The 144,179-nt window shown below is 40.5% G+C and overlaps 2 protein-coding genes and 2 pseudogenes across 4 annotated transcripts; 2 read left to right on the top strand and 2 right to left on the bottom strand.

The window, feature by feature from the left end:
• Nucleotides 1-44,327: 44,327 nt before the first annotated feature.
• On the top strand, nucleotides 44,328-100,882 carry LOC133773592 (aldo-keto reductase family 1 member C15-like). 2 transcript variants are annotated; one of them, XM_062211020.1, is made up of 11 exons: nucleotides 44,328-44,410; nucleotides 55,776-55,878; nucleotides 77,499-77,694; nucleotides 88,122-88,289; nucleotides 89,768-89,884; nucleotides 90,744-90,821; nucleotides 91,968-92,090; nucleotides 95,374-95,483; nucleotides 96,909-97,074; nucleotides 98,848-98,930; nucleotides 100,746-100,882. In XM_062211020.1, the coding sequence occupies exons 3-11, from the start codon at nucleotides 77,608-77,610 to the stop codon at nucleotides 100,786-100,788; spliced, it is 975 nt and encodes a 324-aa protein (XP_062067004.1). In that variant the 5' UTR covers nucleotides 44,328-44,410; nucleotides 55,776-55,878; nucleotides 77,499-77,607; the 3' UTR covers nucleotides 100,789-100,882. The 2 variants fall into 2 exon arrangements, with proteins under 2 accessions (XP_062067004.1, XP_062067005.1); XM_062211021.1 differs by lacking the exon at nucleotides 44,328-44,410 and having other exon boundaries at nucleotides 55,824-55,878; nucleotides 77,418-77,694.
• Nucleotides 45,316-46,682, bottom strand: LOC133773895 (N-acetylgalactosamine kinase-like; annotated as a pseudogene).
• Nucleotides 68,349-70,509, bottom strand: LOC133773469 (ribosomal RNA-processing protein 8-like; annotated as a pseudogene).
• Nucleotides 100,883-111,862: 10,980 nt separating the features above from the next.
• LOC133773593 (prostaglandin-E(2) 9-reductase-like) lies at nucleotides 111,863-135,237 on the top strand. Of its 2 annotated transcripts, XM_062211024.1 has the most exons (9): nucleotides 111,867-112,125; nucleotides 114,043-114,210; nucleotides 121,466-121,582; nucleotides 122,860-122,937; nucleotides 123,356-123,478; nucleotides 127,371-127,477; nucleotides 127,690-127,855; nucleotides 133,259-133,341; nucleotides 134,985-135,237. In XM_062211024.1, the coding sequence occupies exons 1-9, from the start codon at nucleotides 112,042-112,044 to the stop codon at nucleotides 135,025-135,027; spliced, it is 969 nt and encodes a 322-aa protein (XP_062067008.1). In that variant the 5' UTR covers nucleotides 111,867-112,041; the 3' UTR covers nucleotides 135,028-135,237. The 2 variants fall into 2 exon arrangements, with proteins under 2 accessions (XP_062067009.1, XP_062067008.1); XM_062211025.1 differs by lacking the exon at nucleotides 114,043-114,210 and having other exon boundaries at nucleotides 111,863-112,125.
• Nucleotides 135,238-144,179: the final 8,942 nt, after the last annotated feature.

The following is a 144,179-nucleotide window of genomic DNA, read 5'->3' as shown; positions in this document are numbered from 1 at the left end:
AGAAAAAAGTTAAGAGATTGAGTGGTTTGCCCAAGCTCATACAGCTAGTAAGAACCCAAATCTTCTGACTCCTAAGGCAAGACTTTCTTTCTCAAACTGTCTGAAGCTACTTGAGCAGTGGAGAAATCATATTGAGGTTTCTCCTGGAAGTGAGTGAACTTTGCCATTTCACATTATGTAAATGCCTTTCTTCTTTCAGATTTACCAGGAATCCTCTTCAACATGGACAAAGCATGTGAAAGAAGTGAATTGAAAGAGAATATTATACCCTGAGCATAAGGCAACTTCTTGCTACCCTCTCCCCTTCCGTAAGAAGGCATTACCTAGGGCAGTGCCCTAGGATCCCAGGGGGACTTATCACTCCAAATCTCTTCATGGCTATAGAGAAATGACTTCCTTTTCTAAAAGTTAACACTCTTTAACTTTGCTAAATACCAACTAATTCTGTGTTTCTTTCTGCTACAGACTCCATGACAAACCCATTAGTAGCTTATTAGCCTGGACTGTTGGAACTGAGCTGATTCTAATTAAGGAAAATTAGTTTGTGGAGCCTAAACCAATGCTTGTAGTAATCCTTGCCTAGCCTAACAAGAGCTTGATGAATGCACACTGCAATAGGCAAATGTTGGCAATCAGAAACAATAAAGCCATTAATGACTTTCAATAACTCGGTCAAAAAAGGTCACACGCTAGTCAGGGGTGGGGTGAGCAGAGAAAGGATGTTGGCATTAAAGAGTAATCTCATCAGGAATCCAACAAATTTGCCAGATTTGAGTAGAGGAAACAGAGTGATGTTGAAGACTGGACTCCAGGGCAATTGGGACAGTATTGAAGGAATCTTGCCAAATATTAAATAAGTATATTGGTTCTTGGTAACTTTCATGATCTTGGTTTCATTACTTCAATGATAGAAATGATTGGTAAACTTGTGTGCACAATGAAAGGTATGAAAATGACATCTTCTAATTTCTTAAGCCCTCAATTTTTTCCTTAGAAAAAGGAAAAATCATTTTAAATGGTCTCTTATTTGATTCTTGCAATAATTCTAAGAGTTAGTTAAGACTGTTACATTTGTTGTAGCTTGAGGTGTGGTGCAACTCAGGGATGGCACAGTGGATGAGCTACTGCACAATCTTTGAAAGACAATTCCAGTTTTCAATTTTAATGCTACAAAATTAGATCCAAGAAACTATAGATTATGAAGACATTATCTTTGGCCTAACTTGAATCACATAGTTTAATATATCCAATAAGGATAGACCTGTAATCATAGGGCATCTCACTTTATAAATATTAGTACCTTCCATTTCACCAAGATAGATCATTCTTTCTCTTTAGGATGGTTAGTATCTTTGCAAAACTTTTAAGGCAGAGCTTTTGAGACTGAGACATTAAAAATTATTTGTATTTAAATTTACACTCAGCAAAGTCGATGTGTGTGCATGTTTCAGGTCTGCCTGACAAACAGTCAGACTCCCACAATATTTATCAGAATCTACTAATTTTTTAAAAGATTTATCTGTTTATCTGAAGGGTAGAAAGAGAGATTCCATCTGCTTGTTCACTCTCCAAATGGCTGCAACAGCTTGGGCAGGACCAGGCTGAAGCCAGGAGCTGGGAACTCCATCTGGGACACCCACATGAGTGCAGGAACTCAAGTGCCTGAACTGTCATCCTCCATTTCCCAGGCATACATGCAGGGAGCTGCATCAGCAGTGGAGTATCCAGGACTTGAATCAGTACTCTGATCTGGGATGTCAACATTCCAACCAGTGGCTTAACTCTCTGTACCACAGTATTTGTGCAGAACTGTTGATTCCTGAAGGCATTAGACCAGACAAAATAAGTACTATCAAAGACAGCTTGCTTATGTGGTGAGGACTATCCTTAAAATCTAGTACAAAATGATATCATAAATAATAACATATAATAGATTTACTTCTATATATATTATAGGTATAATTATACATTATATTATAATTATATTTTATTATATTATATAATATAATTATATATTATATATATGTTTTAAGAATGTTTTTCTCAGGTCAATTTCCCAAAATCCTTGATTCCCAAGTTTACATGTTCATTTGAAGGCATTTAAAAAAGTTTCTGAAAAATGTATATTGTAAAAAAAAAAACTATGCATGAATTTTAAAAATCTTTTGCACCAAAGTAAGCTTATCTTTTAATTCTATTTTCCATGAACTTTTGGAAGTACACTTGTATATTCAGCCCATACTTGTCTTTCAATTCCCCATTATATAATCCAATAGCTTAGTCCACATCTCCACTTAATATCTGACTGGCATCTCAGATTTGAGAAGTTCAAAGTTGAGGTGATTCTGAAGCATCCCCTTCCAAAAGCAATAACAAACTTTCTCCCTCTAGTCTTCCCTGTTTAGATAAATGACAATTTTATTTACTGACTTGGTTAAACCAGAAGTTTTGGTATCCTATTTGACTTAATGTTTTTCTCTCATGTTTCACATCTAAGTTGTCAGCAAATTCTCTTTATATATATATATATATATATATACACACATATATATATATATATATATATATATATATATACACATTTGAAAGGTAGAGTTAGAGAGAGAGAGAGAGAGAGACTGAGATAGCGAAATTAAAAGAGATAAAGATCTTCCATCCATCGGTTCACTCTTTAAATGGCGACAATGGCTGGGGCTAGACCAGGCCAAAGCCTAGAGCCTAGAATGCCATCCGGGTCTCCAAAATGGGTATCAGGGGCTCAGATACTTGAGCCATCTTCTACTGCTTTCCCAGGTGCATCAGCAGGGAGCTGGATCAAAGTTGAGCAGCCAGGACGTGTCCATGTATGGATATTGGTGTTGCATGCAACTGCTTAGCCTGCTGAACCACAATGCTGGCTCCCTGCAAACCTTATAAATTTGATGTTCAAAATATATTTACAATCCTTAAAAAGTCTATTGATATAATTAATCGCATGCACATATTAAAGAATAGAAGTCATATAATTACTTAAATAGCTAATGGAAAAGCATTTAATCATATTAACATAAATTCTCATTTAAAAATTTTAAAATTAAAAGAAGGATTTCTTTAATGATTAGAAAGTATAAACATCTATAAAAGTCATCAACTTAAATTTGAAAATATTGGAAACATTCCCTTTAAAATTTAGAATAAAACAAGGATGATTATTAATACAAGAATAATTATATTCTATTCAGTGTTACAACTGGAGAGCCTAGTCAGTGTCACAAGACAAAAGCAGATAAATACAGTTGTATTATTCTTCCTTTCTCTTCTTTAAAATATGATTATCTTCCCACCTAAGGCATTTGCTCATGAGGTTCTCTTTTCCTGAAATGTTCTTTTTCATACAGTATGTGGTCAGCAAACATATGTAATATATTAACAGATCAAGAAGTAGGCTCAGTGTCTATAGAAGCAGAACTAGAAAATAATTCACAAAATGAATGAGAGCATGATGCTCTCTAACCATCCCGCCCCCCTTTTAAAAAGTTGATTTTTCAAGGTGGTGACAGAAGAACACTAAACCAAGTGGGAGAACCCTCTGCCACTGTACAACTCTCATACACATTAGGCCAGCCCTACATAGAAATTACATAATAGGCACTCGCAGAATAATTGTTGAATGAAAGAATACACAAATAATCTCACCTTAACATTTCAATATTCATGAGGCTGTGGGTGCAAATGAAACTTCGAGAATGGCATCATTTGCTGTGTGTCAGAGTTTGTGCCCAAATACAGTTGGAAGTCAGGGAAAATTTGTTGTCATAGTCCTTCTTGATCTACCCATGCTCTCAGAGCAGAGTGGAAAAGACTGGAGGGTGAATGTGAAGTGGAGAGGACTGCTCATCATGCTCACTTGTCAGGCTCAACTCTTAACTTATTCGCCAAGAGCCTCTGAGTGCCCTGAGAACAGTGGACTTGTAGGATCTCCAGAACCTAGGTCCAGTACAAGTGCATCCATAGTCCATCCTTAATACCTAATTGATGAATACATGGACAAATAAATGAATAAGAAAAAAGAGACTAGCATAGAGAAGAGGTAGCCAAAGTCACCTCCTATGAAGGGATGGAAACCTGCTCAGCTTGTCTAACATATGGGAACCATTTTACAAAAGGACTGGAAATGAAACCAAGTGTGTTCAAAGAAGATGAGTCAAGTGTACTGGGACTGCCCTTCCACTCTGTCTCAATGTTCTTTGTACTGCTAACCGAGGTGTAGGTGGGGCGAACTGAAGAGTTGGCCAACTAACTTACTTTCCTTGGTCTCAGACTTCTTTTCAGCACAGTCTCCCTGTGTGTGCTGTGACTAACTGAATCTATAAACTCAGTGTCATGTTTGCTTTGCTGCATTCAATGTCTGTCTCTCGGTCCCTTCTCATTCTCCCTGTCAATAGCACCCTCATATTCATGACACTTTCTCTCATACTTTCATTTGCAATGTGGCATTCAATGGCAAAATGAACTAAATGACCAAAAAGACAAGAAGTGAAAAGAAAAAAAAATCAGCTCTCATAGGACTGCCTCAGGAAGAAACTGATTTTGACTATTTTGTGACATTTGGTTCTCTCTGCTAGTCCCATTCACTGACAAGAGCATGATTCCATCTTCAAGATTAGCAGAAATCAATAGACAAGGGGGATGAGAGGGACAAATAGTAAGAGTTCCTATTTTAAATTACAATGTTCTAGACATAACACACAGATATGAGTTTGTATTTGAGTGGCGAACAACCCCACCCACATATATGGTGACAGGGAGTGTTGTGGAGGATAAAATGGAATACAGTAAAGGGTGGGCTAGTTAGATAGGTTATAAGGTCCATGGATCAAAGCCTTTATTGAGAGAGAATGCACATGGTGCCTCTCCTTGTTGAGTGAATTTGTTATTATGAGAAATTACATTCATAAGTCTATGTCACAGGCAAGAAATTATGGCAGTTACATGAAAGTCCACCTAATGGCAAGGAGAATCCTAATGGTTTAAATTGAGGAAAGGCTCTCATTAAACCCTGCAAACTAGCAAGACAGAACATGCAGTGCAGCGCTGGGACCAGGCATCCAAACTCATCACTAGGAATGGCATTTCAAGATTACCATGCTTTGGTGTCCCATGCTCTTGGTGTATTTTAGGAATGTTTAATGGTCAAATACAGGTGACAGAAGTATTTAAAAGGCAAGCCACAAAGGTGGGAGGCTAAAATCACAATCTTGTGTGATTATCTAGCATTCAATAAATATGAAGAGAAAGCTTCCAGGCCAGTTTGACCAAAATTTCCACCTTCAATATGTCACATCTTTTCCATAATCCATTATATGAAATTTGAAAAATGGCTAATTAAAAAATATTTATTTTTGTTTATTTGGAAGGCATTTTGTTTATTTGGAAGGACTCCCAGCATCAGGCCTGGCTGCTTGGGCCTGCTGCTTTACTGTTTTTGCCTCTTTGTCATCATCATGATAAATACACTGAAGGGCTGTGAGAAATGTAGAATAAGCTGAGTTGCCCCAGTCAACATATGAGAAGACCCCCAGACTAGTAACTGAGCTAATGGGGACACGAAGCACATTAGATTAGATCACTGACCCCCAGAATTGTGGCAGAAGTCCCCTCCAGTGTGATCCTGCACTGCTCCTGGCAGTGAAGAGCCAAGTCCAGCTTTCAGGCCTGAAACAATGCGCCTATGTCGTATCCTTAAGTAAATTCTTTTTCTGCTTTAATCATCCAGAGTTGTTTGCAGTTAAGAACCTTGAGCAATCACTTGATAAAAGACAAAAAAAAAAAAAAAAAAGCAAAAAAACAAAACCCAGATGAAAACACTATTCTGCCTTTCATCCTTCAGGCCAACTCCTGAGTCAGCTGGGGTATAACTGGCCTCACTGAAAAGCCTCAGCTCATGTCATATCCTATCTGAGCCAAGGAGTTTGGCCAAAATATAGATGGACACAGGCCAGAACGAGGTGGAGAGAGCACTTGAGGTGCTAAGGGAAGACGTCTATGGGCCTGGTGACTGGTAGTACGGGCCTTTGTTCAGAATCGCACCGGCTAACTTCAGTGGGAATAGAAGAGCTGAGAGCGAGGGAAAACTGAGGTTCAGTAAAAACTGGACAGAAATGGGAGGAAGACAGGAGGCTAAAGTGGAGGCCAGAGGAGTCTGGAGAAGTGCTGGAATGGAACAGGGACAGAAGATGGGGCAGAAACTTGTAACTGAAAATGTTTTGGCTGGTGCTGGGGCTCACTTGGCTAATCCTCCGCCTGCGGCGCCGGCACCCTGGGTTCTAGTCCCGATTGGGGCGCCGGATTCTGTCCCGGTTGCTCCTCTTCCAGGCCAGCTCTCTGCTGTGGCCCGGGAGTGCAGTGGAGGATGGCCCAAGTGCTTGGGCCCTGCACTTGCATGGGAGACCGGGAGGAAGCACCTGGCTCCTGGTTTTGGATCGGCGCAGCGTGCCGGCTGCAGGTGCCAACCGTAGTGGCCATGGAGGGGGGAGGGTGAACCAATGGAAAAGGAAGACCTTTCTTTCTGTCTCTCTCTCTCTCACTGTCTAACTCTGCCTGTCCAAAAAAAAAAAAAAAAAAAAAAAAAAAGAAATAAAGAAAAAAAAAAAAAAGAAAATGTTTCTGCCTCAGCTTTCTTATGTCTCAAGAAGGCAGGAATGACTCCCTGTGGGGCTGTGGTTTCCAGAGAAGGCAGGAAGGAAGGCTCTTTTTGAGGTACAACTTGTTCCATTCTGGGATGAGTGTGTGACTTAAATTCATATTCTGTGCTCTACCATCCTGGTTTCTGGTCTTGCCTCCCTCCCTACACCCAATTCTTTCTTGTCAGAATGAGGATAGGAGATGAAGACTTCAATTGTATTAAGCCAAATACCATGACTGATCTGTGTTCTCTACATTTGAAATCAAATCAGAGTCAAATCTGATCACTGAGCAGCACAGAAACTCATTTAAGTCATGGGCTCACTGGCTGTTTCCATTACTTTCAGTTGAGAAGAAAGGGTGCTGGTTCTGTGATCCTGGGGAGAGGAACAACCTTCGTGGAGAGGATTTATGATAGAGCCTCAGATAATACAAGGACGTGGTCCTGGGGCATCTTCCTCCCTCCCTCTACACACTAATGTGTTGGGTCTCTGGGAGCACCTGTCCCTCTGCTTTGTGTCTCCAACACTGAAGCCTTGGGAGAAGGTAATACTCATTTCTTGTGTAATGTAGGAACATATTTCCAAATTATCCCTCCCATTGGATTACTGGGGTTTCTGCGATCACAGCATTAGAGATTTTCTGCTTTGGGGCTTGAGGCTCATCAGTGTTCAGGAAAGCCAGACTTAGATCTAAATGTCCAAACGCTATGGAAAGGTGGATTTCATCAGCCAGCACAGGCAGAGCAGTCCTTTAATAGTCAAGGGAGGAGGTAATGGGACAAAGCATATTGGGAAAGAGGGAGAAGTAGAAGAGGAAAAGGCACTAAGAGTCAAACAAAGATGAAAACCAGTCAACTTCAGTCTTGTCAGGGATGCCTCCAACATTCAGCAGCCAAACACTGCTGAAATGATGATTTTTCTGAAGTTTATATTTCGGGTAAGAAGAAAGAAGATCATCCTGTTAGAGGCTACGGTTACAGGGGTGTACACTTGGAAGCTTTGAAGTTTTGTGGGAAGACATTCTAATACTTGTTAATATTAGAATTCTTCTTTCATGATTTCCTTTCAACTCTATTTACAAACATAAGCTCCATGTGGCAGGGAATCATGGATTCCTTAACACTGTCTCTCTGTCACATAGTGGTTACTCCATCAATAAGTAAGCACTGTATGTGAACCTGTATATTTTTTCAATCTGTGTCACCTCCGGAGAAAACAAGTTCCAAAAGTTAGCTACCCACTGGGTAAAGTAACATGTCCTTTGTTTTCTTGTCAAAAAAGAAATAATTAAGCCTTCCAAGTTCAAACTATGAACAAGGATATTTTTCAGGGTCTACTTGGTGCTATGTTTTGCAGCATCTTTATACTTTTTGTTGATGACTTTGCTTTTAAAAATGTTCCCCAGGTGTAGTACTGTGGTGCTGTCTATTGTTCCTATGCATGAGAATGTTGTGTTTTGTGCTCCATGGAGAAAACACTTAAATCAGGAGCCACAAGTTTCATCCCAGTCTCTCATGTGGGTGCAGGGGCCCAAGAACTTGGGCCATCCTCTTCTGCTTTTCCCAGGACATTAGCAAGGAGCTGGATTAGAATGTGAACTGATGGTGCCCATTTGGGATTCTGGTGTCACAGGCAGTAGCATTATCTGCTACACCATGATGCTGGTCCCTAGCTTGACACTTTTTTTTTGAGAGTTAGAGTTACAGACAGTGAGAAGGAGAGACAGAAAGAGAGAGGTCTTCTATCCACTGGTTCACTCCCCAAATGGCCACTACAGCCGGGGTTGGGTCGATCTGAAGCCAGGAGCCAGGAACTTCTTCTGTCTCCCACATGGGTGCAGGGGCCCAAGGGTTTGGGCCATCTTCTACTGCTTTCCCAGGGCATAGCAGAGAGCGGATCTGAAGAGGAGCAGCTGGGACTCGAACCAGCACCCATTTGGGATGCCAGCGCCGCAGGTGGAGGATTAACCTACTGCACCACAGTGCCAGTCCCTAGCTTGACACTTTTTAAAAAATCATTCTTAGAGTACTAAATCAGGTCTGAATGCCCGTTTTTTCTTTACTTTGTGTACTAAAATTTAAAATAAAACACGTATTTTGATAAGTTCCTGAAAGTCTTTTTAGTGCAAAAGCATTAAAGAAAACTTTTATCTCCTTAAATATTCTTACTATCCTCTATATAGGTGTTTTTTTTTCGTCTCCAAGAGTAATACATCATTGGGTATATTTTGTGAGTATTTTACAAGGTCTTTCTCTGACTGCTGGGCCCTTTTAAATATACTGTTTTTTATTTTTTCTTCTGTTTGGCTCATGGGAGTTTATGTCTTATTGCTAAAAGTGTAAAAGCAGGAGTAGTGATACTATAGGATCCTGTAAATGCAATCGTTGCACAAGATCGATGTTATTTTTATTCTTGGATATTGCCCTCCCTGTGTTAACTTCTTAGAAAAATTAAAGACTAACATGGAATTGAAATCAGAGGTAATTATTCCCTGTTTAGTTTGTTGAGAAAATAAGGCTTGGATTAATGAAATCCCTGCACAGCACCCATTGAGGGGTGATAGTAGAACCGTAGAATAGCCCTCTCCGTTATAAGAGTGAATAGCAATCATCTGTTGAACTCTCACCCAGAGCCAGGCACTGAGATACATGTTTTACACATATGGTTTTAATTAAAGTTTCTTTTTTTAAGGTTTATTTTATTTATTTGAAAGACAGAGTTACAGAGAGAGGTAGAGACAGAGAGAGGGGTCTTCCATCACTGGTTCACTCCCCAGTTAGCTGCAATGGTCGGAGCTGTGCTGATCTGAAGTCAGGAGCCAGGAGCTTCCTCCGGGTCCCCCATGTGGGTGCAGGGGCCCAAGCACTTGGGGTCCCGAATTAAAATTTTTTAAGAAGCAAAATTATCAGGTTACTAACACATGTGGTTTACTCTGATGTAGGCAAATTTAATATTCCCATTCACCGATGAAGAATTTCAGGTGGGAGGTGGAGGAATTGGGATTTTAATTCAGGCCTGTCTGTTTTAGAAACCTTTCATTGCTCTTAGTTCCATTGTCCTGGCATTTGCTTCTTCCTTGGACAACAATGGACAACAACTCCTTTCTCTGCTGTACTTTAACACTTAGTTCAGAAGGGTGATTTCCACATTTAGAAAAATCCTGAGTATTTTCTTAGTGTATGAGGTCAAGGCCACCACCTCCTCATTTCTCATACGTTCTTCTCCACACAATAGCCTAGTTATTATTACCATTTATAATTCCTTCCCTATTTAAATGCTTAATTAAAGAGATAGGTGGATCGGGTGGTGTTATTAGGTGATGGATTGTGCACTCGCTTTTGCTTTAACCTTTCCCACCCCTTGCCCTTTCCATTAGCTGATTCACAGGCTGTTTCCTTATTACTGTGAATTCTGGGGGCAGAACAAATCTATTTCTGGTTTCAATTAGCATTTTTATTTTTGAAGACCTTCTGAGTGATGAGTATGGCATATGAGTGGTTTCTGACAAAGGAGCTTCCAAACACAGTCTAAGGAAAAGAGTTATGAGTTGTATGAACCAATGCTCAACTCAGAAATCACTTTGGGTTTTTAACTTTGGAATGTAGCCTGAGTTATAATACCTCTCCGTGGGGAATGGAGAGAGGAGGAAGCCAGATACATCGGGTATCCAGGTGAGGGCTACAGCTGGGGCTCCTAGGAAGGAAAAGGAGGTCAGTTTCTTCCTGTGCATGGGATCAGTCAAAGCTAGGATGCCTTATAGCTTGGAGCTCAGCAACTCTTATCCAAGAGTAATCCCTCTGACCATCTGAGGGGCTCCTGGGCTTCACCTCTAAAGATTCTGGGTTTTGATGGGCCCTGACATGAGTATTTTGTCAAATGTCCCCTGGTGATTCTGAGTTACATCTCTTGGGTAAGGTATTATATCAACCATGATTGTTCAAGGAGACAGGGTTTGGTACTTATGGTCATTTCCCCTTGCAGCAAGGGGTCCAGAGTTCATTAAACGAGATGATTCATGTAAAGAACTTAACACTGTGTTTAGAACCTAGTGAATGACCTTTAATACTGTTACTGGATCAGGAGCAGAGGGTAATTCCAGAAAACAAATAGGATGTGAGGTCTGGAACACACAGGGTCAGAGTTACATCGTTAAACCAAAGGCAGTAAAAGGCAGAGTGAGGCAGGCTGGGGAAAGCACGGGATTCAGGTTTTAGGGTTAGAACAATGCAGAAAAGGCAGAAACAGCTCCACTAAGGATGTGATGATCAAGAGTCCTTAACACCTGGGTCTACCAAATGCCCAGCCTCCCCTCCTCCTCCCCTCTTCCGTGGGTATAGTGTCTGTTCAGCCTTGCTAGTCCCCTACCTGGTTCTGACATCATTTCACCAGTGCTTTAGGCTTCAGACATTAAAGAGAATCAATTCACTCTTTGTGCCCTAGGCCATGGCAGATTTTCAATTTCCTGGATCACTAACACCTGGCTTGCTTTCCTGCCTGCCTGAGCCCCTAGAGAATGCTTTCTGGCAACTCTGCACAGAGAAATAAGATGAACAATGAGTTCCCTAAAGGAAGGGAGGCCAGTAAGGAATCCACAGTGGGCATGTGGGGATTATGCCATGATTAATGACAGGTGTCTCCCTTGCTCAGTGGAGTCAAATTTTTCATTTAGCACTGTGTGACCCCACCACTAAGGAATTTAATTGCTTGCCTTAGTCACTTGAAATAGATCCATCAGTGAAGTTCGGGAAATGAGATAACTTGACAGCAAAGCTCTCTTCCTTATCTAGGAGCCAGAGAGTCAGTGGCATTAAACACCACAGAGGACAGATGAGGTGCAAACACGTTGGGCACACATGGCTCTGACTGTGCTCTTATTTGGCCTCAGCTGTGGGTTGAGACAGAAATAGACTGAAATATCCTTTTTCCTGCCCCAGTCTCCCAGCTCACTTTTAGTCTCTGTTTTGTTTTTGGTTTTTGTTTTTTAATCAAAGTAAGCAAGTAATTTTTTTACTTGCTTAAACTAGAAAGTTGGAAGTTGGGAATTTAGCTTCAGCAGATTTTACTAAGCTGCCCTTTGATATGATTGTACCCATTCTTACTTTAGTGAGCTGAGTATGAATATACACAAGTTCCACATATACAATATCATCAACTATTAGCATTTTTGACAGGCTGCTGAGTGTGAAGAACGCATTTTACCTCACTGGCTGTTCCCCTCATCACAAGTGACATTGGTCTGCTTTCATATGTTGATTGCACATTTTCATTTCCTCTTTGAGTTGTTTGCTTTTATCCTTCACTAATTTTTCCCACTTTTTAATATTTTGTATTAATTTTAGGTATTTTTATTTTTTATGGCTATAAATCCTTTATTAGACATTAGTATCTCTCCTTGCTTGTGCCTTTTAACCTTTTTGGTCCTTATTATAAATTATAAATAAAACTTTAAATTCTAATATAGTTAAATATGCCAATTTTTTTCCTTTTGGTGGTGGCCTTTTGTGCCTTTGTCTATATTTTCTTCTAATTTTTTTAAAATATTGCTACTTAATTGCAGTTATTTCTTTTTTGGGGGGGGAGGGAACCAGTTTGAAGTCCAAATTTACATTAGTTTTGCCAATGCTGATAGTACCAGATATGGACTAGTTCCTATCCCCTATTTTACTATCATTGATTGAAATGACAACTTTGCCATATACACTTGGCCCTCTGTAACCAAGGATTTCATATTTGCAAATTTAAAATATTGCAAATATTCCAGAAACTTCCAAAATCCAAGTCTTGAATTTGCCATGTGCAGAGTACTGAGCTGAATCCACATGAATGAAATGATATATAGGCACTGTAAGTAATCTAGAGATGACTTCAGGTGTATAGGAAGATGTGTTTAGGTTATATGTAAGTGCAATGCCATTTTATATACAGGACTTGAACACCTGTGGGTTTTGGAGTCCTGGGAATACAGGAGTAAATTCCACATCTACTTAGAGATGACTATACTAAATGCCAAGTTCACAAAGATTTTTTGCTGGTCTTCAGGGTCTAATTTGTTGATATATTTGTTGTTTACTGTTCTAATGATACACACATATGATCACAATAGCTCTAGAATATTTGCAATTGCAAAAACCAAATTTTTTTTTTATTTTTGACAGGCAGAGTGGACAGTGAGAGAGAGACAGAGAGAAAGGTCTTCCTTTTGCAGTTGGTTCACCCTCCAATGGCCGCCGCGGTAGCGCGCTGCGGCCGGCGCACCGCGCTGTTCCGATGGCAGGAGCCAGGTGCTTCTCCTGGTCTCCCATGGGGCGCAGGTCCCAAGAACTTGGGCCATCCTCCACTGCACTCCCTGGCCACAGCAGAGAGCTGGCCTGGAAGAGGGGCAACCGGGACAGGATCGGTGCCCCGACCGGGACTAGAACCCGGTGTGCCGGCGCCGCAAGGCGGAGGATTAGCCTGTTGAGCCACGGCGCCGGCCCCAAAAACCAAATTTTGTTCTTCAACATTTCTTGACTCTTCCTGTGCACATGAATTTTAGAATCAACATCAATTTTTTTATTTTTAAATTTTTTTTTGACAGGCAGAGTGGACAGTGAGAGAGAGAGAGACAGAGAGAAAGGTCTTCCTTTGCCGTTGGTTCACCCTCCAATGGCCGCTGCGGCCGGCGTGCTGCAGCCGACGCACCGCGCTGATCTGAAGGCAGGAGCCAGGTGCTTCTCCTGGTCTCCCATGCGGGTGCAGGGCCCAAGGACTTGGGCCATCCTCCACTGCACTCCCGGGCCATGGCAGAGAGCTGGCCTGGAAGAGGGGCAACCGGGACAGGATCTGGTGCCCCAACCGGGACTAGAACCCGATGTGCCAGCGCCGCAGGTGGAGGATTAGCCTATTGAGCCACAGTGCAGGCTTCAACATCAATTTTGATGATTGCCTTTTCTTGTTTGTATTACTTTCTCCCTTTAATCTTTCCCAACTACTATATTTTCTCCTCCTCTTTTTTTTCTAGTTTACCTCTTTCATTTGTCACTCTCTTATCTTCTTATCTCCTTCCTTCTACTTTCTTTGGGAATGTGGATAGAAACTTGGAATGGAAATCAGAAAATCTAAGTTTTAATTCTGTTCTGAGCAAGCAATGTAATTGTGGGTGAATCATTTTTTTCACAAAGGTTTTAGATTTTTTTCAATTTTTAAAGATTTATTTATTTGAGAGGCAGAGTTACAGACAGAAAGAGGGAGTGACAGAGAGAGAGAGAGAGTGAGAGAGAAAAAGAAAGAAAGTGAAAGAGAGAGAGAGGTCTTGCATCTGCTGGTTCACTCCCCAAATGGCTGCAATGGCCAGAGCTGGGCCAATTGAAGGCAGGAGCCTGGAGCTTCTTCCAGGCCTTTCATGTGGGTGCAGGGGCCCAAGCACTTGGGCCATCTTCCACTGCTTTCTCTGGCCATTAGTAGTAAGCTGGATCGGAAGTGGAGCAGCTGGGATGCTAACTGTCAACCATATGGGATGTCGGCACTTCAGGGGGAGGCTTAAACTACTACACCACAGCACTGGCCCCAGATTATTATTATTTTTTCTTAAATGTTAGAATGTATTAGATGAATTCTGACATCCCATGTGACTTCTGCTCTTTTTTCACATGACAGCTTTCAATCTGTTTTAAAAATAATTTTATCTTCTAATTCCATTTTCTTTTTTAAAGCTTTATTTTATTTACTTGAAAGGCAGAGTTACAGTGAGAAAGCGAGAATTAGAGATTGAGAGAGATCAAAAGAGAGAGAGAAAGAGAAAGACACACACACACACACACAGAGAGAGAGAGAGAGAGAGAGAGAGACAGAAAGAGAGAGAGAGATAACTTCCATCCTCTAGTTCACTCCCCAGATAGTTACAAAGGCAGGACGGGGCCAGGCATAAATCAGGAGTCTAGAGTTCCATCTATGTCTGCCATATGGAGGCAGGGGCCAAGTTCTTGGGCCATCTTCTACTGCTTTCCCAGGCACATTAACAGGGATCTGGACTGGAATTGGAGCAGCCAGGACTCCGATAGCACTCCAGTATGACATACCAGCTTAATTCGCTGCACCACAAAATTGGTCCTGTCCTGCCTTTAGTCTCTGATTCTTGAATCTCATTTGGCTCTACTGGTCAGTTTATGTCAGAATGAAAAATCCTTTCTTTTCACCCTTCCATTCTCACCTTTGCTTCCAACCACACACAAATCCAGACCCTGCTGTCCTGAAACCAACATACTTAGACTCAGTGTTCTCAGACTACCCCTCAGCAAAGCAAAGACAGGAAATGTTTTTTAGGAGACTGCTTTTGGGATGGTTTATCTATTTAAACACGCTAAATTTGCTGGTTCCTTTCATTGAGTCTTGCTTTAAGACACAGAGGGCCTATCAACCAGGCTCACATGGGTAGGGTTAGCTGATAATTTGCTATCAAGGTAACCATCACCTATCTGAAAGTGATAAACTTAAACTTTAGCAAATGGCTAGAGTGTATTTGCCTTACCCATCTGCTGTGCTTGCTTTTCTAACTGTTAATGGTCACAGTTGGAGGGCTAATGAGGCAATAGATACTCTTCTGGCTAATTAGCTTGCAGTGAAAGTGAAGCATTAGCTCAGGTGATCTCTGAGTGCTCATTTGCCTTGAGGGATATGCTAATGGGTAAGCCTTTTTGCCTACTCACTTGAATTTTCTAACAGCTTGAGAGAGGATTTGGCTCGTGGGAGGTGTACCTCATGGGAGGTACACCCCTCCTGCCATTTATTTTCTAGTTTTATTTTAAAATTATTTATTTTTATTTGTTTAAAGGACACAGAGAGACAGGCAGAGAGCTCTTTCATCCTTTGGTTCATTCTTCAAATGTACACAACAGTAGCAGTTGGGACAGATTGAAGCTGGAATCCCAGAACTCAGTCCAGGTTTCCCATATGTGTGGGGCAGAAAGTCAAAGATGTGAGCCATTGCCTGTTGCCTCTCAGTGTATACATTAGCAAGGAGCTAGAATTGGAAATGGAAGTGGAGCCAGGACTTGAACCCAGGGGCTCTGAGATGGGATTTGGGCAACTCAGGTTGTGCTGTTCCAAACACCTGCCCCATCTCACCATGACATTTTGAGGAGGAAGATGTGGGCAGTGTGGATTCATAACTTTTAGTCCATAGGGGCCAATATTTGGTGCAGAGGTTAATATACCACTTGGGATGTCTATATCCCATATCAGATTACCTGAGTTCAAGTCTTGGGTCCACTTCAATTCCAGCTTCCTGATAATGTGCACCCTGGGAGGCAGGAGGCAATGGATTAAGTGCTTGGGTCCCTGCCACTCACATGGGACTCCTGGATTAAATTATGGCTTTCTGGCTTCAGCCTGGCTCAGCCCTGGCTGCTTTAGGAATTTGGGGAATGAACCACCAGGTAGAAGATTTCGATCTTGATCTCTTTCTCCATCGCTAAATCTATCCCTATCTCTCTACTTTTCAAGTAAAATAAATAAATAATAAATACATAAAAGAAATTCCCAGGATGGCAGCATGGTTCAAAGCTGAGCACCTCACCGCGTATTCCTTTCTTGAGGTTACTGCCTATCCTAGTGGACTGGTTCACTGCCAATGACTACTGATGCGAGTATCCAAAAGAAAATGCAGCTCCTTGTCTCAGGTTGGGGCAGATCAGAACTATACCCAATCCAGATCTTTTTATAAGGTAGGAAGAGGCCTCAGTCACCACTGCTGCATGAGTCAGCTTCTCCTTCAGCCCAGCTGTGCCTTCATGTTTCTTTGCAGATGTATCTTCCAGGGACACTCTCCCAGTACCTTCTGTTTGTACCGCTCTGTTTGAGAGTCTCTAGAGATTCTAATTCAAGACGTACAGACATAGTGTACTATTGACCCAGCAGGAGCTCCCATCTCTGTCTTCTTAATGTAACACCTGTGCAGAATGCTCACTTAGCATTTATTGAATGGTTGAGTGAATGAATGAAGACAAAGCTTGGATAATAAGATGGGTGAAATTTTGAATCACATTTTATCTTTTGCCTAGCTCAACCTTTAATACATCTCAGGCATCTCAAAGTGACGCAGGAAAAACTGATAAAAAGGTCATTTGTAAGGCAATTGCTGAGAGAGTATGCAAAGTGACTCTGAGGAGTATAATGTTGAGGTGGTATATATAACTTTTACAATACTGCTTAAACTGGTTATCTTTTCAGCAAAACAACATCAGATTTGAGAGTTGCGTAGTGGGAATCAAGTATCCGGTGACCTCTGACCTACAGTGGTACTGATGTCTCCTTAGCCTCTTGCTGCCTCTATCCCAGAAACCCCTTCTATATCCTGAAGCAGGTAAATACTCCTGGACCCCTAGGGCTGGTTAGTGCTGTTCTTGGCTGGGCGACATCCTTCACATCCTACCACTCTCCCCCTTCTTCTTGCATCAAGGCCTTCATGACCCCAGCTCAGGCTTGATGGACTACTCATTGCTGGGAATTGGACAAAGTTCCCAGGGGCTTTGATCCTGACTTTCTTCCCTCAACCTAGAGCTTGACTTTCTTCCCTCAAGCTAAAGGGGAATTCTACTTGTGTCCTTCAAGAACTTATTGTGTGGCAAGCTCATCTTATTGTGTGGCAAGCTCATGACAGCTCCAAGACTAGACATTAGGCCTTCTTGGTCTTCTGCAGGAGAACCTCTATGGGTTCCACAGAAGGATAATCATAACTGGGATTTGACTTTTTGTTTTTATATCATAATAGTCTTTTATTCTTTCTGAAACAACTCCAGGTTCTTTTCTAGTAGAAGCAATGTCCAACTCCTGGCTTCAAATGCCTCAGAGAGACAATAACAATAAAGTTAACATGTGTTGAGCACTGTTTATATGATGAGCTAAGTGTTTCTCATGTCTCACATTATTTAATCAACCCAACACTCTTAAGAGTTGTTGCTGTTTTTCCTATTCTGTAGATGAGATATAGATGCTCAGGGGGTTAAGGAACTCATTCAATTTGTTGCATAGAATGGGAAAGCAATGAAATCATTCCAGGTAACACAGTGGCTGCAGGGCTGGTGTCTGAACCAAGCAGTCTGGATGAGTCTGCCTACTTGGACACAACTGAATAAATTTGCCCTTTTGGATAGTGTCACATTCTGCCAAAAACACTGGGTCACGTTGTTATAACCTCAGCTCCGTCACTGACTTTCCAGATAAGCTGGAGAGAATCACACAACTCCTCTGGGTTTACATGAAATGGGAGATCTTGTCTAGATGGCCTTAGGATTTCTTCCAGCTGGATGCGTCTATAAATCCTCATTGTTCTTCCATTGACCAGTTTCATCTTCCTCTCCTATCCCATTGTCCCATTGTTGACTCTGGTGGTGGTTGTAAGAGAAGAGGTAATATCTTGGCATAAGAAAAACTTCAATGTCTACTCCTTTTTGGGGAAGAGATAGATAACTGGCTTGCCACTGGTGCCAGTTTTTGAAATATGCTGATTGTGGTTATAGTCATGTCTAATCATAAGTTGTTTCATGATTCCGACAAGCTTCAGAATATGGGTTCATCAATGTTACTCTCTCCTAAGCTATCAGGAAATAGGGCACCTGACATCATCTACTGTATTCTCCAAAGCCAAGACAGTGTATTGTTGCTATTTTAATGATTCTTCCTGGCTTTGGAACTGTACTTAAGATTTCTTCTCAGAAATGATAAAAACAAGAAGACTGCAGAGTTGTAGATTGTTGTCTGTGGCATGGAACCTGGCTAACAGAATGGTTAGATAACTGGAATGTTATAGAGGGAGAGGCAGAATCCTCTAGCCTCCAGCTAGACTGACCTGTGACCCACGTAGGAAGATTTGACAGCTTTAGCTGAAAACATTGTTTCCCTGTAAATAACAAATACTTTATAGGAAGAGTAACATAGTACAGTGGTGTCTGTGATCCATCCTTTTTTTTTTTGAAAAAAAAGATTTTATTTATTTGAAATGCAGAGTACAAAGAGAGAGAGGGAGAGAGATCGTCCATCCACTGGTTCACTCCACAAATAGTCACAATAGCCAGGGCTGGGCTAGTTCTAAGCCAAGAACCTGGAGCTTCTTCTAGTTCTCCTGTGTGAGTGCAGGGGTCCAAGAACTCGGGCCATCTCCCACTGCTTTTCCAGGTGCATTAGCAGAGAGCTGGCTTGGAAGTGGAGCAGCCAGGGCTTGAACTGATGCCTATATGGGATGCCAGCATTGCAGGCAGTATTTTAACCCATTGCTCCACAACACTAGCCCTTCATGATTTACTCTTGAATGTGTAAGAGATTATAGCACCTTTAGCAAATGGTTAAGGATAGGTTTTTCTGATGAATGGGAGAATTTGTCGTTTTCTCATTTCTCTTTCTGGTAAAAGTGCTTGGAAAATTCCATATCCAATATTTCTACTCTTTTCCTTTTTATTCTCTGTTGAGTTTACTCTCATGGAGTTTTTTCTCTGTGCATCTCATCCTTCTATTTCTCTTAACGACACCCGTGAAGACTCCATTGTCAAGCTCAGTTTCTTCTTGCTTCACCTGACCTGTCGGCACCACTGCATGCTCAGGAAACCTTCATGGATGCCCTCATGCATAGATCATGTCCAGGAGTGGGACACTGGACTTGGGGGGAATTCATTGCTTTTTTTTAAATAAAGATTTAGTTATTCATTTGAAAGTAGTCAGAGTTACAGGTAAAGAGGAGAGGCAGAGAGAGAGAGAGAGAGAGAGAGAGAGAGAGAGAGAGAGAGAGAGAATTTCATCCGCTGGTTCACTTCCCAATTGGCCGACCTGAAGCCAGGAGCTTCCTCTGGGTCTCCAATGTGGGTGCAGGGGCCCAAGGACTTGGGCCATTTTTTACTGCTTTCCCAGGCCATAGCAGAGAGCTGGATTAGAAATGGAACTGCCGGGACTTGAACTGGCACTGCAGCCAGCGACTTTACCTGCTATGCCACAGGGCTGGCTCCTCTATTGCTTTTAGATGAGGTGGAGACAAGGCAGTCCTTTGTCTTGGGAAAGACATTGCTTCGCCCTTCAGGGCTGCTTGCCATAAGCACAACCCTAAGAAATAGCCTGGGCAAAGAGCAGTCAGGGTCAGGTATACTTGATACAACTGGCAAGAATTTGCAGTGACTCTCAGGGCCAGGGCAGATGACCTCTCCCAGCAGTATGTGTATCAAAGGCAATCATTCTCAAGTTCCTGAACTCTGGACTTTCAGCCTTAGTCAAGTTTAACTTTGACTATTTATTATTAGCAAATATGCCAACATTAATGTACACCTGGTAATGATTTTAATAATTGACATGAATTGATTATCTACCATCTGGTGAGCTTCATGATGGCTTCACTTAATCTCCACACCTCTTGGTAAGGAAGATAATGTTGGTTGATATGGGCTAAGTAATTCAATTACTGAACACTAAGTGGCAAAACGGATATTCAAGCCCGTGTCTGCTTGATTCCAAAGTCCAAGCCTTTTATGCCCCATCACACTTGCTGATAGGATTAAATTTTGCAGTGTTGCATGAAGTACACAAACAAGAGTAAACAGGCAAGGGAGAAGGACCAAGGGTCACATCCTGAGGAACACTTGAAGAAGCCAAGATGTGAGTTTTTAAAAAGAGTGGTGATGAACGACAGTATATGGAAGCCCAGGCAGAGAAAAACTAAGAACAGAGGAGTGCTTGGCTGCTCAGGTAGAAAAAAGGCTTTGGGGTGGGAGTTCCCTAACTTTCTGCTGTTTCTTAGCCGTGAATTAGAGCTGTGTTTTCAGAGCAGCTGACTGACATTTTGTATGTTTTGTAAGACAGGGAGTGCTTGAGACAATATTATTCTGATAGTGGAGGTGAGATAAGGAAAAGTAGAGCAGCACCAGCACCAGACAGCTGGGAATAGAGATGACAGAAGGCGGAAGTCCATACACTGATGGAGTCCATGGGCTTTGGAGTCAGACAGACCTGGGTTCAAACCCCTAGTCCATCATCTATTAATTCTTTGGAAAATTAGATCTGAGAAAAGTCCTTTTATGTCCCAGGCTCTCCATTTATCTCATTTATGATATAGGCAGTGCAATATCATAGCCTAGGTTTTTGAGGGAATTAAATGAGCTGAAGTATTATCTCAGGTGTATATATCTGAATATGGTCTAAGAAGAAACAATACATTTTGACTTAAAAATAAACCTTCGTGGGGACAGGCATTGTGGTGCAGTGGGTTAAGCAGCCTCTTGGGACATCCACATCTGATATTGGAGTGTCTTGAATCTAGTCTCGCCTCCACTTCTGATCCAGCTTTCTGCTCATGTACACCCTGGGAGATAGCAGATGATGACCCAAATACTTGGGTCCCTGCCTCCCATGGGAGACCTGGATAAAGTTCCTGGCTCTTGCATTCAGCCTGATCCAGCTGTGATTGTTGCAGGAATTTGGGGAGTGAACCAGCGTATAGAAGATTTCTCTCTCTGTCTCTCTATCTTTATCACTCTGCCTTTAAAATACATAAAAATAAATTAAAAAACTTAAATAAAAATAAACCCAATAATGTATGCAACCATGAAATTTGTTAGAATTACAATTGGGTCACTTATGCCAAACCCTAACAAAAGCAACCAGGAGGTCATAAAGGAGGGGCTCTATTGCACACTCATTGAGATGAAAACAATTACAGGAACTCCCTGGAAATTCCAACTTTGCTCAAAGGCCACAGATTACTTCTGCACTGGAGCCAAGGATAATCCTTTGAAAACAATATATGCAACCACCCTCGTTTTTCCTTTAAAAGCCCTTGTCTGCTTTTGCCTTCTTGGATGCCCCTGTGTTTTGAGTATTCCAGGTTATACTTTCATGTTTGTTGCTGAACAAAATCATTGCTTTGGAGAGCTACTCTTTCGGTTGTGATTTTAGGCTAATGATTGAAATCTTTACTGTGTTTGTGATCCTCACCCCATCCCATATTTCTATCCTATTCTGAATTCCATCCCATTCTTCATTTTCTAGGATAAGAGTTTATTATTTCTTTTGAAAAATCTTTATGTATTTCTTAGAGGGAGGGATGGAGGGAGAGAACCAGTGAGGGAAAGAGAGGGAGAGAGAGAGAGAGAGAAAGAGAGAGAGAGAGAGAGAGAGACCTTATATTTGCTGGTTCTCTCCACAAATGCTTGTAGTTGCCAGGGCTGGGCCAGGGTGAAACCAGAAGACAGGACCTACATCTAGGGCTCCCACATGGTTTGGCAGGAACTCAAGTATTTGTGCTATCACTTGGTATTTTTCAGGTGCATCAGCAAGGAGCTGGTTTGGAAGCAGAGTAGCTGGAACTCTAACCAGCACTAGAACTGGGACTCTAATATTGGATGCTGGCATCCTGCACCCCAACACCTGCCTCAGAGTTCATTATTTCTGTGGGCATCACAGACTTCTTTTTGGGTTGGTGAATCTTTTTAAGCTCTTCTCATTATGATGTTTTTAAATCCAGAAAATAAAAACGCATACAATTATAAAACACATCATATTGAAATACAACTGGATTCGTTCTCTGTTGTGCTATAACAAACTACTACAAGCTTGGTGGCTTAAAATAACACGTATTCATCATCTCACAATTTTGGCAGTCTGAAGTCCAAAGTGAGTTGGCAGAGCTGCCTTCCTTCTGGAGGTTCTAGAAGAAGACACATTTCCCGACCTGTTCCAGCTTCTGGAGTCTGCCTTGAATAAGGGCCCCTTCCTCCATTTTCAAAGTCAAGAATCTGCATCATTCCAACCTCTGCTTTTTTTTTTTTTTGACAGGCAGAGTGGACAGTGAGAGAGAGAGACAGAGAGAAAGGTCTTCCTTTGCCGTTGGTTCACCCTCCAATGGCCGCTGTGGCCGGTGCACCATGCTGATCCTAAGGCAGGAGCCAGGTGCTTCTCCTGGTCTCCCATGGGGTGCAGGGCCCAAGCACTTGGGCCATCCTCCACTGCCTTCCTGGGCCACAGCAGAGAGCTGGACTGGAAGAGGAGCAACCGGGACAGAATCTGGCGCCCCAACTGGGACTATAACCCGGTGTGCCAGTGCCGCAGGCGGAGGATTAGCCTATTGAGCCGCGGCGCCGGCCCCAACCTCTGCTTACATATTTGCATCTGCTGTCTGACTCTGATCTCCTGCCTCCCTCTTATAAGGGCCCTCTCGATTACCCTAGGTCCACCTGGATAGCCCATGATAATATCCTGATTTCAAGGTTCTTTTTTTTTTTTACACATCTATTTTATTTATTTTAAAGGCAGAGTTAGAGAGAGAGAGGGAAACAGAAAAGGGGGGGAGAGAAAGAAAGAGAGAGAGAGAGAGAGAATCTTCTGCCTGCTGGTTCACTCCTCAAATGGCTGTAATGGCCAAGGCTGGGGCAGGCCGGGCCAAAGCCAGGAGCTGAAAGACCATCTGGTTCTCCCAGGTGGAGGCAGGAGTCCAAGTACTTGGGTCATATTCTGCTGCCTTCCCAGGCACATTGGTAGGGAGTTGGATCACAAGCAGAGCAGCTGGGACTTGAACTAGCACTCATGGGTTGCCAGGGTTGCAGGCAGTAGCTTAACCCATTGTGCCACAACATTGGCCCCTCAAGATTCTTAATTTATACCTTCAAATACCTTCCTGCAGTATATAGAAACATATTTGTATGTCTCTGAGGTTAGGATATGGACATCTTTGGGCAGCTATCATGCTCCCTACCACAACAGTTATTACATAATAATACACATGCTGCTTTATTAGTGCACTAAATATTAAGACATAATGACAGGACTAATGTGTACTATGTTTTAAGACTAATGACAGTAAATATTATTCAGGATATCTGTAACAACTGTAACATGGTAGGAGAATTCTGATAATTGTGTGGATGAGTCACAAGTATCGTTAAAATCACTGGTTTGTTTTATAGATTGATGATGGAAAGAAAAGTTACTTTCAATTAAAATTCAGTGAGAATATGAATGTAATTTCTTCTCCCTTCTAGGTTCATGGAGCCTGAATTCTACCCAGAGTGGTTTGTGGAACCCAGGTAAGGGGACTGTGCTCTAGAACGTGCCACAGAGAGGAAATGGGAGTCATGGACAGGTTGGTGGCAGTGACGGGCAGAGCTCATCAACACAGTGTGAACCAATCAATGTGGTTTTGGATCATTTGTGAACCTGGCTACTGCCAGTAGCCCTCATGAAAATATCCTATTTGGGGGATGTGCATTTGGGACAGTGCTTAAGGCACTGTTTGGGATACCCACTCTTTCTGGGGAAAGAAATAGAAAGTAAAAGATGTCTCTGCTCAGAATAATGACAACCAAAATCAGGTGGACTCTCTTGAGTAGCAGAATTTTACCAACTTTATTACAGTGATAGAAATAATTAAAATATAATAAATTGGCCATTCCCCCAATGCATAGAGTGTGTTATAAAGAATGTATATGACAGGCCGGCGCCGCAGCTCAATAGGCTAATCCTCCACCTTGCGGCACCGGCACACCGGGTTCTAGTCCCAGTTGGGGTGCCAGATTCTGTCCCGGTTGCCCCTCTTCCAGGCCAGCTCTCTGCTGTGGCCAGGGAGTGCAGTGGAGGATGGCCCAAGTGCTTGGGCCCTGCACCCCATGGGAGACCAGGAGAAGCACCTGGCTCCTGCCTTCGGATCAGTGTGGTGCGCCGGCCGCAGCGCACTGGCCGCGGCAGCCATTGGAGGGTGAACCAACGGCAAAGGAAGACCTTTCTCTCTGTCTCTGTCTCTGTCTCACTGTCCACTCTGCCTGTCAAAAAAAAAAAAAAGAATGTATATGACAAAGCAAAATGGTTTCCAGTTATCTATGACAGAATGCTCATTAATCAATGATCATAATGACAAGTACTTCACATGTACACTTTCTACCCCTTTCCCTTCCTCTTAATACATTCATTAAAAAGGAGCCAGTGGATAGATCTTGAGAATAAAAATAGAATGAAACAAAACTCTTAAGTCATGGGGAAAGAATCAAGACCACCATAGCTCATTTGCCCTAGGGCAGGAGAACAACTTATCTCTCTCTTTTTTAATAGAAAGATTTTATTTAGTAAATATAAATTTCATAAGTACAACTTTTGGATTATAACGATTCTTGCCCCCATACACACCCTTCCACCCCCAAAATATCCCACCTCCTACTTCCTCTCCCATCCCATTCTTCATTAATATTCATTTTAAATTATCTTTATATACAGAAGATCAACTCTATACTGAGTAAAGATTTCAACAGTTTGTAAACCCCCCCCCCACACACACAAAGTATAAAGTACCGTTTGAAGACTAGTTTTACTGTTAATTCTTATAGTACAACAAGTAAGGACAGAGGTCCTACAAGGGGAGCAAGTGCACAGTGACTCCCGTTGTTGATTTAACAATTGACACTCTTATTTATGATGTCAGTGATCACCCGAGGCTCTTGTCATGAGCTGCCAAGGCTATGGAAGCCTCTGAAGTCCACAAACTCTGACATTATTTAGACAAGGCCATAATCAAAGTGGAAGTTCTCTCCTCCTTCTTTGATGGTCCCTTCTTTCCACTGGGATCTCACTCACAGAGATCTTTCTTGTAGATCATTTTTTGCCACAGTGTCTTGGCTTTCCATGTCTGAAATGCTCTCATGGGCTTTTTAGCCAGATCTGAATGCCTTAAGGGCTGATTCTGAGGCCAGAGTCCTGTTTAGGGCATTTGTCACTCTATGAGTCTGCTGTGTATTCTGCTTCCCACATTGGATCATTCTCTCCTTTTTAATTCTATCAATTATTATTAGCAGACACTCGTCTTATTTATATGATCCCTTTGACACTTAATCCTATCTTTATGATCAGTTATGAACTTAAACTGATCACATTAACTGGTAATATGGCACTGGTACCTGCCAACTTAATGGGATTGAACAATTTCTCCTGATACAAAACATAGACTATTTGAAGACAGATGTAGAGGAGAGGAAAGTCAGAAGAGATTATGCTTGAGGGAGCAGAGTGGAGAAGAAGATGCACCAGAAGTTAGATTGATAAATTTGAAATTTCTATTAGGAAGATTAGATTCAAAATACAAGATGCTGCAGCTACTGAAACGTTGCCTTGTAATAGATACAACAGCAATTCTGAAAATGTTTCCCAGCCACATTTGGCAAGATGACAAGAGCAAAGAATGTGATGGTTGCATTCATCCAGGATTGGGAACTGGCAAGGTGAGAGGGGCCAAGGAAAGGAGGGAAGTGACCTGAGAATAATTCTCAGTGTCCCTGATGGATGATATGGAACAGGGAAGGAGATAAAGTAGGAAGAGGTTGAAAGTGGAATGGAATTGCTGATTTTTTTTTTAAAGATTTATTTATTTTGGCCGGCACCGCGGCTCAATAGGCTAATCCTGCGCCTGCGGCGCCGGCACACCGGGTTCTAGTTCTGGTTGGGGCGCCAGATTCTGTCCCAGTTGCTCCTCTTCCAGTCCAGCTCTCTGCTGTGGCCCAGGAAGGCAGTGGAGGATGGCCCAAGTCCTTGGGTCCTGCACCCGCATGAGAGACCAGGAGAAGCACCTGGCTCCTGGCTTCGGATCAGCGTGGTGCACTGGCTGCAGGAACCATTGGGGGGTGAACCAATGGAAAAAAAGGAAGACCTTTCTCTCTGTCTGTCTCTCTCTCTCTCATTGTCCACTCTGTCAAAAAAAGAAAAAGATTTATTTATTTCTTTAAGAGGCAGAGTTACAGAGAGAAGAGACAGAGAGGTCCTCCATCTACTGGCTCACTCACCAATTGGCCTCAACAGCCGGAGCTGTTCTGATTCAAATCTAGGAGCATCCTCTGGGTCTCCCACGTGGGTGCAGGGACCCATGCACTTGGGCCATCTTCCACTGCATTCCTAGGCCTTTGGCAGGATTGGAAGTGGAGCAGCCAGAACCTGAATCAGTGCCCACATGGGATGCAGGTGGAAGCTTAGCCTACCATGCCATAGTTCTGGCCCCTTGCTGAAAGATTTAACATTTTGCTGAAGTTAGAGTGATTTATGGCAACATAATTGACCTATCCTTATTAGTTTGATTTGGGCAAATAAACAAAATCAATTTGCATTTCAAAACTCCAAGGACTAGAAAATATTTTTAAAATATTTAAAAATCACATCATCTTCTAAAGGGCAAAATTCAATTTTACTTCGGACATCGAAAGATTTTCCTTTATAGAAAAAAAAACTGTAGCTTTATTCTAAGAACAAAGTTAATTCATTTTATTGGATTTAAACTACTCACTATATTCTGGCTTTCTTATGTATTAACAGCTGTGACTACAGATCCAGTGAAAAGAGCGGAGTTTTGATTATTTCGTAGATAAAATAATCCTTTGCTAAAAGTTCCTAATTCTGTGCCAAGCATTTGTCATTGACAAAGGTAGGATAAAAATGATGGAAGAGACTGGTGCCGTGGCTCAACAGGCTAATCCTCCGCCTAGCTGTGCCGGCACACTGGGTTCTAGTCCCGGTCGGGGCGCCGGATTCTGTCCCGGTTGCCCCTCTGCCAGGCCAGCTCTCTGCTGTGGCCAGGGAGTGCAGTGGAGGATGGCCCCAGTGCTTGGGCCCTGCACCCCATGGGAGACCAGGAGAAGCACCTGGCTCCTGCCTTCAGATCAGTGCAGTGTGCCGGCTGCAGCGCGCCGGCCGCAGTTGCCATTGGAGGGTGAACCAACGGCAAAGGAAGACCTTTCTCTCTGTCTCTCTCTCTCTCTCTCTCACTATCCACTCTGCCTGTCAAAACAAAACAAAACAAAAAAATGACGGAAGAATCATGAATAACACCAGGCCAAAATTAATGTGATTAGACAAGGAATTAATCTACTTAAATATTTTTATACTTAATGATAAATAATTTTTTGAGATTAAAAATTGTTTTTAGTAATATGGATTCATAAAATAAATATGAGGTTCAATTTTTTTACACTGCAGCACAAATACCCATCTTTTCAAGAGGTTTCCTTATCACTATTGAAATAGATGACTACAGTTATTTTACAAATTAGTAAACACAACACTCAACTTTTCAAAAACATTTGGGTTGAATGCTTGGGTAAGAATTTCTCATACAAGTATATGGGTAACATCTGCAGAACCAATCCAGCAAAACATAATGTTTCTAAGGAAAACAAAGTTTCATTTTGGATATCACAATACCTGTGATACTAGAATTAGGCTGTCTTTTGTTTCCTACCTTCTGGGCCACAGATTGCACAAAGTAGCTTGGGATTGGAAATGACATAAATGGGCTTGCTAGCTAAGGCACTAAGAAGCTAGTCAATGTTGGATAGAGTGGCCTTTGGCTTCTTTTCTCTCCCAGGTTAACACTTCTGTTTCATTTGTTCTTGGAAATTAAAAAGGCCTACTCCATTTCTATTCAAGGACCTACAGCCTTTGAGGTGTGTAGGAACTGTGGGAAGGCAAAGGGCACCCTTACAACTTTTTACTTTTACTGGAGGTCCCCAAAGTACCCTTTAAAGATAGCTAATACCAATGATGTGGTTCTTCTAAGGCTTATTTCTAAAACTCCTATTCCACACATCCTTTCTTTCCTAAGGGAAAGAGAATGCTACTCCCAGTTTGGGACACACAAATTATATTATAAGGGGGTGAAATGTGAACTAGTGTGTGGGTTTCACTAAGTGGAAACACCTTGATTAACATAAAATTTGCAGGTGTGGAGAGAAAGGGAAAATGGAAGAGGGGAAGAGAAGGGACCAGTGTACTTACTGTTTGCCACTATCCGCCTTTTCACAGAAGAGGGCTTCCTGGGACGAGACTGAGATATTCTTAGCAGCAGCATTTAGGGAAAAAAAAAGGTTTTGTGGTCTTTGGGCTAGCTAGGTTAAGGAACCTGTCCCAAGTAGTCACAAGCTTGAAACTGGGTAGATGAACTGGGAACTGCCCATATAGTACAATTAGGAAGCATCTGGATCAAAATTCCTAGAAACTAAAATCCTTTTTTTTTTATTGACAGAATAAACTGAACATTTATGGTAAGAGGGCCGAGTTGATCACAATGTCCTGTCATGGCAATCCAAATGAGTTTTATGCAAATATGGCTCTTTGATTCTTTCAAATTTGTATTGTGATTGTATGTACACTAGGGTCTCTAAATTGAAATAAATAGGTGACCCTATTTTCTCAATTTGGAGACTAACAGCTTGGTCTGATTTTGTAAAAGGATGATAAGGCTGAAAAAAAAAAAAGAATCAGTTATCAGACCCAATAAAGAATGGCTTACATTATTCATTTTCTTCGTTGACCATCTTGCTTATTAGAGCTACTAGCTTAGGGTTCCCACCATGTGAGTGAATTTGTAGGCTTTAGGTTCAAGCAAGAATCTATGCAAGAAAATGCATTCTGGTCACACTGACTATGTCACTGAGTCATCTTGGGCATCTGGTCGCAGAAGAAAATAAAGACATCTCTATGACATTCATAGACTGGTACCTTGGGAACACTATTCAACTGTTCTTTTGTCCCACAAGTATTTGTCAAACACTCACTGTGCCAACCCTTGTTTTGAGGGTTTAATTGAGGAACACATAAGCCCTTTGTTGATCAAAATTATTTAATAGGTTTCTTGTTCCATTACATCAATCTTATATTACTTCCATGTCTATATTCTTAAGCTCCAGTGTTTGAATAAACAGAACCTCTTCTCACCGGGTGGTCAACTCTCTGCCCATAGCATGCGTACCGCACATTCTCCCATCTTCATCTTTGCAGTCATCATTCCTTGCACTGGGAATGCTCTTTGCCTTTGAGGACCTAATTCAAGTCCCACCACTAGAGGGAAGTGCTCTTCACCTGCTTTAGCCTAGAGTGGTGTCTCATTTCTCTGCATGCCCCACAGCCTTTTTGTCTATGCCATCTACTGGATTTCACTTACAAAAAAGGTGACTTTTTCTGATTATTACTATGTTACAGGATGAGTAAAGAAAGTTTGAAAGACAAGAAACTATGTCATCATAATTCTTTGATGCAGGGAAAACAATGCTTAACAGATTGTGAAATTTCCTTATATGGCCTTTAAAAAACAGAAGTGATATAAAATGCATATGAAATTTTATATCTTTTCCATATTATGTTGCATCATGACTATATCAAAAATTTCAGACATTATTTTTAATATTTTCTTGATATTCTGTTTTTTTTTAACTTTTGTTTAATGATTATAAATTTCCAATGTACAGCTTATGGATTACAATGGCTTTCCCCCCCATAACTTCCCTCTCACCTGCAACCCTCCCCTCTCCCGCTCCCTGTTTTAAATATGTGACATTATTTGTTGAATGATTCCTCTATCATGAGAATTTTAGTTTGATTTCATTGTTACTTATTATAAATAACCCTGAGATAAATATAAAGCTTTTTCCATTTCGTAGATTATTTCTTTAATTAAGTTTTAGAATTGGAAACACTATATTGAATGATGTAAACATTTTGATATATATTTCAAAAATATATAAATGGGTTAATATTAATATATGAGAGTGCTTGAAAAAGTTCAAGGAAAATGGAATTAAAAGGTAAATTTATTTTGGTGCAAAACAGTTTTAATTAATGCATAGTTTTTCATAATATGTACATAATTTTAAAAATATTTATTTGAAAGGCAGAGAGACAGAAATAGGCAGACTGATAGAGATTGTCCATTCAGTGGTTCATTCCCCAAATGCACACAACAACCTGGGCTGGACCAGGCCAAAGCCAGGAGCCAAGAGCTCCTCAGGTCTCCCATGTGAGTGACAGGAACCCAAGTACTTTAGTCATCACCCAGAGTACGCAATAGCAGAAAGCTGGAATTGGAAGTGTAGCCAAGACTTGAACCCATGCCCTGCAATATGGGTTGTGAGTATCCTAAGCTGTGACAAACATCTACTTCCTATGAACTGCTCATGTGCATGTATTTCAAAATGTTCTGCATCAAAATAAACTTAACTTTCAATTATGTTTTCTATAACATTTTGAAGTACCTTCATTTAGTCCCACAATACAGAGTTGTTATCACACCATATCCTCACTGACCCTGAATATTGAACCAAAGCAAAAAACTTGTCTGATTTGTGTCATCTATTTATCACTTAATATACATGGCAATGATCTTTCCGTAACATATCTGTCACCCTTTTACATCAAATAATCAGATTACAGTTTATACTGTGGTGTTAATTTGAATTTTCACTTAGGATTCTTGGACCTCCACCTTATGTGCTGGAAATTACTATCTCCACACACAGTACAGTATATTGCAATAAGGAGTGAAAGACCCCTTTCCTCTAGGAAAATCCTGTTATGCTGGGATATATATGTTCCTTTTACCTCACTTATCATGTTGGTCTCTCTCTTTCTTGTGTAACCTGTAGGACTTTGGATGCCTTTTTTTTTTTTAAAAAAAAAAAACTATTTATTTATTTTAGAGCTTGAGAGAGAGAGAGAGAGAGAGAGAGAGAGAGGTCTTCCATCTGCTGCTTCACTCCTCAAATGGCCACAATGGCTGGAGCTGGTCCAATCCAAAGCCAGGAGTTTCTTCCAGGTCTGCCATACGGGTGCAGGGGCCCAAGCACTTGGGCCATCTTCTACTGCTTCCCCAGGTCATATCAGAGAGCTGGACAGGAAGAGGAGCAGCCAGGACATGAACTGGAGCCCATATGGGATGCCTGCACTGCAGGTGGAGGCTTAGCCTGCTATACCACAGTGCCAACCCGTTTGGATGGCTTTTAACAAGAGCCTCTTGATGTATCTTCACAGGCAATTGGGAGTTAAACCCCCCCTCCCCCCACACACACACCCAGAGTTGGACCATGTTTAGCATATTTCTCTCTTACCTGAATGCTTTCTATGTGAATTCTGTTCAGCCCACCCCATGGGGCTCTCCCATCACTCTGTCACTTGCTCACTCTACAGTCTCCTTGGGCAACTCCATTTGCCCCAACGCAGATTTATCTTGGTTTGGAATTTTAAATTTTATATTATGTAATCATCATATTACATAATTTTATTATTTAACCAAATTATTAATGTATTTCATGATTTATTATGTAATTAATACAGCATAATTTAAGCAATTACATTTTGGTGCAAAGCCTAATGACTTGGTGCAAAATCTGTAAATCACGTCAGCCCTTTGCTCTCGAGCTCTGGGCCTATTGCTCACTAGATATTTCCATCTGGTTGTCCTATGGCCTTCGCAGTCAGCACGGCCACGATTGCCACGACGGTTTCTCAGACCTCACAGCCTTCTTGACCTTTCTCCCGTGTCCTCTAGACAACTTGATGAAACTTTTGTCCCTTCATTCTCTAAAGTAGAAAATTAGGAGTGTTAAGTCCGCATTATTCCAACATGTCGGGTACTCGTTATAAACCAGCCTTGCTGCTCTTTCGTCTACAGTCTTGCCTTTCTTCACATTTCAGTCAGAGTGGCCTGCCTAGCTATGCTTAGAATCCTTCGGTGGACAACTATTATTGATCGGATTAAGTTAGAAATCCTTAGATTAACACATAAAATCACACAGTACTTGTTCTCAGTTAATCATCCAGTTTTTCTGGTTTAATATGAAATTTTCCTTTTCAAGCACTCTGGCTTTCATGAATTCATCTTGTTTTTCAGCTGAGCTATGTTTTAGATGATAGATTCCTAGAGACAAGTACTATGCAGAAAAAGTACTAAGCAGGAAATGGTAGAAGACAGGATTATTGTATGCTAATAACCCGTAACAAACTAGCTATGTGCTTAGAAAATACTTAACTTTTAGGGTCCCAGTTTCCTCTTCTGTGAGATTAGCTCCTAAAAGGGGATTTGGAAATCTCTCAAGTCTCCTCAAACTCAGGTTTGCTTATGTTCAAAAACCTCACATGGTGTAATATCAAATATAGACACTAGAGGACAGATTTATTAAAATTTGCTGAGATTGTATGCTAGATCTCAGCGGAAGCTCATTTTGTTTTGTTTCAGCAAATGTTGGTGATAAAGATCATGGCAGAGTGAAGACAGTGTATTTAGTCGGTGGATTGTTCTCTGAACTTTACGGTCGTTTACTATCAGTATGTCTGTAGGCAAGAATGGTCCCTGTTTCCTCCACAGAGCACAATGTGCACAAGTGGGAGGGAGTCCACCGGCCCAGCATCCTACAGGTGAGGGCACTGAATGTTTCTTCACAATCGTCCCTAGGACTGGCCACCTGAAATCCTTCTCATTGCAATAAGCTCTGTTTATCCTGTCCTAAGTAAATATAAGTTCCAGATTTGGAAGCTCTCAGAAAACATCAAATATTTAAAATGGTTAGAAGTGTTTCAACTTTGTATTAGGCAGAACACTTTCAGGTCACTCAAATTTTTTTCCTCTCCAAATTCATAGGTGAGTTCATACCCTTTTCACTGTGGAACTAGAACTTGCAAATATGGATTCTGATAATGAATCAGAGATAGGAGCAAAGGTAAATTAATGTTTTATAGGAAAAAGAGTTATTAATATCCCTTTCTGGAACTCTGTGTTCTCTATTCTTGGAGTATGGAGGCTGGGTGATTGCTGGATGATGACATTCAGTACACATCTTTTGAGTCCTACTAGGTACCTACTGGCACTGTGGGAGAAACTGGGTTCCTGGTGGTGGGTAACATGCAGTTGGAGATAGAGTGAGTGAATAGGCAAATGTGATGTAGTCTAATAAGTACTCAGCTTGGATGTGAGCATGATGAGCTGAGGGAACTCATGAGACAGCTCCCTAGCTCCGTCGTGGGCTGTCTCGGGGAGCCTCCTGGAGGAGTTGATACCTTAGCATTACACCAAAGGGGAGGTGAAGATTTGTGATCCAGGGGTGAGGGAGGGCACAGCATAGTAGGGGAACTGTAGGTAGTTAAGCATGGTGGCAATGGAAAGTTCAAGGGAGGGATGACCAAGATGGGAGGCTCTGGAGGAGGCTTGGGAAGAGGCTGTCTGCCATGCTAGGGAGCGTAGACTTCCTTTGGGTGGTGGTGGGAAGCACTGAAGGACTAAAGAAGGCGTGGCTTTCTTGGAAGGATGCCTCTCACTGCTACATAGCTATCTATTGGAGGAGGGTAAGGGCTGCAGCTGGGACAGCTGTTGGGAGACTTCTGTCTTTCCAAAGGGTACCACCATGTATTTACTCCGGGTAAATATTTTTTTCTGTTCTGGCCTGTCACTCGTCCTTTGATTTTGGAGGAAAGCGTGACAGTTGAGGATAGCTGAATTTTTACTGGGAACATGTGAAATGAAGTTAGGATTGGGGCACAAGTTGATAGTGAAGTCTCATTTCTGATTTGATAATTTGGCTCCTGACTTATTCCTAACTCTGGTTTATCAATATTCTCTCTTTGTTTTCATGACCCAATTTTCTTTTCTTCTCTCTTCTTTTATTTTTCCTTCTCTTTTCTTCTTTCCCTTTCTTTTCTTTCCTTCTTATTTTTTTTCTTTATATCTAGATGTCTATGTGTTTGGCAACATTTGTTGAAGACTATTCTTTCTGCTTGAATTACCTGGGTATCTTTGTAGAAAACCAGTGGGTCATATACAAAAATAATTCATAGAAAAATGGAAAGAAAAAATTTATTTTGGTGCAAAAAATTTTTTTTAACTTTTATTTAATGAATATAAATTTCCAGTGTACAGCTTATGGATTACAATGCCTTCCCCCTCCCATAACTTCCCTCCCAACCGCAACCCTCCCCTCTCCCGCTCTCTCTCCCCTTCCATTTGCATCAAGATTCATTTTCAATTCTCTTTATATACAGAAGATCAATTTAGTATAAAGATTTCATCAGTTTGCACCCACATAGAAACACAAAGTGAAACATACTGTTTGAGTACTAGTTATAGCATTACATCAAAATGTACAGCACATTAAGGACAGAGATCCCACATGAGGAGCAAGTGCACAGTGGCTCCTGTTGTTGACCCAACAAACTGACACTCTAGTTTATGGCGCCAGTAACCATCCTAGGCTGTCGTCATGAGTTGCCAAGGCTATGGAAGCCTTCCAAGTTTGCCGACTCTGATCATATTTAGACAAGGTCATAAAAGACAGAGTGAGGATAGTAACCAAGGATCCTAAGAGTGGCATTTACCAGGTTTGAACAATTATACAGCATTAAGTGGGGAAGAGGACCATCAGTACACACAGGTTGAGAGTAGAGCCATTGGTGGTAGAGTAGAGGTTATGATTACAAAGGAATGAGGCCCAAGTGTGCTAGACAGGGCCTAGAACAAAGGACAGAGTCATTATTAGAGGAGCTAAGAAAGGTGCTGTCTAAGCTACAAGTAATTTTTCTGATTGAGAGGCAAATAGAACCTGACAGAAGGGGCTTGATAATAATCTGGTGGGCTTTAAGCCTTGTAAGTTAAGAGGCCCAGATCTATCTATCTCTTCACATGGGGTATATCCTAAGGGAGGTGTGAACCTCCTAGGGGAAGGCACTCTGTTGACTTTCATTACTTGGCTGGCCTGGGAGGAGAGCTGGCCAGGTAAAGGCAGGTGGCATCTCTAACAAGAAATTTACAGTTCTGCCTGCAATGTTGCTGACCCTACTTGACCATCCCCTCAGCTGCAGTGGTCACGTTGGAAGTTGGGCTGAGTGAAGGGCTTTTCAGCTTAGAGCCAATAAGATCTGTGGCTCTGACCTGGGCATCCTTCGACTCCAGGGCAGGTCCATTTCCAGTGATCCAACACTTGGCAGAGCTGCCAGGGCTCTTCACAAGCTGACTTCTGCTTAAGCCCAGGCTTACCACATTGAAAGCCACTGCAGTGGACTGGCCTGTTGGGTCTCCTTGAGGGCAGATCACTGTACATATCAGCCATTAATAGGCCTGCCACCCATTGCTTCTGATGCCAAGCTTTCTTTTCCTCCTGGTTTGTGTTAAAGCAGACCAGAGGATGCAAGTCAAGGGAGTGCCCAAGTCCCATCTCTAATCTTCGGTGGCCTGAACTACAAGTCTATAGTCACAGGCATGTTCTGTAGTAGTTTTTCTAAGGTAGACAATGCCCATGAGGACAATTATATTCTCACTTTAAAACTTTCTTTCCCTTTGGTCTGAAAGGGAGGTTTTTTCTACTTACTGTATACTTCGCTGATGGCGAAGTGAATCTAGCTATGAGATTATTATTTAAGTTCTTATTTTGGCTATGCTATTGCAGAAAAATGTTAGCCATCTCTTTTATAAGGTCTAAAGATTAAATTGTGCGTCCTACAGATTCCTTTATAATAGAATTAGTTTCCTACCTTGAAGAGAATAGAGAAATGAAAGAACAAGTTGGGCTTAGAATAGAGAAATGAGGGAGCAAGTCCTAGATCGCTTGCTGACAATAGCAATATCACATGAATACTTAGCAAACCGTTTCAACCATTAGATAACAACTTAAGAAAACATTTACCAGAAGGTCCAATGCCTTCTATAAATTTTAATAATCATGTATTTGAAAACACCTCTTAAATATCTAACATGGTGTAGTTTGTTTAGCCAGTAAACTTAAGCACAACCATCTAAAATGTTTTTAGTTTCTTTCTACCAACAAGTCTAAAACATATGATACACAGATTCAGGTCCCACAAATTAAAATGTATCTTTGATTGATTTTAGCAGCTTAAATTTATGGACAATCTTATCTATAAGCCATTTAAAATAAAACTCTTAATAAAATTTCCCCATGTGGACATACAATATGTACACACATATAATATAGCATAACAGACCAATATAGCAATTTTAATAATAGCTTTTAAAATCTTTAACTCTTTTTGTAGATTGCCAATTGATTTGAATTGCTTTTTGTTTTTAGTAACCTCAGTTAACCATACTTTCTCTCAGTTGGTACTGTTAATACATTATTGGCTTCATCTGTTTACAGAGCCATCCCAAAGTACTGAATACAATAAAAGTGGCTGGAAAAAGTCCATAGGAACCTATAGGAGGACAGCTAAACACAGAACCAAGAACGCTTTAGTTTTATGAGCAGCACATCATATATAACTATGGATGACAAAAGACTTTAAGTCGCCATGTTTAAAATTATAAACTCATCAACCAACAAGAGGCACTTGCTTACTTCACAGTATTTTTGAAAGCACCTGTAGGATTTTACAAGTATTTAACCCTTTAGGCCTCTGGGGCTTTCTCATTAAGATAACTATCATGTCTAGTAACACAAGATCATTAGACTTTTTAATTCTCAAACATTTGTATTAATAGCATTTCCATTATAGAAACTTAAAGTCTGGTTTATTTATTTATTTATTTGACAGGCAGAGTGGACAGTAGAGGGAGACAGAGAGAAAGGTCTTCCTTTTTGCCATTGGTTCACCCTCCAATGGCCGCCGCAGTAGGCGCACTGCGGCCGGCACACCACGCCATTCCGATGGCAGGAGCCAGGTGCTTCTCCTGCTCTCCCATGGGGTGCAGGGCCCAAGGACTTGGGCCATCCTCCACTGCACTCCCTGGCCACAGCAGAGAGCTGGCCTGGAAGAGGGGCAACCGGGACAGGATCGGCGCCCCGACCGGGACTAGAACCCCGTGTGCTGGCGCCTCAAGGCAGAGGATTAGCCTGTTAAGCCACGGCGCCGGCCGGTGCAAAAAATTTTTGAAATCCACAATAGATTTTCATGACATTTTTCCCATGAACTTTTTTTTTTTTTTTTTAAAGATTCTCCCATAAGACTATATGTTCATCTATTCCTGGACTCTGTTCCATTGATCTTTGTGCCTACATTTTCACTCTGCCCACTGCCTTAATTAATATACCTTTGTAAGGTACTTTCAGTCCTCTAAATTCGTTCTTTATCAAAACTATTTTGATTTATCTAACTCTTTTTAATGTTTATTTATTTATTTATTTTTAGGCAGAGTTTCAGAGAGGCAGAGGAAGAGGCAGAGAGAGAGAAAGAGAGAGAGAGGTCTACTATCTGCTGGTTCACTCTCCAGATTGCTGCTGCAGTGGCTGGAGCTGCGCCAATCTGAAGCCAGGAGCCAGGAGCCAGGAGCCAGGGGATTCTTCCAGGTCGTCAATGCAGGTGCAGGGGCCCAAGCACTTGGGCCATCTTGCCTTGCTTTTTCAGGACATAACAGAGAGCTAGGCCAGAATTGAAGCAGCTGGATCTCAATCCAGGGCCTACATGGGATGCCAGCATGGCAGGCAGCAGCCTTACTCGCTATGCCACAGTGCTAGACCCTAGAATCAGTTTTTAAATTTCTAAAACTAGGAGTGCTGTGATTTTTTAGCAGGATTACATTGAAACTGGAGAAAAAATGTGGGAGAATGGAAATCTTAGCGATAATGACTCTCTCTCATCTTTAAAAAATTTTATTTTATGAGGATGGCACTGTGGCGTAGGGGGCAAAGCCTCTGCCTGCAGTGCCGGCATCCCATATGGGCGTCGATTCCTGTCCTGGCTGCTTCTCTTCGCATCCAGCTCTCTGCCATGGCCTGGGAAAGCAAAAGAGGGTGCCCCAAGTTCTTTGGTCCCTGTACCCGCATGGGAGACCTGGAAGGAGCTCCTGGCTCCTGGCTTTGGATTGACCCAGCTCCAGCTGATGGGGCCATTTTGGGAGTGAATCAGCGGGTGGAAGATCTTTCTCTTTGTTTCTCCCTCTCTCTGTAACTCTGCCTCTCAAATAAATAAATAAATAAATAAAATTTCAAACAAATTCTATTTTACTTATTTGAAATGTAGAATTACAGAGAGAGGGAAAGGGAGAAGGAGATGGAGAGAGAGAGAGAGAGAGAGAGAGAGATCAATCTTCCACCTGCTGCTTCACTCCATAATTGGCTAAAACACCTGGGGCTGGGCCAGGCCGAAGCCAGGAGACAGGAACTCCATCTTGGGGTCTCTCATGTAGGTACAGGGTCCCAAGTGCGTGGTCCATCTTCTGCTGCTTTCCCAGGTGCATTAGCAGGAAGTGGATTGGAAGTAGAGCAGGTGGGACATGGATCAGCACTCAGACGGGATGCTAGTGTAGTAGGTGGCATCTTAACCCATTGCACCACATTTCTGGCTCCCCTTGGGGTCCAAAGTCGAAGGACATCTCCTGCTCCAGGCTCCTGATGGACTCCTCCATGTCCTTCAAGGACCGCTCGTCCTCCTCAAACTTGCCCCGGGCCTCCTGGGCAGCGTCAATCAAGGCCTGTGTCTGCTCGTCGTGTGGTGGCATTTTGTCCTCGGTGGTGCTGGGTGGCTGGGGGGGCGCGGCCTCCTTGGGCTGCTCCCCACGGCACCTCAGAATCCTCCTCTCCTCCTCCTCCTCCTCTTCTGTCTCCTCTTTCTCCTCCTCGTCCTCCGTGGGCGGTGGGGGCACAGGCGGCTGCTCCTCTGCTCCTCCTTAGGCGCTGTCACATCAGGGGTGGGGGATGCCGGCGACTCGGCGGGCAGCGCCTCGGACCCGGACCCATACTTGTCCCTGATGGCGGCCCAGACGCGGTCGTAGAAGGAGGCGGCGTCCGTGTGCGCGTCTCCCCCGAGGAGGGACTGGGCTTCCCGTTCGGACAGCGTCCCGTCCCCATCCGTGTCCAGCTCAGGGTGGGTCTGCAGCTCGGCCAGTGAGACCCTCCCGTCCAAGTCGTCTTTTTTTTTTTTTTTTTTTTTTCACTGTTTAAGGAATTTTTATTAAAGCAAGAATTTTATAATCCAAATTACGTTTCCTCGCTCAGTTATCAATTCTGTTCCTTAAAACAGAGCTGACATTCTGAGCTATTCCACAGTAAAGAATTACAAAATTAAAGAAAGGAATACTTTAAATTTTTGTACTTTGTTGAAAATTCTTTTTTCCAGGGTCTATAAAACATTAATTTGTTTTTATATTTTACTATTTTTTTTTTTTAATCAATAAGTAATCTAGGACTAGCATTATGCTTGCTAGACCTGGCATTTGCTTGGTACATAAGGTTCAAAGTTTATATATTATATAAAGTATTATATATAATATATAGTATATAATATAGTTATATAATATATAATATATAATATAAAAGTGTATATATAAATAAAACTGTATACACATATATATAAATATATATATATACACAGACACACATGTATTATAACACGTAACTGGAATTGTTTAGTTAATAAATCATTCTATTAAAAATCAATCCTAGTGATCAGAACAATCTAATTAATAGGTTAAGGTTTTTGCTTTGATATATACAAGGGAAATTCAAAAATTTCATGGAAAATGGGATTAAGGGAAGCTTACTTTGGTGCAAAAAACTGAAATCTACGAAGCTGTTTCACAATACATATATTCTAGAAACTTTTTGAAGACCCCTCATATTCATGATTTTAGATACAGAAATGAACTTGTGGTCTTGGTAGTGAAAATACTGTGAACTAATATTGATTCTTGCAAAGTTAAGTGTGGCATACATCAGTGCTTAGCAGGTTTATTCACTAAAGTTTTTCATAAGAAAAGAAAGCCCATGTAAAGAAGCAACTAAATTATTCAGCAGATTCCAGGTATTTTAAAAGAATTACAATTTGGATTCTAGAGATCATGTTTTTAATGACTCAGATAATATATTTGAGAGTGTTCTGTAAAGTTTAAAATGGCCTACAGGTGTTTGTTCAACTTAATGAAAGTTAAATTGTTTACAGTACTCAGAACCCATTATAATTCAGATGGATGGCTTTGATAGTTCAGAAAGTGGTGATTCAATCTTATCAGCTTATCTAGTAAGGAAATGTCTTGTCCCCAGTGACTCAGATGTAGTGCAGAACGACCTGAATGAATAGGGAGGGTTTGTTAGGACAGTTTTCAGTGATGAGGAGGGGGTCTCTGATGAATGCAGAGTGGTTACTCATGGAAATATGAGAAGGAAACTAAGAACTATAACTTTGATAATGGGCACATTTGTCAAAAAGATGAATACAAATCTAACACCATGTTCTACACTTGATCTTAACCAAAAAGTTGAGAAGAGATTAACACTATGTTCCTCATTTGTGTTGAGCATGTCTTTCTCCTGTCTAAAGATGGACCTCTCGACACTAATTTTTATCCAATGAGTGACAGGGTTCTATTGGGAACTAGGAAATTGTCATAGGATGATTCAAAATGAAAAACATAAATATCTATTGTTTTACTTACAATTGCAGCAGAATTGTAAGTAAAAGTTGACCATGAAGAAGCCAGATGCCCATAAGACAAAAGAAGAAATGGGAACTTTGTGTGAGGATAATAACTTGCTCAGACTTTGAAAAATATGGCTTCCTCACAAGAATTTTGTGAATAAAAAATAATAGACACCTAGTTAAAGAGTTAGTTAATGATAAGACACCTGCTGTGTCAGGCAGCTTGCAAAATACTAGGGATGCAATAGTGAAATGAGAAACACAGACCTTTTCTTTTGTGGCTTATGGGTTACATAGGTAGGGTTCACAGAAAAGAAAAACCAGGAAAGCAAGTGCTTAGCAAATGTGACAATTTCCATGAGGGCAATCTGTAGGGTGAAGAACAGTGGGAGGGATACAGTCTGGATAGAGTGCCCAGAGAAGCCCAGCAACACTCAGGATGGTACAAAATGGAAACCAGCACTGATGGTACATCCTGCACCCAGTGGGCTGCAAACTCAGAGAACTGAGTTCATGAAAAAGCGGCTACTTCCCTGGGCACTGACACATGAGGGTGGAGGAAGGGAACAGGAGGGCTCTGTTATTTCCTTAGAGATAGTTAAGAGTTTTAAGAGCCTGAACTTTAAAAATGGCTAACTTCATATGGCATGATACTTCCCTGAGATACAAGTTTGTATTTCGTTCTTGGTGCTGTAGAAAAACCAAAAGTTTGAGAAATAAAACAGGGCTTAGTACTAGTAATAACCAGGGTGTTAAGACAATCAGGGGCTTTCATTTTCTTCACGGGCAGAGTTAGGAGAACTCAGGAGAATGAAGGAAACAATGGAATTGTTGAGAGGAGGATCCATTTAGGCATTTGAAGAGCAAATTTGGGAGGTTTTACCTAAGACTAGTCAGGCTCCATAAACATTGACAGGGTCCCAGTGAGGAGACAGGGAGAAGATGCTGGGTGCAACTTGCTCTGGGCATCTATTACTGTGTAAGGAACAATGCTCAAAATGTAGCAGCTTAAGACAAGACTATTTATTCTCACAATATTGTGTATCAAGAGTCGAGGCACAAATTGACTGAATGACTTTCCTAGGTTCACTTGGTGATATTTGGCTGGCTGATGGGAGGTCTGCAGGATCTAGGTTGGCTTCACTCAGATGCATGAAAGCAAGATTGGAAGTCTGGGCTCAGCTAGGCTCCTCTTTTTCTCCACCTACTCTTGGGGGCCTTTGCAGCAGCCCCTTAATCGGGGTAGTTGGACTTCTCTATAGAGAAGCTATAGCTCAGAGTCTCAAGAGTCAAAGATAGAAGCTCAAAGTCTCCTTAAATTTAGATCTAGAATTGAGACAGCATCATGTCTGCTGCTTTCTGTTGATCAATGCAGAAACAGGTTAGCCCAGATTCAAGAGGGATGGGAAACTGGCCCTGCTTCCTAGTAAGAAGGTACATCAAGGAATTTCTCTCTTGGGACCTTCACGTGGAATAGTGGATTGAGCCACTGCCTGTGGCATCCCTTATGGGCACTAGTTTGGATCCTGGCTGTCCCTCTTCTGATCTAACTCCTTGCTATGGCCTGGGAAAGCAGTAGAGGATGGCCTGAGTGCTTGGGCCCTTGAACCCATGTGGAAGACCTGGAAGAAACTCCTGGTTCCTGGCTTCAGTTTGGCCCAGCTCCAGTTGTAGACATTTGGTGAGTGAACCAGCAGTTGGAAGACCTTTCTTTCTGTCTCTCCCTCTCTCTGTCTGTAACTCTACCTCTTAATAAATAAGAAATCTTAAGAAAAAAAGAATTGCTCTCCATCTTGAATTCATCACAGATCTTTTGGGAAGAATAGACCACAGGCTTTGGGGCTTAAAGGCCTAGCATGGTTCTCTGGGCTCAAGACTGGCATAGAATCAGCACAGCTGTTCTTCTCCATGGCTTTTGAGGGCACACCTCTCAGTGGTGCCCATTATAGGGCTGTCATCTACTGTTCACTGCCTTGCACAAGGCACCCGACAGAGGGCTCAAACAGAGCCTGAAGTGCCTTTGGTAAGTTGTGTGCTCAGGGGAAGAACTCTGTTAGCAAAGGTGGGGACGCTATTTTCTAATTTGCACAGAGGTGACTTATGGTCAACAGAGCCTTGGAAAGACCTTTCTCCAATTTCCTAACTAGTGTAAGCACATCAGACCTTGAACTATAATGACAGACATTGCATTTCCTGTCAACTTTGGGGGATGAATTCTCAGAGCAGCTTAATTTGATGTAGAGAAATACAGGAGTTATGGCGTGTTTTTAAAATATTTTGTATGAAAATCACACCTTTTACTCTAATGGCCCTGTGAGGCTTAGGAGGATGGGCACAGGGGCACTCTGCTGCTGTCATGGCTGCACCGGCAGCCCTTCCCCCTCTCCCCTGCCCTACAAACTCTGAATCTATGTTAAATACAACTGGGAGGACAGAACCACGGAGGTCCAGTGTTCCTACGGACAGCCATGCCTGATAGACCTGTCCTAGTAATTCTTCTTTGGGACCTTGGTCCATGCCAATATCCACAGGAGGGGCTCTTCTGCTCACTCTGGAGTGTTCATTCAGGTTGTCCAGTAAAAACCCTCTGTAGCAGGTGGGAAGTTTTTACAGCAAATGAAAATGGTGGGGACCATGGTGGCTTTTAAATGCTTCACTCCTACCTGTCCTGTAGTTGACATCCAACTCAGTTTCCATGTCATTGTGTCCTGAGTGCATAACTCATACGAAGATGATGGTATTTTACCTACTAGTAATAGAACCAGGAGGTGGGCATCTGTCTAAATGTGAGTCACAAAAAATCAGGAAAAAGACATAGAAACTGGCAGGACACCCATCAGCACAGTAACAGAATAACTAGTACTCAAATAGTACTTTACACTTTGTGTTTCTGTGTGGGTGCAAACTGTTGAAATCTTTACTTAGTACATACTAAATTGATCTTATGTATTTAAAGATAATTGAAAATGAACCTTGGCCGGCGCTGTGGCTCACTAGGCTAATCCTCCGTCTGTGGCGTCAGCACCCTGGGTTCTAGTCCCAGTTGGGGTGCTGGGTACTAGTCCTGGTTGCTCCTCTTTCAGTCCAGCTCTCTGCTGCAGCCTGGGAGGGCAGTGGAGGATGGTCCAAGTGCTTGGGCCACTGCATCCACATTGGGAGACTGGGAGGAAGCACCCGGCTCCTGGCTTCGGATCGGCGCAGCGCTGGCCGTGGTGGCCATTAGAGGAGTGAGCCAACGTAAGGAAGACCTTTCTCTATCTCTCTCTCATTGTCTATAACTCTCTCTCTCTCTCTCACTGTCTAGCTCTGCCTGTCCAAAAAAAAAATAAAAAAGGAAAATGAATCTTGATGTGAATGGGATGGGAGAGGGAGTGGGAAATGGGAGGGTTGTGGGTGGGAGGGAGGTTATGGGGGGAAAATCCACTGTAATCCAAAAGCTGTACTTGGAAATTTATATTTATTAAATAAAAGTTAATAAAAACAGAATGAATAATCAAATAAAATCTTTCCTAGGAGTGATCAAAAGCTGGAGTGTTTTTTTTTTTTTAGTAATCTGTAATATGTGATTGTGCCAGATGGAAGTTTACAATCCTGTATGCTGTTATGCTCGTCAAGATCATGTTAAATTCCAGAAGATGTGATAGGTAATGATTCTGTCCACCTTGAACAGTGGGAACTATTGTTTACATGGAGTGATGGGAGGGAAAAATACTCCAAAATTTAAACTGTTTCTAACTGAGTCCCTCTTTGGTCACACTGTGTTAGCTGAGAAGGGACCCTAATTAAAACATTAATTAGGCAGAGCAGTAGAGGGAGACTCTATTTGGATTTCCTGAGGAAGCTGTTTTCCCAAAAGCAGCTGAGAATGCTGGTTGGTTGCAATTATAAAATGAGGAAGAGATAAATTATCCCTAATGAGACCTAGGCTGAGATATTTTGTTCTTGGGGAAATCTGCTATAAATAATAAAAAAGATAGGTAATCATGAGTTAATTAAACAGATGTTTAAGATTTTCTATTGAGAGTCAAAACTCCAAAAGGGGTAAAAACAACAAAGCTAGTTTTCAAAAACTTTTTCAAGAAAAGATGGAACACTTGAAGACAAATAATAAATATACTCCATTTTGCTTTGGTATTTTTCTTTTTTTAAATTGTAGCAGTATGTTTATTGAAGTCAAGTCCAATCCATGTATTTAGAGTGTTTTATCTTTATCTTTAAAATCTTTCTTTTTTTTTTCCTTTTTTTCTTCTTTTTTTTTCAAACCCTTGTGTCGAGGGCTGACTTTCAATAGATCTTTCCATTGAGAATCTCATTAAATCACCCTTAAAAAACTACGTCTAACGTTGGCTCTGATTAGTTTTTAAAAATCCTATTTTAAGATGGAAAAATAATCATTATGAAGCATAGAGAGCTTTCAGCTCTTTGTAAATACATCTTGATAATAGCAACTGTAAATTATAATATGAAAGAGAAAGAGAATTAATTTACTGTGGCATAGGAAGTCCTGCCAGTTCCTAAATAGTTTTCTGAGATTTTTTTTTTTCATTATTCAGGCTTCAAGGTAAACTAAAGCCCCACATCCAGGTTTGGTAGCAAACAAGCTCTGTTTGTTAGGTGCAAAGCTTCCGTCACTCCCCTGGTAAAGAGATTCATGCACATTTGCCGGGAAGCTGGGCAGCTTGTCAACAGGTGCTATTTATTGATACTGTGCAGCCTTCCCATCCTGCTCCAGTAAGCCATAATCCTTGAGCACCAAATTTCCCACAGATGTCCACCAGCTAGTCCAGTTCAGGGCAGCTGCACTCATACATGTCCCTCAGCTCCTGTGGCCCTGGTTCATTAACTCTCCCAGCAGCTGGACCATGCTTTCAGGTCCAGCTTCTTCACATATCTTCTTAAACTGGAGCACTCATGCAGCCCCACTGTATACGTGCTTTGCATGCTGGTAGTGTCTGAAGATGGGCACATCTTGAGTGTTTTGACTCAGGATCTGGGTTCGGAGTTCATCGAGGCTAATACCCAGATACATGCAGATCACCTCAGGGCTATGGGGGTCAGAGTGAAGGGCATCCTCTGTGACTGACAGCATTCTTCCAGACTAATCCCTAGTTGGGCCTGTATCTCCTCCAATCGCAGAACTTTGTTCCATTGCAAGCCTTTGTGCTTAGCCAGGAGCTTTGCAGCGAACTGACACTCCATTACTCTGATATTGAAATGGGAAGTTGCTGCTTTGTTCATTTACACACAGCTGTTGGCGATCACAAACACAGCTCCGCCAGGAACTTTAACATCAGTTGCTCTCAAAGGACTACATTATATCAACTTGACAGTTCTTTCTTCTGCAAGAAATGGTATGGATTGGTCCATGCCTCCTCCTTCAGTGCCAATAGAATGTTCGCTCTTAGTACAAATTTCTGCAAGTTCCACATTGGATGAGTCCATTCCCTGTACTGTGAATGGCACCAAGCCAGCACAATAAACTAAGGCACTGGAGCTGGAGAGGCCAGAACTTGGCGGGATGTTTCCATCTACTAGGCAGGTCACTGGGACCAAAGTGTTCCTGAATTCCTTTAAATCCACATAGGAAATAGTTGTGCCACAGAGGCTTGGTTTTGTCAGTCTGAATGTTATTAGAACTAGTACTGAAGTCCGGAAGGGATTTGTGTTGGCCAGTTGGAGAGTGTATTTTTTCCCCCACAGGATTCACAGCTATTAACATATCTATTCTACAGCCATTGGAATTACAGAATATCCACAGTAATCTATATGCTCTCCTATCATATTGACTCTTCCTGGGGCGCGAACATAAAATTTGAGAGAGGATCCAAACTTAGAGTTAAACATCTCCTTCAGTTTCAGCAATCTGGAATGTTCTGCAACCTGAATTAGATGCACGGCAGGGCCTTCTGTTGTCATATTTCTCTAAATCTTTCTTTGTTCTGCAGCTTCTAGTGGCAAAGCACAGCAATCACAAGGTATCTCTGGTATTTTTCTTTAAAAAATTGAAAATAACTTATTTAGTATTTGGAAGACAGAGACAGAAAGAGACAGAGTAACACACACACACACAGAGGGATATAGAGCTAGAGCTAGAGTGAGCAAGCGAGAGAGAGAGAGGGAGAGAAAGAGAGAAATGCACTCTAATTCGCAACTTCCCATACCCATAATGACTGGAGTTGAGTCAGGCTGAATTCTTGAGTGGGGAACCCAATCCAGGACTCCCATGTGGGTGGTAGGACCCCAACTATTTGAGCCATCGCTGATGTCTTCCAGGGTGTGCATTAGCAGGAAGCTAGAATTGGAAGCAGAGCCAGGAATTGAATGCAGGCATTTGATATGGGAGTTCCAAGTGACATCTCAGCTGCTGTGTGCCAAAAGCCTGACTCCATCTGCTTTTTTGTTTTACTGAGGACTCCAACAGATTAGATGATGCCTGCACATATTGGTAAGGGTGACCTTCTTTTATCAGTCTTTCAACTCCAAATTCAACTCAGTTGACTGAATTCAAATGCTAATCTTTCAGGAAACATTCTTACTGACACATCCAGAAACTGCTTTTTACCAACTCTCTGGATATCATTTATTCAAGTCAAACTGACACATACATTTAATTGTCACTGTGCGTGTGCGTGTGTGTGTGTGTGTGTGTTTGTATAAAGGAGAGAGATCCACAGTTTCAATGTGGAAACTGACAACTTTTTAGAGCGGATTATTGGTCAAGATGGGCACACCTGTAACCCATAGTTTAAGTCTATGCCATGCACTTGCATGATTGATAGTGTCTCCTTCTCCTAACCCCGTACTTTTAATTTTTATTTATCTACTTATTATTTTTAGAAAATTTTTATTTAATAAATGTAAATTAAAAAAGTACAATTTTTGGATTGTAGTGGTTTTCCCCCCCATAACAACCCTCCCACCCACAAACCATCCCATCTCCTACTCCCTCTCCCATCCCATTCTTCCTTAAGATTCATTTTTTTTTTGACAGGCAGAGTGGATAGTGAGAGAGAGAGACAGAGAGAAAGGTCTTCCTTTTTTTTTGCCGTTGGTTCACCCTCTAGTGGCCGCTGTGGCCGGCGCATTGCACTGATCTGAAGCCAGGAGCCAGGTGCTTTTCCTGGTCTCCCATGCGGGTGCAGGGCCCAAGGACTTGGGCCATCCTCCACTGCCTTCCCGGGCCATAGCAGAGAGCTGGCCTGGAAGAGGGGCAACTGGGATAGAATCCAGCGCCCCGACCGGGACTAGAACCCGGTGTGCCGGCGCCACAAGGCGGAGGATTAGCCTGTTAAGCCACGGCACCAGCCAAGATTCATTTTTAATTATCTTTATATACAGAAGATCAACTTAATATACACTAAGTAAAGATTTCAACAGTTTGTACCCACACAGAAACACAAAGTATAAAGTACTGTTTGAATACTAGTTTTACCATTAATTCACATAGTACAACACATTAAGGACAGAGATCCTACGTGGGGAGTGCACAGTGACTCCTGTTGTTGATTTAACAATTGACACTCTTATTTCTGATGTCAGTAGTCACCCGAGGCTCTTGTCATGAGCTGCCAAGGCTATGGAAGCCTCTTGAGTTCGCCAATTCCGACCGTATTTAGGCAAGACTATAATCAAAGTGGAAGTTCTCTCCTCTCTTCAGAGAAAGGTATCTCCTTTGATGACCCTTCTTTTCCACTGGGATCTCATCCAGAGATCTTTTATTTAGGTCATTTTTTTGCCAGACTGTCTTGGCTTTCCATGCCTGAGAAACTCTCAAGAGATTTTTAGCCAGATCAAATGCCTTAAGGTCTGATTCTGAGGCTAGAGTGCTGTTTCGGACATCTGCCATTCTAGGAGTCTGCTGTGTATCCTGCTTCCTATGTTGGGTCGTTCTCTCCTTTTTAATTCTATCAATTATCATTAGCAGACACTGGTCTTATTTATGTGATCCCTTGACATTTAATCCTATCATTATGATCAATTATGAACTGAAACTGATCACTTTAACCAGTAAGATGATGTCAGTACATGCCAGCTTAATGGGATTTGGAGTCCCATGGCACATTTCTAGTTCTACCATTAGGGATAAGTCTGAGTGAGCATGTGCTGAACTGTACATCTCCTCCCTCTCTTATTCCCACTCTTATTTATTTATTTATTTTTGACAGGCAGAATGGACAGTGAGAGAGAGAGACAGAGAGAAAGGTCTTCCTTTGCCGTTGGTTCACCCTCCAATGGCTGCTGCGGCCAGTGCGGTGCAGCCTGCGCACCGCGCTGATCCGAAGGCAGGAGCCAGGTGCTTCTCCTGGTCTCCCATGGGGTGCAGGGCCCAAGGACTTGGGCCATCCTCCACTGCACTCCTGGGCCACAGCAGAAAGCTGGCCTGGAAGAGGGGCAACCGTGATAGAATCCGGCGCCCCGACCAGGCCTAGGACCCGGTGTGCCAGCGCCGCAAGATGGAGGATTAGCCTATTGAGCCACGGTGCCGGCCTCCCACTCTTATTTTTTTTTTTTTTTTTGACAGGCAGAGTGGACAGAGAGAGAGAGAGACAGAGAGAAAGGTCTTCCTTTTGCCGTTGGTTCACCCTCCAATGGCCGCCGCGGTAGCGCGCTGAGGCTGGCGCACCGCGCTGTTCCGATGGCAGGAGCCAGGTGCTTATCCTGGTCTCCCCTGGGGTGCAGAGCCCAAACACTTGGGCCATCCTCCACTGCACTCCCTGGCCACAGCAGAGAGCTGGCCTGGAAGAGGGGCAACCGGGACAGGATCGGTGCCCCGACCGGGACTATAACCCGGTGTGCCAGCGCCGCAAGGCGGAGGATTAGCCTGTTGAGCCACGGCGCCGGCCTCCCACTCTTATTTTTAACAGGGATCACTTTTCAGTTAAATTTAAACACCTAAGAATAATTGTGTGTTAATTAAAGGGTTCAACCAATGGCATTAAGTAGAACAAAAAAGTACTAAAAGGAATAAAGTAATAAGTTGTTCCTCGACAGTCAGGATAAGGGCTGATCAAATCATTATTTCTCATGGTATCCATTTCACTTCAACAGGTTTCCTTTTAGGTGTTCAGTTAGTTGTCACAGATCAGGGAGAACACATGATATTTGTCCCTTTGGGACTGGCTTATTTGACTCAGCATGATGTTTTCCAGATTCCTCCATTTTGTTGTAAATGACCAGATTTCATTGTTTTGTTTTGTTTTGTTTTGTTTTTTTTTTTTTTACTGCTGTATAGTATTCTATAGAGTACATATCCCATAATTTCTTTATCCAGTCTTCTGTTGATGGGCATTTAGGTTGATTCCAGGTCTTAGCTATTGTGAATTGAACTGCAATAAGCATTGAGGTGTAGATAGCTCTTTTATTTGCCAATTTAATTTCCCTTGGGTAAATTCTGAGAAGTGGGATGGCTGGATCCTGTGGTAGGGTTATATTCAGGTTCCTGAGGAATCTCCAAACTGACTTCCATAGTGGCTTTACTGGTTGCATTCCTACCAATAGTGGATTAGTGTCCCTTTCCCCCCACATCCTTGACAGCATCTGTTGTTAATTGATTTCTGCATGTAAACCATTCTAACCAGGGTGAGGTGAAAGCTCCTTGTGGTTTTGATTTGTATTTCTCTGATGGCTAATGATCCTGAACATTTATTCATGTGTCTGTTGGCTGTTTGGATTTCTTCTTTTGAAAAATGTCTATTTAGGTCCTTGGCACATCTCTTAAGTGGGTTGTTTGTTTTGTTGTTGTGGAGTTTCTTGATCTCTTGTAGATTCTGGTTATTAATCATTTATCAGTTGCATAATTGGCAAATATTTTCTCCCATTTTGTCGGTTGCCCCTTCACTTTCCTGACTGTTTCTTTTGCAGTATAGAAACTTTCAACTTGATGCAATCTAATTGTTAACTTTGACTGCCTGTGACTCTGGGATCTTTTCCAAGAAGTCTTCTTTATATACAGAAGATCAACTCTAAACTAAGTAAACCCAATTCTAATGTCAGCTCATTAGGGGTGTTCTTGCAAACGTTTTTGCATTTTCATTCATACTCCCTTGTATTTGAGATTCTCCTTCTTCATTCTCTTATGAATTCCTGTTTATTTTCTTGAGTCCAGCACAAATGTCAGCTCCCCTGCAAATCCTTTCCCAATTCCTTCTGGAAGAGTTAAATTCTTTTTTCTTTGTGCTTCCATAACCAGGACTGGACTACAATCTGTAGTTTAGATGTCTGTACTCTTAAGTGTGTGCATGTGTACATTGTTAATGAAGACACATGGAACATATCAAACATGCAATAAATGTTAGCTATTCTTAACATTATTTTAAAGTGCTTTAATTCTGCATGATCATCAGTGTCTTTTAAGCACCGGTGGTCTAAGATTTTAAGATGATTATGAAGTTTCCAAGCAATATCACTGAGAGAAATGTGACAACATGATATTAATCAATCTGTCAAATATTTGTTGAGTTCGTTATACGTCTGACAATGAGCTAGGTAGTACGGATAAAATAGAGGTACTTAGCCCTTCTCATTTTTTTTTTTACCAATCAGGTTAGTGAACTAGCAAGTGACAGAGCTAGAATATAAATGTAAGCATTGTAATTCAAGTTGCCCATATTAAGCACACCACTTGCTTTTGGTCCCCCAAATGGGAGACTGTTAGATTTCCATGTTCTTCCCTGCTTATTATACCTGAACACATTAGAGGGCTCGATAAGGTTGAGAAAAGAGAATGGGATATCAGATGAGCTAGTCCTCAAGACCCAAGAGCTACCTAGGTAGTAAATTCTGAGATTTCTTTTTGTCTCCTGTCTATACTTGTCTGGGTGCTGGCAGGACTTACCACCTAGAAACACCAAAGGGTACAGACAACAATGCAAAAGCAAGCAAAAAAGCCAAAGCAAGATAGGGTGGCTCTTTCTGGCCTGGGGATTGGGCAGGGAGGCCATCACACACTGCTAGTGGGCATGTGTTATGGTAATAAATCACTTTGGAAGACAATAGGGAAGCTTTCTCCTAACAAGTTAAACATACGTGTTCTGGTCTCAGCAGTTCTAATTCTAGACATCCACCTGAAAGAAATGAAAACTTACATTCATATAGAGGCTAATGCATAAATGTTGTTGTAAGAGTGTTATTCATAATAGCCAAAGATAGAACCAAGGCCATCAAATGGTCAAACAGAATGTGGTAAATCCATTCATTGGAATACTTCTGAACAATAACAGGAACAAATAATTGGTACATGCAGCAGCATGGATGAATCTCAAAAATATTTTTCCAAGCAAAGAAGAGCCAAGCATAAAAATCTACATATTGCATGGCTCCGTTTTTATCAAATTTACACAACAGGCAAAACTTTGTAGATAGAAAGCAGAAGTGGTTAGAGGCTGTTCAGATCTGGGACTGGGAAGAGTGATTGTCTGCAGAGGGAAACAAAGGAACTTTTGGAGGGAGATAAAATTGTTCCATAGTGGGATTGTGGAGATGATTGTAGGACTTTATAAATTTACTAACACTAGTAGATCTATTGATATAACATCAGTGAATTTCCTATGCCAATAATGCCTCAGTAAATCTGCAAAAAACCAAAAAACCAAAGAAACCCCCACAAAACCGCAGCACTTTCAATATTGTTATAATTGTTTTTATTACTCCTGGATTGATCTAACCCTTCCTGGGAGCAGGAAAACCAGATTCAGAGCTGCACTACAGATTCCATACTTGGTCGGGATGTACACTCTGGAGTTTGGAGCAGTAAAGATATCTCTCTAAGTCTTGAATAACTTCTGATTACTTCTAACTACTTCTTGGAACTTAGGCACCTTTTGTCTTCCCACAGTTCGTGAATATATAGTACCAAGGTTTGGGAGAGGAGGAAACAGGGTGCTGAGGGCAGTCACCTCTTTGTTATTAAAGGGGCAGCGGAAGTCAGAGTGCTTTCATTTTGTGGTTTGTCTCCATTCCACAAGATCCATGGTGTGGATCATTATTATCTTTTATTTGAAAGGTAGTGCAATGCACACACACACACACACGCACACACAATCTTCCATCTGCTGGTTCACTCCCACTACCTGCAATATCCAGGTCTGGGCCAGGCTGAAGCCAAGAGCTTGGAATTCCAGTCAGGTCTCCCATGTGTGTGGCAGAGGGACAAGTACTCAGGCCATCATCCACTGCTTTCCCAGGCACATTAGCAGGGAGGTCGCTTAGAAGTGGAGTAGTTGGAATTTGAACTGGCACTACAACATGGCATGCTGCTGTCGAAAGAAGTGTACTGTCAAACCAGGAGGAAAAGAAAGCTAGGCATCAGAAGCAATGGGTGGCAGGCCTATTAATGGCTGATCTGCACAGTGATCTGCCCTCAAGGAGACCCAACAGGCCAGTCCACTGCAGTGGCTTTCAATGTGGTAAGCCTGGGCTTCAGCAGAAGTCAGCTTGTGAAGAGCCCTGGCAGCTCTGCCAAGAGTTGGATCACTGGAAATGGACCTGCCCTGGAGTCGAAGGATGCCCAGGTCAGAGCCACAGATCTTACTTGCTCTAAGCTGAAAAGCCCTTCACTCAGCCCAGCTTCCAAAGTGACCACTGCAGCTGAGGGGACAGCCAAGTAGGGTCAGCAACATTGCAGGCAGACTGTAAATTTCTTGTTAGAGATGTCACCTGCCTTTACCTGGCCAGCTCTCCTCCCAGGCCAGCCAAGTAATGAAAGTCAACAGAGTGCCTTCCCCTAGGAGGTTCACACCTCCCTTAGGATATACCCCATGTGAAGAGATAGATAGGCCTGGGCCTCTGAATTTACAAGGCCTAAAGCCCACCAGATTATTATCAAGCCCCTTCTATCAGGTTCTATTTGCCTCTCAATCAGAAAACTTAATTGTAGCTTAGACAGCACCTTTCTTAGCACATCTAATAATGACTCTGTCCTTTGTTCTAGACCCTGTCTAGCACACTTGGGCCTCATTCCTTTGTAATCATAACCTCTACTCTACCACCAATGGCTCTACTCCCAACCTGTGTGTTCTGATGGTCCTCTTCCCCACTTAATGCTGTATAATTGTTCAAACCTGGTAAATGCCACTCTTAGGATCCTTGGTTACTATCCTCACTCTGTCTTTTATGACCTTGTCTAAATATGATCAGAGTCGGCAAACTTGGAAGGCTTCCATAGCCTTGGCAACTCATGACGACAGCCTAGGATGGTTACTGGCGCCATAAACTAGAGTGTCAGTTTGTTGGGTCAACAACAGGAGCCACTGTGCACTTGCTCCTCATGTGGGATCTCTGTCCTTAATGTGCTGTACATTTTGATGTAATGCTATAACTAGTACTCAAACAGTATGTTTCACTTTGTGTTTCTATGTGGGTGCAAACTGTTGAAATCTTTATACTAAATTGATCTTCTGTATATAAAGAGAATTGAAAATGAATCTTGATGCAAATGGAAGGGGAGAGGGAGCGGGAGAGGGGAGGGTTGCGGGTGGGAGGGAAGTTATGGGAGGGGGAAGGCATTGTAATCCATAAGCTGTACACTGGAAATTTATATTCATTAAATAAAAGTTAAAAAAAAAGAAAGAAGTGTATTGTACTACAACACCCACCTTACCATAGTGTGGATTCTTAAGGAAGGCATTAGTGAAGAATGTGAAATCCTAGACTAGGCAAACTATGCAATCTGAGAAAAGCCAGATATTCTATCTGTTTGGTTCTTTTGGCAACAAAAACAGATGGTAGAACCATTGATACCCAAATTACTGATTTTTTTCATGGTATTATCCGTGGACCTAGAGAGATAGGAGACCCTCTATTTGGTCTTCTAGGCCACCATTTGGGAAGCAGTTTATCTTGGAACTGGAAACTTCAACATCTAGCAATAATCACTCCTAAGTCTTTGCTTCAAAGAATCCTGTTATTGTTTCAGTTCCAGGGAAAGATCTGAGGATAGAGTTCTGCAAAAGTGAATTCTGAACTCAACTTTGTTCTCACAGGCTTGAATCAGAAACAAAGAAGGATAAGAATGGTATTGTGTACATAAAAGATGGTACTCAATAAATATTTGCTAAGCTGAACTCTAGTTTGGATGGCTAGCCCCACCTATGCTAATCCTAGCCTGTTTTAAATCTTGTGAATGCCAAAGAAGCTTCTATATGATTTCAGAAATTATCCAGCCCTGGGTGGGATCTGGAAGAGAGCTTTGAGGCCAGCAGGAGCATTGTTTAAACTCCCATTTTATTTTGGTTAATCCCTTCAATTTACACTGTGATGCTTACATAATCCAATGTTTCTGTGCAATCAGCATGCACTGCAAAGAAAGCTGTAGTTTCTTAAAATCCAATTTACAATGCTCAGCATGACGTTCTGATTGATTAACATTAATCTGTTGTGCTCAGTGCCCTCCCTCCACATTTTCCTGCTCTGCTGTAGTCCAGGAAGGCTGTCCTCATTAGCCTTGAGTCCTGGCCTACCTGTCTATTGGCTTCCAACTGGAGTTGGCCATTAGGGAACACCAATGAAAGATTAGAAATGGAGGAATTAGTTGAGGTATTTTTCCTTTTCTTTTCTGATGTGCCAATTTAAGTAACATTCAGAGAAAGACTCTTCAAAGAATAATAATGTATTTGGGAGCATTAGATCATTGCCATGGTAGTACCTGTGCCACAGTAAACTTGGAGTGTATTCAAAGATGATGAGACAAAGGGACGTTTCAAAAGGCAAAGTGAGGATTACATAAAAATATTTTGAAGCAATCCTTTGCCAAAAGAACTAATAAAAAGGGTGGTGTCAGTTCAAGATTGAACAGAGTCCTTATGGAAATCTTCTCTGTATACAGTGTTATCAGTTTTATGCAAATTTGTAGTTCTAATAGAGTTTTTTGAGAGTTGTTAAGAGGCAATCATGCATGAGAACACTTCCTTCCTAATCTTTCAGCTTTATTTTTTTAGGGTTGCCACAAGTAACTTCATTTTAATTTTAACAGCTTTCAGAGGCACGCAACAAGTCCTTCTATCTCTCCACTAGGTATGGTTCCCATCCATCAGGGCCCCACGGTTGTAACTTCTGCTGGGGGGACTCCTGGCTCTGTGCTCCGGAATCAAATCCTGTCTTAGTTTCTCTAGCCTAGGTAAGTAGCAACTTCCTGTTTTTACTAGTCTCTGGTTTGCTTCCTTGCTACTTGGTTGGCTTCCCAGAAGCACTGACCAGTTGATTACACATGCTCTGTCTAAATAACCAGCATGGTTTCTTCTTTCCTGATTGATTCCTGACTGATGCTACATCCTCAAAATATCCTTGGTTGTGTCTGGAACTCATGAAGGTTGAAGTCTACACATGATGAAAAGCAGCCTCTTGTGCTTTTTTTTTTCCCCTGGAGTCACCATGCCAGCCTGTGTGCTCCTGTGTTCTCTGTGACAGTAGGTTTATCACTCAGTTGGGCATAGCTATGTCCTTCTCAGTACTTCCCTGTTGTTTTCATTATTTGATCTCCAAATGAAGACCACTACTTTGCTGCTCGGTTTCAAGTGTGATGTTGATCTCTCAATTTCCCACAGCAGATCACAGTTTGCAGACAGTTTTTTAAAAGATTTATTTATTTACTTGAGAGGCAGAGTTATAGACAGAGAGAGGGAGAGACAGAGAGAGAGGTCTTCCATCTGCTGGTTCACTCCCCAAATGGCTGCAACAGCTGGAGCTTGGCCAATCTGGAGCCAGGAGCTTCTTTCATGTCTAACATGTGGGTGTAGGAGCCCAAGCCCTTTGGCCATTTTTCACTACTTTCCCAGGCCACTAGCATGGAACTGTATTGGAAGTGGAGCAGCCAGGACAAAAACCTGTGCCCACATTGGGTGTTGGAGCCACAGGTGCTGACCACAGTGCTGACCCTGGTGGCAATTTTTAATAAGGATTTAGAGAGAGTTTGGGGAATCATAGGGTATAAGTCAAAGCAAAAAATAGCTGAAACTAGCCAATATGACTATGCTCAGAGCCCAATTTCATTTATTCTTCAAAGAGTATTTCAAAAGTTTGGGGAGGACTGGAATCAAAAGCTTATTTTGACACTCTTGTTAGTCAATGTACAAACTTTTTGAAGACTCCTAGTATGCCTGGTTTTCATTTTTTTTTTTGCAGCAAAAATTATTTTTATTTTTATTATTGTTAACAGCCAGGCTAATTTATTGAGCACCTCCTATGTTTCCAGCCCTAGCCATAGATTTCTGCAGTTAACCCACACAGCCTTGTAAGACAGGAATTGTATTATTTCCTTTTTTTCCATTTTTATTTCTATTTTATTAAATTTCTAACAAATTAAATATGATTGGGACCAGTGCTGTGGCCTCTGCCTGCTGCACCAGCATCCCATATGGGCACTGGTTCTAGTCCTGGCTGCTCCTCTTCCCATCCAGCTCCCTGCTATGGCCTGGGAAAGCAGTAGAAGATGGCCCAAGTCCTTGGGCCCGGGCCCCTGCACCTGCATGGGGGACCTGGAAGAAGCTCCTGGCTCCTGGCTTCGGATCCGCACAGCTCCGGCCATTGTGGCCATTTGGGGAGTGAACCAGCAGACGGAAGTCCTTTATCTCTGTCTCTGCCTCTCACTGTCTGTAAATAAACAAATTAAAAATGATTTGTAGATACAAGTTTAAGAACATAACAACATTCTCTCTCTCTTTTTTTTTTTTTATTTGACAGAGTTAGACAGTGAGGGAGAGAGACAGAGAAAGGCCTTCCTTCCTTTGGTTCACTCCCCAAATGGCCTCTATGGCCGGAGCTATGCCAATCCGAAGCCAGGAGCCAGGTGCTCCCTCCTGGTCTCCCATATGAGTGCAGGAGCCCAAGGACCTGGGCCATCCTCCACTGCCTTCCCGGGCCATAGCAGAGAGCTGGACTGGAAGAGGAGCAACCGGGACTAGAACCTGGCACCCATATGGGATGCCAGCACTTCAGGCGGAGGATTAACCAAGTGAGCTGCGGCAACGGCCCAAGAACACATTCTTTATCTTCCTCCCACTTTCCTCCCAAGTCTTTTTTTTTTTTAACTTTTATTTAATGAATATAAATTTCCAGTGTACAGCTTAAGGATTACAATGGCTCCCCACCCCATAACTTCCCTCCCACCCGCAACCCTCCCCTCTCCCGCTCCCTCTCCCCTTCCATTTGCATCAAGATTCATTTTCAATTCTCTTTATATACAGAAGATCAATTTAGTATAAAGATTTCAACAGTTTGCACCCACATAGAAACACAAAGTGAAACATACTGTTTGAGTACTAGTTATAGCATTACATCAAAATGTACAGCACATTAAGGACAGAGATCCCACATGAGGAGCAAGTGCAGAGTGGCTCCTGTTGTTGACCCAACAAACTGACACTCTAGTTTATGGCGCCAGTAACCATCCTAGGCTGTCGTCATGAGTTGCCAAGGCTATGGAAGCCTTCCAAGTTTGCCGACTCTGATCATATTTAGACAAGGTCATAAAAGACAGAGTGAGGATAGTAACCAAGGATCCTAAGAGTGGCATTTACCAGGTTTGAACAATTATACAGCATTAAGTGGGGAAGAGGACCATCAGAACACACAGGTTGGGAGTAGAGCCATTGGTGGTAGAGTAGAGGTTATGATTACAAAGGAATGAGGCCCAAGTGTGCTAGACAGGGTCTAGAACAAAGGACAGAGTCATTATTAGATGTGCTAAGAAAGGTGCTGTCTAAGCTACAATTAAGTTTTCTGATTGAGAGGCAAATAGAACCTGATAGAAGGGGCTTGATAATAATCTGGTGGGCTTTAGGCCTTGTAAATTCAGAGGCCCAGGCCTATCTATCTCTTCACATGGGGTATATCCTAAGGGAGGTGTGAACCTCCTAGGGGAAGGCACTCTGTTGACTTTCATTACTTGGCTGGCCTGGGAGGAGAGCTGGCCAGGTAAAGGCAGGTGACATCTCTAACAAGAAATTTACAGTCTGCCTGCAATGTTGCTGACCCTACTTGGCTGTCCCCTCAGCTGCAGTGGTCACATTGGAAGCTGGGCTGAGTGAAGGGCTTTTCAGCTTAGAGCCAGTAAGATCTGTGGCTCTGACCTGGGCATCCTTCGACTCCAGGGCAGGTCCATTTCCAGTGATCCAACTTTTGGCAGAGCTGCCAGGGCTCTTCACAAGCTGACTTCTGCTGAAGCCCAGGCTTACCACATTGAAAGCCACTGCAGTGGACTGGCCTGTTGGGTCTCCTTGAGGGCAGATCACTGTGCAGATCAGCCATTAATAGGCCTGCCACCCATTGCTTCTGATGCCAAGCTTTCTTTTCCTCCTGGTTTGTGTTAAAGCAGACCAGAGGATGCAAGTCAAGGGAGTGCCCGTATCCCATCTCTAATCTTCGGTGGCCTGAACGACAAGTCTATAGTCACAGGCATGTTCTGTAGTAGTTTTTCTAAGGTAGACAATGCCCATGAGGAAAATTATATTCTCACTTTAAAACTTTCTTTCCCTTTGGTCTGAAAGGGAGGTTTTTTTCTACTTACTGTTTACTTTGCTGATGGCGAAGTAAATCTAGCTATCTATATCTTATCTATAAGCCATTTAAAATAAAACTCTTAATAAAATTTCCCCATGTGGACATACAATATGTATACACATATAATATAGCATAATAGACCAATATAGCAATTATAATAATAGCTTTTAAAATCTTTAACTCTTTTTGTAGATTGCCAATTGATTTGAATTGCTTTTTGTTTTTAGTAACCTCAGTTAACCATACTTTCTCTCAGTTGGTACTGTTAATACATTATTGGCTTCATCTGTTTACAGAGCCATCCCAAAGTACTGAATACAATAAAAGTGGCTGGAAAAAGTCCATAGGAACCTATAGGAGGACAGCTAAACACAGAACCAAGAACGCTTTAGTTTTATGAGCAGCACATCATATATAACTATGGATGACAAAAGACTTTAAGTCGCCATGTTTAAAATTATAAACTCATCAACCAACAAGAGGCACTTGCTTACTTCACAGTATTTTTGAAAGCATCTGTAGGATTTTACAAGTATTTAACCCTTTAGGCCTCTGGGGCTTTCTCATTAAGATAACTATCATGTCTAGTAACACAAGATCATTAGATTTTTTAATTCTCAAACATTTGTATTAATAGCATTTTCCATTATAGAAACTTAAAGTCTGGTACCACTTCACATCTTGACAGTCCTTCTAATATAATCCAAATAGACTGATTAGTTGGTGTCTCTATAAGATGAGAGACATAGGTCCTTCGATTTTTTCAGTTGGGCCCAAACTGGAAAAACCAAAGTCCAGGATTTACTGGAAATTTTAGAGACCAGATTGTTTGAAACTTTGATTTTTTGAATGCCTGTCAAGAATGCCAAGAAAGCTCAAAATCCAAAATATCTGGTTGAAATAAGATTCCTTAAAATCATGACATAACATAGACCTCCCAAGTCTTTTTGAGTTTTGTTTAGCTTTTGAGATAATACATTTTAAAATTACAATGCAGTAAAAAGGCATAATGCATCACTAAATAAGAAATTCATCACGTAAAAAGCAAAAAGACCCTAGTTTAGTGGGAATACAGAATATAGCTATAAACAATAATTGATTTGAAAACTTTTAATTTCACCCAGAAGTAGTTTTTTTTGTCAAATTGGTCATTGATAATTTCTTTCAATTAAATACAAACATTGACAATGTAGCATCTAAATATTTCCGTGTGGTTACAAGATAATAATTGGGTTAATTTAGACTTTAAGCCATTTTCCCTCAACTGGTTATGTACAGGAATAATTTTATGCAGATTGCAATGCAAATAATTATACATCACATTTTTTGTTACCATTTTTAGTTACCACAGATCAGGGAAAATATTTGTTATTTGTCATTTTGGAATTGGCTTATTTTACTAAGAATAGTGGCTTCTAGTTACATCTATTATGTTGTAAATGATAGGATTTCATTATTTTTTACAGCTGAATGCTATTTCATAGTGTATATAGGCCATAATTTTTTTTATCCAGTCATCAGCTGATAGACATCTAGGTTGATTCAATAGCTTAGCTATTGTGATTTGAGCTGCAATAAACATGAAGGTATAGATCATTCTTTTTTTTTATAGATTTATTTGAAAATCAGAGTTACACACAGAGAGAAGGAGAGGCAGACACACACACACACACACACAGAGAGAGAGAGAGAGAGAGAGAGAGAGAGAGAGAGAGAGAGAGAAAGTCTTCCATCTGCTGTTTATTCCCCAAATGGCCACAACAGCTGGAGCTGGGCCAATCTGAAGCCTGGATCCAGGAGCTTCTTCTGGGTCTCCCACATGCGTTCAGGGGCCCAAGGAGTTGGGCCATCTTCTACTACTTTCCCAGGTCATAGCAGAGAGCTGGATCAGAAGTGGAGCAGTCAGGATTTGAACCAATGCTCATATTAGATGCTTCCCCAATGTTCTCACCTGTTATTTTAATGGTATCAGGTCATAGATTTAGATCTATGATCCATTTTGAGTTAATTTTTGTATAAGGTATAAGGTAGGGGTCTTGTTTCATAGTTCTGCATGCAGAGATCCAATTTTCCCAGCATGATTTGTTCAAGAGACTGTCCTCTCTCCAGGGATTGAGTTTAGCTCCTTTGTCAAAGATTAGTTGGTTGTAGATATGGATTAATTTCTGGATTTTTGTTCTGTTCCATTGGTTTTCATATTCCTGTTTGTGCCATTTCCTGGCTGTTTTGATTATAATTGCCCTCTAGTATGTCTTGAAATCTGGTATTGTGAAGCCTTCCATCTGGAAAGAGAACCAGCAGACAGAAGACCTCTCTCTCTGTCTCTCCCTCTGTAGCTCTGCCTTTCAAACAAATAAATAAATTTTTTTTAAAAAATTCCAGCTTCATTCCATTTTTTTCAGAAAAGATACATAGTATGATTTCAGTTTTTTAAAATTCTCTGAGGCTTGCTCTATGGCCTAGCATGTGATCTATCCTGGAGAAAATTCCATGCACTGTTAAAAAGAATGCATACTCTTCAACTGAAGGATGAAAGGTTCTGTAGATGTCAGTTAGGTCTATTTGATATTAATGTAGATTAAACTCTGGTTTTGTTGTTGTTGATTTTTTGTCTAGTTCTGTCTGTTGATGAAAGTGGAGTGTTAACATCTCCCATTACTTTTGTATTGGAGTCTATGTCTCCTTTTTGATTCATTAATATTTGTTTTAAATAGCCAGGTGCCCTGGCATTGGGCACATATATGTTTATTGTAGTCATATCTTTTTAATCATTACATAGTGCCCTTCTTCTGGTCTTTTAACAGTTTTTGTGTTAAAGTCTATTTTTTTTCTTTTTTTTAATTTAATGAATATAAATTTCCAAAGTACAGCTTATGGATTACAATGGCTTCCCCCCATAACTTCCCTCCCCCCCCCCCGCAACCCTCCCCTTTCCCACTCCCTCTCCCCTTCCATTCACATCAAGATTCATTTTCAATTCTCTTTATATACAGAAAATCAGTTTAGTATATATAAAGATTTCAACAGTTTGCCCTCACATAGCAACACAAAGTGAAAAAATACTGTTTGAGTACTAGTTATAGCATTAAATAACAGTGTACAGCACAATAATGACAGAGATCCTGCATGGTATTTTTAAAAAAAGATTGATTTTTTTTTTTGACAGGCAGAGTGGATAGTGAGAGAGAGAGAGACAGAGAGAAAGGTCTTCCTTTTTGCCATTGGTTCACCCTCCAATGGCTGCTGCGGCCGGCGCATCGCGCTGATCCAAAGCCAGGAGCCAGGTGCTTCTCCTGCTCTCCCATGCGGGTGCAGGGCCCAAGGACTTTGGCCATCCTCCACTGCACTCCCGGGCCATAGCAGAGAGCTGGCCTGGAAGAGGGGCAACCGGGTAGAATCCGGCGCTCTGACCGGGACTAGAACCCGGTGTGCCGGCGCCGCAAGGTGGAGGATTAGCCTGGGAGGGGGAAGCCATTGTAATCCATAAGGTGTACACTGGAAATTTATATTCATTAAATAAAAGTTAAAAAAAAAGATTGATTAGTTTTCTATGTAATTTCCAATTTAACACCAAGGTTTTTTTTTCAATTTCAATTATCTTTATATACAGAAGATCGATTCAGTATATACTAAGTAAAGATTTCATCAGTTTGCACCCATACATAAACACAAAGTGTAAAAATACTGTTTCAGTACTAGCTATATCATTAAAGTCTATTTTTTTCTCATATTGGGATGACTAAACCTGCTCATTTTTGCTTTCCATTAGCGTGGAATATCTTTTTCCATCCTTTCACTTTCAGTCTGTGTGTATCTTTTTTGGTGAAGTGTGTTTCTTGTAGGCAAAAAATAGATGGTCTTCTTTTTTAATCCATTCAGCCAGCCTGTATCTTTTAATTGAATTAAGGCCATTTACATTCAAAGTTACTATTGATAAGTAATGACTTGGCTATGACATTTTTTCCATAAATATTCTTATTTTTTGCTTTGGATTTCCTTTGTATTTTACTAGATTTCTGCTTTCATATTCTTCCATTAATTGTGCCTGTGTTTCTGTGTTTCTCTGTGCAGCACATCCTTAAGAATCATTTGTAAGACTGAGCAAGTGGTGACAAATTCTTTTGATTTCTATTTGTTATAGAAAGTCTTTATTTTACCTTCATTCGTAAATGAGAGCTGTGCAGGGAAGAGTATTTTTAACTCCTTTTTTCTAACTTTTATTTATTAAATATACATTTCCAAAGTACAACTTTTGGATTATAGTGGCTTTTTCCCCCCATAACCTCCCTCCCACCCACAACTATCCTATCTCCCATTCCCTCTCCCATCCCATTCACATCAAGATTCATTTTCAATTATCTATATACAGAAGATCAATTTAGTATATACTAAGTAAAGATTTCAACAGTTTGCATCCACACAGAAGCACAAAGTATAAAGTACTGTTTGCATACTAGTTATGCCATTATTCACGTAGTATAACACATTAAGGACAGAGATCCTACATGGGGAGTGCACAGTGACTCCTGTTGTTGATTTAACAATTGACACTCTTATTTCTGACGTCAGTAGTCACCCGAGGCTCTTGTCATGAGCTGCCAAGGCTATGGAAGCCTCTTGAGTTCGCCAACTCTGATCTTATTTAGACAAGGCCATAGTCAAAGTGGAAGTTCTCTCCTCCCTTCAAAGAAAGATACCTCCTTCTTTGATGGCCCATACTTTCCACTGGGATTTCACTCACAGAGATCTTTTATTTAGGTCATTTTTTGCCAGAGTGTCTTGGCTTTCCATGCCTGTGAAACTCTCAAGAGATTTTTAGCCAGATCAAATGCCTTAAGGTCTGATTCTGAGGCTAGAGTGCTGTTTCGGACATCTGCCATTCTAGGAGTCTGCTGTGTATCCTGCTTCCTATGTTGGGTCGTTCTCTCCTTTTTAATTCTATCAATTATCATTAGCAGACACTGGTCTTATTTATGTGATCCCTTGACATTTAATCCTATCATTATGATCAATTATGAACTGAAACCGATCACTTTGACTAATGAGGTGGCATTGGTACATGCCACCATGATGGGATTGAATTGGAATCCCCTGGCACGTTTCTAACTCTACCATTTGTGGTAAGTCCAATTGAGCATGTGCTGAACTGTACATCTCCTCCTTCTCTTATTCCCACTCTTATTTTTTAACAGGGATCACTTTTCAGTTGAATTTAAACACCTAAGAATAATTGTGTGTTAATTAAAGGGTTCAATCAATGGTATTAAGTAGAACAAAAAAGTACTAAAAGGAATAAAGTAATAAGTTGTTCCTCGACAGTCAGGACAAGGGCTGATCAAGTCATTGTTTCTCATGGAGTCCATTTCACTTCAAGTTTGCTTTTAGGTGCTCAGTTAGTTGTCACAGATCAGGGAGAACACATGATATTTGTCACTTTGGGACTGGCTTATTTGACTCAGCATGATGTTTTCCAGATTCCTCCATTTTGTTGTAAATGACCGGATTTCATTGTGTGGTTTTTTTTTTTTTTTTTTTTTTTTTTTTTTTTTTTTTTTTTTTTTTTTTTTTACTGCTGTATAGTATTCTATAGAGTACATATCTCATAATTCTTTATCCAGTCTTCTGTTGATGGGCATTTAGGTTGATTCCAGGTCTTAGCTATTGTGAATTGAACTGCAATAAGCATTGAGGTGTAGATAGCTCTTTTATTTGCCAATTTAATTTCCCTTGGGTAAATTCTGAGAAGTGGGATGGCTGGATCCTGTGGTAGGGTTATATTCAGGTTCCTGAGGAATCTCCAAACTGACTTCCATAGTGGCTTTACCGTTTGCATTCCCACCAGTGGGTTAGTGCCCCTTTTTCCCACATCCTTGCCAGCATCTGTTGTTGGTAGATTTCTGTATGTGCCATTCTAACTGGGGTAAGGTGAAAGCTCCTTGTAGTTTTGATTTGCATTTCCCTAATGGCTAGTGATCCTGAACATTTTTTCATGTGTCTGTTTGCCATCTGGATTTTTGACAGAGTATTTTTTAAAAATGAGATTTATTTTATTTATTTGAAAACCACAGTTACATAGAGAGGGAGACACACACACATACATACAGACACACAGACACACAAAGAGAAAGAGAGAGAGAGAGAGGGATAGTCTTCTTTTTTTTTTTTCTTTTTCTTTTTGACAGGCAGAGTGGATAGTGAGAGAGAGAGAGACAGAGAGAAAGGTCTTCCTTTTTGCCATTGGTTCACCCTCCAATGGCCGCTGCGGCCGGCGCATCTCGCTGATCTGAAGCCAGGATCCAGGTGCTTCTCCTGGTCTCCCATGTGGGTGCAGGGCCCAAGGACTTGGGCCATCCTCCACTGCCTTCCCGGGCCATAGCAGAGAGCCGGCCTGGAAGAGGGGCAACCGGGATAGAATCCGGCGCCCCAAGCGGGACTAGTACCCGGTGTACCAGCGCCGCAAGGTGGAGGATCAGCCTGTTAAGCCACGGCGCCGGCAGGATAGTCTTCTATCTAGTGGCTTACTCCACAAATGATTGCATTGGCCAGCCTAGACCAGGCTGAAGCCAAGAGACAGGAGCTTCTCCAGGTTTAACACATGGGTGCAGAGTTCCAAATACTTGGACCATCTTACACTGCTTTCCGAGACACACTAACAGGGTGGAGCAGCCGGGTTTCAAAGTTGTGTCCATATGGGATGCTACCATTGCAGGTGGTACCTTTACCCACTTATGCCACAATGCCAGATACAGTATTCTGGGTTGATAGTTTTTTTCTTCTAAGACTTGGACTATGTCTCTCCATTCTCTCCTAGCCTGTAGGAGTCAGTAGAGGAGCCTGTAGAGGAGTCAGCTGTGAGTTTAATGGTAGATCCTCTAAAGGTAATCTGGTGTTTCTTCCATGCACATTTTAGAATCTTTTCTTTATGTTTTACTGTTGAAAGTTTGACTACAATGTGTCATGGTGAAGATGTTTTCTGGTCATGTGTATTTGGAGTTCTATGTGCTTCATGTATTTAGATTTCCCTGCATTTCTGTTAATATTTCATTGAATAGTTTTTATAATCCATTCTCTCTTTCCATGTCTTCAGAAACTCCTAATACCTAATACGATTTTGGGTTGTTTGATAGTATCCCATAAATCTCCAACACTATTTTTGTTTTTTCTAATTTCCTATTTTTTTTTTGGGAGGGGGTCTGAGATATTTCCAAATATCTGTCTTCTAGTTCAGATATTCTTTCTTCTGCCTCACAAAGTCTGTTGTTAAGACTTTCTACTGTATTTTTTTATTTGACATATTGAATTCTTCATTTCAAACATTTCAGTTTGATGTCTCCTCAAAATTTCTATTTCCTGGGAGAATTTTTCAACCATGTAATGTATGGATTTCTCTGATTTATGGATTTGCTTCTTATTGCTTTTGAGTAATCCTATGATCACTCTTTTGAATTCCTTTTCAGGCATTTCTTCCATCTCTTAGTTTTTACATTCTAACACTGAAGTGTTTTGTTCCCTTGAGGGAGTCATAATTTCTTCCTTATTCTTGTTTCTTGTATCTCTGCATTTGTTTTTTGACATTTGTGAAAAAAAACTTGTTGGTTTTCTCCTCTGATGGGATTTTATCTTTGAACTGTACCTCTGTAGCTTAGTGAAGTGTCTGCTCTTTCAGTGAATACCCAGAGGTGTCTGCTGGGCGAGTCCAGGGAACTCTGATCAGTGTTTAAGTATGGGGCAAGATTCCAGGGTTTCATCCAAGTTGGGCATGGTAGATATCATTTATTATCAGCAGGAGAGAGGGTATGATCACTCTCATTGGCGTAATCAAAACTCCATCTCCTCTCTCCCAAGGTGATCAGTTACCATGGTTAGCCCACAGTAGGGGCAACTCCCATCCATGCTGATGCATGAACCATAGAAAGGATCTGTGTGGTCCTCAGTGTGAGCAAAAAACTCTCTGCAATGACCCACCTCAGGTCACCAGGGAGCTCTGAGCCTCTACTTCAGACACAGTGACTGCCCAGAGATCCAGCTACATCCTGTGCCCTATCATGCAGTCACAAAATTTCCCCTCTCAGAGCATGCAAGGCTCCCACAGTTATGGGGTACAGAGGAAACAGCAGAGATGTTCCGAGGGCTAAATGCCTTGCGGGTACTCTACCTTGGCAGTTTGAGCCCCACAGCCTGTGATATGCTGAGAGGATGCGGGCACCTCACGGGCCTATGTAGGTGCCCAGCCAGGCTCAAAGTCAGTGGGAAATACAGATTTCCCCCTCTGATAAAATCCCTTGGTCACACATGTGCATAAGAGTGGATGCAGCCTCTTCTGGTGTCAAGATGGTGTCTTCTCTCCACCAGTTGCTAGGTACCTTGTCTCAGACACTGGCATCTGCTCCAGCTCCTGGATGTGGGAGTTATGGTGTTAATGTTTGCTGCTGCATGTCTGCACCTTCCATACTGCTCAGCATGGTCCCTCTTTCTTCTGTAGAATTTCCAGTATAAACTTCCGTCCAATTCTCCCCTGGGAATGCACTTCTGCTTTTCTTCTGCCATTTTACTCTGGTCAAAAGCAGCACATCTTTCCCTGCTGAGTCATCTTGGGATCCTGGAATTATACTATTTTCCAAATGAAGAAGGTGATAATCCAGGATGAAATGAGCCAGCTCTAAGTGTAGTGTCAGGATTGGAATTGCCTAGAAGCAAGAGCTGCCTGTCTGCAACCTTGAGGGCCTGAGAATATGGAAACTGAAGGAACAGAAGCTCTGTGGCTTCTGAGGGGTGGAAAGAGAAGCCAAACCAGTGATCCTTGATTTCCAAACTGTCTAGTTTTCATGACACCTACTGTAATCCATGATCCCTAGACAGCCCCAGGTCTCACAATAAACTGCTTATTCTTTAGCTAGCCAAAGACACATTTTGCTTCTCGTAATCAAGAGGGCTTCACAAGAGCGGAGCTGAGCTGGGGTTATTATTCAGCTTTACTCTTAGGCTAGTAGTATGTTGTACTAGTCCTGGTTCACTGCCTGGCTGGATTCAGTCTTCACCATTCTGAGCCTGAAGTACAACCCCTGCCTCTTCTTCCAACAGGTGTCCAGGTCACCTGTACTTGTAGAGAGACATGACTGAAGCTTCAGACCTGAGAGTTGAGCCATGGTTTTCAAAATCAAACAAGAAGTGGCTACTGGTCAGGTCCTTGGAGATGATTTTGAAGCCCATTTTTCTCACAGTCCCCCAGAGTGGGTGTTATTCTTAGTCATTTTCAGGATAACTCCCAATCCACCCTTCTGGCCAGCATCAGTAGTTGATTTGTCTCTTCTAGGAAGTCTGTGATATTGGTTCCCATCACTGAAAGGCAAAACACAGTTACAACAACTGACTTATCCTGCAAAGGCACCTGTGTCATGTCAGACACAGTAACCCTGGGGTCCATAGAGGCCAAGTTAATGCAGTGCACAGGGTTCCAGATACTTGAAACCAGGAGGCAATCTCCACACCTGAAGTCAGCCACCACTAGAGATGGAGGCTAATGGTGAAGATCCATGGTATTGTGGTCTATTGGCTGCAGCAACATCTTCTTCACTTGGTGCTCTAGAAGCCATGGTGGTAGAAGAGAAAACCTCAGAATCTTCCTGGAAGAGATATTATGCAGCACTGCTGGGTCTTGAATAAAGTTGTTCATTGAGATAGTTAAATCAGGCCCTGTCCAGCCACTTGAAGAGCCTCAGCCTGAGCATCGAGGCTATGTGTCTTGGAAGCAGAAGGTACCCCTGTCCTCTCTGTGGGGGCCTTTGCTGGAATCTGGTCTGGAGCCCGAGATGGCCGAAACTTCTAGGGGTGTCTCAATCTCAAGCTATCAGTGACATTAGGGGAAGAGGATCCAGGGTTTGGTGTGGGTGGTCCTTTTGTAGCACTACTCTTCTGGATTTGATGATCTGTTTGGCTACCATTGTTCAGGTGCTAGGCTGGTGCCAGAGTCCAGCTCCAGCCAGTCCAGAGGTCCCAAAGTGTGAGAGGTGTCAGCACATGAAGAAATGAGAGACACACACATAGCAAGGCTGATGGCATGGCTCTGGCTCTCGAGCACCAGACTTTATTTTTATATAATAAGTGACATAATGAATGATTCTTTATTATTACAATAATAAGAGTCTGTTTTCCACTTATATCTAGTTACAATTTCTTTGATTTTCAAGGGCATACTCAGAGCATGGTTTACAATCTCAGACAAGGTGTGAGATAACAGGCTGTCCACACAAGCCAAGGCCTGGAGTGCTGTCGAGCCTTGCAGAAATTGGCTGCACAAGATAGAATATTACCTTCCTAATCTAATCTTTACTAGAAGCCCCAACGTTCAAAACAAGCCCTTTATTAAACGTGCCCCCTCTTCTTTCTATAACTCTTTAATTTCATTATTGTACTTATCTAAACATTCACTTAGATCTATTCCACAGTTTTGACATCCTAACCATTGTTGTATTTGTAGCACATATTGAATTAAAGCTTTAATAATATTTATCTTTATTCTAGTGGGAAGTATATACCAGGGAGCCTGTTGCCTTTTAATTCTTCTTCCACAAACAGCTCAACTTTGCATAAAGCATCACCCCTTCTATGCTAGCATTTGATTTGATTAAAATTCTGCAAAGCAATGGACATTTTGGAGATTATGAGACTAAGCGTTCTTCCCTAAAATTAGGCATACAGCAATCATTATCGGGACCACCAGGAAGCTCTGGTTTTCTTATTCAGTGTGTAGTTCCCAACAAAACTAAAATCACCAAGAGGACCACAGCTGTGCTTCTCATGCCTTGCTGAGACAGACCTTCTGCTGTGACCTTGTCAGCCAGCGGAAGTTGCCTTGGCCTTGCCAGGCTGGGTTCCAAGAGGCCGATTTCTGGCATTTCCTCTTTGTCTGTTCTTCAGTAGAGTACCATTTGCAGCAATGTTTCTTTCTTTCCACTTCCTCTACCTCAGAGTCACTGCCAGGGTGGCACCCTGTTTCTGATATTTCTTGTTCCTTTTCTTTCCCCACTTCAACAGAGGCACTGGCAAAATGATGCCCTCTAGGTTCCTTGTTCTGGCTTTAAACCTCCTCCTCCTCCTTCTTAGAGTCAGCAACAGGGAGGCTGTGGGGTGAGATCATGGGCCTGAGGCTCCTGGCTACTGGGGCTGCCTCAGGACACTCAGGGTCCTTGAACACAAGGGTCACAAGAGAAGGGTGCTGAAGTCCACACACCTCTCCACGTTCAAGGCACATCTCCAAAATAAATGTGTTAATTCCACTTTTCTACACACATTTTGAAGTATTTTTATATTAACTATGAGCTAGGAAATCCTTTCAGGTGCAGAGATTCTGGTGTGGAAGAATTTAGACAATAAATTAGAAAACCTATCAGCAAATAAGTGAACAACTCAGATAATTTCTGATAGTGATGATTATTCCGAAGATATTAAAATTCAGAGCTGAGATGTATAGGAGGCTGCAGTCAACAAGAGCTATTTTAGTTAGAATGAGACAGTGAAGAAGATAATTCTGGGATGCTGAGGCTAGAACCAAAAACCAGATGATCAGGGGAGGAGGTGTACACTAAATGCTGAGGATCCCCTGCTTAGGCAGGCACAAATCTTGGCATCACTCATGTGCTTTCCTAGCCAAGAACTTGGCAGAGCCAAAGTCATTTTGTTGCAGGAGTGGGCAGTATGTCTAAGGAGAGTCCATTCAGAGCTGGAGTCTCTGCTAAAGATGCCAGATCTGGGAGAAAAGCCCAGAGGAGCATGAGGCCCTGGCTGAGATGGGGACCAGGCCCAGGGGAGCAGTGCGAACCTATAGATCATTGGTTTGTTATTAAGGATGGCTCTGCTCCTATATCCTGCATTTACCAGTGCAAGGAACTGATGTTTATGTCTGTTCCAAATTCATGCATTGAAATCATATCCCAAAAGTTGATGGTATTAGGAGGCATGGCCTTGGAAGGTAATAAAACCATGAAGTTGGAGCTCTCATTAATGGGATTAGTGCCCCAGAGAGAATCCCTGCCCTTTCTGCCACATAATGACTCAGGGAAAAGACACTGCCTGTCAACTAGACAGCAAGCCTTCACCAGACATGAATCTACTGGTGCCTTGTTCGTGGACTTCCAGCCTCTGGAGCCATGAGAAATAAACTTCTGTGGATTATAAATCACCAAGTTGTGATATTTTGTTATAGCAAACTGAATGAGTTAAGACACCCAGTAAGAAGGAAGCATGGATTTAACCAGACCTTATATGGGCATGTTAAGAACTTTGAAAGGCTGCCTTTTTGTTTGCTCTTTTTGTGCGGAATGCCTGAGTGAGGCTAGACTAGGTTATCTCAGCTGGTTTGACATCATTTCTCTTTGTTGCTTTACAATGGAATCCCACTTATTCAGAGAGGATTATGTACACATTTGACATTTTGTCTCTGTGCCATGTTATCATCTCTCTTATAACATTGGGTCATGTTTTCCTTGAGATTTATAGAAACATAGTGAACTCTGTCTTCTCTTTGGCCAAATGTCCTTTCAGGGTTTCTTGGGCTCCATCTAACTCCTAATTTTCTTGTAAACAATTCTTGTACTTTCGTTTTAGTAAAAGGTTTTAAAAAATGGTTCTTCTTATATGGTATTTGACACTGAAGGACAGGGATACCCTTCCTTCTTTTGGGGTCACTCATTTGGCATAGGGAAGAGAAAATTCCTTCCCTCACCATTCCATCTGGCAGTTCTGTGGAAACTTGTAGGGATTTCCTTTTTTTTTTCTTTTTTTTTTGTGCAGCTAGAAGAGTGGTGCTAGTAGTTGGTATTTGCTCCAAGATGAGACAAAAGTCTTATTCCATTCTTCAAGGTCTCAGGTATGCATGGCAGGAAGTTACTGCATAGTGTTGGAACTCATGGGAAACATGAAAGAGGGTAAGTGAGGCAGGATACAAGTGCACCAACATCCAGAATGTTTTTTTTCCATCAGATAAAAGCAATAGATGGGCACAGATGCTAGTTCAGTTAACAGATGTAAATGTTAGTGTCATATTACTATAATGAAGTATTCAAAGAAGCCTAACTTTATAAAGAAAATTTATTTAGTGTTATGATGTAGACATGATTTGGATCCTTAACTCATGCAGATGCCTAAGTCCTAGTCATAAATTATGTCATGAGTTAGTCATAAGGATAGAAACAATTCAATTATGGTGTTAGGAGTAAGCCTAGAAGGATCTTCGTAGAGCATTGAGGGTGTGCCCTTGAGCAGTAGTTCTTGGTAACGGGTTGGTTATAAACTGAATTGAGCTCAGCCACCATCTCCCTGCTTCTTGAATCACCATATGATCTTTTCTGTGCCTGATTTCACCATTGCTGTCCACTGTCCTCATAAAATATCAGACCAATGGGCCCACACAAAGTTTGGACCTGCACCTCCAAAACTATGAGCACTTTTGTCTTTACAAAGTGAGTTTCTCAGGTACATTTTTATGGTGATGAAAAACTCATACTTTATCTCAAGTCTGGAAGGCTGAAAGTCTGAATAGCATGGTTCAGACTCTTGTCAGAGACCTCCTTGGCTATGTGACCTCATGGCAGATGGCAGAGGGAGAAGTGCACATAGGAGGAAGATGTCACATTTTGAAACAGGAAGCCAGAAAGCAAGAAAGGAGTTGAGCTTGCTCATTTAATAACACACTTTAGCAGGAACTTAGAGTCCCACAATCTTTTCCAAGAGCACACACCATCGATCTAAGAACCTATCAATAAGCTGAGGACCATGTCTCTAGCATATGAACATGTGAGGGACCATTGCATCCAAATGATAGCACCAGGTGAACTGAAGATTGAAATATAAAAGATGATGTTAAGCTTTCTTACACAAAGGCCGATTATCATTTATCTGGAGAAGATGTGTGCAAGGTTGAATCTGATCTGCTTGGCTATATAAAGCGTGAATTAGTTTCCTTGCTGTCTGTGTTCTCATTGTCAGACACTTGTGGTGAGCAAACAGCCTGTTTAAATACTGATTTGTAACAAATCCATTTTCTTGCTTTTCTGCACTTACGAAGAGGAAATTTTCTGGGTTGGCAGGAGATTTTATTTTTAACTTTTCCTTCCAACATAAAGGAGAAACTTGGCAGTAGGCATCTCAAATAGGATAAAAAAGGTTGCAATTAGATGTCACTATAGTCCCATAATTTCTATCTTTGATAACATCATAATATCATATATGTTATCTAATTTTCTGCTTTGTCTTGGCCCAGCCCCTGCTGTTAATGCTATCTGGGGAGTGGACCAGTGGGAGGAAGATCTCTTTCTCTCTGTCTCTCCCCCTCTCTCTGTAACTCTGACTTTCAAATAAATAAGTAAACCTTTAAAAAAATTTAAGCACACTTTTAAATTTGAGGAAAGTCACCAGAAAAATTTCTAAAAAGATTTATTTATTTAAAAGGCAGAGTTTCATAGACAGGAGAGAGAGAGAGAGAGAGAGAGAGAGAGAGAGAGAGAGAGAATCTTTCATCCATTGGTTTATTCCACAAATAGCCACAATGGCTGGGGAAGAGTCACGCTGAGATGTACATGTTCAGCTTGTGTCCAGGTTCCTCACTGGTCTACAGGAAAGCCTTCCTCAGGTGGTCAGTCATAGCATGTACTTTAGGGAATTTTGCTGATGGCAAAGTGAGCTCCAGTCAGGTTGTGCACTATATGCAGATGGTAGTTACTTTTTGCTCTGGGCCTGGACTTCCAGGGAAAGAAATCCCTCAAGACTGAACATCAAGATGTTATCAATTGAAGTAAAGGATCCCATGAGTCTGGAGATTGAACTTTCCAGGGCAAGCTCCACCACTCCCTTAATTCAGTGAGTTGAGTTTTAGTAAGTGGTTGATTAGCAATCATACAGGCAGAGCGATACTATTAGCTAAGGGAGGGAGGCTAGCATCTACATTCAAGGCACGGTATAGGGGCTCAGTTTCTCAATCCCGTAGGAGTAAGGGTGATGACCATTCTGGCTACTTCTTGCTATTAAGGGGTAAAGTAGGGTTTTTTTTTTTTTTCAGGATCAGAGGAGAGGAAGTTATAGACATTTTTTTTCAAGGAAATTCCTTGTCCCCAGCTTAACTGAAGAGAATTTCTGCATCATGATAAGGGTTGGCTCAGTTAGTCTCTGAACAGCTCTATCATGCAGATAATAGTCATCAAAGAACAACAACACACTAATACTATAGTTCAAGTTCCAGAAGCTCCACATGAGATGCATCTCCCTGGCAAAGTACTTGAGTGTCTGACACATGTGGGAGGCCTAGATGGAGTTCCAGGCTCCTGGCTTCAAGCCAAAAAGAATAATAGTTTCTGTCACCAGGGACTTTCCCAATCCAGAAGCAAAATCATTGATTAAGATTTAGCCTGGGATTAGATAACAGTAATCTTGGTATGTGGCTCTGTAATTTGAGTCATGTTAAGTATAAGTTGTTGGTCTTTAATGTTCAAAATCATACTCTCCAGCCCTATCCCTGAAACTAGTGGCTAGCAAGTGAGCATACCAGTGGAAGACATATGTGGTTCATCTATGAAGCATGTTTGGGAAATTGGTGTGCTTGTGCATAATTTTTCTTGCATCTTTCTGACTCTTTCCCTAATTTGGTTCTGCCTACAACAAGCTCGGAATGATCTTGCTGTCAAGATTTTGCCCTTGAGGATCTCTGTATCTGGAATCCTTTCCTCTCTGGTACTATCATGGATTGTTCCCCTTCTTCAGGTCTTTTCTCAACTATCTCTTTCTCCATGGTGATTCCCTGATTGTGCTATATATAATTTCATCTGTTCCTCTGGTTCTTCCATTCCCTATCCCTTTTTCTGTTCTCCCCTTCACAGTGCTTATTAGCATGTGAAATGATCTTCATTACATGTGTTTATTAGTTTATTGTCTCTTTTCTCTACTCAATGAGAGGAGAGAGTTTTCTATCTGATTATAGTGACTGGAACCTTGTCTGCACATTGCAGCTACTCAATAAGTAGCTGTTGTTGATTGAAATACACTTTCATACAATTCTCTGATATTCCACTTAGGGGCCATTGTAAAAATTTTTCTGACATACTCTAGCTGGACCTTTCACCATACCATCTAGGATTATATGTGTCCTTCTGTCTCCTTAGGTACCATTCTGTATTAAATTGCTGTTTAACCTGTCTCCCTTTGTATTGATTTCAAGCTGCTTAATCTGCAGTGATTTGTTGGAGCATGGCACAGCTTACCTAGTGCCTCTGCTCAGATTTTCAACAGATTGCAATCACACTGGCAGCAAAAGTGGAGGCTCATCTGAAGGATCATGGAGGAATGGCTTGCTTCCATGTTTGTGTGGTGTTTCACAGAATTGTTGGAATAATTGCTTGTGATACGTTGGAACAAAGACCTGTTTCTAGTTAGCTGGGTCCAGAGGGCATATTCAGTTTCTCTCTGTGAGGGTCTTTTCAGCATAGCCATTCATTTAATCAAAGTTTGTAGGCACAGAAGACAACAGGGTTTGTTATTAAGATGGAAATCATAATCTGTATTATCTCATGATAAGAAACATATCTCTTTAACTTACAATATTCCACTGATTAGAATAAATTCACAAGTACTTTGCACACTCAAAAGGTATTACACAAGGACATGATTACCAGGAGGCAGAGATTATTGGGGGCTGTCTTGCCATGTGTCTACTACTTGTTTAATGGATCATGTGCTTCTTAAGAGCATCTATGCTGGTAGCCTTTGGGAAACTTTAGAAAATAGGAGAGGCACCAGGAAAACAGGGATAAGTATTTATACAGTAACAAAGAAGATGGATTTGGTAAACCACATGCTATATGGTGACATGCTATTGATCTATAGAAAAGTTTGAGGATAATGTTTAATGCAAGGCTTATGAGAAGCAGTAGACATTAAGATCTGGTATAGATTTACCAAGGATGAGACTGGCCCATTCTCTTTCACTGACAAAGTTCCAGGATTTCTGAATTAGGGAAAGGAGTAAGGAAGAAATAGTGTCTCTACTTTGATAAAAACATGAAGTGCAAAATGTAGATAAATATTGCAAGATGTGTGAGACAGATTTTTAGCCTGTTTAATGAAGGAGTCGAGAGTATTAAAATCTTTTAAAGGGTATTTTCTTAGGGCTTGACAGAGAATTTAGCTCCATTTCTGTTTAGTTCAACATTTTTACCAATAAAATTTAAAGCATGTATTCCTCACATTTAAACAGGATACAATTTTGGGATAAATACAAATATTTGGAGTAATAGATGAAAGAAATGTGACCTTAACTCTTCAGAGAGACAAGTTGAAAATAATAAGTTACAATGTTGTGCTGCATGATTGGTTCTAAAATAACCAGCTGTGCAAACTGCAAGATAGGGGAAGCATGGGATAATAGTAACATTAAACAAAACATTGCTTAGGGGTTTTAGCTAGCAAAAATTCTTTACTAGTTGAGAGTATAATTTCACTAATATGGTCTTTATGAACTGTAATGATATAAACTATAATAATGCTATGGTACATTAGAAAGAGTGGGCAATCTCATTGGAAGAGATTATAGAAGTCATAAAGGATGTGAGGCAGGGGCAGGTGCATTTAGAATAGGCAAGCATTTATAAAGATGAAGAGAACATGTGAAGAAAGAGCAGTCTTTTCTAGAATAAGGCAATCCCCGAAAGAAGGCAAAAATACAGAAATTTATCATTAATTTTGGACAATATTTTCTTGCTAAAACAATCAAGAAAATAAGTTAGAATCAAAAGGAAAAATGAGGTCTTTATACAAAGGAATAAAGTAATCAAATTATGGTTATTTGGTTAAGATTAATTATGTGTTGTATGGGATTTTGTTACATGTGTGCTTTGGACCAGGCATCAAGTTTCATTCAAGAAATTCTGAATAAATTCTCTTATGGTGGGAAACATGATCATTGGAGAGTGAGGGACTTAACTAAGGTCCATTAGCATAATAGTGTTTAGAAGTGATCAGCCTAATGATAATTTTGCTTCTTGTAAAGTGAGTCTGTGGGATTGTCATAGATACATTGACATGGTTAATTTTAAATGTAAGAGTCAAGTATGAACAATGCTGAAGAAGAAATTCAAACTCCTCTAACATGCATCACATTTCTGTCTGCATTTTCAGAATGATATACCTGAAGAGACATGAAACAACCATGAAATAGTCAATGAATTTATTACAGGTTTGTTTTGGAATCTTCTACAGTTGTAATCCTGGCTCCACCCATTTTGTGGTTGGTACAAATAAAAGTGCTGGAGGCTTGTCTTCCACTTGTCTCTTCAAAAAAGGAAGGATTAGCTGAACGTGGACAACGATGGATCTCAAACGCAGTCATTCTGTGAAGCTGAATGATGGACACTTCATGCCGGCACTTGGATTTGGTACTTTTGCTCCTAAACCAGTGAGTAGACCCTAGGGGGACAGAGAGATTGGATGTTAACTGCCCTAGAACGCTTGTTAGCAGATAGGAGCCTGCACCTGTTGGGCAATTGGTAGACTGGAAGGAATAATCTGGGATTGTATTTCTGTGTCTCTAATTTGTCTCTCTCCAGGTCACAGAGATCTTTTTTTACTTTAATCAACATGAAAAGCTGTCGACTCTGGGGATTCAGAGGTGGAGAATTTTGCGGGTGGATTTATTATTATTATCACCTAACATGTATGACATGTTTGAGTTTTAAGTACTTTACAAGTATTATCTCAGTTTATACCATAATAACTCCTGAGTACTCAATATTGTTATTTGTTCCATTTTTGTAATCCAAAGATTAAGCTGCCATTTCTGCGCTCTTCCACTGCCTCAGCAGAGCTACTCTGTTAGAAATTCCTGAAGATCAGGGAGCACAGGAGGAAACGGAGCTAACAGGTCTGCTTTGAAGCTGAAGCAGTTTACTGTTTGTTGGGATGGGAAGTGTTGGTCAGAGAATTTCAACCACTCAAATCTTTCATCATAGAAGAAGCCACTATTATTTCCATCTTAGAAAAGAAGTTTTTGGAGGCATAAACTAACAAGTGTCAGAATTTTGTTTCTCATCATTTTCACTGGTAACTCATCCAGGCAATTCACTGCAGTGAACTTAAAGTGTTTCAGAGAGGTAGGGGCTATTTTGAGGTTTCTTGGAGGGGTTATTCCAAAGTGGCAGAGACTAGTACACTCCATTTAAGTGGAACTGACATGAAATATTGGCACATAATAGCTGGTAACACATAAGTGCCAGTTTGTTTTCAACGGCATGATTATCCATTGTAATAGCTTAAGCATAGGGTATGCCTAACATGTTACACCCAATTTTTATCACTACTGTTAAAGTCAGAACAGTGCCATGAGACTAGAACAAAAATGTCCCATAATTCCTTCACTTTCAAGAATAAAAATATTACATGCATGTGCTTAAAATTCAGGCAATACAAAAGTCACCAAGTAAAATAGAAGCCTCTTAATGGAGCTATCTGGGTTTTTTTTTTCCCTAAATGTGACTACTGTCCATTCTAGCAATGATTTACTGAGTAATTGCAGAAAAAAGAGAAGCATGTTCTGTTGTGTGTACTGAGAAATTCTTCATCCCTCCAAGTCTGCTTTCTGGGAAGAACTTAAACACAATATTTCACATTTAGTTGTGAAGTTTGAAGCAGGCCTTGTAAATTTTATTTTCTTAACTTGTTCCAGGATAATTCCAGCTGTGAGATGAGGTCCTTAAATGTAGCTGCAGCATTCTTCTGTCTCAGTCCTTCTCAGAAATTTTGTTTTTGATCAAGGTACAAACTCACATAACTCCCTGTGTATGAAAGTAGCATGTTGATTTCAGTTACTTTAGAGGCTACAATAAATACTAGAATATATTGGTGTTGGACGTTGTGCTATAGAACAACTCAAAAACTGATGGGCAGAATAGCTAAAGAACCGCCTAAATTGGCTTAACCTGCCTGATGTGCAGAAAGCTAATCACTGACATTATGGTGGTGGAAGAAAAGATGTGTTTATTGTAAAGTGCAGAACAAGAAGCTGGACAACTATTGCTTCCTGCTTAAATATTGCTTAATCCTGAGCTTCCTGAGGGGTTAGGGTAAATGTTCTTATAGAGTGAAGTTGGGAATGATATTTGGCTTGGGTCCAAGTCCCTGGTTGGTCTGTAGTGTTGGTGACCCTCCTTTGATTAGTCAGCAATATGTCCTATTTTGATGATGGTAAAGTGGGCTCCAGTCAACTTGGGTCCTACATGAAGGTGGTAGTTACTTTTTGCTTTTGGCCAGAATTCCTGGGGCAGGGGGAAGCCTTGAGACAGGATCTAACCTTAAAATGTTAACTATAGGGGAAATAAACGACCTTATGATTCTAGTGATTAGAAACTTACAGGGCTGGTTGTACCATGCACTCAGTTCAGTGAGTTAATTTTAGAACGTAATCAGTTTGCTATTAAAACTCCAGGGCTGTAAATAATAATCAAATCTCAAAATGTCTATTTCACTCATATGCATTAATATTTCGTACTTTATTGTTGAGGAACAGTGTTTTTTTTCTTACTATTTGTTGGATTCTTTCTTTTTTTTTTAACTTTTATTTGGAAAATATAAATTTCCAAAGTACAGTTTATGGTTTACAATGGCTTTTTCCCACCCATAACTTCCCTCCCACCCGCAACCCTCCCATCTCCCACTCCCTCTCCCCTTCCATTCACATCAAGATTCACTTTCAGCTGGCGCTGCGGCTCAATAGGCTAATCCTCCACCTTGTGGCGCCGGCACACCGGGTTCTAGTTCCAGTCGGGGCTCCGGATTCTGTCCCGGTTGCCCCTCTTCCAGGCCAGCTCTCTGCTGTGGTCCGGGAGTGCAGTGGAGGATGGCCCAAGTACTTGGGCCCTGTATCCCATGGGAGACCAGGAGAAGCACCTGGCTCCTGCCTTCAGATCGGTGCAGTGCGCTGGCCATTGGAGGGTGAACCAATGGCAAAAGGAAGACCTTTCTCTTTGTCTCTCTCTCTCACTGTCCACTCTGCCTGTCAAAAAAAAAAAAAAAAAGGTTCACTTTCAATTATCTTTATATACAGAAGATCAATTTAGTATATATTAAGTAAAGATTTCATCAGTTTGCACCCACACAGAACATAAAGTGTAAATACTGTTTCAGTACTAGTTATAGCATTAATTCACATTGAACAACACATTAAGGACAGAGATTCTACGTGAGGAGTAACTACACAGTGATTCCTGTTATTGACTTAACAATTTGACACTCTTGTTTATGGTGTTAGTAATCTCCCTAGGCTCTAGTCATGAGTTGCCAAGGCTATGGAAGCCTTTTGAGTTTGCCGACTTCGATTTTGTTTAGACAAGGTCATACTCAAAGTGAAAGTTCTCTCCTCCCTTCAGAGAAAGGTACCTCCTTCTTTGATGGCCCATTCTTTCTACTGGGATCTCACTCCCAGAGATCTTTCATCTAGGTTTTTTTTTTTTTTTTTTTTTTTTTTTTTTTTTTTTTGCCAGAGTGTATTGGCTTTCCATGCCTAAAATACTCTCGTGGGCTCTTCAACCAGATCCGAATGCCTTAAGGGCTGATTCTGAGGCCAGAGTGCTGTTTAGGACATCTGCCATTCTATGATTCTGCTGTGTCCTGCTTCCCATGTTGGATCATTCTCTCCATTTTTGATTCTATCAGTTAGTAGTAGCAGACACTTGTCTTGTTTGTGTGATCCCTTTGACTCTTAGACCTATCAGAGCCATCGAATGTGAACTGAAATTGATCAAATGGACTAATGAGATGGCATTGGTACATGCAACCTTGATGGAAATGAATTGGAATCCTCTGCACATTTCTAACTCCACCATTTGGGGCAAGTCCAATTTAGCATGTTACAAATTGTACATCTCCTCCATCTCTTATTCCCACTCTTATATATTTAACAGGGATCACTTTTCAGTTAAATTTAAACACCTAAGAATAATTGTTTGTTAATTATAGAGTTCATCCAATAGTATGAAGTAGAACAGAAAAATACTAAAAGCGGTAAAGTCTTAAATTGTACATCAACAGTCAAGACAAGGGCTGATCAAGCCAATATTTCTCATAGTGTCCATTTCATTTCAACAGGTTTCCTTTTTGGTGCTCGGTTCATTGTCACTGATCAGGGAGAACATATGATATTTGTCCCTTTGGGACTGGCTTATTTGACTCAGCATGATGTTTTCCAGATTCCTCCATTTTGTTGTAAATGGCCGGATTTCATTGTTTTTTTTTTTTTTTTTTTTTTTTTTTTTTTTTTTTTTTTTTTTTTTACTGCTGTATAGCATTCTCTAGAGTACATGTCCCATAATTTCTTTATCCAGTCTACTGTTGATGGGCATTTGGGTTGGTTCCAGGTCTTAGCTATTGTGAATTGAGCTGCAATAAACATTAATGTGCAGATGGCTTTTTTGTTTGCCAATTTAATTTCCTTTGGGTAAATTCCAAGGAGTGGGATGTTTGGGTTGTATGGTAGTGTTATATTCAGGTTTCTGAGGAATCTCCAGACTGACTTCCATAGTGGCTTAACCAGTTTGCATTCCCACCAACAGTGGGTTAGTGTCCCTTTTTCCCCACATCCTCTCCAGCATCTGTTGTTGGTAGATTTCTGAATGTGAGCCATTCTCTCCGGGGTTAGGTGAAACCTCATTGTGGTTTTGATTTGCATTTCCCTGATTGCTAGTGATCTTGAACGTGGGTCTGTTTAGGTTTTCTATGTCTTCATGGTTCAATTTGGGTAGGTTGCATGTGTCCAGGAATCTCTCCATTTCTGATAGATTTCCCTGTTTGCTGGCATACAACTCTTTGTAGTAATTTCTGATGATTCTTTTTATTTCTGTGGTGTCTGTTACATTTCCTTTTTCATCTCTGATTTCATTGATTTGCATCTTTTCTCTTCTTTTTTTTAGTTAGTTGGAACAACGGCGTGTCAATTTTTTAATTTTTTTAGAAAACCAGCTCTTCGTTTGGCTAATTTTTTGTGATTTTTTTGCTTTCAATCCTATTGATTTCTTCTCTGATTTTAATTATTTCTCTTCTCCTACTAGATTTGGGTCTGGTTTGCTGCAGTTTTTCTGGATTCTTGAGATGCATTGAAAGCTCATTTATTTGGCGCCTTTCCAATTTCTTGATGTAGGCAGCTATTGATATAAACTTTCCTCTCAACACTGCTTTTGCTATATCTCATAAGTTTTGGTATGCTGTGTTGTTATCGTCATTTACTTCCAGAAAGTTTTTGAATTCTCTTTTGATTTCCTCTATGACCCAGTGTTCATTCAGGAGCATGTTGTTCAATCTCCATGTGTTTGCATATGCTCTAGGGATTCCTGAGTTGCTAATTTTCAACTTCATTCCCCTATGGTCTGAGAAGCATCGTATGATACTAATTCTTTTACATTTGCTGAGACTTGCTTTATGGCCTAGTATGTGGTCAATCCTAGAGTAGGTTACATGTACTGCTGAGAAGAATGTAAAGTCTTTATGTGTAGGATGAAAAGTTCTGTAGATATCTGTTAGATCCATTTGGGCTATAGTGTCGTTTAAATCTACTGTATCCTTTTTGATCTTCTGTCCGGTTGATCTGTCTATTTCTGAGAGTGGAGTATTGAAGTCCCCCAGTACTATTGTATTGGAGTCTAAGTCTCCCTTTAAGTCTCTTAACAAATCTTTTAAATAAACCAGTGCCCTGTAATTAGGTGCATATACATTGATAATTGTTATATCTTCCTGTTGAAGTGATCCCTTAATCATGATATAGTGTCCTTCTTTTTCTCTCTTAACAGTTTTTGTGTTAAAGTTTATTTTGACTGATATCAAGATGGCTATACCACTCTTTTTTCATTTCTGTTGGCATGGTATATCTTTTTCCAGCCTTTCACTTTCAGTCTGTATGCATCTTTGTTGAAAAGTGTGTTTCTTTTTCTTTTTCTTTTTTTTTTTTGACAGGCGTAGTGGATAGTGAGAGAGAGAGAGAGAGAGACAGAGAGAAAGGTCTTCCTTTGCTATTGGTTCACCCTCCAATGGCCGCCGCAGCCAGCGCGCTGCAGCCAGCTGATCCGAAGCCAGGAGCCAGGTACTTATCCTGGTCTCCCATGGGGTGCAGGGCCCAAGGACTTGGGCCATCCTCCACTGCCTTCCCAGGCCATAGCAGAGAGCTGGCCTGGAAGAGGGGCAACCGGGACAGAATCTGGTGCCCCAACCGGGACTAGAACCCAGTGTGCTGGCGCCGCTAGGCAGAGGATTAGCCAGTTGAGCCACAGCGCCAGCCAAGATGTGTTTCTTGTAAGGTTTTGTTCCTTAAGCCAATCAGCCAATCTGTCTTTTATCTGGACAGTTGAGGCCATTAATGTTCAATGTGACTATTGATAAGTAGTAACTTTGCCCTGCCATTTGCCAAAGATATTTTCTAATATATGCTTTGAGCTTCCTGTGATCATTTGTTGGGAGGTTTCCTTCCTTTACCTTCTTTCATACTGATGGTCATGTTTCTGTGTTTCTGTGTGTAACACATCTTTAAGTATCTTTTGCAGGGCAGGACGAGTGGTGGCAAATTCTTTCAATTTCTATTTGCTGTGAAAGGTCTTTCTTTCACCTTCATTCACAAATGAGAGCTTTGCAGGATATAATATTCTGGGCTGGCAGTTTTTCTCTCTTAGTACCTGGGCTATGTCTCCCCATTCCCTTCTAGCTTGTAGGGCTTCTGATGAGAAGTCTGCTGTGAGTCTAATTGGAGATCCTCTGAGAGTAATCTGATGTTTATCTCTTGCACATTTTAGAATCTTTTCTTTATGTTTCACTGTGGTGAGTTTGATTACAACATGTCGTGGTGAGGATCTCTTTTGGTCATGTTTACTAGGGGTTCTATGAGCTTCCTGTACTAAGATGTCTCTGCCCTATTCGAAACCCGGGAAGTTCTCTGCTAGTATCTCACTAAAAAGGGCTTCTAATCCTTTCTCCCTCTCCATGCCTTCAGGAACTCCTAGAACCTGAATGTTGGGTTTTTTAATAGTATCCTGTAGATTCCCAACAATATTTTTTAGCTTTCTAATTTCTTCTTCTTTTCTTTGGTTTGCCTGTTTCCTTTCCTGTGCTCTGTCTTCTAAGTCTGATATTCTCTCTTCTGCTTCGCCCATTCTGTTTTTAAGGCTCTCTAATGTGTTTGTCATTTGATCTATTGAGTTCTTCATTTCATTTTGATTTCTCTTCACTATCATACTTTCCTGTCTTACTAGTTTCTGCATTTCATTTTGATTCCTCTTTAAGATTTCATTTTCACGAGAGAGATTTTCTATCCTGTCTAGTAAGGATTTCTGTAGTTCAAGAAATTTCTTTTGAAAACTTCTAAATGTTTTTATCATAAATTTTTTGCAATCTGTATCTTGCATTTCTTCTATCTCTTCATCTTCATAATCTTGGCTTGGGGTGTCTTGTTCATTTGGGGGTGTCATAATGTCTTCCTTGTTCTTGTGTCCTCAGTCTCTGCATTTGTTGCTTGCCATTGTGGATATATTCTTTGGATTCTTCTTCCCTCGCTATGGTGTTTTTTTCTTGTTATACTATGACTGTATTAAGTGGACTGTCTGCTTTTGATGGAGCCTTAGAGGCTTGAGATGGATGTGGCCAGAGAGCTTTGTTTGGTTCTTCAGGGTTAAGGGTGTGCCAAAGGTGACACACCCAGGTTAGGTGTGGTAAATCTCTCTCTCTCTCTCTCTCTTTTTTAATTCAAATGGGACGTAGTTCCACACAGCTGAGCGGAATTGAAGGTAGTCAGCTTCCAATCTCTGGCTCCTTGAGTTCCAGTGCTGGTGTGTAGATTCCGTGGCTGGTGTCCTTAGCCGTGGGTTCCCGCGCCCTCCACGCAGGTGCACCATGAATCACTAGTTCCAGACAAATTTCCTCTGCAGTTTCTTCCCCAACTCTTCCTTGAACCTGTAGTATCTCCACTTTTATTAAACTGTCTCTTCCCAGACTGTCAGTGTGCTCCCTTCCTATTCTGCCATCTTGCCGGGACCTCTTGTTGAATTCTTTACTTAGTGGAGAATTAAACTTATGATTATAGAATAAGCTGAAAGTATGCCATTGTAAAAGTTGAAAGAAAGAATAAGAAAGGAAGGAGGAGGGAGGGTTGGAGTGTGGGTTTGAGGAAGATTCATTATGTTCCTAAATCTGTATATATGGAATATATGAAATTTGTTCATCTTATATAATTAAAAATTATTTAAACACAAAAAAGTCCATTGAGAAAAATTAAAAAGCATGGCAAGTGCATTTTAATCTAACTGAAGGGAGCTGGGAGACAGTGGGAGACTGGGTTCTGATGGTATCTATAATGCATTAAAGGCACTGTATATGGACCTGGTTTTAAAGATGGGCAGATGGGGATAATCAACCTTTTGGTCTTATGAGTATTGCCATCAAGGTAACTCAAGTAGTATGTATAACTATTAACTGACAAATCAATTAATCAGTTCAACAGTCATGATCAAGCTCTTAGTTGATATTATCAATCTATGCTGGCAATGATGGGAATTGCTTCATTTCTCCTGGGCTTTCACAATGATATAAAAACATTTGATGTATATATGTCCAGCTGTGTAACAATGCTCATTAAAAAAGTGTATTTATTTATTTGAAAGTCAGAAAGGGAGTGTCAGAGCAGGAGAGATCTTCCACTCACTGGTTCACTCCCCAAATGCTCCTAACATTGGATCTGTGCCAGACCACAGCCAGGAGCCAGGAGCTCTATCCAGGCCTCCCATGTTAATGTCAGGAAGCCAAGTACTTGGGCCATCATCTGCTACCTAAGGTGTATTAGCAGGAAGCTGGATCTGAAGTGGAAGCAGGACTTAATTCCAGGCTCTCCCAAATGGGATGTAGTTATCTCATTTGGGACCTTAACCCTTTGTGTAATAACATCTGCCCCAATGCTCAGGGGCATTGTATCACTAAAAGCCAGAGGAAGTTGAGAGGTTCAGAAAGTGGGAGGCCAATGGAGCTGGATGTTTTGGGAAGGTTTTCAGGAGGGGTAAGCTGAGCTTAAATCAGGCTTGAAGTCCAGCACAGGAATTCCTGTGAGTAATGACATTATTCAACTCAAGTAAAAGGGATGCTGAAGACAGGACAGTTACCTGCCTGTGCAGTGTGGACTTCTGAGAAGAGGGCTAGTGTTTTCCTGTAGGAACAGGGGAATCAATCTGAAGGCTTTTTTTTAAATAGAATGAAATTTAAAAATCATTCATGAGGTTGCCATTATGTGTTAAATGTATTAATTATCCAGATTGTTTCCTGAAGGGTTGCTTTAGAGGAAGCCATAGAAAGACACAAAAGAAATCCTTTCTCACACCAGTTATTTCTCCTGAGCATGATGGGGGAATTTCTAGGGAGAAACTAGAATGGTTGTTACCGAAGTCCAGGCAAATGGTATTCTGAATGAAGAACTGATGATGGCAATGAAAAACAAACAGTGGTCCTGGGAGGCACTTTGGTGAATGAATAACAGACTTCATGTATTCTTTTAATTGTAGCATTGCAGTGATCCTGGCTTTCTTAAATACTTGGAATTTGGTCAGCTTGTTCCCACTCAGGACTTGCACTTCCCAGATGCTCAAGGATACCTTCCAGTTCCAGGAATGTCCTTACTGTTTTCCAGGTTTCTTTAGCAGGCTCCTGCCCTCTGGACTTGGCTTAAAAGCTGACTCTGTCTCTAATGCATTTCACTCCACAGTCCATTGCTTTAACTCCCTACTTTGTATCTTAGACGGAAAGTGGACAGGTTATTTTCTCAGCTGTCCTCTGTATACATTTTTAAAGGTGTATTTATTTATTTGAAAGGCAGAGTTACACATACACACACCCATACACACATGCACCCACACACACAAAGATATCTTTCATCCACTGATTCACTCCCCAGATGGCCACAATGGCTGGGGCTGGGCCAGGCTGAAACCAGGAACCAGGAGTTTCTTCCTGATCTCCCATGTGTATGCAAGGCCCTAAGCACTTGGGCCATCTCCACTGCTCTCCAGGCAGGGTGCTGGATCAGTAGTGGGGCAGCTGGGAGGTGTCGCAGGCAGTGGCTTTACTCCATGTACCACAACACCAGCCCCCTCTGTATACCTTTTAATTTTGGGATAGGTCCTGTAAACTAACTTTATTGCATCTCTTTGTGATGCATTTCTGTTGGTTTACTTATTTAATACTTGTTCCCTTGTTTAATGACTGTCACTCTTCTTGGAAGCCTCACGAGGGCAGGGAAGCCTTTTCTTCATGGCTAAATCTATAGCACCTCAGGGTCTAACATATTGTGAGGCACACAGGAGGTTCTCAATAAATGCATGTTGGATAAATGTTGAATGGGAGAGCTTGAAGAACGAAGGATAAAGAATCATGAAGAGCTTGGAGAGCTCAGTTGGGTGGAACCTGGGAAGGATGCATTTTAGGGAACTCATTTCAAATTATTGACTAATACCAGATGCTGTAATGTGTGTGTGTGTGTGCACGTGCGTGTGCACCTGGGTCCTTCCTGCTGAGTGCCTTAAAATATTCTCCCAGCACTGGAAGCTTACCGATAACCATTTTCTTATAATTGATTCTTGTTGAATGAGACTTGATTTTCCATGTTCTGTGGTGAAGCCCATTTTACTAATTCCTTTCAGATAAGAAGTTACATTGGAGCTTAATTGATGTCTCCAGAGCACAGGTCTATTACTAAGATCATCAAATAAGGATTGGGGGTTTGGCAGCAACAACTGATGAAACTGTTACCAAGAAAGTAAATTGCCTCTCTTTGTGTTGGGCAGATCACTAACTCTCTTTGTTCTTGTTTTATAGATTCAAAAAAACAAGGCTTTCGAGTTCACTAAAGTGGCCATTGATGCAGGTTTCCGTCATATCGATGCAGCATACTTATATGAAAATGAGGAGGAGGTTGGGGCAGCTATTCGAGAGAAGATTGCTGATGGTACTGTGAAGAGAGAGGACATATTCTGCACCACCAAGGTACAGTGACTACAGGCCACTGTCGGTCCAGATATGTTATTTTGAAAAGATATTTGGTCTCAACTTGAGTGTTTTATTTCCTAAAATTGGGGAGGCACATTATAGAAACAGAAAACAGAAAGGCTTACTTTGGGCAGGTGTGGCACAATGGGTTTAGCCACCTTCTATTTTGAAGTGCTGATTCAAATCCCCACTATTCCAATTCTAAAGTACCTTATTTTTTATACATCCAAGGCAACAGATGATGACCTAACTATTTGACTTTGCTCCTGACTTTTGCTTGGCTTATCCCTGGCTGTTCTGGGGATTTGAAGAGTGAACCACTGGATTACATCTCACTCTCTTTTAGTCTCTCTATCTTACCTTTTCTTTCTGTCACTCTACCTTTAAAATAAAATAAATGAATCTTTAAATATAAAGGAAAATACTTGCTTTGCTCTGAAATGTGTTAAAGATGAGATGTAGTTTTTCCAATGCCTTGGTCACTGACATGATTAATTTATAAAATAAGAACAATACCTATTTATTATATGAATTTACTGCACCAATATTGGTCTGCCCCTTTAATTCTTAGGTAAATATATATTCTTAGGTAAATATACCAGGTGCACTTGAGATACTATTCAGAAAAGGGAGCTAGACTACAAGATCCTTCCCCTCTCCAATCTGCACTGAATTTAGTAAAATTTGTAAAATTTTCTCAGGTAGAAAAATCACACTTCCAGTGTAAAGAGAGTTGAGTTCTCTCCAGGTTAATCATATATATATTTATATTGATTGAAATTTGTTTTTAGAATGTGGATCTCTCAGCAGAGTAGTTTTGGGGATTTATTATGTAGAATAGGGATCCCATTTGCTCTCACCTGGCATTTCTTATTTTATTTTTATTTGAATGACAGAGTTACAGAGAGACAGAGGAAGAGACAGAGAGGTCTTCCATCTGTAGGTTCTTTTACCAAATGGCCATAACAGTCAGGGCTAGGCCAGACAGAAGCCAGGGGCCAGGAGCTTCTTTTGGTTTCTCACGTATGTGCAAGGACTCAAGCACTTGGGCCATCCTCTGTTGGTTTCTCAGTTGCATTAACAGAGAGCTGGATTGGAAGTGGAACAGCTGTGTCTGGAACTGGTTCCCATGTGGGTTGCTGGTATTGCAGATGGCAGCCTCACTCACTATGCAAAATGCCAGTTCCATCTGCCATTTTTTGACTCCTTTTCAGAGGGTGACTTCTAATCTTTGAAATATCTGTTTTTCCTGCCCCATCTAAGTTTTATTGTTTTTCTTATACTGCATGCAAGGAAATCTTGGTATCTCACTAAGGACCTGGTTTATAATGAGTAACATAAATTTAGTACCAACTCTTCTTAGTATTAGACCATCAAAATGCATTGCTACTCACAATTCACTTTTAGCTATAATGTCTAATTTTGATTTCCCAAAATATGAGATCATAAGCCAATTTTTATCTTTGTTGTTGCAGGTTTGGGCTACATTCCTTCGACCAGAGTTGGTTCGAACATCACTGGAAAAATCACTGAAAAAACTTCAACTGAATTATGTTGACCTATTCCTCATACATATTCCAATTCCGATGAAGGTAAGCTTTTGATTTTGTTTGAGCTCAAAATGAATTTATCAATATTATTATCAGCTCACTTGTGTCATATTAGCTTGACAGCTAGATTATCTGTGTTTCTGTTGAAGGAGGTAGACTTGAATGAAGGGAATATAATTCTTAATGACTTGATTGTCCTTGATAGTTGAATAATCCCTCCCCTTAGGACTTTTTCAGTCTTATCTCCCAGCCTTCAGAGGGATTGAGGTTCATTTACAGCACTGCTTCCACCTTAGGCAGTTGAGGTGTAAGGTGATTATGCTGCTGCCTACAGACATATTAGCAATTAGAGTCCTCAAGAATGTTGAGTTACTACAGGTTCAGAGGAAGCGTAAGGACCTCTCCTACTTGTATTTCTTAGCCCAAACAAGTGGGAGACCTGGATGGTCTGCATTGTACAACCAGGCTCTTTTGAACTTTGCTGATCCGAACTCTCTTCACAGTAGACTTTGGCTGAATACCAATGATAGCCTCCCTCTGTAAGAGCTGGGTAACCAACAACTGGAAGTAAAACACATTGATTTAAGGTTCTGATTAGTACTGCACTTCAAAGCATACTGTCCTTGAGAAATTAAATCTATCCCAACTGTAGGAGACTTCAATCTTGTGAGTTTTAGGGGTGTGTGGGGGCAGCAGATGTACGGGGTAGTCTGTAGTTTGTAGCCTCTCAGATGATTCTGATTTTCATTCTCCCCTTACAGACACATGTATGCCCATGAATGCTCATACACACTTGCAGTTAATCACAGGTCCCTGAGGGTTCTATGTCGAAGCTCCACGGGCATAAAAAAGATCATTATGAAAGAAAAACTCCTCATCCTGTCTTCTTTCTGTTTTCCAGCCTGCGGATGACCTCCTACCACAGGATGCCAAAGGGCAAATCATTTTAGAAACAGTGGATCTTCGTGACACATGGGAGGTATGTGTGGCTATAGACAACCAAAGGCACCATCTAGAAAGGTAGGAAACACTGCATGGGGAATCAGAAGAGACAGGTTTTGCTCCAGCAGATGTCTGATCTCACACATGGTATGGAATCCCTCTGTAGTTCTTTGTTCCTATCTGTAAAGTGAGGGACTTGAACTATACTACCTCAGAGGACTTCTAATTTTTAGTTTTTAAAAATATTTATTTGTTTTAAAGGCAGAGTAACAGAGTGAGAGGGAGACAGAGAAACAGATCTTGTATCTGCTGGTTCACCCCTCAAATGGCCACAAAGGTTGGGTCTGGATCAGGCTGAAGTCAGGATCCTGGAAATCCATTTAGACCTCCCACATGGATGGCAGGGGCACAAGTGCTTGGGTCATCTTCCACTGCTTTCCCAGGTGCATTAGAAGGGAGCTGGATCTAAAGTAGAGCTTCCAGGATTTAAAGCAGTGCTCTGGTATGGGATTCTGGTTTCATAGTTGGTGGCTTAACCTTCTGCACCAAAACACTGGTCCCAATTTAAACTTCTGTTTTTCTAAGCAGGTATTTCTTTGCATCACAGATAAGGTTGAGGAAGTGAACCCTCCAAAGGGTATCAGCATAAGGAAACTCAAGAAGAGATAGAGATATAGCAAAGAAAGGTGGAACCCATCTGTGGAGGCAGGAAAGCAGCAGACTTCGCAGATGGGTACACTGGAAGGAAGAGTGGAACCTTCCCTCATGTAGCCCATCCTAATTTTTTTTTTCACAATTCTAGAAAAGAGGTGTCAATAAAACCTCTACTAGCAGAAAACTTAGAGTGTTGCTTTGCCTTTGACTCTTGGTACATTTGTTAAAAACTATTGTAAGCTTAATAGCAAAATAGGCATCACTGAAGAGGGCAAAGGATGTAAAGTATTTTAAAACAATTGAAGATTTATTAATTGTGCTCAGTATGCATGTAATAGAATTGAAGAGACAAATATGTTTGCACAGAAATAGAGTACATTATGAAATAAAGTATTCAAGTGATAAAATTATTTATTTCAGCAAAATTGTTACACTTGTTAAAAAGATTTCTAGTTTTTAGAAACTCTAATGACAAATCAAAAGCACAAAGTACACTAAAGATTTAACCACACATTTCCAACTTGCCCAGGCTCTGGAGAAGTGCAAGGATGCAGGTTTAACCAAGTCCATTGGGGTGTCCAATTTCAATCACAAACAGCTGGAACTAATACTGAACAAGCCAGGGCTCAAGTATAAGCCCACCTGCAACCAGGTGAGTCAGTAGCCTTCTGGGCCTTTTCTTCCTATGTTCTGTTCTTTACATTCTTCTTCCTTAAATCACATTTTATATCAGTTATGTAGATGATTGGTCCTTTCATTGCTATAAGAAACCCCAGAGAAGAATCAAGTTGAGAAGAGTGGGAGAAGTATGACTTCCATTACTCAATACTATACAGACTCCCATGACACATTCAAGTGCAAAAACTGAGTTGGCAGATATCAGTGTTGAAATGTAGATCAGGAAGATGATCTGGGATGAAGAGACAGACTTTTGGAGTCTTTGCTTTGTGAATGATAAAGTTAAACTTGCCGAAATGGATTTTTCTCCTATGAAAAGTAAGGAGACACGAAAGCTAACTGGTAAGGGCCAAAGATGCCAAACCAGGAGATAAGAATAGGAGTTGCCAGATAGGTAGAGAGAAATTGAGGAGAGTGTAGTATCAGGTGTCAGGTATCCATCTCGATGAGGATGGAAAAAAGTTGGATGCAGTGGCATGGAATTGGTGGGAAACCTGACAGAGCAGTTACAGAGTGGCAAGAACAAATGCCAAATCATAGTAAAGCAGTGGAAAGTTTGAAAACATACAAATAATAATTAAAACACATGTATTTTAAAGAATACACAGTGTTGGTAATCACCTTATTGTTTATGATATTATAAAGTTTAAATGCTTTTAAAGAAGTTGGTAATTATATGAAAGGCCATTCCAGTGTTAATACCCTTTACCTTAGCTATTTACTTCTAGAAATCTACTTGTAGAAAATCAAAGTAGGTTAAAAAATACAACCATATATATATATATATATATATATATATATATATATATATATAAATTTATTTTACAGGCAGAGTGGACAGTGAGAGAGAGAGAGACAGAGAGAAAGGTCTTCCTTTGCCATTGGTTCACCCTTCAATGGCCGCCGCGGCCGGTGCACTGCGCTGATCCGTAGGCAGGAGCCAGGTGCTTCTCCTGGTCTCCCATGCAGGTGCAGGGCCCAAGCACTTGGGCCATCCTCCACTGCCCTCCCGGGTCACAGCAGAGAGCTGGCCTGGAAGAGGGGCAACCGGGACAGAATCCGGCACCCCGATTGGGACTAGAACCCAGTGTGCCGTTACCACAGATGGAGGATTAGCCTATAGAGCCACGGCGCCGGCTATCTATGAATATTTAATTGTAATTTCATTTCTAGTACTCAACAACCAGAGCTTTAAATATCTAACAAGAGGGAAATGATTAAATTTATGATGGATTCATGGAGATCTGGGCTGAGATATTTTGAAGACTGATAGCAAAAGAGAAAAGCTTATAATGTCATTTAAAAATCACATCTTACAATTGTATGCTACTCTCACAGGATGTGCTTAGCTGGAATGAAAAGTTAATTTAAGGGGTTTAATATTTAAAGAAGCTGATTCACTTACAGAAGGCTTGGGATTTGGTTGTTCCAGTAGCTGTAAGATACTGCCATGAAACCAATTCATTTTCTTTATGCTCTGTCTTTTGGAGTTGCAAGGTGACTTTCTACAGGCAATTGGCTACAAGTCTCTTTCTTTGTGCAGCAAAGAAGAGGTTTTCTGGGGCTGTTTCCAAAGATGCAGGAGGAATTTTCACAGAAATTTTTTAACAATGTTTTTTCACACGTAATTTGCTGGACAACAAAAGGTGTCCTTTTAAAAACCAGTTAATACAAGGGAAAAATGATCATTACAGCAAAGTGTGAGTCAGCTGCTTTGGAGATATGGAGACCGAAAACAGGGGGAAGGAAGAAAAGTGGAACAAACTTAGAAGAAATGATGCTGAGAATATTCATCAGGCATGCTATATTTAAAAATGATATGAAATCTTGGAAATAAAAAATGACTAGTATTAAGCATAGCAAAGTGATTTAATAGTTGTAGTATTGTTCTGGTGATTTTTTCCCTGTGTTTAGCATAGAAATATTTTTTCTCTTTTTTTTATTCTTTTTTAAAAATTTATTATTTGAAAGACAGAGTTACAGAAAGGTAGAGACAGAGAAGGAGGTCTTCCATCCACAGGTTTACTCCCCAGATGGCCGCAATGGCTGGAGCTGTGCTGATCTGAAGCCAAGAGCAAGGAGCTTCTTCTGGGTCTCCCACGCGGGTTCAGGGGCACAAGGACTTGGGCCATCTTCTACTGCTATCCCAGGCCACAGCTGAGAGCCGAATCGGAAGAGGAGCAACTGGGGCTAGTACCAGCGCCGATATGGGGTGCCGGCACTTCAGGCCAGGGCGTTAACGCCGGCCCCCTTTTTCTCATTTTTAAAAATATCCTACTTTTGTGAAATTTCAAAACGTAAAAAGGTACAGTCAATAATATAGTGACATTTTTCACATGGGTCCATCAAAACACTTAACAAATTATTGTCTCATATCTAAAGTTATTTTATATGAGGGTAACTGCCAAAAGATCATGATAAACAGAATAAAAAATGAGTTTATTTTCATGCAGAAACTTTTTTATAATACTATTTGCTCTTTAGTGTTGCATTTTTTAAATATTTGTTTTATTTATTTCAATGTTAGAGTCACACACAGAGAGAGGGAGAGGGAGAGACACAAAGAGAGGCCTTCCATCTGCCGGCTCACTATCAAAATGAGCAGGACAGCTAAGGCTTGGCCAGGCCAAAGCAAGGAGCCTGGAACTCCATCCAGGTACAAGGGTCTGAGGATTTTGTCCATCTTGTGCTGCTTTCCCAGGCACATTAGCAGAGAGCTGGATTGGAGGCGGAGTAGCTAGGACTCAAACCAGCACCCATTTGGCTTAGCTTGTTGTGTCACAATTATTATATGGCCTACATTGTTCTTTTTGATGCTTAAAATTTCATTTGAGCTAGCAGAAGGCTTTTCAAATGAACTTCTAGTCCCTTTGACATACCTCATTTTCTTCTTTGCTTTCTAGAGCGAAAGCTTTACTGTGCTCAGATTTTAATCACTTTAAAACATTAATAAACATTAATAAAACAAAATAATTGAAGAAATTTGTTTCATCCATCTGACATCTAATGAGATTGAAGGTATTTCAGAAGGTGCATAGGGAAAATGACCTATTTAAAAATGTAGTACATATATTAATGATGTATTAAAAGTAGAGGTAGAACTTGAACTGAGACATGGGGCTATGGGCTGTGGATAACCCCAAGCAGTTTCTTCAGTGGTGTACCCGTGCTCCTTTTTAATGTATTAGGTAGTCCTTCATTGACATGTGGTTATTGGCTCATGTATTCTGATACCTTTTTGTCTGGGTACATTACAGGTGGAATGTCATTTTTATCTCAACCAGAGCAAACTTCTGGAGTACTGCAAGTCCAAGGACATTGTTCTTGTTGCTTACAGCGCCTTGGGATCCGGCAGAGATCCATTCTGGTAGTGAGAATATGAAAGAGTTAACCCATGTCAGCAATTCTATTGATAAACACAAAAAATGAGTTTTAGTACTTTATTATGAAAAAGCTCAAAAAAGAGGCACAATATAGTATGGTGAATTTCCCAGTACCATCAGTGAGCTTCACTGTCACTAATATTCTCTGACTCTGCCTTCATGCATATGTTTACCTATTAGCAACTTCACTCCAAAATGTAAAGAGAGAGAGGGAGAGAGGAGAGAAGAGAGGAGAGAGAGAGAAGAAAGCGAGAGAGAGAGAGAGAGAGAGAGAACCAGTGAAAGACCTTCCACTTGCTGATTCACTCCCCAAATGCCCTCAACAGCTGGAACTGGGCCAGGCCAATGTTACAAAGTCAGGAAGTCTATTTAGGTCTCCCACATGGATAGCAGGGAGCAAAAGGCCATCATCTTCTGCTTTCCTGGGTATATAAACAGCAATCTTAATCAAAAGAAGAGGAACCAGGACACAAATCAGCATCTCATATGGGATGTGGGCATTTCAAGCAATGTGCTAACTCACTGTGCTGCAATCCCTACACTGATCGATTGATCTATCATCTATCTATCTATCTATCTATCTAACAGATAACATAAAGACAGAGCTCCCAAGCAATGTTTCACTCCCCAAGTGCCTGCAGTAACTGAGACTTCGCTGAGCAGATGATAGGAATTAGGAACTCAACTTATGTCTCCCATGTGGCAGGGAAACAATTACTTGAGATATCACTGTTGCAACACAGGGTCTGCATTAGTGAAATCTGAGATTAGGCCTGGATCTGAGGCTCAATCCCGAACTCTGTGATATGGATTACTGGTGTTTCAACCACTAAGCCAAATGTCTTTCTCCCTGCAAATAGAATGTTATAAAATTATTATAAATTTTATATAGATTGTAATGCATATATCGTGGATGTACAGTTTCAACAGATGGATGAACTATGTAACAGATATTCCTGTCATATTACAGGAACTTTCTGTATCCCAGAACACTCTTATGTGTTCCTCCTGAGATGAGTCTTCCTCACCTTTAGGAAATTCTTTTCTGTTTTTTTTTTTTTTTTGCCTTAGATTAATTTTGTCTACTTTAGTACTTCATATGAAAGAAGTCATATACATTATTTTGTGTTATTTCTTTTACTCAGTATGTTTGTGAGATTCATGGAATTAGTTGCAAGCATCTGTTGATTGTTGATTGCAAGGATTATTGATCCATTCACTTGTTTATGGCCAATTTAATTATTTCCAGTTGCTGCCACTATGAATCTTATGAATATTCATGAAATTTTAAAAATCATACCATATTGCACCTATTTCTGTCAATTGTCTGGGGAATTTGTGCTAAAAGATCAACATACTCTAGATTTTCCATCTTACATTCTTAATATCTGTGTATGTCTCCACCCTAGGATTGATCAGAGTAGCCCATATCTCTTGAAAGACCCAACTGTGAATGCCATTGCTAAGAAAATCAACCGAACCCCAGGTCAGGTTGCCCTGCGCTACCTTCTGCAGCAGGGGGTGGTGGTCCTGGTCAAAAGCTTCAGTGAGAAGAGAATCAAAGAGAACTTCCAGGTAAAGATTGAGCAGTGTCTCTCCATAGTGCTGCATGTGAACTGTATTGGGGCAATCTCTCTTGCATGAGAACTTGTGCCACGTCTCATTACACCTTTGCGTCTCTCCCCAGGGTATTATAAGGGGGCAGTTTGGAAGAATGGGAAGAAAGAGTACGGACTCAAAGTCTAAAGTTTTGTCACCTCACACATAATTGGGCAACTTACAAGTTCTATGACAGCAACCTTATTACAATTTCAATATTTTCTGAGTTTTATGAGTCCATCTATTTGGTAAAGATTGCTAAGGATGCTGGTTCCTCTCCTTCACCTTCCTCACCTGAACACCTATTTGAACTTTAAGCTCAAATTCAGATAGATTTAGTTATTTATTAAACAAGTGAGGTGCCCCACTATATTTGTTTTTAATCATCATAGTACTTGGCTTGGCTCTGTGAGTCAGTTTTTTCTTTGTTAGCTTAAATTTTTTGACTGTCAGTGTGCTATTTGGATTGTGAAGCGTTAAATGAACCGACTCTCTCTGGGTGAATTTATCACCTTTTTCAAGGCAGAGATCATGGCAAGCTTATATAGTGACCAAATTAACAGGTCAATATGTAAGGTTATTTCCTAAATACTTCTTCATATAATCAATATCCTTTAGATCAACCAATTGCCTTTATTTTGTTTTTAATCTCTTAAGAATTTTTCAAACTCTTTCCCATTTTAAGATGACAGGTAAAAGTTTCATTGTGAGTTTACTATTTAAAAAAATATGACACTTGGAACATATTATTTATAATGTATTTGTTTAAATCCTTGTAACTATAGATTAAATTAATAAATTTAAGATAAAATCAACAGGCAAATTTCATTGTGAAAACATTCAAAAATATTTTATTTTATTCAATTCAACATTGTAATACATATTCCCATGACAGCTATATCACTTCTGGAGTATATTTTTAAAATGCAGGACCAATAATAAATGAATGAGTGGGTGGATAGACAATATAGATGAGGGATGATATATATGATAGCAAGACAAAATATAGAGAAATGAGATAGATGTTAGATAGATAGATAGATAGATAGGTAGGTAGAGCCTTGAGTTTCCTGTGAAGTTATTTCCTGGTTGCAATAATGAATTTAATATTTTTTACCCAAGATCTTTCTGCTTTGTTATTGAAGGTGTGTTAGTACAAATAAAAACAAATCTGGATTTCAGTAAGAAAGATTTGTTATAAAGGTGCATTCTTTGTTTATAAAATTCTTGTGTGTTTAAGATAATCAAGAAAGATGTTTAAAAGGGAAGAGCAAGTATCCCATCAATAGAGATTGTTTGGAAATATGAGATGAGGAAATGGTGTAGTCGGAGTTGAAAGGACAGTGATTTTTCTTGAGGTCAACAGATCCTTGGCGAGAGGTTATTCTGTGTTCCAAGGCTTGTTTCAGTTCAAAGCTGGATCAAGTTGAAGGGGATGGTAAAGAAGGAAGCACCTTTGATTAAGTCAAGGGCAGCAGGTATATTGCCCAACTGTTCATATATTTGGGGAAAAATGTTTTGTTTTTTGTACTTAGAAAGATTTGGAATTGATAAATTGTATGTCTGAAAAGACTAGTGGCAGAACTCAGGAAGAAGAGTTCTCAGACTGAGTTTATGTGGAAGCCAATGGTGATGAAAATGCTTCCCTTAATGTCATCTTTATCACCTTTTGACTGGTAAACTGTCACATTCCCAGGTAGAAGGAAGATTCCATGGGGAATCTAAATGTGATTCTTTCATCCCTTTCAGATTTTTGAGTTTGAATTGACTGCAGAGGACATGAAAGTAATTGACTGCCTCGACAAGAATTTACGATATTTTAAATTTCTATTGTAAGTGATTCATATATATCATATATTCATATTCATATATATTCATATATGAATATATAGACGACTTCACAGGTTATTCTCTGTTGTGCAAAGGTTTAAACTGGAATAGTTCTTCCCTAAACCAAGAAGACAGACCTGGCTTGGGGGATAGATGTGAAATAGGATCTTTCCTGTAGACTTCACAGAAGAAATTTCCTTTGAGGCTGAATCTCTGTTTCAGGACTCACGATAGATAATAAGGAAAACTGCTAGAAGATGCATCATTGTGAATCCACTCTTATTTACTACTGTTCCAGAGGCACTGTTTTCAGGGGCCATTTGCCTGATAGACAGAAGGTACAGAGCTTACACTCCAAATTTTTTAATATTCTTTAACATGATTTATTTTTTAATATATGTCAAAGATGAAACTCATGAACACATAATGAATAACTAATAAAATGCAACCTGATCTTTTTTTCTCTCTATACCCGGGCAATGTACAGTGCAACTCTAAGAGGATGGGGCCTAGAAGGCAGATATTCCTGGGTCCTAAGGATGTCATAGGAAGTCCTACTTCTACTTCCTGCCCTAAGTATTCAGTAGCATTTCTTTAAGATGTGGCATTCCCCTTCCATCTATTTCTACCAAATTGATCTATTCCTTGGCTTTCTTTTCCTCAATAACAACTCCCATTTCCTCAGCTATTTCATCTCACCAAGATGAACTGTGAGTAGATCATAAAATGAACTGGTCTACAAGTACACATATCAAGAAAAGGTCCTCTAGTATTTCTCTGAATCCTTAAATCAAGAGTGTTACTCAAGTATCATCTTTGTCTATCAGCCTCTGAGGAGTCCCTACATGCCTTGACTTTTGATTTATTCACAAACACAATATTCCATTTTATTACTTCAGGGACATTGGATTGAAGAGAAAGAGGAACAATCAAACAGAGAAATTTAGGATTGAATTTTGAGATAAGGAATATAAAATTGGCTGGTGCCGCGGCTCAATAGGCTAATCCTCCACCTGTGGTGCTGGCACAACGGGTTCTAATCCCGGTCGGGGTGCCGGTTCTATCCCGGTTGCCCCTCTTCCAGGCCAGCTCTCTGCTGTGGCCCAGGAGGGCAGTGGAGGATGGCCCAAGTGCTTGGTTCCTGCACCTGCATGGGAGACCAGGAGAAGCACCTGGCTCCTGGCTTCGGATCAGCGCGATGCTCCGGCAGCAGTGTGCCAGCTGCGGCGGCCATTGGAGGGGAGGGTGAACCAACAGAAAAAGGAAGACCTTTCTCTCGGTCTCTCTCTCTCACTGTCCACTCTGCCTGTCAAAATAAATAAATAAATATACAATTTTATTGAGAATAAAAAATCCAGTCTGCAAAGAAAGATTTCAAAAGGTCCTTCCTATTTGTAAAGTTATAACAGTATTCAGAATAAAGACATTTTGAATGATCAAAAATTGTGAAATAATTTTCTACAATCAAAATCATTTAAGTATAAATCTATAATATGCCTCAGTGGACCATAAATGATTTGTTTTATTCTTCTTTGTGGCTCTGCATTGATAACATAGCTCCTGGGCACAGAACTGCTCACTAGACAGTCTTTAATGGAATTTGATTGAGAAACACAGCTTCTAAGAAAGAAAAAATAATATGGGAAAAAGAAAAAAAACAGACAGTAATACTAATTTCTAAATAACATTTCTTTTATTTATTTATTTGAGAAAGAGAAAGTGAGGGGCAGCTCCCATTCTAGCTGTATCTTTTGAGAAACCCTCCCTTTCAGAATGGAGAAAGAATTAATAAGTTAATATCGCTTATTCTCTTTCAGTGCTGTTAATCACCCTAATTATCCATTTTCTGAAGAATACTGATCATGAAATATTGAATGTTATTACCAGAATATTCTTCAAGATGGTTGTGGAGAAAATTTGTCTTTGGTAGACGTGACTAAGAAGCAGTGTCTGTATTCTCAGGTGGCTTTCCTTGTTGTACTATGAAGTAATAAAGATTTCAACATAAAGAAGCTCCTTTTCTCTGATTATTATAAGAGGATGAAGGTTTGGAGCATGGGCGGGAGGGAGGGTAGGGTGAGAGGTATCACTATGTTCCTAAATCTGTATATATGAAATACATGAAACTTATAAAACTTAAATAAAATTTAAAAAAAGTTATTCAAAGGTTTGAAAACAAAAAGGAATGGGTAGAGGATACAAGTAAACTAATCCTCCCATTCAAAAATATTTAAGCTTTGGTGCATTTTCCTTCATGATTTTTCTTTTTTTTTTTTATGACAGGCAGAGTGGACAGTGAGAGAGAGAGACAGAGAGAAAGGTCTTCCCTTTGCCGTTGGTTCACCCTCCAATGGCCGCCGCGGTTGGCGCGCTGCGGCCGGCGCACCGCGCTGATCCGATGGCAGGAGCCAGGTGCTTCTCCTGGTCTCCCATGGGGTGCAGGGCCCAAGCACTTGAGCCATCCTCCACTGCACTCCCTGGCCACAGCAGAGAGTTGGCCTGGAAGAGGGGCATCCGGCCTTCATGATTTTTCTAAACAAAACGTATTTGTTTTCTATGTATTTTTATTCACAAATTTAAGCATATCTTCAACATACAGCTTTTGTACTTTCCTTTTACTTAACATAACTATTTTCCAAGGTATCAAATCTTGTTCAGAAACTCCACTATTATGTTTCATTTGTTGTAAAGTATTGTACCTTATTAATTCATTTAATTTCTTTATTATTTTTTTTTATTAGAGAGGCAGGGAGACAGAAATGGAGAGGCAGATAAGCAGAGATCTCCCATCTTCTGGTTTGCTTCCAAATGTCTGGGAGCCAGGAACTCAATCCAGGTCTCTTACATGGATGGCAAGGACTACCTAACCCATCACATGCTGCCTCCAAAGTTGTGCATTAACAGATGGCTGGAATTACGAGCAGAGCCCAGACATGAATCCAAGTAGTCTGATATGTGATGCAGGCATCTTAACTGCTACATCAAATACTCATTCCTCTTTAGTTTCTTATCTACCCATGTTTGGTAATTGTTAACAGTTATTCTATATTGTGCCATTTGTTCATTTATTTGTCCAGAAAAACACTATTCAATATCCTTTATGTTCCAGATGCTATTTTATAGGCAAATACTAAATTAAATTGATGTGTTTAAAATCCAGTGAAGGGGCCGGCGCCATGGCTCAATAGGCTAATCCTCTGCCTGCGGCGCTGGCACACTGGGTTCTAGTCCCGGTCGGGGCGCTAGATTCTGTCCCGGTTGCCCCTCTTCCAGGCCAGCTCTCTGCTGTGGCCCGGGAGTGCAGTGGAGGATGGGCCAAGTCCTTGGGCCCTGCACCTGATGGGAGACCAGGAGAAGCACCTGGCTCCTGCCATCGGATCAGCGCGGTGCGCTCGCTGCAGCAGGCGGGCCATGGCAGCCATTGGAGGGTGAACCAACGGCAAAAAAGGAAGACCTTTCTCTCTGTCTCTCTCTCACTATCCACTCTGCCTGTCAAAAAAAATTAAAAAAAAAATCCAGTGAAGGAAGCAGACTATGAATTAAATAAGCAAGAAGCATTTAGTTGTGAGAAATGAGTAAGGGGCTGCTGGGAGATAATTCTGTATGAATTCTCATATATATACACATACATATGTGTACATATAATGCACTTATATATATATACTTACATATATATACATATATGTATATATATATATATATATATGATAAAAGAGACACTGACTGTCCTTTATTCTACACTATTTTCTCAAAAGGTTTTATGGCAACCAATCTTGTCATATAGAAATATTAACTCCTTCCAAGGAAATGAAAGACATGCTTACTGCCTAGTAATATAAAGAAAATATTACCTTCCAGTTAAAGGCTTTCTATGTTTATTACCTAACATAAATGTTGTGAGTAGTTCAGACTCATGGCTTTTCTGCTGAACCTCAATCCACTGCTGGTGCAAATATGATTGACCCGTAATTCACCCTCTAGAAACTGGAGCCAAAGCAACTAGCACAAAAATTCTATATTTCTTTGGTTACTGATATTGTCATAAATAATAAAATATTCTTTTTTCTTACTCAGAAGTTTCATGACTTCTACCAGCATTTGTGAAACTTACAGGAAAATTTGTTAGCCTGCAAGTCTGATTAAAGCCAGACAGTTCCTGATCCTTGATTGTGATTTTGGGGGAAATAAATCAGAGAAGGAGAGAAGGTAGTTGTGGGGAGAGTTGGTAGGGGTTATTTTAAGTAGGATGATAAGAAAAATTCATGAAGAAATTTACAATTTACTCATGAGCAGCAGTTTGAAGTGACTAAATGGATATAGGGTGGGAGAAGAAGATTCCTGGTACGTTGAATGGGACATGTTAAATCTGTGAAGAAAAGATGTTCCTGCAGTATTTGAATGATAGCAATTTGGTTAATATGTTTAGAGTTTTTGTGAACAAGGCATATGGGAGCAGAAGATAAGATCCAGAGTGGATATGGGGGCCTATACTATAGGTTCTTTTAAAAAAAAGCGTTAATTTTTATTCTGAGAGCATTGGAGAGGGATCGTAAGATCTAAGCAGAGGAGTTGCACAAACTGACATAGGTTAAAAGGATCACTCAGGTCAATCCATTGTGAAGATACTATAGAGGAAAATGGCAGATGAATCATCTCTTAGGGTTTTTTTTTTTTTTTTTGATAGGCAGGGTTAGACAGTGAGAGAGAAGGAGAGAGAGACAGAGAGAAAGGTCTTCCTTTTGTTGGTTCACCCCCCAAATGGCCGCTACGGCCGGTACACTGCAGCCATCCGAAGCCAAGAGCCAGGTGCTTCCTCTTGGTTTCCCATGTGGGTGCAGGGCCCATGTCCATGGGCCATCCTACACTGCCTTCCTGGGCCACAGCAGAGAGCCGGACTGGAAGAGAAACAACCGGGACAGAATCTGGCACCTTGACCGGGACTAGAACCTGGGGTACTGGTGCGGCAGGTGGATGATTAGCCTAGTGAGCCGTGGTGCCGGCCCCTATGAGCTCTTATTAATAATCTAGTAAAGAGGACAGTTGGTGATGATAGTGGATAATGATGGGGAGTTGGAAGGGAGAGGGGAGGAGAGAAGGAGAAAATATGATGAGAATTGTCAGAATTAGGTATGTTTAAGTTTCCTGATATTGTGACAAATTACCACATACTTCTTGGATAAAAACATTACAAATTTATTTTCTTACCATTCTGGAGGTCAGAAGTCCAATATCAGATTCAATCATCTAAAATGAAGGTGTGAGCAGGTTTGCACTTCTTATTGAAGTTCTAGGAGAAAATCTATTTTTTCCCTTTCCAGCTTCTAGAGGAGGCACACCTAGGCTGAAGACCCCTCCCTTCTTCTCTAATATCAGGTACAGAGGACCTTTGGATCTCTGACCATTCTATCTCAAAAGAGGTTATTCTTATATTTGAACTCCCTAACACCACACAAAGTGATAATGCACCAGCCTTGATGTCTGGAGTCACCCAATAGTTGAGTCGACCTCTACAGATCAACTGGGAACTTCATGCATCCTGGAGGTTGCAGCCCATGGAAAAGACAGAAAAGATGAAAAGATGAATGATACCTTGAAAAAACCCTTGAGCTATGACAGTCAGGAGGCTCATCTAAGATGGGACAATGTTTTGCCTGTTGGCTTGCAATAGGCATCCCAAAGCAGGCTTAGATTGAATTCTTTTGAAATAATATATGGGGGACTTTTTCAGTCCTCTGTGTTAGGGGACCTTCTGCTAGATTTACAAATTGAAATAAGAGACCAATACTGTTTATATCAAGTAGGATAAATATTAACTTCTTTGCATAAGTTTGCCCTTTCCACATTCACTCACCTGACAGATGAGTTACTCAACTCTTTCCAGTTCAGAGATAAGGTGCTGATAAAGACCTAAAGAAACCACGGACCTGACTAGCAATGAGTGAGAAGTGGACTGGACTACATGAGATGTTCCTAACTCCCCCACACTTCTTAAAACTTGCAGGAGTTAACCCATATTTTCATCATATTTGAGTGAAAAGGGCTCCATTAGACAATGACGATCTAATAAAAAAGCTTGCAGCCATGAGCCAGTGGAGGATTTAATATACACATTTAAGAAGGAGACAAGATAAGTACTAGAGATACAGATGCTAAATATGTTTATCCCAGATGTTTATATAAATGCTTTGTGAGGATGGCAAATAATGCATTACTAAGAATTTCTCTATCACTGATCTTGATGATCCTGATTGAAGATTGTGCCATCTCCAACCCTTCCCAGTTGATGAATATGATGGCCCTTCAGTTATTCCTGTAACTGATTATTCCTCTGTGCCTAACTTTATGGTAGAAGATTGCAGAGTCTTTCCAAGCAATGTATTAAGTAAAAGAAGCTGCTCAAGACCCCATGGCACCTGCCATGGTTTTTTCTTGATCCCTTTGTGGAAAACTATAGGATTTGTTTTATATTCCCAAATGATGTATTGCTTCAAGTCAACTAACAACATCATTATTAAGCAATTGTTTGCTTTATCACTTACTAAAATGTAGTGTCAAGAAAAATAATATGGGCAGGGCCAGCACTGTGGCTCAGTGGGCTAAGCCTCCACCTGAGGTGCCTGTATTCCATATGGGCATATGTTCTAGTGGTGCTGCTCCTCTTCCAATCCAGTTTTCTGCTATGGCCTGGTAAAGCAGTATAAGAAGGCCCAAGTACTTGGGCCCCTGCACCTGCGTGAGAGACCCAGAAGAAGTTCCTGGCTCTTGGTTCAGATTGGCTCAACTCCAGCAGTTGTGGCCATTTGGGGAGTGAACCAGTGAATGGAAGACCTATCTCTCTGTCTCTCCCTCTCTCTGTCTGTAACTGTACCTCCAAAATAAATAAAATCTTTAAAAAAATAATATGAACAGCTGGTTTCCTAGGGTTATTTAAGCTGAATCTTCCAGGCAAACAAGAGAATTTCCCCTTTGCCTAACATTCTTGGAACTCACTAGAGATAGAATAATAGCCCCTACTCTTAGTAAAGACAATTTCCAAAAGCCTGCTCAGTACCACCAAGCTCTTACCCAGCATCTTGACAAATTCAACACCTGGAAAAACATGCACAAATACATTCTTCTCAGAGATATGCCTATTAGTCCTTGGTTTGACCCAATCTCTAAGGTTTTGCCAAGGGATTCCGAACTTATCTTGTGTAACTCATCTGGAGTTCTCTGTGTCCATGCAGGATACTTGTTTTTTGTGAAGATTATAAAGGAACACTGTGCACTTACAAAGGCCTTGTCAGCAGGTACATTGGGAATTTGCCTGCTGGGCCATTGGATTATTTCTTTCTGCTTACACAAGCCTGATGAAAGTAGACACTGGACTATTTCCTTCAAATTTTCCTCTATGGTAACCCATGACCTTCCTGCAGAAATCAGATAGGGAAGCATATTTTTTGAATGCACCCTACTTCCTGGCTCACCAGCATGTACTGATGACATTTTCAAATACCTTTCTTGTTCTGGCTAGTGAAACTGCTAACTCATTTACAAATTTGTGAAAATCTCTGACTTCCCTAACCAAGATTGTTTTAGACAATAGTATAGCCTTAGACTCTATTCTAGAAGAATAGGGTGGTTTCTAGATAGTAGGCAATCCTTCCTGCTCTGCTTATGTTAACACATCATTCCAGGTAGAAACAAGTACTGATAAAATTAGGAGACAGGCTACCTGACTGCAACAAACTCTGGGTCATCTCCTCTTCCAAGGGCTTGGAAACTGGTTTTCTTTCTTTCATTTTTAAAAATATTTATTTATTTATTTGAAAGTCAGAGTTACACACACACACACACACACACACAGAGAGAGAGAGAGAGAGAGAGAGAGAGATAAGAGAGGCAGAGAGAGAGAGGTCTTCTGTCCGATGGTTCACTCCCAAAATGGCCACAATGGCTGGAACTGAGCCGATCCGAAGTCAAGAGCCAGGAGCTTCCTCTGGGTCTGCCACGTGGGTGCAGGGGCCAAAGGACTTGGGCCATCTTCTACTGCTTTCCCACAGCAGAGAGCTGGATCTGAAGAGGAGCAGCCAGGACTTGAACTGGTGCCCATATAGGATGCAAGTGCTTCAGGCCAGGGCGTTAACCCACTGCACCACAGCGCCAGCCCCTGGAGACTGGTTTTCAAATTTATTTTACTGAATACTTTTTGGAATTACGCCCATTTTTAAGGGAATTTTAAAATTAGATTAACACTTCTATTAATAGTATGGTAATTTTACTTAAGATTTAAAACCATTATGTTGTGTATGGAGAAATATCATAAGCAAACATCTAAAATCACAACCAAACAAATATTTGACCTACTCTCTCTTAAAGGGTGGAGGGGACAAAAATGATATACTTTACCATGTCAAAGGTATTCATTCCTAAATCCCTCACTTCACCTCCAACCATTAGTAAGCAGCCAGAAGGGCGGTGAAGCCCCTATTCTGTAGCTAAGGAATGAAAGACTGACAATTGGAAATTGTAACTGTACTACACTTTGCTTGCTCCTTTACACATTCCAACCTTGGGACTAGCCACACATTTAAAATTGTAAAAAGTGCATGTTCCGGGGAGGCGGCAAGATGGCGGAATAGGCAGGGAGCACACTTAGTCCGGGGGGAGAGAAAGTTTAATATAAGTGGAGATACTGCAGGGTCAAGGAAGAGTAGGGGATGAAACAGCAGAGGAAACTCTTCTGGAACTAGTGATTCACAGTGGACCTGCGTGGAGAGCGTGGGAGCCCAAGTTCGGGAAACCAGCGGCAGACTCAACGCACCAGCGCTGGAACGCGAGGTGAGCCGAACCTCCATAGCCCGAGATACCAGCGGGCAAGTGGAAAGAGGAGACTAGAGGGAACGAGGCTTGAAACTCCGTGGGGAAAAGTTCACCAGGCTAACTAGAAGAGAGAGAAAAAAAATAAAAAAAGTGACTGATACAGACACAAGTTTCTCTCTCTCCGCTCACCTCTCAAAGGCGAGCAAGACAGAGCAGGCGCCATTTTGGACATACATCATAAGCAGGGCAACCTCAGGTCTGCACCAGCCCTGAGCCTAGCAGAAAAACCTGACTCTGTGGGGAGGGGTGAAATAACAGGAGATTAGCATCTAACTTGGCAACCCAGTGGGAGACTGCAGGAGAATTGGAGCCCACACTGAGGGCAGCAGAGATTCCCTGTGTGGTCCTTGGGAAAGAGCTTCCAATCTCTGGCTCCTGTGGGTATATCATTTGCCTGCTAACTACCTCCAATTACGTTCAGCTGTGCGGAATTACTTCCCCTTTAAATCAAAAAAAGAAAGAGAGATTTACCACACCTAACCTGGGAGTGTCATCCTTGACACACCCTCAACCCTGAGGAACCAAACACAGCTCTCAGTCCACACTCATCTCAAGCCTCTAAGGCTCCACTGAAAGCAGACAGTCCACTTAATATAGAGCCATAGTGTAACAAGAAACAACACCACAGTGAAGAAACCAAATATCTCCAACATGCCAAACAACAAACGCAAAAACCAAGCTAACAAGAACAAGGAAGAAACTATGATGCCCCCAAATGAAAAAGACACCCCAATTCAAGATTATGAAGATGATGAGATCGAAGAAATGCAAGAAGCGGATCTCAAAAAATTGATAAGAACATTAAGAAGTTCTCAAAAACAAATTCTTGAACTACAGAAATCCTTCATGGACAAGATAGAAAATCTCTCTCATGAAAGTGAAATATTAAGGAGGAATCAAAATGAAATGAAACAACTAGTGGAACAAGAAACTCTGATAGTGACTAGAAATCATAATGAAATGAAGAGTTCAATAGATCAAATGACAAACACATTAGAGAGCCTTAAAAACAGAATGGGCGAAGCAGAAGAGAGAATATCAGACTTAGAAGACAGAGAACAGGAAAGGAAACAGGCAAACCAAAGAAAAGAAGAAGAAATTAGAAATCTAAAAAATATTGTCGGGAATCTACAGGATACTATTAAAAAACCCAACATTCGGGTTCTAGGAGTTCCTGAAGGCATGGAGAGGGAGAAAGGATTAGAAGGCATTTTCAGTGAGATACTAGCAGAAAATTTCCCAGGTTTGGAGAAGGACAGAGGCATCTTAGTACAGGAAGCTTATAGAACCCCTAATAAACATGACCAAAAGAGATCCTCACCACGACATGTTGTAATCAAACTCACCACAGTGAAACATAAAGAAAAGATCCTAAAATGTGCAAGAGAGAAACGTCAGAACACTCTTAGAGGAACTCCAATTAGACTCACAGCAGACTTCTCATCAGAAACCCTACAAGCTAGAAGGGAATGGGGAGACATAGCCCAGGTACTAAGAGAGAAAAACTGCCAGCCCAGAATACTATATCCTGCAAAGCTCTCATTTGTGAATGAAGGTGAAATTAAGACTTTTCATAGCAAACAGAAATTGAAAGAATTTGTTGCCACTCGTCCAGCCCTGCAAAAAATGCTTAAAGATGTGTTACACACAGAAACACAGAAACATGGTCATCAATATGAAAGAAGGTAAAGGAAGAAAACCTACCAGTAAAAGATCATAGGAAGCTCAAAGTATATACTAGAAAATATCTTTGGAAAAATGGCAGGGCAAAGTCACTACTTATCAATAGTCACATTGAACGTCAATGGCCTGAACTGTCCTTGGGGCTAGGATCAAAGGATATTGACTAACTGTCCTGATAGAGTGCCTAGTCCCAGCAGCAACCTGCATTGTGGAATGTGGGGAGTACCAGCCCACAGTACTGGAAGTGTATTAGATCTTGTCATTGGCTCAAAGCAACAAGAACAGGTTCATTGTTCTTATAACTGCCTGTGGGAGAGGTGTAAGGGCACAGTAATGGTGCTAGCTGGCCACCCAGGCCTGGTATATAATTTTGGCAATGGCCTGAAGTCCCACTGGGGTGGTATAAATCCTAGAAGTGGCTTGCAACAGCAGGTGATGGGGCTGAGTCACAAGTGCAATAGCCCATAGTTCTGATGGGGAACATGGTCCTAGCAGTGTCCCAAGGAGGACAGGATCAGGGACCAAATCCAGGGTACAGGGTCACAAGTTCACCTGAGCACAGTACTTGCGTCCCAGCAGTGACATAAGGAGTCAAAGACCAGTTCATGGTCCCTGCAGTAGGGATTTGGATGGGGTAAGAGGAACACTTCTGGAAGGCAATCTAGGCAGGGTTCACAGTCCCAGAAGCAGCCTGAATGGCTTCATGCTGGCAGTTCTGGAAGACTTTAATAGATTGGATGGCAACCTATAGGGCATGAGCAAGTTCATAGGAACTCTTGCCAGTAGTTCTTGTGTGTGCACATCCCAAAGAAATTTAGCACTGCCTAGGGTACTGGGCTCACAATTGCTCTTCTGGGTCTAGCTGTGTTCTTGAGGATGCAGTCATTTTGCTAGTGCAATGGAATGTCTGTGGGTCCATGTGGAGGAGATATGCAGATGTTTTTGTCCCATAGGGATGTGCGACTCCTATAGTGTGTCTTTTCTCAAGACGGTGGTACTCTGTTGCAGCCTGTGCTGTGAGGGCCAGAGGGGTAGAAAATGTGTATTCCTTCTGTAGAAATAGAGCTACTGTGCATGCTCATGTCAAGTCTCTTTAAATAAGATCCAAGCCTGTGATAACTGTAGATCTCTCTTGGAGCTGGGATTGCCAGTGTTAGGCAACCAGAGAAATGGGCTCTGATGATGCCCTCCTGTTTATCTTTTTCCCTGAAATAGAAATTACAACAAACCATGGTGGTGACTCAGTTCCCAGTTGGTTTTATCCCTTTCTTAATGCTACCATCCCTGAACTTCATGTACTGTAGTTAAACACATCTCCCTTGCTGAATTCTGGTATTCTCCCTCAGACACTTATCTTGAAAGGCAGCTATTCAGTTTTTTGTTTGTTTGTTTTTTTTTTCCCTGTGGAGGAGGAGGTGGACACATCTATTCAGTCATCTTGGAAATCCCTGTGTGGTTTATTGATTCCTCCCGAATAGAATACTTGACTGTTACGAGTGCCTGAACTTCACAGCCTTGCCTGCCTTCAGTGACTTAGATGGTCAATTATATTTTTCTACCCCTAATTTCTTGCCCATGACCTCTGTGGTTTAATTTCCTGTACCCCTAAACAGACATTCCTAAGGCTTTTTAGTTTTAGGTTCAAAATATTCAAAACAGATACTTATTCTTCAAAACTGTCCAAGGACAGACAAGGTTGAGTTAAAGCACAATGAAATTTGCTACTGATTAGAATCTGGTTTCCTCTTGTTCCTGTAGACAGTTGACTGTTATTAGAGTTCTTAAAGATCATTTAGCCAATGTCAAGTTTATGTTTCAATAAGTCAACATGCAGGTTTATAGTCCAATATTTTCCTTACTTTACTCCATATGGTAATTTTCAGTGGACTCTTAAGATTCCATTGTTATCAATATACCCAATTTACCTATTTATCATTTATTTTATTTACCTATTTTGCATTTAGTGTCTCCAGGTTTTGTTTTTTTTAGAAAAAATATTAAGTTATGTCATAAAGTACTTGTCATTTTTTTCAGGTAGTTATTTTATATTAGTTTATAAATAGTATAAAACTAAGTGAAAGGTATGGTCATCATAAGTATATCATAAATGATATATCAAAATGGTTAGTAATTTAGAAGAACTATATTATAGCCATGCCAGAATATTTTTTTTCTTTTGCAACTATGTCAAGACTTTACCCTCTTTATCAGAGGAGAGTCATATTTCAAAGCAGGGAAAAGAGAAACAAAATAAATTTGCTGATAGGAAAGTTTAAACAGCAAATATTTAATTTTAACTTTTGATTGTTTATTAGGGTCATTTTAAAAATTACCTATTAGTTGTTTCTCTAGGTTGTCTGCTCTGTTTCTTATCCAGAATTAACTTCATAGAAATGTAAACTGACTCTAATTCTGTTCTATTTTGTGGAATATTGCTTTAAACTTGCTCCTCCTACATGTCATTGCTTAACCTCTGGATAGGTACTTGGGACATTTCCTGCTTGTTGTTCATATAATCTGTGAAGACAGAAGAGAGGACGAGCATTTGTTTGATTAGAGTAACAGGTTATGGATCTCAAACATCACTATCTGGAACTAAATGATGGTCATTTCATTCCCATTCTGGGATTTGGCACCTATGCACCCAAAGAGGTAAAAATAGTGTCTTGGATTTGAGAGTTTATAAGGAAATAGACTGAGAGTGTGTGGGAGGTGAAGTAGCTTGTCACACATATGCTCCTGTGTGACTCTCGGGTCTCAGTTGGTTGGTAGTTTCACCAGGCCAGAGACAGCCCATGCTGAGTCCAAGGCGAGAAGCAATTTAGTCAGATTTCACTTTGCATTGTGGATTATTCATATGGACACCTACAACTACTGTGGAGACTGGCTTATTCTTTGGTTTCAGTCTATGCCTTAATTTAGCAGAAGAGATGAAACTCAGCAGTAAAGAATACCATCAGTTCCCTTGCTTGGAGGTTGAGTGCAAATGGATTGATCTTGCTGTTTATAATATATAAATTATATATAATCTTTATATAATCTAAGAAATATTTCCTTTTTCCTAGTATATTTTATTCAGAAAAATATTATAAAAGTTACTGGCAATCTAGTGTGGGAAAAATTGTTGGAAACTATTGTGCTGTGGGGTAGTTTTGATCACCATACAGTAAATACTGGGTCTGGGCACAAAAACTGAAACTCACAGCATTAAATCTCTCTATAATTGGCACTAATTAATTTATGAACTCAGATCCCTTGTGACCTAAACACTTAGCCACTCTTGTGCATCTGTAATTATATTTCTACCAGATGCTTTTTGGAAAACACATTCCAACCGTAGCATGAATTACTAATTTTTAAATGTTATTCTAATTTTGGCTTTCCCAAAAGAAGAACCACAATTTTCTGAACTGACATCTACTTTACAAGATCTCTTACAGTTTTGTTTGGTGTATAAAACTATATCCTTTGAGTATATTTCCTTTCTCCTAGTGTTCAGTTATGTTATTCTGTTAGAAAGAATGACTATCTAAAAAAGAGTTAAGTTAATTGACTATTATTCATAGATGTATTTATTTTAAAATTTCACCTGGTTGGATTTTGGGAACTTGAAATTCTCACTGTTTTCTAACTGATTAACGGTGATGACTATATATTTACTAGCTGTATCAACAGTTGAGTTTGTGTCTACCTGCTTTCCTTTGGAATTGGAATTTTTGAATATGATAGAAAAGGATGTTATGAAACCAATCTCATATAAAAAGTTTAGAAATTGAATCTCTAAACAGATTTTCTTATAGATAATACTTCATTTTATCATCAAAATTCAATGTTGGGGGCTGGCATTATGGCACAGTGGATTAACCCACTGCTTGTCACATTATCATCCCATATCAGAATGCTTATTTGAGTCTTGGCTGCTCTTCTTGTGATCCAGCTTCTAGCTGATGTGAATTGGAATGCAGTGGATGATACCTCAAGTGTTTACGCTTTGGCCTGGCTCAGACCTGGCTGCTGTGGCCATTTGGAGAGTGAACCAGAGGATGGTAGATCTCTCCCCCCCCCCCCCATTCTCTCTCTGTTACTCTGCCTTTCAAATAAATAAATAAATAAATAAATCTTTTAAAAAGTATTCAATGTTAGGGGAATTTAATATGTTCTACATAACTTTACAGGGAGAGAAGTCATTGCATTTTGCATTGGAGGTATTCTCTGTTTTTTGCATGTTCCTTTTTCCTGTATTAATTTTACTTTGTAACTGCCTTTACAAATAATAGCCAAGATTGTAACTATTTTCTTAGTCCTGTGAGTCCTTTCAACAAATCACTGAACATGGAATATTTAAGGAATTCTGATGCAAGGGTCAGCCAATAATTGCTTGGGACTGAAGGGATTCTGAGGATGCCCAACCTTTATTTGCAACTAGAAAAGACCCAGGAAAACTTGGATGCACTTATCAACACACATTCATATCTTTCCCAAGACATGAGGAAAAGTTGATTTTTGTGAAGGTTATTATTTCTGTATGAACTGCCTCTTAATTATGTTAATCTTTATATACTACTTTAGGTTCCTAAGAGTATGGCTACAGAAGCCACTAAATTAGCAATAGAAGCTGGCTTTCGTCATATTGACTCTGCATATTTGTACCAGAATGAAAAGGAGATTGGACTGGCCATCCAAAGTAAGATTGCAGATGGCACTGTGAAGAGGGAAGATATATTTTATACTTCAAAGGTACTGTGTATATGGTATGTTTGTGTGCATACTTTTAATTTGACAGTATGGAGATGACAATTATATGATTTGATCAGTAGGTGTGGTGAATTGTGCTTACTAGTACAACTTTTATTGACACATGTTAATGGTTTTATCATCACTGGGCCATATAAATTTATGATTAATATAGTTATTTACTCTTCTGCATCTCAGATTACAGTAGTATGATCTACTATGGACCATAGAATCAGACAGAATTGTGATTGGATTATGGCTTTCCTTATCTCTCAGCTGATTTTCTTTTCTTTTTTTTAAGCCATTTAAATTTTTTTAAGATTTTTTTTTATTTGAAAGATAGACTTACAGAGAGAGGTAGAGCCAGAGAGAAAGAGAGAGGTCTTTCCTCCATTGGTTCACTCCTGAAATGACTGCAACTGCAGTCTGAAGCCAGTAGTCAGGAGCTTCTTTCGGGTCCCCCATGTGGGCACAGGGGCCAAGGACTTGGGCCATCTTCTGCTGCTTTCCCAGGCCATATCAGAGAACTGAGTCAGAAGTGGAGCAGCCAGGACTCTAACCAGTGTCCATATGGAATGCTGGTGCTGCAAGCTGGGGATTTACCCCACTGTGTCAAGGTGCCAGCCCCAAGCTGATTTTCTAAAATTTCTTAACATTGTGAATTCCAATTTTCAATTTGGACAATAAGAGAAAATAGGAACCAGTTTTATGGTGCAGTATGTTAAGCTGCGCCTGCAACACTGGCATCACTTATGAGAGTGCTGGCTCAAGTCTTGGCTGTTCCACTGCTGATTCAGCTTCTTGATCATTTGTTGGGAAAGGCACAAATGAAGGATCAAGTAAATGTGTTTCTGTCACCTATGTAGGAGACCAGGATGGAGTTCCTGGCTCCCAGCTTTGGTCTGGCCCAAACTAGCTATTGTGGTCATTTAGGGAAAGAGAACATATTATTGTCTGTTTGTCACTCTGCCTTTCAAATATTTAGAAAAAGAGAAATTAATATAAGAAAGTCCTTTGGGCATTTAATAAGACATGGCTAAAGCATCTCGAATAGTGTGAAGCACATATTAACACCTTCTAAATATTTTCTTTCAGTTATGTAAACAAAAGACATACTAATTCTTCCCTTTTGAATTGATGAGAGGGTTAGACTAAGCTTATGGACTATTCTGTAAACACAAATATAACTCTGTTAATAGGCATTATTACTATTGATAGAAAATTTTATGTTTTTTTTTAACTTTTATTTAATGAATATAAATTTCCAGTGTACAGCTTATGGATTACAATGGCTTCCACCTCCCATAACTTCCCTCCCACCCACAACCCTCCCCTCTCCCGCTCCCTCTCCCCTTCCATTCACATCAAGATTCATTTTCAATTCTCTTTATATACAGAAGATCAATTTAGTATATATTAAGTAAAGATTTCAATAGTTTGCACCCACATAGAAAAACATACTGTTTGAGTACTAGTTATAGCATTAAATCACAATGTACAGCACATTAAGGACAGAGATCCCACATGAGGAGCAAGTGCACAGTGACTCCTGTTGTTGACCCAACAAATTGACACTCTAGTTTATGGTGCCAGTAACCACCCTAGGCTGTCGTCATGAGTTACCAAGGCTATGGAAGCCTTCCACGTTCTCTGACTCTGATCATATTTAGACAAGGTCATAAAAGACAGGGTGAGGATAGTAACCAAAGATCCTAAGAGTGGCATTTACCAGGTCTGAACAATTATACAGCATTAAGTGGGGAAGAGGATCATCAGTACACACAGGTTGGGAGTAGAGCCATTGGTGGTAGAGGTTATGATTACGAAGGAATGAGGCCCAAGTGTGCTAGACAGGGCCTAGAACAAAGGACAGAGTCATTATTAGAGGAGCTAAGAAAGGTGCTGTCTAAGCTACAATTAAGTTTTCTGATTGAGAGGCAAATAGAACCTGAAGAAGGGGCTTGATAATAATCTGGTGGGCTTTAGGCCTTGTAAGTTAAGAGGCCCAGACCTATCTATCTCTTCACATGGGGTACATCTTAAGGGAGGTGTGAACCTCCTAGGGGAAGGCACTCTGTTGACTTTCATTACTTGGCTGGCCTGGGAGGAGAGCTGGCCAGGTAAAGGCAGGGGGCATCTCTAACAAGAAATTTACAGTTCTGCCTGCAATGTTGCTGACCCTGCTTGGCCATCCCCTCAGCTGCAGTGGTCACTTTGGAAGTTGGGCTGAATGAAGGGCTTTTCAGCTTAGAGCCAATAAGATCTGTGGCTCTGACCTGGGCATCCTTCGACTCCAGGGCAGGTCCATTTCCAGTGATCCAACTCGGCTGGCAGAGCTGCCAGGGCTCTTCACAAGCTGACTTCTGCTGAAGCCCAGGCTTACCACATTGAAAGCCACTGCAGTGGACTGGCCTGTTGGGTCTCCTTGAGGGCAGATCACTGTACAGATCAGGCATTAATAGGCCTGCCACCCATTGCTTCTGATGCCGATCTTTCTTTTCCTCCTGGTTTTTGTTAAAGCAGACCAGAGGATGCAAGTCAAGGGAGTGCCCATGTCCCATCTCTAATCTTTGGTGGCCTGAACTACAAGTCTGTAGTCACAGGCATGTTCTGTAGTAGTTTTTCTAAGGTAGACAATGCCCATGAGGAAAATTATATTCTCACTTTAAACCTTTCAAATTGTTAAGTCAGCAACAGGAGTCACTGTGTACTTACATCCCATGTGGGATCTGTCCTTAATGTGTTGTCTAATGTGCAGTGATGCTATAACTAGTACTGAAACAGTATTTTTACACTTTGTGTTTCTGCGTGGGTACAAACTGATGAGATCTTTACTAATTATATACTGAATTGATCTTCTGTATATAAAGATAATTGGAAATGAAAAAAAAAAACCTGGTGTTAATTTGGAAACGGCATAGAAAATTAATTAATTTTTAAAAAATATTATGTAGGATCTCTGCCTTTAATGTGCTGTACACTCTTACTTAATGCTATAACTAGTACTCCAACAGTATTTTTTTTTACTTTGTGTTGCTATATGGGGGCAAACTGTTGAAATCGTTACCTAATATATACTAAACTGATCTTTTGTATATAAAGAGAATTGAAAATGAATCATGATGTGAATGGAAGGGGAGAGGGAGCGGGAAAGGGGAGGGTTGTGGGTGGGAGGGAAGTTTTGGGAGGGGGAAGCCATTGTAACCCATAAGCTGTACTTTGGAAATTTATATTCATTAAATAAGAGTTAAAAAAAAAAACTTTAACTCTTTTTGTAGATTGCCAATTGATTTGAATTACTTTTTGTTTTTAGTAACCTCAGTTAACCACACTTTCTCTCAGTTGGTACTGTTAATACATTATTGGCTTCATCTGTTTACAGAGCCGTCCCAAAGTACTGAATACAAAAGAAGTGGCTGGAAAAAGTCCATAGGAACCGATTGGAGGACAGCTAAACACAGAACCAACAACGCTTTAGTTTTATGAGCAGCAAATCATTTATAACTGTGAATGACAAAATACTTTAAGTCGCCATGATTAAAATTATAAACTCATCAACCAACAAGAGGCACTTGCTTACTTCACAGTATTTTTGAAAGCACCTGTAGGATTTTACAAGTATTTAACCCTTTAGGCCTATGGGGCTTTCTCATTAAGATAACTATCATGTCTAGTAACACAAGATCATTAGACTTTTTAATTCTCAAACATTTGTATTAAATGCATTTTCCATTATAGAAACTTAAAGTTTGGTACCACATCACATCTTGACAGTCCTTCTAATATAATCCAAATAGCCTGATTAGTTGGTGTCTCTATAAGATGAGAGACATAGGTCCTTCGATTTTTTCAGTTGGGCCCAAACTGGAAAAACCAAAGTCCAAGATTTACTGGAAATTTAAGAGTCCAGATTGTTTGGAACTTTGATTTTTGAATGCCTGTCAAGAATGCCAAGAAGGCTCAGAATCCAAAATACCTGGTTGAAATAAGATTCCTTAAAATCATAACATAGACCAAATTTGATCATTGTTACAAGGTGATTATTCAAATCTTTGAAAAAAAGCACATATTTAAATAACCCATAGCTCTTAATAAAAATTGAGCTGTTTTTGAACAATTAGAATTTAACAGACATCAAGAGAACATAGTAGATTACTTTAACACATTGCTTTAACAGAGAATCAGATTTTAATTCTATGTCAAAGAGAAATTGAGCTTCCTGTGATCTTTTGCTGTGAGGTTTCCTTCCTTTACCTTCTTTCATATTGGTGACCATGTTTCTGTGTTTCTGTGGTAACACATCTTTAAGCATCTTTTGCAGGGCTGGACGAGTGGCGACAAATTCTTTCAATTTCTGTTTGCTATGAAAAGTCTTTATTTCACCTTCATTCACAAATGAGAGCTTTGCAGGATATAACATTCTGGGCTGGCAGTTTTTCTCTCTTAGTACCTGGGCTATGTCTCCCCATTCCCTTCTAGCTTGTAGGGTTTCTGATGAGAAGTCTGCTGTGAGTCTAATTGGAGATCCTCTGAGAGTAATCTGACATTTCTCTCTTGCACATTTTAGAATCTTTTCTTTATGTTTCACTGTGGTGAGTTTGATTACAACATGTTGTGGTGAGGATCTCTTTTGGTCATGTTTTTTAGGGGTTCTATAAGTTTCCTATAATAATATGCCTCTGTCCTTCTCCAAACCTGGGAAATTTTCTGCTAGTATCTCACTAAAAAGGCCTTCTAATCCTTTCTCCCTCTCCATGCCTTCAGGAACTCCTAGAACCCGAATGTTAGGTTTTTTAATAGTATCCTGTAGATTCCCGGCAATATTTTTTAGATTTCTAATTTCTTCTTCTTTTCTTTGGTTTGCCTGTTTCCTTTCCTGTTTTCTGTCTTCTAAGTCTGATATTCTCTCTTCTGCTTCGCCCATTCTGTTTTTAAGGCTCTCTAATGTGTTTGTTATTTGATCCATTGAATTCTTCATTTCATTTTGATTTTCTAGTCACTATCACAGTTTCTTGTTCTTTTAGTTGTTTCATTTCATTTTGATTCCTCCTTAATATTTCATTTTCACAAGAGAGATTTTCTATCTTGTCCATTAAGGATTTCTGTAGTTCAAGAATTTGTTTTTGAGAGCTTCTTAACATTCTTATCAATTTTTTGAGATCTGCTTCTTGCATTTCTTCGATCTCATCATCTTCATAATCTTGAATTGGGGTCTTTTTCATTTGGGGGCGTCATAGTGTCTTCCTTGTTCTTGTTACCTCGGTTTTTGCATTTGTTGTTTGGCATGTTGGAGATATTTGGTTTCTTCACTGTGGTGTTTTTTTCTTGTTACACTATGGCTCTAGATTAAGTGGACTGTCTGCTTTCGATGGAGTCTTAGAGGCTTGAGATGATTGTGGACTGAGAGCTCTGTTTGGTTCCTCAGGTTTGAGGGTGTGCTAAAGGTGACACTCCCAGGTTAGGCGTGGTAAATCTCTCTTTTGTTCCTTTTTTTTTTTGATTCAAAAGGGAAGTAATTCCACACAGCTGAACGTAATTGGAGGTAGTTAGCAGGCTAATGATATACCCACAGGAGCAGAGATCAGAAGCTCTTTCCCAAGGACCACACAGGGAATCTCTGCTGCCCTCAGTGTGGGCTCCAATTCTCCTGCAGTCTCCCACTGGGTTGCCAAGTTAGATCCTAATCTCCTGTTATTTCACCCCTCCCCCCAGAGTCAGGTTTTTCTGCTAGGCTCAGGGCCGGTGCAGACCTGAGGTCGCCCTGCTTATGACGTATGTCAAAATGGCACCTGTTCTTTGTCTTGCTCGCTTTTGAGAGGTGAGCGAAGAGAGAGAAACTCGTGTCCGTATTGGTCACTTTTTTTTTTCCTCTCTCTCTTCTAGTTAGCCTGGTGAAATTTTCCCCACAGAGTTTCAAGCCTCATTCCCTCTAGTCTCCTCTTTCAGCTTTCCCGCAGGTGTCTCGGGCTATTGAGGTTCAGCTCACCTCGCGTTCCAGCGCTGGTGTGTTGATTCTGCTGCTGGTGTCCCAAACTTGGGTTCCCACACTCTCCACGCAGGTCCACTGTGAATCACTAGTTCCAGAAGAGTTTCCTCTGCTGTTTCTTCCCCTACTCTTCCTTGACCCTGCAGTATCTCCACTTTTATTAAACTGTCTCTTCCCGGACTATCAGTGTGCTCCCTTCCTATTCTGCCATCTTGCTGCTCTCCGAAAATTTTATGTTTTAAGTCATTTCCTTCCCATTTCAGTAGATATACTAATTTATATCCATCATATAAAAGCGTTTACAGTAGTTATTCTTATACATAGTTTTGTTCTTGGTGATTTCAATTATCCCTGGTATAGAAGAAGAAGAAAAGTCGGTAGAACAATAAGATACTGAGAGAGAGATATCACATTCAAATAAGTTTTATTAGAATATGTTATTATGGGGCCGGCACCGTGACTCACTTGGTTAATCCTCTGCCTGCAGCATCGGCATCCCATATGGGCACCGGGTTCTAGTCCCAGTTGCTCCTCTTCCAGTCCAGCTCTCTGCTGTGGCCCGGGAGGGTAGTGGAGGTTGGCCCAAGTGCTTGGGCCCCTGCACCAACATGGGAGACCAGGAGGAAGCACCTGGCTCCTGGCTTTGGATCGGCACATTCCCGGCTGTGGCAGTCATTTGGGGAGTGAGCCAATGGAAGGAAGACCTTTCTCTCTGTCTCTCTCTCTCACCGTCTATAACTCTACCTGTCAAATAAATTAAAAAAAATTATAATTGTTTTATTTTATTGTTGATTCTTATTTGTGCCTAGCTTAAATTTTACTTTATCTAAAGCATGTATGTATGGTTCAAAACTGTAGTACATCGGCATTCAGTGTGGTTTTAAGTGTCCAGTGGGGATTTTGGAACATATCTCCCATGGATAATGGGTACTTTTGTAAGTGGGTAGGTTATTTGAAAGGAAACACAAGAAGAGAAGTGTGTGTGTGTGTGTTTTTTCCACAGGCAGAGTTAGATAGTGAGTGAGAGAGAGACAGCGAAAGGTCTTCTTTCTGTTGGTTCACCCCAAAATGGCCGCTACGGTCTACACGCTGCGCCAATCCGAAGCCAATCCCATGCAGGTACAGGGCCCAAGCACTTGGGCCATTCAAGAGGAGTGTTTTTTATAACTTGTGTTACTCATGGTCAATTACTAGAAAAATGTCTCTCTGCTAGGTGATACAAATCAACAAGGCTGACTATTTATTCCAAATTCTATTCTTTAACTTCTTTAGCTTTGGTGTACTTTCCATCTACCAGAGATGGTCCAACCAACCTTGGAAAGGTGCCTGAAAGAAGTACAGTTGGACTATGTTGACCTATATCTTATTCATTTCCCAACACCTTTGAAGGTATGCAATTTGTATTCTCCAAATAGTTCAGTCGTAATGTCAGCATGACCCTTCTTCACATGGACAGTTGAATTAAAATTTGTTTTTTGGAGTATGGAGAGATTACTGCCCAGGAGCAGAATTCTAAATAGTAATTCTTGATTCCATTTATTTAGCAATTTTGAATTCTTTATTCCCTACTCTACGACTTCAAGAAAGTTTGCAATAACCTTGAAGTCTTTTTGTCAAAAATTTGAGAAAATAATAGCCTTGACACATACTGGCTATGTTTCCGTAGTCTCTTAGGCATGTTCACAGACAAAGAGCTGTGTGAGGCTGTGAACAACAAACCAGCACACAGGTTGCACAGAGGGGCTCCATCATCTGTCATCATTTTAAGCTGAAAGTTTTGATGGTTCTCAGTCTATGTGTGTCTATAACTAGCAGCCTTAAGGGACTCAAGAAATCATGTTTCTCCTGTTGATTATCCTCATTGTAGAGTTATGTAGTCATTAGTAACTGATGTCTGATATAAAGCTAAAGAAAAACCTCAAGTCAATTTGCACTAAAGGGCTTAGTGCATTGTGTAATTTGAAAGTCTTAAGAATTTGAAATAGCCTTTAAAAATATTTCTTTTTATCTGTTCCTTACTTCTGCATTACAAGTTTGTTTGATTTTTTCACATATTTTATCATGTATGTAAAATATTTACCCCACAGACAGTTTGAGGTTCATGTTCAGTAATTCTTGAGAGTTTTTCTGGCTTTCTAACATCCAAAATTATCTTGAAAAGGGCCTTGATTAACTTCATGTTGTTCACTTGTATGTTCTTGTGCTACCTCCTACATGCTGAGGGGGATAAGGAACTTTGCTTGCCTGGGTCATGACTACAGTTGATTACTGCTAGATATCAAGACTGTGTAATTATTGCTTTTTATAATGAAAAGTTTCATTTATCTAGAGGAAACTACTGTTTAGGGACAGACAAAATAGTATTTGTAGCCATTAAATTAAAGGAAGGTTATTTTCTTTTTTTTAAAGATTTATTTTTTTTTTATTTTAAAGTCAGAGTTACTCAGAGAGAGGAGAGGCAGAGAGTGAGAGAGAGAGAGGTCTTATTTTTCAAAGGACATATTACAACTCCATATGCAAAATATTTTACAAATATCAGTAGCTAGCATGTTGTAGTACCTGCCTCAAGAAAGTTCAATATCTAGATCCTAGATGTACCTGGTAGTGTGATTAACTGTAAATGCGTGAACTTGATCTCGTCATTAAAGTGACTATTTTGAATCCAGCCAGGAGAGAAGATTATACCATATGATAAACATGGAAACCTGTTATATGACACAGTGGATATTTGTGACACCTGGGAGGTGAGTGCTTGGGGAAGGCAACACAGAAGAGAAAGCCTGGGGAAATAGAATCATGTGACATGTCCACCTGTAAGAGTGGGTAATGCTCTGCTGGATTTATGACAAAGGATATTTTGTTGTGGCAGTGGAGAGGAATACATTTCTGCTATGTATCAGAGAGACAAAGGAAAATCAGAAGCAATAGAGGAAGCTGTGTGCCGCCATATGGAATAATTATGCTTTTTTCATAAAACAGATGCAGCACATCTTTTTCCATCATTATCATCTTTATAAATATAACTAGGTTTTTCTTCAGGATAATCATTGCCACTTAACTTCATTGTCATTCCTGACAATGCTCCTTTTAACAGTCTATTTTAAATTTTTTTGGTCTATAGCCATCTACACAAATTATTCTTACCTGGCTTCTCCTCCCCAGGCTATGGAAAAGTGCAAGGATGCAGGACTGGCCAAGTCCATCGGGGTGTCCAATTTCAACCGCAGGCAGTTGGAAATGATTCTGAACAAGCCAGGGCTCAAGTACAAGCCTGTCTGCAACCAGGTGAGCATTTTCAGTCTCCTTTCCTATTGATTTTCTTTTCTTTTTTTTAAAGATTTATTTTATTTATTGGAAAGTCAGAGTTATAGAGAGAGGTAGAGACAGAGAGATCTTCCATCCACTGGTTCACTTCCCAGATGGCTGCAATGGCTGGAGCTGCGGCGATCTGAAGCCAGGAGCCAGGAGCTTCTTCCGGGTTTCCCATGTGGGTTCAGGGGCCCAAGGACTTGGACTATCTTCTACTGCTATCCCAGGCCACAGCAGAAAGCCGGATCGGAAGAGGAGCAGCCAGGACTAGAACTGGTGCCCATATGGGATGCTGCCGCTTCAGGCCAAGGCTTTCACCCTCAGTGCCAAAGCGCTGGCCCCTCCTACTGCTTTTCATTCCATCCTTTCTGTACTACAGTCAGATGTCCATTTGTCCTCTTCTTCTATTTGTCTTATCTTTGAGGGGCTGCTGATTCTGAGAACAGAACCTCTATGTGGGATGGAATGGAGGGTTCTTATTCTATTTGTGTTGGTAAAGTGTTAGGGAAATGGAGAGAGACCTTAGTGCTGAATTTTGTGTAAAAATCTGGAGAGGTAAGTATGATCAACAAAGACTGTAGTCAGTTATAAAACTTCAGGTAAAGTTAGAAATACCCCCGAGGTATGATGGATGATCAAAATCTAAATGGATGAAGGTCATATGAAGGGAACTATGTATAGGAAAGACTAGATGGTACATAAGCATAAAGTGAAAACAGGAGAAACACAGGGTATGTGTGGTGCCCAGATGGATATGTCTTTCATCTTAGTATCTATTTCCACATGCATTTTTTAAAAAATATTTATTTATTTGAAATCAGAGTTACACAGAGAGAGGAGAGGGGGAGAAAGAGAGAGAGATAGAGAGAGAGAGAGAGGTCCTCCATCAGATGGTTCACTCTCCTATTGGCTGCAACAGCTGGAGCTGCACTGATCCAAAGCCAGGAGCCAGGAGTTTCTTCTGGGTCTCCCACGTGGGTGCAGGGGCCCAAGGACTAGGACCATCTTCTACTGCTTTCCCAGGACATAGCAGAGAGCTAGATTGGAAGTGGAGAAGCCTGGTCTCAAACCAGTGCCCACATGGGATGCCGGCGCTTCAGGCCAAGGTGTTAACCCTCTGTGCCACAGCACTGGCCCCTTTTCACATATCTTGATCAGAGGAAAGATAGAGGAAAATTTAACTGGAGATGCTGAGAGTCATACCGTTCGGAGGTAGGAAGCTATTTACTGATAGAGGTAGTAATAGTAGATGAAATCTAAACTCAGAAGATTTTTTGAGATTACTTCGTGTCTGATAGCACACAAGTCTGCATCTTCTCTACCTTTTTTGCCATCAAATCAACTGTTTAAACACACCTATTCTGTGCCTGGTTCTGTGCTGTAACTTACCTTCAAACAAGTTGGAATCATAGAGTAAGAATTCTCATTTTGAGAATATAGCTTACAAAATTCAAGAATTTGTTACAAAATTATACAGTACCATGATTTTTTTTTCTTTTTCTTTTTTCCTTTTTTTTTGACAGGCAGAGTTAGACAGTGAGACAGAGGGAGACAGAGAGAAAGGCCTTCCTTTTTCCGTTGGTTCATCCCCAAGTGGCCACTATGGCTGGCACATTGCGGCCGGCCAGCATGCTCTTCCGATCCAAAGCCAGGAGCCAGGTGCTTCTCCTGGTCTCCCATGGGGGTGCAGGGCCCAAGGACCTGGGCCATCCTCCACTGCACTCCCGGACCACAGCAGAGAGCTGGCCTGGAAGAGGAGCAACCAGGACTAATCTGGCGCCCTGACCGGGACTAGAACCTTGGGTGCCAGCGCTGCAGGCAGAGGATTAGCCTAGTGAGCCACGCGCTGGCCCAGTACCATGATTTTTAAATATACATCCTGAAATGAATATAGTTTTACTATTGATTTTAGCACATTTATTGTGACAATTTTGAAACATTTAGAACATTTGGAAGAATCATAGTGAAAACCCGATTTTCCACCTCTCCAAAATTATTGACATTTTGCTGTGTTAATAAATGTAGGTTAATGTATGTATATATGTGTAAAGTTGTGTGATATTGTGCTGACCCTTTTCAAGGAAAGTTGAAGACATGACTATTCATCACTATTGATCTTAGAAATCATCTCTTTTGAATGAATATATAATCCCACATTCAATCTAAGGATGAGCACAGTTGTTTGCTCAGGTCAATATATATCTAGTTCTTATTCATACTCCCTATTGTTCTTATATTTCCTGTTGTTTTCTAAAAATGTCTTGTGTACCCAAATTTCCTGATCATGGTACAATTATGGATCACCCATAGTTTTTTTTTTTTTAATTTCTACAACTCTCTTAACCTAGAATTATTAACAATCTTTTCTTCCCCATTGTATACAAAGTCTGTCAAATATTGTGTACTTCTCAGATTGCTATATTCCAATGGTAGATAATGTGTTTCTCTATTCCAACTATCTATCAGTTGGGATGTTAAGCCTTTATTATTTTAAAGTTAAACTTTGCCAACAAGAAAATGTCTTTAGTATGTTGTCTCTCAAATTGTATTCTAATTGGAAATGAGTAATATTGTCCCATTGTTAGTGATATTGGTTATTACTACTTGGCTAGGCTGGTCATAGCCTGATATGTTTTCTGTAAACTCATCTTCTACCCAATATCAATTACTAGTAATTTGTTGAGTGATAATTTTCAGGAAAAGAAGCTACATTCCATACTAATTTTCATGTTGTTTTGTAGCTATTAATAATTTTTGCCTGAATTAGTTATTCCACTGGAATTTGTAAATAGTTATTTTCATTTGTAATGGCTCTTTTTACTGTTCAAACCTGAAAATTTATAGTAAAAAGAAAATCACCCTTCAAATAAGGATAAATTATAATTATTCTTGTGAAGCTGGGTAAACCTTAATATTTTGAGAACATTGTTAGAAAGGAGCTACTATAAGGATTACTATTAGCAGGGACAAATATTCTTTCTCTGCCTCTATCTTTTGGTTTAATCATTGCTATGGACTCACAAATTTTTATTTACTATAGTTGCTAGAATTAATTGTATTCATTATTCCTAATTTAAAAAATTGTATTTACTTATTTATGTATTTATTTTTTTGAAAGATAAAGTTACAGACCATGAGAGGAAGAGACAGAGAGAGAGGTCTTCCCTCTGCTGGTTCTCTCCCCAAATGGCTGCAATGGCCAGAGCTACGCTGATCTGAAGCCAGGAGTCAAGTGCTTCTTCCTGGTCTCCCACGTGGGTGCAGGGGCCCAAACACTTGGGCCATCTTCTACTGCTTTCCCAGGCCATTGCAGAGAGCTGGACTGGCAAGGGATCAGCCGGGACCAGCACCTGGACACCCACATAGGATGCCTGCGCCACAGGCAGAGGATTAACCTACTGAGCCAGGGCGCTAGCCCCCATTATTCCTTTTGATGCAGAGATCTACCTGGTAGTCAGCAATGAGATTTCTACAAAACAGGTTCTTTTGTCATTCTGACTTGCCCTCATGAGCCTTTGACAAAATGCTTGCTTTTTGACACCATTTGAAATGCAAAGCTCATAGACTTCATTCTTCATCCAAGATCTAGTCATATCTCCATATAGTTGAAAATGGTATTTAGCAAAATCAATTTCATCTATAGAATTGCATTTTGTTAGGGATGTCATTTTTATTTTTATTTTTAGATCTTTCAGAAGACAGATTTTAAATTTATTATTTTTATATATTGTTATTTGATGTTGACATTTTCAGTTTAAATTTCAAGCTATGCAACTTTTTTGAATTCAGCTTTTTACTTTTCATATTTGTCTTTCATATTGACACTAGTATCCTGTAATCTGATTTTTTCTATCTTATCCAACTACAGGTGGAATGTCATCCTTATCTCAACCAGAGCAAAATGTTGAATTTCTGCAAATCAAATAATATAGCTCTTGTGGCCTATTTTGCTTTGGGAGCCCAACGAGATACATGGTAAAGAGGACTAATACAAGCTTACCTAAAGCTCCATTATTCACACCATACTTGGGTTTCTGGAGTTAATTTTCCACCAGTTCAGGAAAAGGAAAAAAAATTGCATGATACTTATGCTGCTAGTCCAGGACCACATTTGAGAAGCTGTGTTCAAAGCCTCCTAACACACTGAATGCTCAGCTTCATTTCTGGCATTCTGCTTTTCCTTCCAGGATGGACCAGAGTGCTCCAGTTCTCCTGGAAGATCCAGTTCTTTGTGCCTTGGCAAAAAAGTATAAGCGATCTCCAGCCCAGATTGCCCTTCGCTACCAGCTACAGCGTGGAGTTGTCGTCTTGGCCAAGAGTTTCAACGAGAAGCGAATCAAAGAGAACATTCAGGTGATGAGAGGGGCTGTGGGCATCAGGGCTCCTACAGTCTCCTAAACGTGTGCTTCTTTGCAGGCTCTCGGCTATCTTTCTCTAAGTTGATATCCCTATTGTTTCCTTTGCATGTAAGATTTGTGTCTGTCTATTTGTAAGCATTTTCTCTTACTCCACAGCTGGAAAGCCACCATAGCTGGATAGAATTAGGATGGGACAGAAAACAGACATTTGGATTTCAGCATTAAATTAGCTTTGTAGCCCTGTGCAAGCTACATCTCCTTACTTCGTTTTCTGAAATGGGGCAGTTGGATTGGCTGATTTTCTGCCTTATAAATATCTATGGTTTTACTTTGCATTTCTTTGGATACTTATATAATTGAATGTCTATATATTTATTCACTTCAGTCTTCTATTTTGTAAAATGCCTATTCAGCTATTTTTCCACTTTTTTCTGAGATTGTCCACCTTTTTTAAAATTTTTATTTATTTATTTGAGAGGTAGAGTTACAAACAATGAGAGGGAGATACATAGAGAAAGGTCTTCCTTCCATTGGTTCACTCCCCAAATGGCTGCAATGGCCGGAGCTGCACCGATCCGAAGCCAGGAGCCAGGTGCCTCTTACTGGTCTCCCATGCGGCTGCAGGGGTCCAAGCACTTGGGCCATCCTCCACTGCCTTCCCAGGCCACAGCAGAGAGCTGGATTGGAAGAGGAGCAGCTGGGACTAGAACCAGAGCCCATATGAGATGCCGGCGCCAAAGGTGGAGGATTAACCTACAGCGCCACGGCGCTGGCCTCTGTCCACTTTTTAAAAAAGATTTATTTATTTATTTATAAGGCAGCATGACAGAGGGAGAATCAGAAAGGGAAAAAATGGGGAGGGAGGGAGGGGGGAGAGAGAGAGAGAGAGAGAGAGAGAGAGAGAGAGAGAGAGAGATCTTCCATCACTGCAATGCTTCCAAATAGCTGCAATGGCCTAGTATCTGCCAGGCTTAAGCCAGGAGCCAGGAACTACATACAGATCTCACACATAGGTGATAGGGACTCAAGTATTTAGGCCATTTTCAGCTGCCTCTGCAGGTTTGTTAATAGGAAGCTTGATTGGAAGTGAAGCGGATGGGACTCAAATTTGCACTCTGATAATGGGAAGTGTTTGTCACAGGTGGTAGTATAATGTGCTGGTCCACAAAACTTGCCTCTTGTGTTTGTCTTTTTATTTGTGTATCAGATACCATTATGGAATCATTACTCATAGCTGTGTATCAAATCATCCACAACACTGAGGTTTAATGACAAGGTGATTTATTAAGTTTATAATTGACAATTGCCTAGTACTCAGGTGGGTTTTTTGTTGTTGTTGTTGCTTTTCTGTCATGTAATTGCAGTCAATGTTTATGCATGCAGGATAATGAGGCAGTTCAACTTCAAGATATTGATTGATCTGTTGTCTCAGGTACCTCAGCTCTGCTCCATGTAGATTTTTATTCTGTAGCCAGTACTCCAGGCTTTACCTCATAATGTGACACAACCTCACATCACAGAGGATACTTGCAAAGCATTCTCATATATAGATTCAGAACTAACATACTACTGATTCTGCCAGATTCTATTAGCCAATGCAAGTTGTGGACTGAAACAGACTTAACAGACATGGGACCAGATGCAATCTCTTAGTGCAGTGAGGTTCCAATTCACATAACAAAGAGTGTAGAGACAGGGAGAAGTGAAATATTGATAGGCATTTTGATAATCAATCTACCACATTTTTATATTCTGAATATACATCCTTTTTAAATTCATAAATATTTACTAAAATATGGCTCCCAAATTGTGAGCTATGCTTTCATCCTCTTTATGGCATATTTTCATGAATAATAGTTCCTACACTCAAAGTCATTACATTTTCATGCCTTTTGTTTGTGGGTGATGAATATCATGTCTTTTCCTATATTGAAAACAAGTAATCTACTGCATTATCTAATAAAACTATTAGTCTTGCCTTCCAAATTTGGTTTTTATTTCAACCAAGATTCTCTATTACTCTATGAGATAGGAATTCAATGTAAATATGTGAATTTATATTTTTAAATGGACAACAAAACATCTAGTTATTAAGTACATTTCTGGCCTTTCTACTTTCTTCAAGGAATTAGTTACCTTTCCATACTGTCTTAATTATGTTCAAAATGAGAGTTCATGTCTAGAATGATAAGATTTTCCTAACTCCTCTTATTTTTATTGTTAAATATTTTTATCAGAAGGTAGAGAAAGAGAGAGAGAAAAAGAGAGTGAGAAATCCCCCATTCACTTGTTCACTCCCTAAATGCACATCTGGGCTGGGCCAGGCTGAGTTCAGGAGTCAGAAGCACAATGCACATCTCCCACATGAGTTGTGGGATTCACCTATGTGAGTCATCATCTGCTTTTTCCTCATATGTGCCATTAGCAAGAAGCTGGAATAGGATGCAGTACTAGGATTTGAATGCAGGTATCTCACCTGCAAGGCCAAATTTCCACCTCTGTAACTCCTCCTAGATAAAAATGTCATGGTTACAGTTGACTATTTTGTTGTATAAAATTTGGAATAATCTTACAAATTCCATAAAAGAGTAAGTTTTTTTTAAAGATTTATTTGTTTATTTGAAAGGCAAAGTTACAGATAGACAGAGGCAGAGAGAGAGAGAGAGAGAGAGAGAGAGAGGTTTTCCAACCACTGGTTCATTCCTTAAATGGTCACAACAGCCAGAGCAGGTTTGATCTGAAAGCAGGAGCCTGGAGCTTCTTCTGAGTCTTGCACATGGATGCAGGGGCCCAGGGACTTGGGCCATCATCCATTTCTTTCCAAGGCACATTAGCAGGGAGCTGGATTGAAAGTGAAGAATCTGGAACAAAAACCAATGGCTGTATGGAATGCTGGCATTGAAAGCAGTGACTTTACTCATTAGGCCATAGTGCCAGCCCCGAGAGTAAGTTTTTAAGATTTTGAGATTGCACCAAAACTCACAGTAAATTTGTAGAAAACTGACTTTTTTGTTTTTTAAAGAATTATTTATTTATTTGGAAAGTCAGAGTTACATAGAGAGAAAGAGAGAAGTAGAGAGAGAGAGAATTCCCACATACTGGTTCACTCCCCAGGTGGCCACAACGGCCAATGCTGGGCAGGCTGAAGCCAGAAGCCAGGATTCAGGAGCCTCTTTCTGGTCTCCCACACGGGTGTCGCAGGCCTAGACACTTGGCCTATTTTCCACTGCTTTTCCCAGCTGGATTGGGAGTGGAGTTGCTGAGACATGAACCAGCACCCATATAGGATGCCAGCATTACAGTAGCAATGTTTATGCAGGTAGCAGTTGTGTTTTTTTCCAAAAAACCTTTCATTTAAGGAATACAAACCTCATATATTTCATAATTACAACTTTAGGAACATAGTGATTCTCCCCACTGTACCTCCCTCCCACCCACTCTCCCACCTCTCTTTCTTTTCCCTCTTCTATTTCCATTCTTATTTTTTACTAAGATCTATCTTCAATTAACTTCATGCACATGATTAAATCAATGTTAACTAAAGAGTTCAACGAATAGCATAAAAATATTTCTCAACAAATGAGACAAGGGCTGTTCAAAGCCTTTGCTTCTTAAAGTGTCAATTTCACGACTATAGATTGCATTTTAGGTTCTTTACAAGTTATCACAGGCCAGGGAGAACATATGTTGTTTGTCCTTTGGGGAAGGCAGCAGTTTTCTGTGCTATGCTGCAATACCACCCCTGAGAACTTTTTTTTTTTTTTAGATTTTTTATTTATTTATTTGAGAGGTAGAGTTACAGACAGTGAGAGGGAAAGACAGAGAGAAAAGTCTTCTGTCTGCTGGTTCACTCCCCAAATGGCTGCAACAGCTAGAGCTGCACCGGTCCAAAGCCAGGAGCCAGGAGCTTCTTCCCAGTCTTCCATATGGGTGCAGGGGCCCAAGGACTTGGGCCATCTTCCCCTGCTTTCCCAGGCCATAGCAAAGATCTGATTGGGAAGAGGAGCAGCCGGGACTAGAACTGGTGCCCATATGGGATGGGCTGCAGGTGAAGGATTAACCTACTGCCCATAGCGCTGGCCCCTGACTTCTTGATAATATTAGGATTTCTTTTTGCTTTTTTAAAAAATATTTATTTATTTTGAAAGTCATGCTTACAGAGAGCGAGGGAGAGGCAGAGGAAGAAATCTTCCATCCACTGTTTCATTTGCCAGATGGCCACAATGGCCAGGGCTGGCCAGCCCCAAGCCAGGACTCAGAAGTTTCATCTGGCTCTGTCCCATGTGTGGCAAGGAACCAAACACTTGGGCCATCTTTGCTGCTTTTCTCAGTATGTTAACAGGGAGCTGGATCCGAGTGGAGCATCTAGGGCCTGAACTGGTGCCCATGTGGGATGCTGGTGTTACAGGCAGTGATTTTACCTGCTCTTCCTTAATATTGGGATTTCTAATCCCTGATTATGAAATGATTTTCCAATTATTTAGGTGGTGTTTTAACATATTTCAATAAACTTATTTTTCTCATTAGGCCATTTGTGTTTATTTTGTTAGATTTATTCATAGAAAATGATAATTTCGATAATCTTTGATAACTTTTCCCTTTTTGTTCTGAGAATTTAAAACTATATAGACAGGTCCAAAGAATAATTTACTGATGTGTTTTACTTAGATTCATCAAATGTTCAATTTTTTTTCAACTTTTATTTAATAAATATAAATTTCCAAAGTACAACTTTTGAATTATAGTGGCTTTTCCCCCCATAACCTCCCTCCCACCTGCAACCATCCCATCTCCCACTTCCTCTCCTATCCCATTCTTCATCAAGATTCATCAAGTGTTAAATTTCTCAATTCTCCCTCCCTCATTATTATGGACTTGTGGTCAGTTTGGCATAGTGTATTTATTACCAATTAGTGATAATCTCTTGATGTCTAATGTGTCCCTAATGTAAACAGTAAAAGCTTCAAGCAAGTTCCCGTGTCTTCCTTAACATGACATGATTGGTGTTTTGACAATTTCTATTTTAGATTAAGTTGATACATATGTCATATTAGTTGTTCAATGTTGGAGTATGAAAATCTAACTATATCCATTAAAGTTGTTAAATTACACATTTCAAAAATTTGTCTCTGGATTCTTCTGAATTCTCTAAGTACATGAGGCTACCATGTTTAAATATTGTCACCTATGTTTTTCTCAAGCTTCTTTTGAGGTCTCTTTTGTTACTCTTTTTTCACCTGATTTTCACTAACAACTTAAGTGCTTTGGTTGATATCTTCAATAACTTCTGGAAATTTTTCAGAGATTTTGAATATTGCCTCTGTGTGCTTCACTTGAAATTTCTAGAATGATAAATGTTAATTCTAAACATAATAGAAAATTTCTACTTCTGTAATAGGTTTTTGATTTCCAGTTGACTTCAGAGGACATGAAAACCATAGATGGCCTAAACAGAAATTTTCGATACAATGCTGCTTCTTAGTAAGTAACTTAGTGCACACATTATCTTAGTTTATTTTCTAAAGAGGAGAATGGAAAGGGCATTAAAAGTTACTTCTATGTCAGAAAGACAGGGGCTATTTTGAGTCATGAATGAGGCAGGTGCTTTCTGGATTTGTCCCAGATTCTCTCCAGAACTCTGCTCTCTGATATAGCAAGTTGATGAGTAGCCTAGGATCTATGTGGGTTTCTACATATTTGCCTCAGTATTTCTCACTCTGTGAGAAATATCTTTCTAGGCAATATCATCACAAAATCTATACTTTTATGTGGCTTTTTCATAGCTACAAATATCTAGTTGAGTACACTGTAGATATTGCTAATGTAGCTTAATTAAAGGCTTCTAAAAGGGAGTTTACATTCTCTTCTCCCAAATTTGTCAATTGTTTATCAAGTTAAAGTTATCTTCATCAATCCTGAGTTCCATACCATAAATTCCATATGAGATCATGCATTAGATCTCATAAATTTAATATATTTAATGTTTAATTTCAAATTTCTCCCTTCTTTTCCCCTGTTTCATTGTTCAGGACATAAATAAAATGCTTGCCTATAGAAAGGCTGACCTTCATAGAGTTAACATATCTTTTGTTTTTGATGTTTGGAAATATGGAAAAATCAACTGAAAGGATGAAGTTTTAGAGGAGAAAGATTTAAAAGCAAGGACAGAATTTGAAGAAAGACTGCATTGCTGGAGATAATTACAGTGAACCAAAAGATCTTTATTCTTTCTTCATGCTCTGCTTCTAAGATTATAGAATATGAGAAAGGGCATATAAATGAGAGTAAACAAAGAATATGTATTCTTCTGCCTATGGGAATTTGAATTCATAATAGACATAAATCTGAAAATATGACAATGTATTAAAAGAGATTAGCAAAACTGATACTTGAATGTGCTCAGAATTGGTAGAGATGATGTTTTCATTGTTAATATTTTTATTAGTATAGAGAAAATGAATAATAAAATCAGGACAAAACACAAAGATAGAGAATGTGGTAAGTAATCGGTAATTCTTACTATCAAATATATTAACAATAAGTATTTTTATAATTTTATATTTTATTTATGGCTTAAGTTTAGAGATCTTCATATTATGTAGTTAACATGGTCATGGGACTCTGTCTTATAAATATTATTCTTGTTTCTGAAAATAACACTGCATGGTGAGTGTGATGGATAGTACATAAATAAATGATGAAGTAAGCAAGAAGTGAAATTGCTAGTCATAACCTCTATACTTTTTCATACTTTTTACTATTGGTCAATATCTGAATGACATTGTTCCATACCAGGAAGAATCAGTTTCTGTTTATATTGAGAATTTGAAGTAAGATAGAATGGAATATTGCTTTGTTTTGTTGACAAATGTAGGTAAGGGAAAGGAACATTCAAGTTTTACTTTGTCTTCCATATTAAGTTCCAGAAAGGGAGTTTAATTTAATTAATTATTTTAGTAAACATTTATTATAAAGCCATGTTCATGGAAGTAAGGAAGGCAGATTGTATAATAAGGAAATAAAATAAAAAAACCTTTCATCTTAATAGCAATTCCATAGAAATCATTTCTTCCCTACATGTAGCATCATTAGCTCATATTATTCATTTTTATTTTTCATTTTAGTTTTGATGGACACCCAAACCATCCATTTTCTGATGAATATTAACCTGGAAGTGTTCATCCTGACTTTGACCAGGAGCCCTTGGGTGTGAATCACGACATGGGAGATGTCTCAGATGCTGGTGACTGGACACATAATTTCTAGATAATCTATGCTGCCTAGCAACTCAAATTCAGATATTCAAGGGCAAGAAGAAAAAACACTATATTTTAGTCACTTTCTGAGAAATAAAATAACATTGTTTTCTGTAAAGAATCTTACCTAGTGTTGACTCTGATAATTGTGTTTCTTTCTTACTCATCAGGGACAAACTCGGATTTCCCAGAAGTTTGGGAGAAAGGGGAAGGAGATAATAACAGCTGTTTGATGGCATTTCTGGGTTGGGAGTAGGTATAGGTGTCAGCCGGTAGGGAAGTAGCAGTAAGCAGACATTTTTTAGTCAGTTTATCTAGTCCTTTGAAGAATTTGAAAACTCACTGCATAGAGCCTGAAAGGTGAGACAATGTTGCAGGGATGACCAACAGCCCATGGGTTTTCTTGCACATCTCAAGAATCAGAGCTTCAGAAACCTTGGGAATTAGGTATTCTTATGGGAGAGTTGGCTGAAGAAGTTGGAGGGGAACTATCCTGGAAGGATGGTCAAGAGTCAAATATGGAAGAGGTACAGGAGGATGGAGTTGAGTACCTCTATCCTTAGGGAGTGTTGGGAACTGCTCTTTGGACAATTATATCCTGCATATAAAAGGAGTTTTCCAAATACTTAATCTAAGTGTCAGAGCTGAAGGTTGCACCTACTTCATTTATGTGCTTCCTGGAAATAGTAGAGGTCTTAGATTGTAGTAGGGCAGCATACTAGGTGTGATTTGGGTTATTATAATGAAATATCAGAAGTGAGATAACTTCATAAAGGAGAGAGGTTTATTTAGCTCACAGTTCTAGAAGTTCGAATGCCAGATGTTGTGATGGCCTTCTTGTTACATCACAAGGTAAGAGACAGAGAATTATCATGTAAATTTGGTCTCTCCTCTCTTTTACGCAGCCATGAATATTCTATCACTGTGGCTCTGTCTTGATTATTTTTGTTAATCCAAATCACCTACTAAGGCCCTATCTCTAAACACCATACTTGGATTGAATTTCCATCCTCATAATACTTCACAATGAGGATTAAATTTTAACATATCAACCCTTGGGAAACTAAAACTGTCCAAACCATAGCAGGTAGAAAACCAAAGAAACAATGGATTAATAAAATTTCTCTTAATATCAACTCCAGACTTATCAAAATTTGTTGTGTTTAAAATGAATTTGGTGCTGTGGCATAACGGTAAAGCTACTGACTGCAGTACTAGCATCCCACATGGGCCCCAGTTCGAGTCCTGGCTGCTCCACTTCTGATCCGGTTCTTTGCTATGGCCTTGGGAAATCAATAGAAGATGGCCCAAATCCTGGGACCTCTGCACCTGTGTGGGAGACCTGGAAGAAGCTCCTGGCTCCTGGCTTTGGATTGGCACAGCTCTGGCTGTTGGGGCCAAATGGGGAGTGAACCAATGGATGGAAGACCTCTCTCTGCCTCTCCTTCGCTCGCTGTGTAACTCTGAGTTTCAAATAAATAAATAAATCTTTAAAAAAATGAATTTGAATTTGTTAAATCTGCTAATACCTTCAAATGTCTCAAACATAAAACTAGGCAGCACAAGAAGACCCTAAGTCCATTAAATATTGGTGTTAATAGTAAAATTGTTAGCAATGCATTGAATCAGCCAATTTTTCCAATATATTTTCAAAGCAGTATATAGGAATAGGAATTTGGCCTGGTGATTTAGACACAGTTTAAATGCTTGTATCGCCTATCAGTATGATTCCTTTGAGTTAGATTCCTGGCTCTGGCTCCTGATTCTGGCTTCATGGAAATGCTGTTAGAGACCCGGATTCAGTTCTCAGCTCCTTGCTTCAGCTTAGCTGAGTTCTGGCCATGCAGATATTTAGGAAGTGAACCACCAATAGGAGCTCTATCTGGCTGTCAGTCTGTCCATCTGGCTCTTTAATTTAAAAAAGCATATTTAAAATAGCACAAGGTTTTCAAAATTTAATAACCTTAAAAACGTTTTTAAACTGGGGTGTACAGTTATTTTGAGTGCTTTTTAGGATTACAATTTTAATGTTATTCAGCTAATCACAAGGAAGAAAATTTTCATTTCAGATTACTTGCTTCAGAAGTTGAGACAATATCATGGGCTGCTAAGCAAAGACCTTGAAGACTGATAGCTGTTTAGGTATATTATACAACATTTAAACCTACAATTGTTTTTATTCTTTTTTAAAACATTTATTTATTTATTTAAAACTCAGAGTTACACACACACACACAGAGAGAGAGAGAGAGAGAGAGAGAGGAAAGAGAGAGAGAGGTCTTCCATTGGCTGGTTCACTCCCCAGTTGGCCCCAATGGCCATAGCTGGGCCAATCCAAAGCCAAGAACCAGGAGCTTCTTCCAGGTCTCCTACATGGGAACAGGGGCCCATAGACTTGGGCCATGTTCCACTGCTTTCCTAGGCCATACCAGAAAGTTAGATCAGAAGTGGAGCAGCCGGGACTCAAACTGGTGCCCATATGAGATGGTGGCACTGCAAATGGCAGCTTTACCTGCTATGCCACAGCGCCAGCCCCTATTTTCATTCTTGTGACTACATTTATCCCATCAAAGAGGGTTTCTTAAGCCATGCCATTCAGCAGAGACATATTTTGTTACCATAACAAAATGGCTAAGGCTCTAGATATTTATTTAGTTTACATTTCTGGAGGTTCAATGGTAATACAGAAAACCAAGTGCAGTTCAGGTGATTCTCTCTCTCTCTCTCTCTCTCTCTCTCTATATATATATATATATATATATAAAATCTATCTATCTATCATCTATTTATCACCCATTTAACATTTATCATCCATCTGTCCATCTGTCTAGATATATTAGTGGCTTAAAGAAACTTAAATTCATTTTCACCCTTTAAAAATGTATTATTTTCATGTTATTTGAATGACAGAAAATGAGGGAAAGTGAGTGTGTGAGAGAGAGATCTTTAATCTGCTGATTCACTGCCTAAGTGTTTGTCACACCCAAGGTTGGGACACAGAAGCCAGGAGCCAGGAACCCCACCCAGGTCTTCCACATTTATGGCAGGAGTCCAAGCAGCTGGGCTATTATCTTCTGTGCCCTTAGGTGCATTTTCAGGGGGCTATAAGGAAGGTGAAGCAGTTGGCTTGAAATAGCACTTGGAGTCACAGGCAGGGCCTTCACTCACTGTGCCACAATGCTGGACCTCCCAAATAGTGTCGTAACTACTGTGCCAAATTCTGCGCTGATCTGAAGGCAGGAGCCAGGTGCTTCTCCTGGTCTCCCATGTGGGTGCAGTGCCCAAAGGGCTTGGGCCATCCTCCACTGCCTTCCCGGGCCTTAGCAGAGAGCTGGCCTGGAAGAGGGGCAACCGGGACTAGAACCCAGTGTGTCAGCGCCCCAGGCGAAGGATTAGCCTATTGAGACACGGCGCCAGCCCATACCTTGCGTCTTCCAGATTCTAGGAACAACAAGTTCACTCCAATGTCTGCTTCTATCATCACATAATCTTTGCATTCCAACCCCCTTGATTCCCTTTTATAAGGATTTTTTGGTTACATTAAATCCACAAGAGTATTTTCTCCAGGATAATTTCATCTGAAGATTCTTAATTTAGTAACATCTGCAGAGTCCTTTTAGTATGTAGAAGTCTGGGGATTAGGTTGTAGACATTGCTGGTGAGCATCCTTCTATCTACCATAAGATGTGTTATTTTTTTTTTTTTATTTTTGAGCTGTACTTGACAATTGTAAAAGGTGAAAGATTTATATGCTCTGAAGAGAAACCAGAGTATTGTGCTGACAATTGTATGTAGTGTGCATCAATCACTCAAAATGTAGAAATCAAAAGTAGAAAAACATTATAGATTAATGTGAAGTGGCATGTAAACTTTAATGTGGTTCCTTATAAGCTTGAACTTCATATCCAGTCAGTTTTTTCTTACCTTTTCTTTATACCAAATTAGAAAATTCCAAGGTATTGATAGCTGGGTCAGATACTTCTGTATATGGGGTTGAATGGATGTTCATACACTAAAAAATCTTTTCTTTTATTCAGTGTTGCCTTAGACAGTAAGATGATAAAATATCTACTTAAATTTTACAAAGATGAATGTTTCACCTCAGGGGAATGGTTTTTATTGGGGCAGTAACACAGAGGGATGTGCTTTGAAAACGTGTGGGGTCATTTTTTTTGTTACAATGGTTGACTGGAGTCTCCTGACATTTAGTGAGCAGAATCCAAGAATGTTATACATCCTGGCCGGCGCCTCGGCTCAATAGGCTAATCCTCCGCCTTGTGGCGCCGGCACACCAGGTTCTAGTCCCGGTCGGGGCACCGATCCTGTCCCGGTTGCCCCTCTTCCAGGCCAGCTCTCTGCTGTGGCCAGGGAGTACAGTGGAGGATGGCCCAAGTGCTTGGGCCCTGCACCCCCTGGGAGACCAGGAGAAGCACCTGGCTCCTGCCTTTGGATCAGTGCGGTGCGCCGGCCGCAGCGCGCCTACCGCGGCGGCCATTGGAGGGTGAACCAATGGCAAAAAGGAAGACCTTTTCTCTCTGTCTCCCTCTACTGTCCACTCTGCCTGTCAAAAATTTAAAAAAAAAAAAAAAGAATGTTATACATCCTTCAATGCATATGATGTTGCTGCAAGGAAGAATTTTCTTCCCTCGTATATAATTTTCAAATATCCTCATATACATTCATGCATATGAAAAATCTATTTGTAATTATTTGATTCTATACCTGACCCTGTTTCACATGTAAACTAAAAGTGCATTTTTCAGTTTTTCTAAAATTTATTTAATAATATGTGATACTTTCACAAATTTGTCATTCTAGCATAGGGACCATGTTTGCCTACTTTGTCAATTTCCAATTTTAGCATATTGCTACTGAAGCAACATGACTCAAAGCACTTTTTGCACAATCATGGAATTTTACAGGAACAGCTCTGTGTAAATTCAAGGGTATGTGTGTTGTTTTGTTTGGAATTGTACCAAGCATGGCTTAATACTTTCGAAAATCGCACCACTTATGTCAATGCCATTTGTGGACTCTTCTGGATACCTTCCATTTGTCAGCTCATACTCCACTGTTCTCTAGTTGTTTTGTGTTCCTGGAATAAACTATTTCCACAGTTTTCCTTGCCCTCATGTTTCTGAGTGGGTCCATTAATGGAAAGAATGGGCAGATTTGTAATGTGGAAGGACACAGACATATACCACTTGAAATGGCCATCGGGAGCTGAGGTGAATGGGCACAGCAGTAATCTACTAGAAAATGATGATGCCATGTAACCTGGGTCCAGTCTGTTTTGAAAGGCACAAGTAAACAACATAAATAAATGGTTCAGATTTCAATGGTACTTGCTCTCCTGATTTGCTTCTCATTTAACCTACATATATAACTCCCTGGAGAGTTCCATATGATTTCACATCGAGGAGTGTAATTCTGAATTATTCCTGTGTAGTTTTTATCCTTTATGGAATTTATATATCAATTTTGTGTTTTCTCTGTTCAGGGAAAACTGCAGTGGCAGAGGCATCACTGTTCATCTTTGTGAACATTAAAGAATTTTCTACACTAGCGAATATGTCTGTGTCTCAGCTGTGAGCTTTTCAGCCTCCAGAACTGTGAGAAGTAAGTTTCTGTTGTTTATAAGAAGAAGGAACTGTTCCTGAATGTGGCCTCTGTGGCAGGCGGAGAAAGTGGAGACACTTTTGGATGCTGCCTGTTCTGCATTATTTGTTTTTTCTTATCAATCTGTACAGAGGTCAGTCCTTAGATCCACCAAAGTTCATGCTCTCAAGGGTCATTTCCATAGATTATGAATGTTGCTGGAGAGGTGCAAAACACAGAGCTGGGCAGGGAGGAGGTGTGTTGTTCAGAAGAAAGTATTAACCTTGATGGTTATTTTGGTTAGGGTAGAATCAAGTAAAAAAAAAATCTATATTCAAATTAGCTTAAACCTCATGAAGTGTTTACCACTGTGGTCTGAGTTAAAAATAAACCTAGTTGAGAACAAACAACAACAACAAAAAAAGAATTTCCTTTATTTAGAGCTAAAGATTACAATCCTGTGGACACAGAATTCAAGCAACCTTGAAAATATCTGCTGAAGTTTTATCAATACTGACTGGACGCCTAGCCCAGGTACAAGCGAGTGGTGCTGGTGGTGAATTACTCTCCAGTTTTCAGTAATTATGATTGATGCAGAAAATATTCTTTGCTCATGGGCCCAAAGAATCAGTATCATTAAAATGTCTAACTACCTAAACAATCTATAGATTCAATGCAATTCTTATCAAAATACCAGTGGCATTCTTTATAGAGTAAGAAGAACAATTGTAAAATTCATGTGGAATCACAGAAGACCCCAGTAGCCAAAGCGATCCTGAATAAGAGAAACCAAGATGTAGGCATAACAATACCTGACTTCAAAGCATACTACAAAGCTATAATAATTAAAATAACTTGGTACTGTGATAAAAACTGATACATGGGTCAATAGAACAGAATAGAGAGCCCAGAAAGAAATCCATGTATTTACAACCTACTGATTTTTGACAAAAGTGTTCAGACCATACAGTGGAATAAGGATAATACCTTCAACAAATTATGCTGGAAAAACTGAGTGTATATATGTAGAAGAATGAAACCATATCTCTTACTGTATACAAAAATCAACTCAAGATGGATCAAAGACCTAAATTTAAGATCTGAGACTATAATGTTGCTGGAAGAAAATCCAGGGGGAACACTCCACGACATTGATGAAGGGAACAACTTCTTGGATAGGACCCCCAAAGCACAAGCAACAAAAACAAAACTAAATAAATGGGGCTATAACAATCTCATAAGCTTTTGCACAGCAAGGGAAATAATCAATGAGTGAAGAGACATCTGATAGAAGGAGAAATAATATTAGCAAACTGACCATGTGACAAAGGATTAATATCCCAAATATATCAGCAACTTTAAAAAGCTCAGCAACAAAAAGCCCCTAATCCAGTTGAGACTCCAACAGAGAGTTTCCAAAAGAAGATATACAAATGTCCAACAAATACTTGAAAAAATATTTGACATCACTAGCCATTAAGGAAATACAAATCAAAACCACAATGAGATTTTACTTCACCCCTGTCAGAATGGCTAAAACCCAAAAGCTAGAGAGTACCAAATGCTACCAGGGTGTGGACAAAGGGGAACACTTATTCACTGTTGGTGGGAATGTAAATTAGTGTAGCTGCTGTGGAAAGCAATGGGAAGATTCCTTTAAAAAACTAGAAATAGACATGCCATATAATCCAGCAACCCTACTACTGGGTATATACCCAAAAGACTTGAACACAAGGTATCAAAGAGACACATGCACAACCATTTTTATAACAGCACTGTTCACAATAGCCAAAATTTGGAACAACCACAGTGTCCACTATCAGATGAATGGATAAAGAAAATGTGATATATATATATATATATATATATATATATACAATAAAATATTCAGTTACAGAGAAGAATGAAATTTATTTATTTATTTGAGAGGTAGCGTTACAGAGAAAGGAGAGAGGGAGAGATAGAGAGAAAAGTCTCCCATCTGCTTGTTAACTCCCCAAATGGCCACAATGGCTGGAGCTGAGCCAATCTGAAGCCAGGAGTCAGAAGTTTCTTTCAGGTCTCCCACACAGGTGCAGGGTTCCAAGAACTTGGGCCATCTTTTACTGCTTTACCAGGCCATAGAAGACAGCTGGATTGTAATAGGAGCAGCTGGAACATTGAACCAGTGCCCATATAGGATGCTGGCACAGCAGGCGGAGACTTAGCCTACTACACCACAATGCCATACCCAAGAAGAATGAAATTCTACCATTTGCAGCAAAATGGATGCAACTGGAGGACATCATGTTGAGTGAAATAATCTGGCAAGCACCACATGTTCTCCCTTATATGTGGGAGCTACAATTTAAAAACCAAGCCAGATCGAAAAAAAAGAAAGAAAAAAATGTCTATGTATCAGTATTGTTATGAATATAGTTTTAAACAGATTCATTTATTTGAAAGGCAGAGTTACAGAGGCAGAGAAAGAGAGAGAGAGGGCTTCCATCTGCTGGTTCTCTCCTCAAATGGCTCCAGTGGCTGGAGCTGGGCTGATCTAAAGCCAGGAGCTAGGATCTTCTTCCAGGTTTTCCACATGGGTGCAGGTCTCCCACGTGGGCGAGTCACTCTACTGCTTTTCCAGGCCATAGCAGAAGCTGGTTCGGAAGTGGAGCAGCTGGGACTCAAACCAGCACCCATATGGGATGCCGGCACTGCAGGCAGTGGCCTTACCTGCTATGCCACTGTGGCTGCCTCTGCAAATACAGTTTTTTAAAACTTTATTTTGTACCTTTGTGAAACCAATGGTTAAGAATGTTACGCTACTGAGTTTTAATGATCTGTGATTCCTTTAAATTATACTATGTATGAGTGAAATGGTCATTTTCCCATTAAATTATTTTATGTATATATTTTTACTGCTATAGACATCACATGTTTCATAATTACAACTTTAGAAACATGGTGATTCTTCCCACCATGCCTGCCCTCCCACCCTGATTCTTCTCACCATGCCTGCCCTCCCACCCACACTTACTCTCCTTTTTCCTCCCTCTCTTATTTCCACTCTTTTGTTTTTACTAAGATCTATTTTCAATAAACTTATACACATATGATTAACTCTATGTTAAGTAAAGAGTTAAACAAGTAGTATGCAAAAAAAACCCAAACAAAAAACAAAAAACAAAAAAAACAAAACCCAAAACTGTTCCTCAAAGGCAGATGTGTTTATTGCCTATTCCAAAAAAATTTGGTGCCCTGACTGAATGATTTTCTCCTAAACCTCTACTCCTTGAATGTGAAAGTATCATTGGGCTGATTCAATTCATCTTCTGGAAATTGATTCACAAGGATTAGCACAATAATATTGTCATAAGTAATAAACTATTATTCCTTTGTCCAGACTTTTCATGACTTCTACCAGAATCCATGAAATTAGGACAATCTCTTCTGCTAGATGATAACTTGGGTAAAATCTTAATCATT

This window comes from Lepus europaeus, chromosome 14 (genome assembly GCF_033115175.1).
Source record: "Lepus europaeus isolate LE1 chromosome 14, mLepTim1.pri, whole genome shotgun sequence".
Classification (NCBI taxonomy): domain Eukaryota; kingdom Metazoa; phylum Chordata; class Mammalia; order Lagomorpha; family Leporidae; genus Lepus; species Lepus europaeus.
The sequence above is the reverse complement of the archived record's forward strand: the minus strand, read 5'-3'. Positions and strand labels throughout refer to the sequence as shown.

Bases quoted from the DNA above. Each gene is read 5' to 3' on its own strand.
- LOC133773592 (XM_062211020.1), top strand. From the start codon at position 77,608: ATGGATCTCAAACGCAGTCATTCTGTGAAGCTGAATGATGGACACTTC. The intron at 77,695-88,121 runs GTGAGTAGACCC...CTTGTTTTATAG, and splicing joins GTACTTTTGCTCCTAAACCA to ATTCAAAAAAACAAGGCTTT. The intron at 88,290-89,767 runs GTACAGTGACTA...TTGTTGTTGCAG, and splicing joins ACATATTCTGCACCACCAAG to GTTTGGGCTACATTCCTTCG.
- LOC133773593 (XM_062211024.1), top strand. From the start codon at position 112,042: ATGGATCTCAAACATCACTATCTGGAACTAAATGATGGTCATTTCATT. The intron at 114,211-121,465 runs GTACTGTGTATA...TAACTTCTTTAG, and splicing joins ATATATTTTATACTTCAAAG to CTTTGGTGTACTTTCCATCT. The intron at 127,478-127,689 runs GTAAAGAGGACT...TTTTCCTTCCAG, and splicing joins GGAGCCCAACGAGATACATG to GATGGACCAGAGTGCTCCAG.